Here is a 104,956-nt window from a genome sequence, read left to right on the forward strand (position 1 = left end):
TAACCATGTGGTTATAGATTACTTGACCTATTGTGGCACAAGGAAATTACATAATTTGAAACTGCAATTATTTTCTTCTAGCTGTCTCCCTTTTTCCTGCTTTGCCAATGTTGTGGTGTCTCACTTGGCTGCCTTGTTTTCCAGGAGATAAAACGCATTTGAGTGCTGATATAATCTTAAAAACTAAATAGTGAACTCTATTGCATTAAATGCCATCTGTGACAGGTTAGAGGGTGCCCTGACCACTCTTCAGGCGTTGTACTAACAATACTGTCTTTCCTGCCCTGTTTTACTCAGTCCAGCTGATAGTGGAACTGTTTGGTAATTCTAACTGTAGCAGGTTAAAATGTGAGATTCGTAGTGGCTTGATGTGTTCTAATAAGAGCATCATTTAAAGTTTGACAATGCTTCTGCTGGCTCTGAGAAGGTATAAGAGAAAAACCTTCCCTTTGTATCTCAAGTCCAGATTTTCTTTGATACTACCTCTGTTCCCTTTACCATTACTCCCCTTGTTTCACTGAGAACAGGAACAAAATGATGTTTGATATTAATATTAACCTAATGAAATCATTGTTCACAGAGATTATTTCTCAGAGGTACTGAGTACCTACAATTGTTTCATGGCAAAGGCTCGTTTGGTCAATGAATACCTTGTGTTGCAGCAAGTAGTTCACTTTTATATTCCAATATGAAATAGATTTAGTAATAGGAACTTGTGTGCAAATTCATGGCTATTAGTGGCATCTTTATTAGGGAGGACAGCTTTACATTAAGCTAAGAGCATCATAACAAATATACTTGAGATATTTATTTCTTCAACCATAAACAAATGCCAATACAGAAGATGAGATCTCTCCTTAAAGCAGATACCTGAAATTGTACAGTTGTTCTAAAGTGATGCATGGTTTTATATACTTTTAATATCAGCATTATTTTTTTAAACAAAATGCTTATAATACTGTAGTTTAAAAATTAATCACTCTTACAGCTTTTAATTATTTATCTGTAACATTTTTGTGATCTGATTGTCCACATCTATGATGAGGATAAGTATGCTCATGTTATTTACCTTAAAAAGTATATTTTGTTTATTTCATGTTATGACAATATTTTTTATCTTTTTATCATTAGTTAATACCAAAACATTTAATCTCTTTATCCTGCAATGAATTGTAAAAGAAGTATTTTTATTATATATGGTGTTTTTTCTCCATTATAGGATTTTAATTAAGATCTTAGCAACTATGGCTCATAGCACCATGAAAGCACTGAAAATCCTACCAGTGGGGACTTCTGCTAAAAGCAAAGCGTACATTTTTTCCAAGTAACACAAACACATCCATTTTGAAATCTGCAGGTGAAGAAGATGCTTTACAGTATGAGACCTGACACATGTAATGTTTGGGTAAAGATCCCCTGTGATCAATGCAGATCAGGGAGTGCTTTTGGAATTTGGTGTCACAACAGCCTCGGGGAGCTGCACGGGCACCGTGAGGAGTGCATAGACAGAAACTGAAAACCAGCTCAATTCAACACATGACATTTTATCATTCAGCACTGCCTCATTACAGCAAGTAACATTCAATCTAGTATTTCATTTTTTAAAAATAGATCAAAATATTAATGTTTCTTAGTAAATCATTGCTTGGTATTTTTCTTGAGTTTCAATTATATAACTGTCTGAACTTGAGCAGAGCTAGTATAAAATTCTTACCAGTTAGGACTCTTCCCTAGGGAGTGGAAATCTTGTTGGCATATCTTGCCTGGAAAAGCAGAAGAGTAAGAACACAGAGGGTGTCACTGTATCTCTTGGAATACAAGTACCTTTATCCATGGGAAAACATGCCTGGTGATGTCTGTAGGTAGCTGAGTTCCTTTCCTTTTCTATGGCATAGCAGATGGTCCTTACATTTACCCCATTGTGTACCCTCTCCTGTCACCTCCGAAAAACTGGCACAATTCTGAATGAAGCCATTTCAGTTTTCAGGGAAACTTACTGTTACTTCTGTATCTTGGACAGGCTAAAGGTGCCATAAACAATAGCTGTCAACACCATTTAGCATTGACCCTAAGTGGTGAAAGGCTTTTGTGAGGAAAAACATGGGAAAAAAACCCCTGTGAGTCTCTGTGAAAGGGCTTCTGGATATGTTAAATCTATTCCTTTCCTTTTGACAATTTTGGGGCAGCTGCAGTGGTTAATTCCTCCCTTTCCTGTTGACCAAGCTTAAGCACAATCTGGTTTAGTAGTTCTTTTATCCTGTTTATACGCTTTATGTATGCTTTTCAATGTCTGAGCTTTGTTAGTTGGCCAATTCTTCCAAGTGTTTTGTTTTCTGGTTAATGTACACCAATATGGTGCTATTACAGTGTTTGGTAGAATGACTTACAAAGAAAGAGAATTTTCATTTTTCTTCTGTACACAGGCATTACTTGAAGTTAAACATAACTAATGAATTCTGACATGTGTTTTATCAGTTGTGCTTTACCAAACTTACATGATGGCCTGTACAATTCATTGAAGTTGTTCTGACAGTTACATTTTACAGAGTGGAAAGATACAGCCAGGCTGAAGGACACATTGTGTACATGTCCTTATGGTGGGAGTTCCTCATGATGAATGTTTCCGTGATTCATGTTTTTATAAAGAATGCCAAAGGGATGACTATGGATATATCACTTGTCATAACTTGTAGTTCAGTTAACAATAGTGAAGTAACTGTTTAAAAAAACAGCTATTGTACAGGAGTGTTCAGTTGTGTTTGCTTTGCAAGACTTCAGGCAAGTATGACATGGGATGTGCTAGACATGTCTCGTGACTTTTGAATCGCTGGGGTAAAAGGGCTACTGCAAGTAAGAGCAGATTTGTTAATCACTCCTCTTGGCAAACATTCCTACAGCAATACATTCTGTTCCCACTGCACACCTTTTGGACAGCAGTAGAAGCTTTCTTTTAACTCCACTGCTGCTCTGAAGTGCTTAGGGCTCAGTTGGTGCAAATACATCCATGGAACTACAAAGAGAGAAAGGCTTCCCATCTCTTGGGATGACTTCTCAGAAATCATATCACAGCCCTGTAGTGATTTGAGGGCTTGAGCCTGCTGCTGACATCATCAGTATGGAAAGCAGAAGTGGCTTTGGGAGTATGAAAGTGGGTAGAAGGAAGCCAGGTTTCATAATGCATGGGGTCCGTTCAGTCCCACTGTTAGGAATGGCTTCTCTAGATTAAACGACAGTAGAGAATGTCTGCAACAGGACCAAACAGGAAGGCTATAAAGTGTTCCTTGTAGGAAGGAATTAAATGAAATTAAGGAATTGAATTCATAGTAAGAAGTATGTATAATTATTATCATTATCAGTAATAATAACACCAAGATCATAAAGAAGAATTGCTAGCATCAATTACCAATTTAGCCTGTTACTCTGCAGCAACTTGAAAGAGGCCTGATTTACAAACAAGGCAAAATAATTCTTCCGTTTCCAAAACATATTACCTTAAACAATGAATACCATGAACAATATCTTGTTCATGACAACAGGATATCATGAACAAGAGGAGGAAACTCTCTGGTGAGCTTGTACAGCTCGAGTTGACAGAATAGTAATCTCAAATATGGCATCTGCCTTGTAAATCTGTTTTATTCTGTCCTAATTATGCAAGAACTATGAATCTGATTTGACAACAATCATTAGGCAAAGTTTTTTCTGAAGAATAGAGGAATTTTTCCATTCTCTTCTTTACAAGGTTTCATCCCTTCCTCCAGGCTAACTTCTGTCCTATTCCCTACTAGGACGTGATACATTAATGGAAATTTGCAAACAGATGAGAGGCTATTTTTGACCCCAAAACTGTGACAAAGTTGGTAAAAACAGAGCTACCTTGGGAAGATAATGATACATCAGGAATTATCTGGTGTCCAAAAAGATGAGAAATAGGAAATTAACATACATTGAAAATTAGGCTGTCATTTAAGGACTATTTTCTTAAGCAAAAAGGAGATATTTTAGCTCACATCAGTTCCTTAGTACAACTATTTCCATGTCTGTAAATAAACTGTATCACTGTTGCAGGCATTTTAATGAGTATCCACATAGAAATATTCATCCTAATATTAAGTAAGGTTTGAAGAGACCAATTTAAATATCTTGCTGCATAGGGTCAAGGCAAAGACTTGATTCTGGAAATTTGATTAAGACAGGAAAACAGTGATGCCGACAGTATGTACAAGTATGTAAACTTCGGGTTTCCTAAACTAACTTAGTGAAGGTGAGAAATTGTAGTGCCAAACTCTGGAACTTATCATCAAAGTAATGAGCTGCCTGAGCAAAATTTCATAAAAAAAATTGCAAGTTTAAGGTATTGCATTAAAAAGGATGAACTCTCTGAGAGGCTATGCAAAGGGGTAATGATTCTAAAGTTATAAATCTGTTGATACTCAGATCTGGTTTTATTTAATAAATAGTAAAAGCAGCAACATTTTTTAAGAAATGTGGGAGGCTGTGTTCTGTAGTTGTATTGCTTAACTGCTTTTTTCGTCAAGTACAGAGGAAGAATTCAGAAAATGTGTTCTTACTAAATCGTAAGGATACTGTGTATGCTGCTTGAAATAATCTGATAATGATATATTTTCTGATATTACCTAAGAATTTTTATATTTTCATTTTAGTACAAGACATCCTTAATGAGAGTTCTACTCTGTTAAATCAAGAAATTTATAAATGTTTGAGTGCTGGTTTCCCTAAATTCCACCCCCCAGGTGATTTTTCTCAATGCTTCGGTTCAAATTTTTGCTCCTCTCCCCGTCTTTCTGTGTCAATACTAAATCAAGATGTTACATTCTTTTTGATGTGAATGGGTAACAGATCCTGGAAGAGAAGTCCTGTAATTCATGAATTTGTAACCCTAATCCAGGATCTACTGCCCATGAGAACCAAAACTGAGTATGTACTCTTATATTTGGTCTTTCTAAAGGCTCTTAGGTTACTTCAGTTCCAGGCAGGGAAAGGAATAAAGAAATGGATAATCTTTTCAGAATTTTCCATATGCTTTGTTCAGAGAATGGCAGATCAAGTGTTTTAAACAAAGAAAGGAAGGAAACTTTGATTTCTTGCCAAGAGATTGAAACCTCCCGATCTTTTGCCAAGCTAGTTTATTCTACTGCCAACAGTTTCCTCACCTTAAACAGCTCCTTTTCATCTGTAAAGCTAACAGCAGTGAAGGAAACAGGCTCTGCAGAATGGCAACACTAAGAATCTGCCCTAGTTTGTGTAGGGACAGATTCACTTTCAGATTTTTATATGTACCTGAAAACACAGTTCTAAGCAGGGAGTCACCTCAGGTGATTCCTAACCAAATTTTACTTTGTTCTCTAAGCACATCAAAGTTACTGGCTTTGTGAATGTTGATCTCTTATTGCACAGGAATTACTTAACTGCTTTTGCTGTTGAATGAAATATGACCCTGATTTTCAGGTTTCCATATCTTCTGTCTTTTAAAAAAAATGTTGAGATTTACAGAATTTAAGAAACTGAACTCCTTTGAAGTGAATGTATCAGTTCTGAAATTCAGACTCCTTTAAAACTGGTGAGTTAATTATTGCAGTTACACCATATCCTGAGTGGTTGTACTCGTGATTTCAGTGCAGATATGCAGCACAAGTTCTTAGATATTTCACTGTTCCTTTTTCAGTGAGAACAAGATGGTGAAGATGTTTGGTAAAGTCTGAAGTCAAAGGCTGGCCATGGGTACCGTATGACAAGGTTTTTAGTTTTATTATGCTAATAGACCCAAGACCAGATACATATGATGAAATTATCTTCTGTGTAGTAGTGGAGTATAATTCTTGCACACCCCTTCGGCATGTTGTCCCAATCATATTTATGTAGGGCTAATTAATTGAGGACTTAATCATCTATAAGTATCTGTTTAGTCTCTACTTGAGAGTAAAACAGAGGGAATGTTTTTAATTGGAGAACTGTAAATTAAAAAGTAATGAAAATGACTAAGTTTGAGGGGAAAAGTTGTAATTCTTCAGCTCTATTAACAGACATATTCCAGTTTTTGTCTGGATGAACACAGGGATAATTTGTTACTCTGAGATCCATGGAATGGTCAGTGTTCCAGACTATTGTTCTGAAATGACCATCATATAGACATTTTGAAATCAGTTTAAGACAGGATATGCAGGACCTTAAATCTTCACTTTAATCAGGAGTGGCAGTAAATGCAATAATTGTGTTCTGTTCCTGCAGTCTTCCGGTAAGGAGAAAAATAGACTCATTCTGTAAAAGCTATTATTTTAAATGAACAATGCTTTTTTTTTTTTTTTTTTTTTTTTTTTTTACCAATAGCAAGAGAGCAAATGATGCCTGAATCTTTCTTTTCCCTTGGAAGTACTTTCTAATTTATAGTAAATCAAGTGAACAACCCTCTATTCATTTGTTTTTTCCTTTTTATAGCTAGCAGACTGCAATTAGTGCTTCTACCAGCAGAACTGATAAATAAGAGAATGAAGAAATGTTTCAGACTTTGACCAACATCTCTGGGTCACCTAGATGATATGAAAATATTTGGACTGTTTAGAAGAAATTTATTATTTTCTAACAGTAAGTGAAAACTCTCCTGAAGCATACAGCCAGCAGGAAAAGACCAGGGCATCTAAAGTAATTGCACATACTAAACCAACTGCAATGAACTTTCGTGGATCCATCTCTAGAGGGAGGGTTTACCTACTAATTTCTCTGTTGCTCAACTTACAATTTATAGATTACTGCACAGTCAATTGTACAGTTTTCTGTTTCTAGTGACAACACAAACGGTTTTGTCAATGTAAAAGGCTTTTATTTCACTGGAGAAGCAAAGCAATGGGGAGGGAGACACAAGGAGAGCCAAGGAGAACAGCTTGATAGCTCACTGTATATGCTCAGAACAACTCAATTAAAAAATACTTTGGGTATGTCTCTGTCTTGTAAGATCTCTGTGGTCACAGATACTTATCTGTGTAATACTAAGTGACACCCTAAGGATTTTTTTGGCTGTTCTGCTGCTTCAAGTTCAGACAGCAGCATTTTTATTTACTTTATGCTTTATATTAAGCCTTTTTAGATCAGGGAGAATCTTACAGAAAGAAAAAGAAGTATCTTTATCTATATGGTAGGACACACCATTATGAAAAAACGTCTTTCTTTTCTGATTTCAGCAACAGGCATGAGTTCTAATAAAAGAATACTTAAGATTTTGAGTTGTCAAAAGGATTTTTTCTGAAATTAGTTGTTGAAAAGCAAAACAAGTAGTGTACTGAACCCAGCACTACTTGACTCAAGCTGAACACAAACTTAGAGAAGTACCATGAAATAAGGGATTTTTTATTTAATATATTGATCTGATCATTATCTCTGCAAACTGATTTATTATGTATTATTTGACCCAAAAGAAGTAAAAATCTTGTGTCTAGGAAACAGCAGTGTATGTATCTCACAGGGAAAAGGCTCCGAACCAGCCCTGGAAATCTCTGTAAATGCACACAGAATCTCTGCATAAGCCTGAAGCAAAGCAAAAGCTAGTAAAAGTATTCTTTGTCCCATCATTAACTTGTTATTTTCCACCTGCACATCAATCACAGGTTAAGAAGTCTGTCCCAGATGTAATTCAAATGGAAAGACAACAATGATAAAAGTAGCATACTTGCACCTTTGTAATTTAACGCAATGCAGGAAATGAAAATTAAATTATGATTTTTGCACAGAGTTACAAGCTTTTTCAGAGTTAATGGCTGAGGATTGCAAATGAAGGTTTATGTCTTTCTGTTGTGGAAATGGCACTAATGGCAAAACTTGAGTCCCTGCTGGCTTCCCCCAAAATTCCAAAATTTCTTAGGTCTGTGTTCAAGAACATTGTTTAGCAAGAATTGCTGACAATTCCTTATGCTGCATAAACAATTCCTCCTCCCACCTAAATACAGAGTTTCCAGTTAGTGGCTTACTTGTCTCCCAGTTTACTTAAGGGTATATATATGTAGGTAAGATGTACTTGGTAGTATGAATCCTTAATGATTACATAAAGAGACCTAATTTAAATCCAAATTTTGAAATTGGGTCTTCTTCTAAGGAAAAAAAATTAAAATAAAGAACACATACCTACAAGACACATTATAGCTGCCCTCCCTGGACTCCACTGTGGGTTCTGACAGTGATTTAGGATCTAGCAAAAAAATCTGCACTTACTGAGATCATCTGAACCACTTGACAATTACCAAGGAGGAGGGGACAGCTATGATTGTATTTCATGGTGAAATTTTAAGGTAGATGTTTAGTACTTCCTGGTGTATTATTTATTTGAACAGTGGGGCAATATATAATGGATTTGATTAGGAATTCACTGCCTGTGGTCTACACAAATAACTATTTTCTGTGCAGTCACTTCAAAGTTTTCAATGTGATTAACTCTATATTTTTCTATTATAGTTACACAGGGAAGTCATGCCTCTCAAGTATTGATTAATAACCTTTAATAAGCTTGCTAATGACCATTTCTGTGTGCCAAATTTGAGTAGTCCATCTTGACATGAAGTGCAAGGACAGCAGCTGTGCAGCAGCCTTAGCACTACAGGTGTGTTCAGTGGAGTGGCCAGCTGTGTTTCATTTGTGTTTAAATACTGAGAACACAGCACTGCTCTTCATAGCACTGATGAAACACAGTTCCCTCATCTGTTTCATAAATTATCTTCCACACCTGGAAGCTGCACTATAATTTCTGCCAGAAATCACAACCAGGTTTGCACCTTAGGATGGCTGTAAGTACTTTATCTGTTGTGGAATTACTTTTAAAAAATCCATTTCTATGGCCCCAGATTTGTTAACAAATAGATCTCAGGTATAATCCATATGTCCTTGTCTGAGCATTAGAATCTGCAATTATATTTGCAAAAATCTATGCAGATGGGCTCTTATTATAAATGATCTTCTCTTTCTCATGCTAGCAAACAATTTAGCAAATAAATAAAAAATGAAGATTGATGCTATTAGAGCAAAGTGCCCATTACAATTACAGCAGCAGAGAACTGCAGTAACAAAGTTGTAGAGCATTTCAGTCTATTTTTTAATACTCAGGTTTTGTTTGTATTTTAAAATTTTATTTTCTCATAGGCTCTGTGATTATAATAGACCACATTTTGACAGGGTTTTCTTTTGATTTTTCAGTGAACTAGATCCTGCTCCTCCTGCTCAAACATTTCCATTCATGTATGGCAAGTATTTCTCCCAGCATGGGAGAAGATACAGCAGCTTTGCTTATTATGTGAGCACTCAAGTGTAGTTTTTTGTTGGTTTTGTCTGCAGTATGAATCTGAAAAAAACCTTTCCCAAGCTACTATGTTTTAAAAAATTTATATTTTCCCATCCTCTTGTAATAACCACTGTTGCCCTTGAAGTATATAGAGATAAGTTAAATGTTCTGTTTAAGTATAGTTTCCTTCCTTTCAATGGATTGCATCTGGTAATTGGAGGTAGAATAAACATTTTTAGATTGTATTATGATTAGGAAGCAATGGAAAGGGAGGCTGGTTGTACGAGCCTGTTCAAATGTAAGAGAAATTGGAAAATACATATAAAAATAAGTAAAATACTTCATTGGTGGCCCTGTTGGAAAAATCCACTAGCATTTACTGGGAATGAAATACGCAGGATTCTGTAGAATCAAAAAGAAATGGGCACACAGATCCTATGTAGCTCTGATTGTTTTATATTATAATACTTTTTTTATAAAATTATGTTATAGACTACAGTATATCTACTGCTTTTTCACAACCACAGATAGTTAAAAATCAACAAAAATCAATTTCTAAGAGTTTATAGTTAGAGTTAATTTTGTTTAAGATGATTTAATAATTTGCTGTAAGGGTAATACAGTTTTACCAAAAATGCTGTAAAAAAGTCAGGACAAAAATAGACTAGTGGTGGAATTCCCACACATTCAGACTAGAAAGAAAATGCTGACTTTCATTTTCTTTTTTTCAACTTCCTTTTCAAAAATCATATTAATAAACAGATTAACTGCCTAGCATAAAAAGTGGATATTATCTCAGTTTGTAAGCCTTGTGACTTTGTGTGGGTGTTCCACAATTGTATTTACTATAGGGATACTCCCTATCAGTGAATTTATCAGGAACAGATGGATGTAGGACTTCATGGAAAAAATGCTAAGCATCTGCAGTATCATTTGTGGTTAATAGAGAGGAAGGTGGTTGGCTTTTTAACAAATCTAGCTCTCACTGAGGGGCAGACATGCTCACAAAGACTTAATAAATAACCCCAGATAAAAATATCCATCAGGAGCTGTTCCTGTGTAGCAGCTGGTTCAATATTTTTATAACTTCAGTTTGATGCCACCATCATTAAGGTGTATATCTGTAACACACACTGTTTGGATCAGGAAGTAAAATGGAACATACACAAAGCGAGTAGATTACAATACATTTTCGTAGGTAAAAGGGAACTGCATTGCAATGGTTTATATAATACTGTGAACTTTCTGCTAAACAGTACATAAAAGCTGGCTTGCTATAATTTTTTTTCACTAATATATGCTCAGAAGGACTAATAATAGGCCTTATGAGTCACAAGCATTCATTAAGCCACCAGAGTCTAAAAAACATAACAGTTGAGGTCTGTTTGAAGTGAACAAGTAAATTAGTACGTTTTAAGTAACAGTGACTCTTTTAAAAACACTATAATCATATGCTTCTAAATATTAAAAATTCTTTATTCTATGCAAAACCATCCTATTAATTACTGGATTAACAAGAATATCTTTCAAGACCAAATTTGAACCCATCTTCTAGGTTTTGAAACACATTTGGAATGCTTGACTCCCTCACGATGGTCCCAAGGGAAAATGTGCTGCTTTCACTCGTGTCTGGTTACTGGGGAAGGCACAGTTCAGGCACAGGGTTTGGTTTGCAGGGAAAAGCTGCTTTTTACTTATCCCGCTGGCTTGATTTGGGTACAATTAAACGATTTGTTCAAGATCACTAAGGGATTCAGTGACTCGGCTGGGGGAAGAAAGCTGGACTGGGAAGATTGAAAATACTAGTTCCCACCGTGGGACAATTTCGCACTACCATTTAAGTAAATTAGAGGAGCAACCTATTGAATTTCAGTCATTGCACAAACTGCTACATTGTATAGACTAAGTTTACATCAGTAAGAAAATGTAGATAGAGAAGGAATACTGAATGAAAAAGATGAACACTTTGATGTGACGGATGTCTTAACAGACATACCAGATAAAAACCAGAAAAATTTAAATCAAATTTTGTCTGCCAAAGATTTTTGGTTTTGTATCCCTTTTTGAGGATGAGTCTTTCTTGAGCCTTGTATAATGAGTCTTGTCTTTAGCCGTCTATGAGTCAATCTTGAAAAACGGTATTTTGTAGCCTTTCAGGTGTTCAAAGTTCCTTTGTCTTCTTTTGTTTTGTTGTTGTTTAATCTTTTTGTTTCCTCTTTTTTTAATGACCTAGAGACATATCAGTAGTATCATGTTGGTATGATACCGCTGCTTATATCAGTAAGATTAGATGACTGCAAAAGACTTCCCTGCTGCATGCATTGGTTACTGATCAGAGTAAGGAGTTGTCATCATCTATGACAACAGAAGGCAATGACATATGCACATTGGCTCATAATTTGGTGGTAAAGGAATACTGAAATTCAGTATTTTCTAATATATTTTCAAGGGCAGAACATAATGCTGCAGCAAGGATAGACTCCTGCAATTTCTTTCTATCCTCTTCCTCCTTCCAAACCTGACCTCACTTCTCCAGGCCTTTCATTCCCTCCAACATCAATTTTTCAACAGTGTTTTGTCTTCATAGACTCTTTGTTTCAGCCTCAGTCTCCTGACTTAGCCAGTGCTGGCTTTCTCCTTGGCTTGCTGCCTGAGTCCCCTGCTGAACTCAGGATGTGGTTCTGCCAATCTAATTGTGGGCTGCTACTGAAAGGGGTAGTCCGTCCTGTTCCTCCAACTGTCTGTCCTGGTCTCCCTTGGGAGCTGAGTCAGGGAACTAAACTTGTATAGTTCCTTTTCTTTCAGTTCAGCTCTCTGAATCAGGTCATCATGGGGTAAAATGAACACCAATGCTAAAATCACAGCCAGGTTTGGAAAGGGCAGTGGAACAGGGACAGGAAGGACCATCTCTTTCAGCAGCACTTGATAATTAATATGAGTTTCATCATTAAACTGAACTTCCAGCCCCAAACTCCTCACCCTCTCTCTCTTGTGTTTAATTTTCCCCCTTTAGCCCCTCTTCCTAATGGCTTCCCATTTGTCCCTGCCCTTTCTGCTCCCATCCCAGAGATACTATGATACCCATGAGCTAATACCGGCTGTCTTGCCCAGCTCCCTTTTCTTTGTGTCAGACCTGTACTTTACTGATGTCTTGTAGACAGATTTTGCTGGTAAACACCTGTGGTCCCTCACTCAACTGCTGTTTACAAACTATTAGCTCAAGAGGACAGAAAATGCTTCAGCAATTAAGACAGATACCTCATTTTTATAAACTCTTCTCAAACCAACTTTTCTTAAGAAGCTCTTTTACTAGTCCATGAAAAAAAAATCTGAAACTGAGCTCTGACATGTTATAAAATGGATAAAACCCCTGATAGTTATGAAATTCCTACAAATTGAGCTTTCCTCATTTTGAACCCGTTGTATTAAAAATAAGCAGTGAATAGTTTTCAACAATAGTTAGAGTCTCTTGTTCCTACTGTAAACAAATGCTGAATATCTGGGCAAAAATCTCTGCGTAATGCAAGTCAACTCCCATTGACTTCACAGGAGTTATCGTGCTATATATGAGAGCAGAATCTTGTCTTTGTGAATAAAGGAGTTTTTTCCAGAGTGAGGGGGCTCTGCACAATGAATGCATTTTTACCAGCCCTTTCTGATTCATTGGCAAACTCCCAAACACAAGAACTGTTTCTGTTCTACTCTCACAATGGCAGACATTTTCTTTTTCATTTTTAGTGGGAAGTCTTTTGTACTTATTTTTCTCATGAAAACGTGTGTCTTGGTATTTTGTACAGTGAAGTAGAAAATATTATTTAGTCACAATATTTTTGAAGTTGTTCCTTCCTGAGTTTGTGTATCTTCTAATTCCAGTTTAAACTTAGCTGCAGATAAAGAAGCAGAATTGAGCCTGATGTGTACGTCTCCTGCAATTCAAAAGCTGCTTTGAAACGAGACTGGGCAGGCCCCTCTGGAAGTTCCAGCAGCCCCAGGGAGCTATCCAAGTAATGCCAAAGTTGTGTCACGCTGTGGCCCACCCTAGACCCAAACTAGAAAAGAAGGGGATGGCTTTGTACTTTTCAGGAATTCTCCAATGGGCCATAGTGAAATTCCCTTTAGCAACACACACACAAAAAAAACCCCACCCTTGTGCTGAAGAACTGCCCTCTACCGAGTTTCTGTACTGTTAACAATTACAATCTTGCCTCCTTATCATGGCTTTTTTTTCCCCCAGAGTTCTGCATGACAATTTTTAAAAATAACTTAGCAGGTATGTTTTGGCAATACTTTTAAAGTTTGTAATATTTTGTGTTATATGATTTGCAGTTTTAGCATCATCATCATACTTATTTTCAAGGTGGTTTTCTTCCTGTTGTGCTCTGGGAAATATGTATTACTGATGATGCCATTACAAAGGTCAGCTATACCAATTAAGCTGCCTCTCCAGAGAAACAAGAAATTGTAAACTGAGGAGCACTCTTAGTGCTGAATGGTCTGTGACATGAGCCTATACTTGACAATCTTCAGACACCCATATTCAGAACCACCAGTGCCATTCCCTCATTTCTCTCTGTGAAACCAGCTCAAGTATTTCAGTAACCACCTGACACACACAACTGGATTTCTTCCAAACCTAAGTAAAAACCTGTCTTTAAAAAGTATATCTAATCTCATGTTTAAAACCCAAGCAAAGGTATACCCACTATCTCTGCTGATATAAATTATTTAAATGTTTAATTGCCCTCACAGTTGGGAAATGTCAACATTAGGTTTATCTTGCTCCAGTTGCCAGCAAATGGATACCATTGCCTTTGTCAGCCAGGTTGAAAAGGTCATACTATTGAGATATCTTTCCTATATTTAAGTACCTTTTCAAAGTAATCCAGTCTCTTGACAGGTTTGTTTTTTTTTTTCAGAAGCTAAATAAGATGAAATATGGAAGCTTCACATTCTACGTTAGCTTGTTTTTTGCTCCCTGGATAGTATTTCAGTACTCTTTGAACTATCACTAATATTTCCCTGCTATTGTAAATATCAGAAGTGGCTGCAGGTGTTTTTGTACCATTTCTTTACCAATGTGTGCAGATGGCTGTTTTCTAGAAGACAAGTTTTTATGCCCATTAGATTGCATTAGTTCTTCTTCAGATGCTGTGATGCCCTGCCCACACCTGGCCCCCAACTCTGGGGCTGATGTCCAGGTCTGGGCTCTCACAGGAACCGTGTGGCAGATCAGACTGTCCTCATTCAGCACTTCGTATTCCTTGGAGGATGGAGGGACCCTTCCATTATTTTACCTGGGATCAGTCTGTAGCTCATGGGTTTGTATATCCATGAGTCAGGATATGGACCCTCCTCCATCTCGGAAACAGTTTGATTTTCAGTGGGGCTGAGGATCCATTATTCCATCCAAGTCAGCTGGAGTTCGCTGATTTTAAAAATGAGTATAATACTTATTAGACTAAAACTGAGCCTCTGAAACTCGTTGGAGCAGAGTACAAAAGGATTCCTATGTTTTAGGATGTGCAGACCGAAGAGTTTCAGTGATGCTGGATAATACTAGTTCCTCTAATACTTTGGTTTACAACTTATTTAATTGAAAAATAAAATAGTAATATATTTAGCTGTTGACATTTCATTGCTTAATGTAGGGCTTGGTCATTCCCTGGAGACGATCTGATTTTTTAATCTATATTAATTTCCACAGTTCTTTGCATCTAGCAAACTTTAATGTTATTGAATCCATATGGTGCCCAGTCCAAGAAGATTGATATAGGTACATTTTGCTGACATGTTATTCCCTAATAGTGTAGGATACCTATCTGAATAAATAGGGAAAAATAATTCAGCAATGCAGATGTTAAAATGGAATGACAGTCAGTCTTTTGTTTGGTGACTTTTAGAAGAAAAATAAAAATCAAGATGGCTTATTTTTGGCCTGAAATTGAATCTATTAGCTGAGCAGTGTGGCACAGAGTAATTAGTGAGTGATACATTATTTTCTGCTCTTCTGCAGCAAATAGAATGATTTAGATGGTGTAATGTAACAGTAGAGACTACTGGAATCAGACGTTCAAGAGGCAGATAGGTTTATTCTGTTTTATACTTTACTGCTTTCTAGTAATACTGCAATCATTGTAGATTTAAACTAACCATGCTGATAAATATGTATTTCCTCATAAGATGTCTCTTAAATTGTTTCTCTAACATTTTTAAGATACAGTCTGGTGTAGCTTTTTCCCTCGGGTTTGGTCTCACTATTTTTAAGAACTGCTTTGATGTAGGAGTTCTCCTGTCACACTTGAGTTTTGCAAAACCCCCAGATAATGCCATTATTGACACTGGCTGAGACCTCTGTGAAGGACAACACATTGGAGCTGACCCCCAGGCTAGGGGTGCGCGGGGCTGCCGCTTGTACCGGGGAAAGAGAATTCCAGCTTTTGATCCGTGCCCGAGAGTCAATGGAGGCTGCTCCTGTGCTGCCGGCCGGGGATGGGGAAGGGGTTGTGTGCGGTCTTACTCGGACCTTCAGGAGCGTGACAGCATGGGAGCTTTTGCGCCCTCGTGCTCCAGGAGTCACCTTACCAACAGCCCTTCTGCAGCATCAGGAAACGTTCGTGTTCCGTCACCCCGTGTTTCAGAATGATGCAGGATCACGGGGAGTGCCGCGATGGGGGTTACACTTGCGAGCCTTTCCGTTCCCTGGCACTTCTCTAAAATGATTGTGCATCAGGACCCGCCTCGCCGTGTAGCCTCCCCGCCGCTGCAGCGGCCGGGCCCATAGCGGGGTCACGGGTGCCCGGAGCCGGGCTGGGAGGGCCCCAGCGGGCTCGGGGAGCGGCGGCCGGGCCGTTGGGGCCGCGCGGGCCCCGCGCTCTGCCCGGCTTCACTCCGCCAGGCCCGCCCCGCAGCCGGGCGGCGCTGGCCGGCAGGGGGCGCGCGCGGCGAGCGGGGCTCGAGTGTGGGCGGAGCGCGGCGGGGCCCGCCCGGCGCGGGGGCGCGAAGAGGGAAGGAGGGCGGGATTGGGGAAGGTCCCGGCGTGCCCGGCCCCCGCCCGCTCTCCCGCCGGGCGCCGCGGCCGCAGTTACTTAGCGGTTGGGAGCGGGCGCTGGCTGCGGCTTTCTTTGCCGGGGAGGCTCTGCCGCCGGAGTGCGCGACGCGGCCGCTCCTCGCCTCACCATGTCTAAGGATACGAAGAAGCCCTTCCGCCAGAGCATGGCCGAGTGGCGGCAGTTCATCTACAACCCCAACAGCGGCGAGTTCCTGGGGCGCACGGCGAAGAGCTGGGGTAAGGGCTGCCGCGGGGATCAAGGGCGGGGCGAGGCGCCGGCGAAGCCGAGGGGCGGCGGGGAACGGGGCCAAGCACGAGAGGGGGGGGGGGGCGGGGGGGCGGGATGCGGGAGGCCCCCCGCGGGGATGCGGGGACGGGCTGGAGGGCCCCCCGCGGGGATGAGGGGACGGGATGCGGGAGGGTCCCCACGGGGATGCGGGGGCGGCGCACAGGTGAGGCGGCCCGAGCGGCCGCGGCGGCGCACGCGCCCCGGTGTCCGTTACAACCGCTGGTCTAAAAATAGCTCCGTCCGTGACAGCGGGGGTGGGGGTCGGGGGGAAGGGGGAGTTCCCGGGGCGCGTCCCGAGCTGACTCAGCGCCCGCCCCGCAACCGGTGCGGGCGCGTGGGCTCCTCTCCCGCCCGCTCCGCCGGCGGCGCCCCGGGGGCTGCCGCGGTGCGACCGTGACGGGCTTCCGCCTCGAGGTGCGGGGCGGCCCCGCCCGCGGCATCGTCCGCACCGCCCGCAGCCTGCGCGTGTCGGGGCAGCTCCCCCGCTCCAGCCGTGCCCCACGCCCCCCCCCCGCACTCCAGCGGCTCACGGAATCCAGAATGAATGAGCGCGAATTGCCTTTGTACTTGGAGCCGCAGGTCGGGGAGAGACAGTAAAGGAAAATCCCCAGACGCCCCCCCCCAAAAGTTCACGAGCCCCAATTCCAGAAAGTGATCGTTGTGTGTGGTTGTGCGTCATGGTGCTAAATTTGTTCCAGCGTAGGGCTTCTGGGCCTTTTATTTTCTTAAGGAAGCTTTAAATGAGGGTTCTCCAGTAAAGCCTGTGAGGGCAGTGTTTGTTTTTCTATTTTCAGGTAGTCATCCTATTGCTTTCTTCTGAGCTGGAAAGCATGTTATCGTAATCTGGTTACTTCCAATAAAAATATTTGGATTTTCCGAGTGTGTTTTCTCATATTAAGCGGTTGTACAAATGCTTAATATTAGGATGTTTCTTCAGCCCTCATGAGACATATTTACTGACTTCAGAAAATGCTGCGTCTCCTCCCAAAACTTGGATGTAGTTGGGATACGTAATAGTTGTGCTTACAAAACCAACAAGACTCTCAGCGTGGTGTTAAGGAACAGGCCAATACATCCTTGGCCTTGACACGATCTCAATGAATATTGATGTTGAAATAGCGAGGAGGAGCTTTAAGCGTACTGTGCATTGGGATGTGCTTTCTCTGCCGTGCCAGTGTCTCCTCTCTGTCAGGAGAGGGCCCGAGCTCTGACAGGAGTTCCCTTCCATTCAGATGGAAATAAGAGCTTGCAGCTACTCTGCCAGTTGAATAGCAAAGGATAGGAAATTTCCACTATTCTGTTGTCTAGTGATCTTTCTGTACAGGCAGGTTTCCTCAAGTGCGTGGGCTGGGTGTGTGGATTGCAGAAGTCTGGCTGTGTCATGAGGCTGAGCAGCACAGACTGTAGATATGTTAGAAATAGCTTGCAAGTTTTTCTGTTTTTTTTAAAAAAAGGTGAGGATGAAACCATCTTCTCTGTTTAAACCTATCTAGTAGGATGTTGCTTAGGATGTTCCTAGTCCATGTTAGATCAAGGCCAGTAGATAACATTTGAAGTTGAGATGACTTAGTTGGCAACTGAGTTTCTACAGCTACTTGAGAAAGTATCTATAGACAGTTTGAATAATTCTATTTTGTGTAGGAAAGTCAAGTAATTTTACTTCATTAAGAAGTTTTATTTAATAGTTTAGGTGATTGACATGTTGTTACTACTATATACCATTTCCTCAGCCTGGACATTAGGAGGTGAATGTGCAGTAACACCATATTTTCAGTGTATTTTTTGATCAATATTGGTTTGTTTTTGGCATTCCATGATTAACATACTATGCTTATTTAATTTAATTTAATTATAGCCTGTCTGTTTAGGGGCTTGGTGTGTGGCTTTCTGTTCGGTTTTACATTTTAATGGCAGGACACTAATTAGGCTCTGTTGGTACAGGAGAATATGCAGGGTTTGGTCTCCTGCTCTTGCAGTAGGGGTGTGAGCTTAGAGCTCTTTCACCGACTACATACAGTTCATTTTCTGTTGCTGGTCTCTGGGCTGAAAGGCGAGGACATAGGGGAGGAGAGCTCTGCTTGCCAGTCTGCTGGGTTGTCATGTCTCCAGGGGCAGCACGATGAGAATTCAGCTGGCTCTGATTCTTCTGTGCGTGTTTCTCTTGTCTCAAGACAGCTTCCTCACAGAAATAAGACAGGAGCACTAGAGAAACCGTTAAGTAATTATTCACAGTATGTGCATGTTTTGCCCTAGTCTGACACAGTCCTGGGGGCTTATGTAAATGGTAAGTGCAAGGCAGTGACTCTCTGTGAATCCCAATGCTATGGCATTGGAGTACTCCTCTATCTGCCATTTCCACATCAGGATTTGTGAAAAGATCAAACACAAGTGCTTCCTGTACTCATTTGTCATGTAATAGAGGTTGCATTTTAAGAGTTTGATAAAGAATTGCTTTTTAAAACTTGGTGAAAACTCTATAATAGGTCTTCTACGGGAAAAAAATTGGAAACTTTCACCTTATTTTTTTGCAGACTTGAGGGGTACTTCAGTTTGAATCTTTCACAAGTTGACATCCAAACCTACACACATTCCCCACCCTCCCAACTTCTTATATTTTTAATTATTCAGGATAACCATTTGTTGTATCAAAAGAGACAGAAAATACTGGGGAAAACTGCTTACTTGAGTCTGTGCTGTTCTCAGCAGCTAGTCCTCCACCTGATAGAAGACGTGATGGGAATGAGGGTGGGTCTGACTAACCCAGCGTTTAATCAGGTAGAGCAGAGAGAGGAGGTTTCAGCAGACTGCTGGGTGGGACTTTCCTGCAAGTAGAAGGAAGATCAGCATCTGTCTCTGCTTGTAAACACTCTGCAAGGTGCTATGTCTGCCTAGAGTTAGCAAGAATGGAGTGAGGTCGCCGTAAACGTCTTGTAGTGAGATGCTCACTACATACTCAGATGTGTTTACTGTCTTACAAGATTGTTAACTCTTTTTGCATAAGGTTACAGAAAAATAATTTGTGCCAAAAAAGAAGGGCAATATAGACTGTAGCAATACTTCATCTCTGGTCACACTAGATGTCATGTCAAATGTATAAAGTCTTTTTGTAATGCTGGTTGTGTCAGGGTATTCGAGGTAGAGGTAGCATTGCCTTGAAGTATATAGAAATTCAGACCTACTGAATTTTCTTTTGAATGCTTAGTTGTATCCTTTGGTGCACAGACATGTGTTTGTAATTACAAACAAGCAAGAACTCCACCAACAAGACACAACACCTTATTTTTCGGAAAGCTTTCCACCATGTTAATGGAAATACGCTCTTGTTGGCTGCCAGAATGAAGGATCCAGCTTTGCTTCTTTTTTTGTCTTCACTGAATTGATGGTTGGAATTCAGTGAAGAAAAAAAAGATGCTGTCAGAGTTTTAACTGCTTTTCTGACCTGGTTATTCTGTCTTCTTTATTGGTGTTTTGAGCAGGGATTTATTGTCATTTAGCTTTCTTCATGAGTACTGTAATATTAAATATTCTGGCATCACTGTCTGCCATTGCAGTAGTAGAATATTTTATTTTCCTTGGCTCAGATTGTTTTGAAAAAGCACATCTTGCTTTGTCTTGTTACAGATATCAGTATGCTCTTGTAGTACAGTAAGTGAATTTTGGGGGGGGGTGGGGTGTTCTAAATGCTTAATCATGGCATCAGACCCTGGCTTTCGCGATTCTTCACAAGTGTTGCACTTTACAGTTTTTATTGTCTCCTGAGGTGTAGCCATTTTCTGTGTGGAGCCTTGGCTTATTGTGACATAAAATATAACATGGGCTGAGTTATATTTCTTCCAAGTCTTTCTCTTCCTCTGCTGTTGCCCAAATCTGGAAAACAGTAATTCTTGAGTGTCCAAGAAATAAGATTGAAACATGATTAGTTATTATTTCATGTGTGTAGTTTTGTTAGGTTAAAGGAAGCCATCTGCAGGTGAAGTAAAACTCCTTGATGTTCCTGGTACTGGTAGTAGTCAGTAGGAACATCAATTGGCTGTTGAAATCCCATTCGTTAAAGATGCTCAAGGACAATCATGCAGGTGATAGGATCAGTGTGGCATGGAATCCAACAAACCATAAAAACAGAACTTAATTTTTGTTGTTGCAGGTAATATTGAATAGTTGCCACCCTGTTTGTGGGAGTGTTTATATTCCTGTATGTATCTAACTATGCATTACATATGGTAGATTTGCCAGTCTGATTTATGGCAGAGTCACTTGCTTTTCATTGCTTTTGCCATGTGAAGTTTGGAAAGCTTGTATTCCATGGAAATAATGGCCATGTATGTAATATCTTGCATTCACCAGAGTCAGAAATTCTAATTTTCACAGTGAAGTGTTTTGATTCCTGCAAATGAATTCCAATGAATGACAGTATCAACATGTTGGTTCAGAAATTGAAGTTTTCCAGATTTGACTTGTTTGTCAATGTGGTTAGGATACAAAGAAGTGGTTTTGGTACTGTGAAGCCCTACAAAAAGAAAAGCAAACCAAAACAGATAGGTAAATTGTAATTCAGAATTTTGTTTTTGAGCTTTTTTTGTGTTACTGTTTTGGCATACAAGATGTTTTACAACAATTGAATTTGGTTGCATGTTAGATGTGGAAGCTGTACTTTGGAGAAAATATGGAGGATAGCTTTTCACTGTTGCTTGGGTACATCTTGTTTCTTGACAAGAAATATGCTGTTATGTGAAGTTATTTTGGCAGAGTTTCTTGACAGGTTATGGCTTGCTCACTGATTAGCTAAGGATAATTAGTACTAATGGGCTCACAAAGAGCAGCTTACTCAGTTTGGGGCTGTCGGAAGTTGCAGAGGGGATTTTTGTTATTTGTTTTTTCCCTCTTTTTAATGTGGCAAAGTAGTGTAAATGGGTCAGTTTAGTGGTCAGCATTCTGCAGTGCATTTACAAGCTGTATTAAAATAAAGATTAAAAATAATCTGTGTGTGAGCACGCATGCGCTTTGCTGGGCTGGGGGAGTCTGGTGGAGCTTCAGGGCTGTGAATAGAAACAGCTTTTCCAGCCGTGTTCCTGCTGCATATCCCTGGAGGTTGGGCTGCTGCTGGGAGGGAGAGGGGCTGGGGAAGGTGCTGTTGTCACTGCAGTCTCTACCACGGAGTGGGGATCACTGTTACCCCTGTCCTGGTGCTCCCTTCAGACCGTGAGGGGTCCCCAGCTTTGTCCTGCTGCTCCCTTGCTGGGGAAGGGGTCCTGGCCCCGCTGGAGTGAGGGGCTGTGCAGATGGGTGGGGCACCAGTGACCCATGGGGGCAGCTGCTCCTCCTGGCACCTGCTCTTCAGGGTCAGCTCTGAGGCCAGGAATGCAGGTGATGTTGTACTTCAGGCCCAAAGCAGGATTCTTCTTAGGGCCATGTCTGCTTAGAACTGCACACCATGGTGCTCTGATTGCCCATGTTATGATCATCAGTTTTTTCTTTTTCCAATTAAGTTTGGTGTATTCTTTTAGAAATTAAAATATGGGTGTATTCTGAATTAATTTCCCTGATTTTCTTGCTTTTACTCTACTTGCCATGGTAGCTGCTTGTCTTGTCTTACATGTCAAGTTCTTCTGTTCCATTGGGACTTTTTGGTGAATGTCTTGGTCACTTGATGGAAAGTGTACTTTCTAGACAGTTCAGTGAAAGCATCCAGTAGTTGATGAAATTGTATGGATCAAAATGAGAGCTGACCTGAGATTTTGTAAGGGAGCTTTTTCGTTTGGTTGCTTTTGTAATACCCAGAAACATATTGGATGTATTACAGATGAAACTTTTGTAATGGGTTTTGTTGACTAAAATTTCTACTGTTTGTTTTTATGTTATTTTAGCCGCTAAATAGTTTCTAAATAACCTTAGAAATCATTCACAATAGATGCTCAGCTGTCTTGTTCATTACAGAGTAATCTTGTTTTTGTGTTTACATACTTTGCTACTTCTGATTGTTGTGTAGAATCTTACGTCTTGGTGGTTTCAAATGTATTTTAAATACCTGATCATTTTCAGGTTATTGCAGATTTCCATCTCAACATGTGAGATGGAAAACTAAAACCAAACCAAAAATCCTTTGACATTCAGCTGGTTGCTGTTGAGAGCTTTACTTGCAGTAAAGAATTTGGAAACCACATCATTATTTTAATAGATGTACACAGAATTCTTTTGGGAGAAGTAAAATGGGTACTTGGATTTTTAGCAGTCATGGGTTTCTGGGGACCATACTACACTAGAGACTATTTCAGTGCAAAATGCAAGCATAATTTCTGGGACAGGAGCCAGGGCTTAGGCTTGCTTCTGTCATCTTCCATTGGACAGTACATAGCACTGGGGTACAGCTGTGTTTGCTTTTGCTCTTTCCTTTTCTGTGAAAGGTTAAAAAGTTCTGCACTTGATTCTCTCATGTAATTAAGTGTCAGTGGTAAGATGTTGCATAATGACTTTGAAGTGCTTTTCTTCATACCCAGGTTATATCTCTGGCTTCTGATAGCACTCTTACAGCTAGAATATCCAATAAAAAATTGAATTTGTGTCAACATTTGGTTTCATTTTTGAATTGGAATGGTTTTAAAGATGGCTCTCAGTCCAAGCATTCAGTCCCTTCACTACTTTTAATAGTTCCCATACTTTTTGACAATGTCTCTGTATGTGTCCGTAAGCCTTAAAACAGAATTGCACACATTTTTTTACGTTTGTATTGAGTTAACAAAACAAGTTGAAGCTGGTACTATCTGTTTATTTGGTGAATTCAGTGGGCTTGCTGGGTCCCCAGGGAGATTGGTAAAGCAGGTGTGTGTGTTAGGCTGGATAAATCTGAAGAGAAGGCTTGGTTTGTTTTCAAAAACAAGTGGCAGAAAGCATTTTCACATTGAGAAGTATCTTGTAACAGGACGTGTGCAGGATTGCTGTGTGTGGAGTCCCCTCAAATATCAACTATGTTATTAAAGCACCAATTGCTTCTTCCCTGGTCTGGATCCAGTGTAATAATTTTATCTTTTCCCTCAGTTCTTTCATCTTCCCAACAACCAGATGCAAAGCTGAAATTCCAGTAAACAAATGACAGTTTATTTTTCTTCTAATGCACTGCTTAGTCAGTTTTGCCAGTTGTCCTATATAGCCCAAACAGTGTTTTTTAATGCTTCTCTCTTAAAAATAGACATGCTAAAATGTCCTATAAGCTCTAAGAATCAGAAAGTATTAAGAAAACCTCTTTGTATACATTATTGTGCACTGTGCATTACATATGTATTCTAGAGGCGTATTTATGACTACAAACATTGTATTGCTAATTTCCTATTTTTGATTTTCAAAATAGGTAATGGAATTAGATGAAACAAAAATAGTAATTTTTGCTTTTTCTTTACAGGATTGATCTTGCTATTCTATCTGGTATTCTATGGCTTCCTAGCAGCACTCTTCACATTCACAATGTGGGTTATGCTTCAGACACTGAGCAGTGATATTCCGAAATACCGTGACCGGATTTCTAGTCCAGGTAACGCTGTATTTATTTTTTCATAAACCTCTGTCTGGTTTAACAACTGAGATTCATTTGAGAGCTTTTTTGAAGTATGAACTACTTATGGGAAATCGTGGTCATTATTCAGTTACTTGCAGGTTGCAAAGGTAAAACTTGGTATGAGGCAGGTTATATATGTTTGTAGCATAAATTCAGGCAGTAGTTTTTTGTGTGTATGTACTAACGTTTATTGTTTTTTCTTCTAAGCTCCTGTCAGTTGAATTTGTCATGTAGACCACAATTTTGCCTGCAGATCTGCACAGCATGCTGATGTAGAAGTGGGTTCATAGTTAAATCACTTTGCTTTAAAGATACTTTAAACCAGTTCTCTTGCATCAGGTGGGAGGCCACCTTGATTAGTGTTTGATACTTTGCAGAAGGTACCAGAAGGCTGTACTGTAGGTGTGATCTGCTCAAGAGCATGTAAGGACTGTGGGACAGAGGCCTTTGCAAAGTTTTTGTTACAATATTAGGTAGCTTCCAGCTGACATGGAATGTCTGTGGACTTCAGGGATTGTAGACCTGCTACATTGGGATCCACTAGAGAAAGGGTTGTGTTTTATGATGAAGCTAAGACTGTGTAACACGTAGCTGCTGCTGAAAGTGGTCTCTTGCTTCCTTTGTGTACTGCCCACCTGTCTCACTGCTGGCTGCTTCAGGGAACTGTATGGTAAAAAAACCAGCCCTATACAAATAAAAATTAGGAATAAGATGGGTTAATACCTTCCCCAGTATAATAATATATTTGTGGAAGTGAGACCACATTTTTTAAAATACTTCTTCCTTTTGTTGAATGCAAAGCTCTTAAAATTGAACATCATATTGCAGCTGTAACCACATTTAGGATGGTACAGTGATCTTTGTGTGAGCAAATTGCAGTTGGGGCTGTGTGATAAATGTCTCTGGATTCTGAACAGAATTTGTTTTGGTGTTGTGTTCTGGCTTCTCTAAGAAGTGTCATATTGTGAGGGATTTTGAGGATTTGTGCTGTTTTTTTAGGGTTAAAATGGGACTAGATGCTGGAAAGAATAGGAAAAAAAAAAAAAGAGAGAATTAAAATAAATGAGGGAAAAAAAGGTGGTTTAGTTGACCATTTCTCTCCATGTCTGTTGTGGAAGTCAGAAGCACCTTAGTGGATGGAGCTGTGGGTAGCTGTGGCTTAATGCCGGTCTTGAGTGACATTTTTTCTCTCATACAGTTCAGGGTATTAATTTTCCTTGGCTTTGAAATAAGTCGTAAAGGATGTTTGTTTCTAAAAGTATGTATTCCATAATTAGTTTTTAACTGAAGAATTCCTGTAACATTTCTGAATTATATATATCTTTATTAACCATGTCTTTAGTAACTCATACATTAAAGTTAATCAAATTGCTTGTTTCTGTTTCAGTGTTTCTCCTTAACTCTGTCATTTTTCATTTGCAGTGAGACATGTAATGTTCCTGGCTGTAAACTTAAATTCTTTAAAAAAACCTAAAATCTACAAACAAAACCTGGATGCCGTAGGTCAAAGGTTCTGCTCTTATGTTAAACATACTTGGAAATCTCACAATTGATTTATTTTATAATTGATATCCGACTTGCTTTGTACACTGGGCTAAAATAGTATAAATCATATCCAGATGATTTTAAAATCTTTTTTGTGAAATCTGTCCTGCAGTTCTAAAATAATTAATCTCTTTTACAATCCTAGATGTGATCCTATGCTGAGGTTGTTAATTCTGTTCCTCTAGAAGAGCTCAAGTCCTGCATCTCTCACAGTCTGTGCATCAGTCCTTCAAATAGCTTTTTCTGTGGAATTTATACCATAGTTCTTAGGCAGAATGAAATTCACTGGAAGTGGAGCAGTCCCTTCTTTGTAGGATGTTTCTGACATTCCCCTGAAGCAGTAAATCTCTTCAAATTATTTTTTCATTCATTGATGACTGGTTTAGTTATTTTGTCATACCCCTTTTGAAAAATACCATTTAGGTCCTGAATTTACATTATAGTTCTGTAGATATTAATCTCTTATCCCCTAAAAGCATGTGTAAAACCCCTTCAGTGATTTTTTCAGCCCTGCTACTAATTGCCTTTTATTTTGTTGAATCCCAGTTCAGTGTGAAGGCCAGAAAATTACTGTGATGGTGCAAAGTAGTCTGCAGTCAAAATAGTGTTTGTAGTTTTATATGGCCTGTCAGTCATTAAGGCCACTACTTACGGCTTCCATGGAAATAATTTAACTGCTGTTATTGCAAAAAAAGAGGACTTATGATTTATTTGGAATCCTGTAAGAGACCTAGAATAAAAATCATTAAATTGTATCTGTTTTTTTTTAAAAAAGCTGGAAGATATTTGTTGGTGATGAATTTCTAGTGCAGATGTTTATTATTTGCAAGTTTTAAGTATTTGTAAATAATTTCTGCCTTTGGATGCAAAGCTTGGCCATTTCTGTAGGTAAATCCTCAATAGATCTGGGCTGCTGAACTACACTTTTGATGTGCTTTACAAAACCTTACTGTGATGGTTGACTGCAATAACCTGACTTTATCTTCCCATTGCAGTCTTACTTTCTTAAATGTTTATTATTTTATAAACAAGGCCTGGTGGTGGGTTTGTTTTGTTTTGGTTTTGTTTTGTTGTTGTTGTTGTTCTTGTTTTGTTGGTTTGTTTGTTTGTTTTGTGAGATTTTTATTTTCTGTCTTAAATTTAATTCATTTGAGAATCTAGTTTTAATTGGTTTTGCCAGAGGACAGGAAAACTACTTGGCATCCTAAGATGATGCAATCGATTGCTGTGTAATTGCAGCGTCTTTCTTTATGTCAAATTTGACTTTGATCAAACAATTTTAATATTCTAATTTAGAAGAAAATTAATCTGATGAAGTATTGGTTGGGTTTTGGATTTTTTGTGTTTTGTTTTGTTTTTTTTCTTTCATGCAACTCCAATGTCTGCTCTCAGCTGTACTTGAAGAGAGATGTATGGACACCCACCTGTTAATCACAGCCACAGGGTTTTTATCTGTGCTAATTATTTACAGTAAATAAGAGTTACCTTAAGGGAATAAGACAATCAGTTATATACCCTTTTTTGAACTGATTTAATCTCTGCTGCAAAATCAGGTGGTGTAGTGCTATTTCATCTGCTACAGAAGCTGTGGTGAGTAATAGAAGCATCAGGTGCCTGTGTAAGTGACAGCTCCTGGTGGCACAGGCTGGGTGTATCAGTGTGCCTTTTGCTTTCATCTGCTCCAGTGAAATCCCTCAGATTGAACTCTGCAGCTTTCTGGGCCATATGCTGGGAAGCAGGGGCAGTTCAGCTCTTGAGAGGGCCAACGCTTACGTTATTGCATGTGTGTCTTGTCCATCCTTCAGCTGAGGCTGGATTCAGCCTTTGGTGACCCATGTACCTCCTGCAGCTCTGGCTCCTGGCCATGGGTGGTTCCTGCCCCAGAGCCCCCAGCCAGCCCCAAAGGGAGCTGGAGCTCCCCCAGGGGACTCGGATGCTGTGGGGCACGAGGCAGCACCCGAGCATTGGCGGTTCCCAGCCTGGCTGAGCCGTGCCCGTGGGGCTGTGTAAAGTGTCTTGTATTCCCCATGGAACAGGTGGCACCTAAACATTGTTTGAGGAGGTGGAGGAGAAGACTGAAAACTAACTTGGCTTATCTGTTTTGACTGGGGTAACTTTCAAGCCACCTTTATGCATAATCAAATTTTTAAATATAGTTTTTCTGTGTTTCTATGAGAATAATACAATCATAGCTTCACTTTGTATTGCCTAAAGCTTTGAACTATTGCTTGAAGTGAAGGTTTTCTGGGTGTGGTTTTGGGTATTTTTTCAATTATTTTTTAAACTTAATTTGCTGTGTGTGGAAAGTGGATCAATAAAAATCTTTGATTGAAAGTGATTGAACTGCTGATTTTGCTTTTCCTAATCACTTGGGTTTGGTTTGTGAATTGCAGTTGTACATTGGGTTGGATAATATAATGCTGATTTTGATTACTGGCTTCAAACATGAAGTACCTTCCAGTACTCTGGAATATAGGGGTAATATCAATGCTTCTTTACAGATGGTAGACATCTTCCAATTATGGATATTTGAGTAGGGGTTAGAGTGGCAAAGGAAAGATAAGTAGCAACTTATCTTTCAAGTAGTTCCTAACTTGAACTTTTTCTTTTTAAGGACTTATGATTTCACCAAAGCCAGACACTGCATTGGAATTTTACTTTAACAGGAGTGACAGCCAGTCATATTCAGAATATGTTGCTACACTTCAAAACTTCCTTGAATGTAAGTTACTTACAATTACCCAAGCGATTTAGGAATCTTAATCTCGAGTACATTATTTCATTTTTTGCTTGTAGTTACTAATTGCTAATGGAGATTAATGCAAGTTCAGGGTTACCATAGGTATGTGTGTTATAAAGGTCTTTATGTTAAGAAAAAGGTGGGTATAATGCCTATATTGGACAGGGAGCCTGAGCATGAGAAATAGTGCAGTACATAATGGAGAGTTTTGGGTGATGTGGTTATTTAAATACTGTAAGATGTAGAAATTACATATGCCAAAAGAATTCAATTTAAAATTACATAGGTCTTGTATTTGGAGACTAAGTTTATCAAGACTTACCTGATTAGTCTTAATCAAAATGATTTGGTAACTGAGTGAGAATACTTTAGTCTGAAGAACTTGAGTGTCTGTTTGAAAAATGGGGCACACAAAGATGAAATTAATTGAAATTTATTGATTTTCACTCTGATACACAGTATCTACACACAGAAATATTAAAACACTGAATTTAGAACATGGAGAAAAGATAACACAGAACAAGTCTGAGGAATGGCAAAATTACTGGTTTGTCATTATTTTATGTATGTGCCTATATGTACAGTTATTCTAATAATATGGAAATCAGTTGAAAATATTAATAAGTTTAACCCCTCAGAAGTTGTAAGTCAGAATGAAGAAGGTACTGTGAAATCTCACCTGTGTGCATGAGTTGCTTTGTTAGTTACAGCTGTACTTAAATCTCTCCATCTTCATAGTTTTGGTGCCTAAAAGCTTCCATAAGTAGGCTTTTTTTTCAGAGCTCTGCCAAGGGTTCCTGGGAGGAATGCTGCATTTCATAATTGCCTGCCTCTCCTGCAGTTCTGTGGGTCTTGCATCAAGGATGAACTTTGCCTTTCTCCATTTTTCCTTGTTAGCTGGGAGCTGGGGTGTAAGGGAGGAGAAGAAACCACAAAGTATCTTAAAAGGGTGTAGTTTAACATTTGTGACGGTGTGGTCTGTGCATGTTAGAAACTCAAGAAAGTGAGAAACAACTTGAGATGTTAGTATAATATATACTACCTGATGTAAATGTAGAGGCAATTTAATATTAATTATTGAAATGCTTGCACGTTTTCCTGTGTATTTGTTGCCCGATCCGAAGAAAACACAAACAACCGAAGTCGTTTATGCGGTGCTTTATTGAGGGCCCGGGAGCCTGTGGACTAGCGTCCAAAGACAGAGCCCCATTTCACAGAAAAATCACAGGGTTTTTATATGTTTTCTACATGATTTCTTCATCATCACAATTTCTTACTTCTCTTTCGCTACCTGGTACGATTATCTCTCTGACATTTAAGTTTTTGCCAAAAGGTACATTCCTAGATTATCTCCTAGTTACACTGCTTACATTGCAATATCTGCTATATAGTTCATCTGCAGGTTACATGTGGCCTACCAAGCCTTAGCATAACTACTACTAATGTCAACTAATGCTAACTATTAACGTTTGTTACTATCTTAATAATACAGTTTATTGAACCAAATGGCAACATATTAGTGAAAGAAGCATGTGCAAAGGGAAAACTGGTTGAGTTTCCAGGTGAAAACTTAACTATTTTAGTACCTTATTGGATTAGACTATATTGTTAGTTTATAAACAAAAATTAATGAAGTTGTGATTATTGTTACAATTTAAAAAGCAGGAAAGCATTCTTCAGTAATATTCTTTATCTTTCAAGTATACTGCTACTTGTCTATAGGCTTTGAAAAAGTACTTAAGATGGATCTAAGAGACAGTGCTCTGAAAATACTTCTTTGAGAAAACTATTAAGGCAGTAACACAATCATTATTTATATAGGCATCTGCAGGTTTTGGCTACTTGTATGCTTTATACCATTGATTAACAAGGTGTTTTTGTTTCACAGCATATAATGATTCGAAGCAGTCCCAAAACATAGAATGTACCCCGGGAAAGATCTTTGATCAGAGTGATGCTGCTGTTAAAAAGGCTTGTCGATTTAACATCTCTGATCTTGGACAGTGCTCTGGGAAGGAAGATGCAAATTTTGGCTATTCCAAAGGAACTCCCTGTGTGCTTGTGAAAATGAATAGAGTAAGTGCCTACTTATTTTTCAGTTCTTAGTACAAGTGCTCCCAACTACTGCTGTATGAAAAAACTACTGTGGAAAGGACTGAAATATGTGTTTGGTTTGCTACTCAAGATATTTGCATTTCTTGAACAGTGCAATTTACTGAAACATTGAGCAATTTCAGAGATTAATATGAAGTGACCTTTTTGAGCATTCTAATACAATACAAAGTACTGGCTTTGACTACTTACATCAAAATATCTGAATCCTGTTTTAAGAAGTATATTGTTCTTTGCTCTTAATTACTGTTCTGTGAAACAGATTATAGACCACTCTGCAAAGTAAAGTGTTTTACTTCATGTCTGTGTTCCAGAGCTCTAATTAGAATGTTATGCATTCTGTAACTCTTAAACTATGAAAGGTGGGGAAAACTTTACAATATATTTGACTTTTCTATGATGTTACCTGTTACTTGAATTGTTAACTGGTTTCAGTCATTAAAATCACATGCTAAATGTAAAATAAGAGAATAGTACTTCCTGTGACTACTGTAACTGTTTTGAGTTAACCTGAGTAAACTATTTAATTTAAAAATACTTTAAATCTTAGTCCTAGTTTAAAATTGTGTTCACATAAAAATGACACTGGATAGATATATTCCCTGTATGAACTAATAGTTATTGAGGGAAAAGTTCAAATTCAGTCTATAAGAGTGGAAGGGGCGGAAAAAGTCTGTAAATATTTTAACTTTGTCTCCTTTAGGTCATTGGATTGAAGCCTGAAGGAGAGCCACATATACAGTGTACCCCTAAGGTCAGTTCAGAATGTAAGAAATAAGTGTGGTGTTTATTTTCCTTGTGATTACGATGAATAATGAAGTAGTTTATTTCACTCTTCCCTTCTTCATAGAGATTTTTCACTTTTGTTTGTTTTTCATCTTACTGTATGTCTAATTTAGTTTTAGTGTTTTTAATTTCTTCAGTGTACTTATAGAAACGTTTTCTGATTGTTCTTTTATCCTTACATGTGTTTGAACTATCTGACTTGGTTTAGAGTTGAGGAAGATGCATACATGTATACTTGTGGTCTTGTTTATTTATTTATTTATTGTGAGTTATATTTTGTTTTCCCATTTCATAACCTCTATTTTTATTTTTTCTCCATGCTGCAAGTGCACCTTAGACAATTTTATAAATGATGGGTAAGACAACTGTGTGTGAAAACTAATGTTACCGCTCAAGTAAAAGTTGCCTTCAAATCAAGTATAAACTACTTATAATAACAGCTAATCTTTGCATATTTGTCATGTACCAATGGATTTACTCAGAATGTTTTATTGCAATTATCATAATAATAATTACTTTGACTTATGGGTGTTTTTCCTAGACTGCTTGGGGAGCAGTGAAAGCATTGGTAAGTTTGTAGCTTGAGCAAGGGGCAGAGTCCTGGCTTTTAGCTTCTGGTGACTGATAAAAGTATGGGCTGGGAAATATCAGCAGTGAATAAGACAGACAATTTTAAGTGTTTCTGCCTTCATCCTAGATACCTGTGGTAGGCACAGATTTTAATACTTGATTTTTGAGGGGGTCTTGGAAAGTTTTGATCTCTCCATTACAGTCCATTGCAAGCAAATTCCTCCTCTTACTTGAGACTGATTCCTTTGCTTCCATTCACAAATCTCACATTGTTCTCTTGAATAGAATAAAACAATTGACCTCCTTCTGCTTCTACTAGTACTCTTTTTTTCTTTGACTTGTCTAATTCATAATTTTTTTTGCAATGTGATATCCCAGACTGGACAGAAGTTTTCCTCTAGCTGAGGTATTGTTAATTGACAGCGTTTCTCCATTTGTGATCACATCAAAAGGAAGGTGAATTTGCTGTTTGTAATACATTAGTCTTTCTTTTAATTGTTTTACAATTTAAATCATTCTTCTGGCTATTTCCCAGTCTGTATTTGGAGATGTGATTTCTCAAAGTTCACAGCTTTGAATTTCATTGGGCTATTTTTGGCCCGTCCTCTGTTATTTTTTTGTGATCATTTTAAAGGGATCAAGTTCTCTGAAGTGTTTTGCACTACTTACCTTGGTGCCATCAATGAATAAACTTGGATTTGCATGTCAAGTCCTTATTGAAACATGGAATAGGATCCAGAACAGTCACTTTCATTTCCACCAGAAATGCCTTGTGATGTGTTGAGAACTAATCTTCGGGTGATTCATAAAATATTGATGGCAATCCTATCTTATGATTTTATTTTTCAGCTATTTTCTGTGGATGGTTTATGAGAAAATAGTAAAAACTATACTAAGCAGATGATACTTTTTCTTACCCTTTGGGATACTTAAAAATTTATTTTGTGTGTTTTCTTGCATCTTCTTCCTATAAGTATGAAGTTCTGCTACCATATCCACTTAAAATTTTTGTGATTTACACAAATGTGATGGTTTTGAATTTTAAAATTATTAATCTTATAAGTTCTTTAGTGACTTCAAGGAAAATATTTGTCAGGCTTTGCTACTTTGAATGGATTTATTTTATCTTTATTAGCCTATTCTCACCCTAGTTCATAATAATTCACTTGCTTAGGTAAGCTTAGGTACCAGTTGGAATTCATAGTTTTTTCAGATTTACTGTTCACTGATTTTTATTTTCCTTTCATCTCTGTCTTTAAATATTTCTTACAGTTAAGAGTTACAGAGTGGAAGAGGTTGGAAGGGACCACAGTGGTCATCTGGTCCCACCTCCCTGCTCAAGCAGGGTCGTCCTAGAGCCCATGGCACAGTGTTGTGTCCAGACAGTTCTGGAGTATTTCCAGTGAGGGAGATTCTACACCTGCTCTGGGCAATCTATTCCAGTGCATAGCAAAAAAGTTCTTCCTCCTGCTCAGATGGGACTTCGGTGTATCAACCCTACATATGTTGAGAGCAATTTGGAGAAGTGTCTGCCTTGACTTTCCACACCATCTGACTTTTGAATTGTATTTTTGCTTTTACAGGTCTCTCAAATACTGAATTAGGTTAATAGCTTCTGTCTGCACATCCTGCCAGTCTTGGCCACCTAAAACATCATTTTAAGTTTTTCAATCCGTGTTCTTCAGGCATTCTCCTGTGAGGTGATTCTTTATTCTCCCTGCACATTTTTTAAATGGAAAAATTTTAGATAGATGGGTGATTTCAGAGTCAGCACACTTGTAGCTGGGAATGCTTCCGCCTCTGCCCTCATGTAGTTGAGGCTGTCATCACTGCAATTTCTGTAGATGAGGGAAGTGTGTGTTTGCAGTGGCAGACACTCACTACAGCTGGTTCTTCCTCCTGCACCCTGTAGGAACTAACCTGCTGCAGTCTTGAGAATCTCCACAATGAGAAACAAACCAACAAAAGAGTCTGTCTCTTAAGAAGTTTGAAGATTGGCATTTTAGGTCTTTAGGTCGGGGCCAGAGTTGTGCAGTTTCACATGTGCTAGAACATCTTGAAGCAGTATTTCTTTCAAGTTTTGACAGCCTTTACTGAAAACTGGTAAATTTGATGGTTTTTTTTTGGTTTTTAACTAGAGAAAAGAAAAAGGCCTGAATTCCAGAATACATATTTTTCTGCTGTTCATTGACTATCTTGACTTTGTTAGGTATCACTTCCTAGTTGACAAGAATGAAGAACGGCTGTATGAGATAAAAATGCTCTTTGTCTTAATTTCTTCTTTTCAAGTGATTATAGACCATTCCTGCCCAAATTCTTTCCTTGGGTCTTTGTATATTATTTCAGCATCTGGTAAATTCTTCTCTCTAAACTACAGTCTTAATTAAGACCCAGTTAGTGGGTTGGAAGTCTGTCCAGCTAAGTTGTCCAGTTTTTAGATTTGCTGGCTGTCGAGCAGCTCTTTGTGGAAACTAAGTAAGTAGAAAAAGTGACACTCACTAATAGACTGATTCTTGAAGTTCTTGAGCAAATGCAGCTAGTTTAGGTGGTCTTTGGTTTGCTTTTATTTAATTGTGTAGGGATATTAATTAGGACTGCTTATTCAAGAAGATCTGTACCCCCCCAGCAGTTGCAGTAGATAGGCAGCTGCATGTCGCAGAGCCTCCCTGCTATTGCACTGATAGCCTAATGCATATATTTAGTGTATAGTGATGACTGCATGTATGCTTTGTATTCAGCTGCTCCAGAAAGCACTACTCCTATTTTGTTTGCCTATGTTATTCCGTATGCTGATTATTTAATCATTATTTCAGCAATGTATTTGAAAAGTGAATATTTTCAGCTGCATGATCTTTAAGTAATATACAGAATAATGGCAAAAATCAACATATTCCTGCTCAATAGTTATATATGCAACCTCAAGGTCTGAAATACTTAATAAATATATATTAATGATTGCAATAATTTAGACTGCAAAGAATGAGAATATGGCCATATCCTAAAAAAATACTGTATTGTTCTTTTGAGGAGGTGAAAATAAGGTAAACTTGAGCTGTGGCTTGTTCTTAAATATGTTTTGATTTTACTGCAGTTGTCTTCTGAACTTTGTAGGGTATCTGTTTAAAATTACAGCTGTTGTATATGGTAACAGGCAATGAAACTTGTTAATACACTTTGAACTTGTGAATTACATGGAACAAGCAGTGATATTCTGAACTTACCTTTAGCATTTTGGAGAGGTTGTTTTAGTGTTTTAGTGACACTTCTCTTGGTTATGGCAATATATTTGATTTGTTACAGAAAGACACATTAGATGCGGGCTTTTCTAGTGGTTTGAACTTGAAGCAGTTTGATATTCTGCCAGGATATGCAGTCTTGAAGAATGTTATATATAGGGAGAGGTGTTTGTGTATTGCTATGCTGATAGCCTGTATCTGGACAGCTCAGTCATACATACATATTTTATATATTTTATGGATTGAGTAACTCCTTAGTCAGAAATTAGGCAGCAGCTTTTTTGGTAGCTGCTTCTTATTCCAGGATTTGGGGTTGCAGGGGCCAGTTGAGTGATATGGCCTGTTTCTGTATACATTGTTCCTCTCAGGTGGTGATATAACTCCAGCAACATCACAATTTTAACCATTTGGGTTTCTTCTTATCTGGCCTATATTTGAAAGATAGAGGGCACCTAATGTTAGCAGTGACACTGTTGCAGAGAAGTGTCTGTGGTTCTCTGTGAAGGCTTGAGAGGCTTAAAAACCTGACTTTAAACAGCACATGGTTCACCTAAATACACAGACATGTTTGGGGGTACTTGGGATTTTAATTATATATGGGGGGATTGGGTTGTTAAATAACTCAATACAATGAACATACTCTTCCCCCTTCCCCATTTCTTTGACACCTAAGTATGAAGGCAAGCTGTCTTTGACTTGATAGCTAAGTTTAGTACTGCTAATCCTTACTGCAGCAGATTTGTGCAGCATGTGGCTGTTTGTCATGAGAAATCTGGTTTGAGTTATTCTGTGAGTTTGTAAGTCAGTTGCTCTTTTTTAGGTATCTTGCACTTTTATCATTAGGTGATCATTTTAATTTTGTTTTCATTTTCATGTAAGAAAATGTTAACTTCTACTTCTGTTGCTATCTGCAATTACAGGAAGAAGGTGTGGTTAACATAAATTATTTTCCTCCTAATGGTGCGATGGACTTGATGTACTTCCCCTATTATGGGAAAAGCTTGCATGTAAGTATCCCTTAATGATGGTCTTCACTTTCAATGTTTAGTTTCTGTGTGCATTTAGAGTTGCTAGTAGCAGATTAATTCTGAAGTTGGAACCTTGTAATGAGGTACTGCTAAGGAATATTGCAGATGTAGATGTTGCACAGCACTCAGTGAGGCTGGAGACATGCTTTGACAGACATGAACAAACTGGGCATTGTCCTAATGGAGGAGTGGCTGCACACAGCAGTCTTGAGAGTGGCTGCTCTTTTTTGCTCATTGAAATCTTTTGGAGTCTTTTTGAATGCAGGGAAGGGCAGGAGAAGTAAACTGGGTCTTCATATTGCAATACACTTTCTAACAGTTAATCCTTGGCGTTCCTGTATAGGATATTAAGTTTATAAGTCCTTATGGTGGTGTTAATTATATTTCTTTGTGGCTCTGCATGTTATGTTTCCTGTTTGCCCCATTTTATGAGGAAGGACTTCAAGGTAGTAGATAGGTCTGGGTTTGTTTTTTAATTACTGTTGTTAAAACCCCAAACTCACTACTTTATGAACACAGAATACATACAAGTAAAACTCCAGTCTTTCAAACTCCAGTCTTCTGAAACTTGAATTTAGTTAATTTTTATTTTTTTTGCATCAACTTATCACTGTATGCAGAAAATCTGTACCTTCTATAAAATATAAAATTATATTGCCTGTTACTGTTATTTAGTCTAATAAACATTGTTCACCATTGATGATAAAGGTACTTTTTACGAATCTATTAGATCCATAGTGTATCATGATGGGTAGTTGTAATTTCTCTAAAGTGATTTTTGTATTAAATTACTCCTTTGTCAGTTAATTTTCCAGTGTACTTTATACTTGCAGAAGTTACATAACCTTTTTTATCCTCCCATGGTTTTTATTACTGAGGAAGGAGTTTGTTTTTCTTCAACATTTGCTTTCATGTTACTTCTGGATAGTTCTATATTTTCCATTTTGTTGCCATGTTGTGAATTGGTACCCCATCTGTTCACTTCAGCTTGCAAATTAAAGAGAGCTTGCCTGTGCTTCCAACAGCTGGAGTCGGTACAGACTCTCCCTTTCTTGGAATGAAAGGATAGGGAAGGAGAGCACTGCTTCCCTAAGAAATGCAGAATACAGCATCTGTGGACCTTGACATGTCAAGACCCAGTTTGTACCAAAGATGGGATGAAGAACTTTACTAACAAAATTCCCATCTTGCTGCTATGCTGATGGAAAATGAAAGATTATGAAAAGATGCTAATCAAGATAAACAGAACACATTGCTATTCCTTGCTTGAATTAGGTGACTTAGAAAAAACTTGGTTATTATTATTCTTACCCCCCACCCCCCCAGTTTTTGGTTCATTGTCCTTTCAAGTTCCCTTTGTCATGTGGAACAGGGGTTACGGTTTTAGGATTTCTCGCTTTTGTGAGGCCTAATTCTCTTAACATTAGCACAGTGAGAAAAAGAAGAGGCAGTAAAGAAGAGTTGTGAGAAGTTTGAGTATTTGACTAGGTCTTAAGGGGTCTGATTGATTTCTTGGCTATGCAACAGAATTTTTAAATTATATCAGTGTGGAACTGTTAAATTACTTTATTATGTAAAGGAGTTAAGAAGATTTGAATAAACTTGCTTCTCCTGTTCAGGTAGGAGCCAGAAAAGTACTAATATCTTACAATTTTGTGGTCCTGGATGGTTCTTTGTCTTTTGCTGCTTAACACAATGGGCACAACTCTGACCTTGGAGAATGTTCCCAATTTTAGATGATCTGACATGGTTAATGAGGATACTACTTCTCTTCCCTCTTCTTCCTCCAGATTTATTCTGAGTAAAAGTCCATTCTGATATAATCTCTTCTCAAAACATCATAGAATTTTGTGTGCCCCTTTGGAAAAACCTTGAGGGTGAGAAGGCTTCTCTCCCTGAGGAAACATGAGGATTTTAGTTACAATTTTCAGAAAACTCAAAGTGTGGTATCACAACTGGAAAGTTTCGAGGGAACCTTGCTTAGCTGCATCTCATCCCTCCCAGACTGAAGTTTATGGGAGCACAGGAAAATTTCACATCTAGTACCACTATCCAATGAAAGCAGCTACTTCAATCTGCTTCATCCTGGTGCTTCATATTAAAGATTTTAGCATATCTACTTCCATGTCATCATCCTTTGTACATGAGAGTTTGAATATTCTGTAGTGTGTTCTTTGGTAGAGAAGATAGCTTAAAACCAACAGAAATGTGTTAGAGTCTTCTAAGTTAATGAGGAAGGAAAAAGTCTTAACACAAAATGTTGTTCAATTAAAATTTAAGGTTTATACTTACATAATACTGTAGCGTTGTATTTAGTCCACAGACTTACATGAATTTTTACCTGGTAAAGAATTTTGCTTAATCAGCAGTCAGCAGTACTGACCAAAAAATATTAATAAATTATGGAAGTGCTTCATGAACATGGCATAAAATACTGCCTTAACAGTGTATAATAAGCTCTTTATTATATTAAAATAAAATATAATAATATAAGCTATTATTTATAATATAGGCACTTTACATGAGAATGCAAGTTATTCTTACTGAATTGGATGTAGGTACAATATTGTGTTGGCAAAAGAAAGGAATTGATTCTACTCTCATTTTTAATTTTTTAGTAGTCACCAGTTGATATTGTTCCACTGAAAATGACTGACCTGGAGGGAGACTGTCAGGATGTTCAAGGAAAGGTTTCTGTGTGAAGTTATTAAACAGATAACACCTTTCAGGATGGTTTGTTGCTGAGGAAGTAAATGGGATAGGGGAGAAGGGAAGCTGGTTTATTAGTATTTGTTGAGTCATGCTTTTAAAAAAAAAAACAAAACACTTTAAACCCTGCTAGAAAAGTTGCATTCTGTAGCAGATTAGCTACACCCTGCCAAACCAAACCCAAAACATGCAGAAGAGTCAATAGAACAAGTTGGAAAACACAAATTTCTGAGGTTCTTTCATTGAAGGTTTCTAGAAGAATTGGACCTAATAAAATAGAAAGGGGTAAAGTCATATGCCTCTTGAAGGCACTGTCTGTGACTCAAATTATGCTGAATATACTAGTTAAGAAATAGTATGAAGAATGTATTTCTAACCTGGGAAAAAGAAGTTTGTCTGAATCAGATTGGACTTTGAAAAGTTCGGTTCTTAATTAGCTTTTTTCCTAACTGTTCTGATGGATTAAAATGTTAATTTAATGCTAACATATTCTTGGTCTCTCAAATATTTTCCCCATCTTTCTGTTTACTAGGCTCACTATTTGCAGCCTCTAGTGGCTGTTCAACTAGCAATTACCCCCAACGGTACCAAAGAAGAAATAGCAATTGAGTGTAAGATCCTGGGCTCACCTAATTTAAAAAATCAAGATGACCGTGACAAGTTTCTGGGACGAATTGCCTTCAAAGTTCTGATGTCTGAATAGCTGGAGTAAACACTCTCCACAAAGTAAATGTTGTGTTGTCTGTTTTGGATCAGCTGGACATGCCATTCTAGGATATGAGACCACCTTGAAGAATGTTAAGGTGGTTTATGGCGTTCAGGGTAGCATAATAATATGCTTCCAAATTGTATGTTTAAATTCCCTTAAAATTAATGCCTATCCTGCTTTTTGCCTGCCCCGTTGGAACAGTGTACAGACTATAGTTATGTCATAGGGACCTGTAAATAGCTGTTTTCAAACACATAATAATGGTGACCTTTGTCCTGCTCAAAAATGTGGTTTTATCCTCCAAGTGAGTGTCTCAAGCTTAATGTGCTGTGCTCTGTAAATATTGTATTGATTTAACACTGGTTTAACTGTCATATCTCAATGCTGACACAGTTAGAGGGTTAAATAATAAATGGTACCTGATTGACATAGTGATTTCTTTGTAAGAGTAAACACCTCCAACAGAAATTGTGTGTATGGGAGTGGGTGGGTCAGTGGATGGATGGCTGTGTGGAGATGCCTTAAATTGTAGACTGGGTGGCGTGGGAGAACTGAAGTGGATTTTAAGAGTTATGGATATCTGAAAGTAAGTGCTCAACTAGTACTTTCTTGTGCTTGTCACTGTGCAAGTATTGTGTACATGTAATACTTGGTATAGAGTTTGGTGTTCTAGCTGAGGAATTGAACCTTTCTTTGTGTTGTTAATTGCTTGTAATATGTGGAGCACAAATAAAATCTATACAATATTTTGAAACTTTTTAGTTCAGAAATATCAATAGAAAACAATTTTAAAAAATAGTTTAGGATCCTGGTAACAGTTGTACAACAGAGCTGCTTGAAAGAAGTGGCCTCACTATTGTGGGAATAGGCTTTGATTTTCCAATTAAAAAATTTCTGGAAGAACCTCTGTTTAAGAAAAAAAAGGAAAAAGAAAGGATTGTCTTGATTAAACATTCTTGTTTAATTTATATATCTGTTTTGTCGCATCATTTTACCATCTCACATTTTCATCTGCTCTTTCATTTTGGACTTACTGTGAATTTCATCATCATCCATTAAGAAAATTGGTGTCATCGACTGCTTTATAGAAATACCCTGTTGACTTGGGGTTAATTACTTGCAGTGTAACTTAAAGTGCAGCTGCTAAAATGACTACAACCAGCCTGGTTTACTTGTGACTGCTGCTCACTTCGAGCCAGGCTGAGCCATGCTGTTAGGCTGACTTGGGCAGTTGAGCTGACATGCAATTTATATTACCCTTCCCCAAGGTTTTTGTGTCTTTCGGTCTTGGGGGGGTGGACTTGAGTACGTGGTTCACATTCTGATATCTTCCCAATATTAAAGACCACAGCAAATCTGCATTTGTGTAAATACCTGTATGTTGTGCTAGTTAGGCCCAAATTTGTTACTTAACAACTTTTATACCTAATTATTACAGTGGTTTATAATATTTTATTTAAACAAATTAAATGAAGGATTTCTAAAATTCAAGATTCAGTCTTAATGCCCTGCTTTAAGTTTGGGGCCAGTCTAAGCCACATTAGTGAAAAACTTTTAACAGCTGTGCAAGCCTACACTGATGCACAGTTGGAGGAAGCTGCTCTTAATGGGACTTGAACAGTGTCTTAAACCTCATTAAAATGGATTTATATTGATCTGATACCATTCAGCATGCTTTTTGTTGTCTACAAAGGAAAGTTGTTGTTCCTACAATATGCAATGAATATTTTTGTAATAATGGCATGCATTAATACTGAATGAGATGTTCTTTCAAAATATTCCATTACTAATGTTTTAAATTATGCACTTTTAGAGCTGGGATACCTGGCTTCTTGAAGATATGACTAATTGCTTCTCCGTGTATTAATACTGCCTGAAAGTATTTTAATAGTTGTGAGGGACCTTAAGTGTAGGTGTTGCATCTGACAATGAAAAGAACTAGCTTCATGTAAAAACTCTCACATTTGTGTTCACTTAGGAATGGTAAGAAGCTCTGGAGAAACACTCAGTTTTCAAATGAGCTTGTTTTTTGCAACAATTTCTCTTTTGACTTGTCTATAGACAAAGCATGAAATGGCAACTTTTCACCAGCACTTTTCAGACAGGTAAAACTCAATAAACTCCTGTTCTCCCTAGATGCTGTACAAGTGTTGTTTTGTTGTTTGGTTGTTTGTTTTTTTTTTAATTTAAACGTGTAAGGTTTATTGGGGTGAGAGGGTGGGGGGAGGAGAGAGAAAAAAACAGCTTCTGGAAGGGTTCAGCTATCAAACATGTAAAATGTATGTGGGTAGTAAGTCTAGTGTTAAGCTATTAAACTGAAGTATTTCTCATTTTTATTTCTGTGTCTTGAATAGGTAAAGAATATAGCAATTACCTGTAAACAGGTCTACAGACTATTATGATAGGATTACATTACTGTTTTCCTTCATACAAACTTTAGAGTAAAGGTTTCTTAGGCTTCATTTTAAATTATGAATAAATACTTAAATTTACTGCTATGTTACCATAAACCTGAAATGTTTTACTTTTATACTGGTCAATTCTTACTAGTAACTTTTAGTGCCTTCAAATCTGGAACAAGGACTTTTAATTTCAAACCATTAAAATTGCCAGTGTGTGTCCAAATCAGCAGAGGTGCCTTCTCCTTGCCATGGCTCACTCCCTCTGCCACCCCCCCTGTGAACACACACACAGGGTTACAGGGAAAGCTGAGGAGAAGCTTGTCAGACAAAATGAGCTGTAAGGCTTTATTTACATCCATCATGCAGTAGATAAGATGATCCCTTGAGGACAGATGACATTTAGCACTGACTGGCAATTGCTTCCGGCTGGGGATGATGCTGCTTGTAGAACAATAGTGAAGAAAACTCTTCCCTCTTGTATTAAAATGTCTGCTGCAGTAGTTCCCCAGCAGCAGAGAGAAAATTTGGATGCAAATGAAGAGTAGAATAAAGAGTTGTAGACTAAAGGAGTTGTGAATCAATGTGGAAACAAAAACAAGAGTGTGGAGGCTGAGTGTTGTGTTTTGTGTTTTTAATCCCCTGTACCATGCCTCTCTCTCAGTAGGGGATTTGGAAAGGAAAAATATCTTTCTCAGCACCAAGCCCTTCTCAATGATTTCTTACTATTTTTTAAATGCAATGTTCTCAGGAACCTGGTACTGAACCTGGATTTGCCCTATTTAAGTCTACCTCTCTGTGAAGCTTATTCATCATTACTTTTGGAGAGACTGAGTTAAATAGAGCTTGAAGCTGAACAAGAGCTTTGCATCAGAGGGTACACTTTGGTTTTAAAAAACGAAATTGGTCTCCTGTGATAGGGAAAACTGCATAATTTAAGGTTTTCTGGAAAAATCCTTGATGCTAAGAGGATGTGGGCAGCTCTGAGTATGGATTTCAAAACCTCAGAATGCTCAAAGCTTTAATCTTAAAGGTTTTTCCAGTTCTTCAGAGCTTTGATTTCCCTGCTGGTGGAATTGCTAATTGTCATCTTGGTAGCTGGACACTTTGTTAAAACACCTCAGTATTCACACTAAGTCTACCATCAAATTACTGAAGCCTTTTAAGGAATTTATATTTACAGTTTGTGTTAGTATACCTGGAAACTACTGCTTTTTTTCTTAAAAATATTCTGCTAATGTCCTCTACCATGAAAAATCTTTCATTTAGACAGATTACTTTTTTTTCATTGTATTAATAGAATATGTGAGGTATAAATTTGTTCAGAAACTGCTGTTCAGCTTTGCCTGTAGGTCAGATCTAGCTCTGAACCTGTTGGGAATAGAAAAAGCTTCACTTTCAATGGGCAGAACTCTGCTCTCCCTTTGCTCCAGGCTGTTGCAAATGTGGAAATGACCTGAGGTGATTGTGTGTTCTACTCATGTACACTAGGGGAATAGAATTATTTAATGTAGTTCAGCCCATCCTCTGCATCAAAACTGAGTTGTTTTTCTGGTTTGGTATTTATTTCCTTTCTTTTAGGTAACACCACATGGGGTTTCCTTCCAGTTTCTTTTTGAGGAACATCACTTCTGTATTGGAAGCTTTACTTGTATTAGCTATGCTGAGAGGAGAAGTCACTGAAGTAACTTTCATCCTCAGCTGTTTGGCATCATGAATCTTTATCCTGATGCTTGTTTGGTTACAGATGTTGGCTACACACCAAAAATGGCACTCCTTTACTTTAAAAGTTTCCTGACTGAATAGTCAGTGTTGCTATAGAAAAAACATTCATCATTGAGGCCTCATTTTACAGTAGTGTTGCAACAGAAATTGCCCTTCAGTTAAAACACGTAAAACTGACGTCGTCTTGTTAGAAGAAGCATTTTAATATAGAAGAGCAGAGTGAGTTCCTCTGTAAGATACTTTCTGCAGGTTTTCTTCCTGTCTTAATGGGAGGGGAAGAAAAATCAAGAGAAAAGTAAAAAAATTCAGGTTACTGCAGTTTGAAATATCTTAATTTGGTGACTGATTCTTAATGTAAAATCATGAGCAGAGCTATCAGAAAATCATTAGCATGAGGTTACTAGGAGCTCGAATGTCACTGTGTAGTTTGGATCAAATAGCTCTAATAATTAATGTCAAAAAGTAAGACTTTTTTTGTTTCTTTAAATCTCAGGCAAGCACCTAAGGAAGCCAGAAAGGGAATATATTTTCTTCACTAGCATGTACTTAAATCTTTTTATGTGGTCTGAACAGTAAGTATTGCATGGAACTGTGGAAACAGTGCCTCATCTTGATTTTGCATTACCTGAAGGGAATTGTTAAGTGTTTCATCTGGACTTGGCAAAATTCCTGTAAAAAGCTGATGGTTATCAATGTATTTGGAACAAAAAATTTCATATTCAAGTATAGAAAGTTTGCTTAGTGTGTATATTGTTTATTAGAGAGGATTATCTTCTTTTGAATTTGCTTTACAGTTGCATGGAATAAAAATGTGTACTTCCAGTACCCAAATGTTATGTGACTCATGAGCGTATTATGCTGTTTCTATTTTTCTGACACAAGAGAGCCCCTACAGTGATAACTCCTCCAGGGTTTATTGTCCCTAACAAGGTCTTGCTTAAACCTGCTGGGCTGCAGGTTCTAACTTCAGAAGCTGCCACTTCACTCCTAATTAAATATGGGACAAATGCACTTAACACTATAAATATTTAATGGCTATTATTTAGTACCAAGTTGTCTTAACATTTTAAGTGTTCTTATGAATGTGAAAAAGAAAAATGCATCAGAGCTTGGGTGAGTTTTAGTGTCAGGAATTTTGATTTTTGCTTAATACATAACTGTTTTTTAATGATTCTTTTGCCTTTCAATTTTCAGGAGAGAATAGCACACAATTTGCACAACATCTGTAATTCTACAAGTTCCTTTCTAAATTTGCGTAGAGAAATTGCTTGATTTAAACATTACTTACAAGTGGTTGTGAATTTCAGACCAATTGATTTAAATTGTTAGTTTAAAACAAATCCACAGATAAGATTACAAATCTTAATGTGCTCTTGAGGAAAGTTGCGACAATGGCTCAACCTTCTTTTGAGAGCAGCTCATTATTTTGTCCTCTTAAGTTGCATGATAACTTTCTTTTTGGTTATAAGGGAGCTTGTTTATTTTCAAAGCTGATAGCAAAGAAGCACTGAGGTTCGAGGGGATGTATTAACTTACAGGTGAAGCCTGAAATGTTTCTTAATTTTATTAGTTATCTTGAAGGACACAAAACAAGAATGCAGTGAATAACAACATTACATAAAACCTCTTTCATTTGACAGAAAGTAATTGGCCCCAAAGCAAGAGTATACTAAAATGCTCGTAGTTTTCAGTAGTACTAATAGCCTTATTATTGCAGGAAAATAGTGAAAGAAAGATAATTGAAGCACTAGTAGTGAGGTACAAATTGGACTGAAGTGGCAGGACAAGAGTGATAACTGTCTATTAATGAAGCCAGGTAAAGCAACTGCTGGTGAGTAATACTGGATGTCATTTGGCCTTAATTGTTTTGTCTGCATGGGAAAAGTCATGATGGTGTGTATGGTCTTTGCTTCAACCATGCTTAAAACTTCCCTTAATAACAAAACTTGAGGAGGGAAGAAAAAAACCAAACAAAACAACCTTTCCAGCATTATTCTGAAGATCTACACTGCTCTGTAGATCTTGAACTTCAGCATAGTTTGCAGTGACAAGTGTCTGCTGGCTCGCTCGAACAGCTGTGGTCAGACGCCTTAATCAGATCACATATTTGAAATTTCCACACAGTGAAATGTATCTGGAGTCTTATTTCTCATGGGGGAGAAGGAAGAGATAGTAATCCAAATGTCTTCTTATTACTTCTCCCATTTAAGGCTTAGTTCTAATTAATGGTGGGAATGGTTCTATATGCTCTCCTTCTTTTAGTAGTGTTAGGTCCCTGTTAGTAGTTAGGTCCACATTAGGTAGTGGAATTAATAAAAGTGTATCAAAAATCCTCTTTGATAAAGCTTTTAGTTATCAGAGGTCCTCCATTTATTGCTGGAGTTTGGGAGGATGTGTAGAAGACACCTTTCTTCTGAACACAGCTGGCTATTGGGACAAGAGAGAAGATCCCTGTACTGCTAACCAGGTCATGGTTTATCAGTCACACACACAAGCTCTCATTTGAGGTGTTCTTCAGGAAACTGCAGCCTAGAAGGGCCACACAGGTCAGTGCCTATAACAGCTTAGTCACTTGACCATTTGATCTTTTTGAAACAATGTGCACAGTCTCTAGCTAAAAATAACATGTATGATGACTGATCTGGATGCCCTTAATGGCTTGACAAATAACCTTGAAAATTGAAGTCTGTCTGTGTTTCAGTGGATCCCTATGTTTGTGTAAAGACTTGCACTTCCTGCTGCAGTGTCGCACTGTCAAGCAGAAAGCTGCTGCAGTGGATGTCATGTCTCCAAATGCCCCAATGTGTTAAAGTAGGTCAGAAATTGCATAAGATGCCATTACTGGAAACTGCTGTAGGCTGACTTGCATATGAAAACTCAGCAGTGCAACTGGCAAATGCACTCTGACAAAGAGAAATGCAGCCATGGTTTAAAACATGACAAGAGAGCTCTCTGGAATCTCCCTAGGATATGAATGGCTGTTGGAATTGTGAGATGTCTTTGCCCCTTCAGTTCATGTTCCTGCTATCTGCTGAGCCAAAGCTGTCTGCCTGGCTTGTCAGGGGGCTCACATTATTCTTATCTGCAGGGAACTCAGACACATGGCTCCTTAATTCCTTCTGCACCGCAAAAAACACATTTTGTGTTCCCCTGCTTGCCAAGTGCCTTAGAAAAAATACAGTACACTGCCAGTCATGTAAAGGCAAGAATCTGTAGTAGCTCTTCCACCAAGTGGTTGCTGGTGATCAGTAAGGGCCAGTGGGAGTGTCAGGGTAAATGCACAAGTCTGCAGTTTCTCCTGTTCAGTTTAACACCACCAAGCCCAGGGAATGCTGAGGAGGGTACAGTGTGTGCATTTTCTCTCTTCCATAGCACTGTTTCAGAGCTTTAGCACATTCCTGGGTATCCAATTCATGCAGTATTTTACCCTCTATATAGAGTTACAAAAACGTGCCATTGGAGAATTAAAAATTCTGGAACTACCTTCATCACTCCTCAGGGTGCCTGCTTGTTCTGCTCTGTGTGCATCCCATGCCCATGAAACCAGACCCACTTGGTTAGGAATGTCTGTTGGCCCAGTCTCTTCCATGCCCTTGTACTTCACTACATTTTACTTTCAGGTTTATTATCTTTTAGGAATTTGAACACTGGAAAGGACAGTCTCCTGTTTCACTGAGGTTTTTTTGCTACTGATACTTTCATATAATCTTTTCTAATAATATTTTAACCAGTTGAATACAAACAAGAGAACTCCCAGTTGGGGGGATTGTATCCATTTGTAGTCCAAGTGGGGTATGTTTGGCTGTAATTAGATCTTAAAATTATTATTATATTTTTTTAATTATCTTTTAGTCCAGTGTATTTTGTAACTGTGAATGGTTCATCAGTCAGCAAATATACTGCTTGGTGATATGTTTTCCAAAGGTTTGAGATATGGGCACCATTCCATGAATGAATTTGCAGTTATTTCTGAAAAATCTTCACCATCCAGGGCTGCTTTATTTCCTGGAATTGTTGCATCTCTGGGGGTATGTGTGCCCATTTGTCATCATGCCAGTCACCCATTTCCTACAGATAAATAGATGGGTCAATATGAACCATCTCAGGAGCATACACACAGCTGTATAGTTAGACAGGCTGGAAGGCTCTGCCGTTAATATACAAACCTCAGCAGGTCTCTGCCAGTCTCTGCTCCTCATTTTGCTGCTCGAGGACCAACAAACAGTGGTCTGATAAATGTTCTGATACAGTTGATTCAGTCATTTGGCAATGGCCTCTAGATAGAGCAGCCCTATCACATCCAATCTTAATTTAATAGACTTAATACATTGCCTGATGATGGAAAATGGTAGGTAGAAGCTTGGCAGAACATCAAATAGAAGATAGATAGAATTGCTAGAGTTTGGGAGGATGTGTAGAAGACACTTTTCTTCTGAACACAGCTGGCTGGTGGGGCAAGAGAGAAGATCCTTGTACTGCTAACCAAGTCATTCTAGATACAATGTTTAAAACTTGGCTTTAGTCATGCTAATGAGTTGATGAGAAAATATCAAAAGGTGAAAAGATTTGAAAGCAGTAATAATAAAAACCTGGGCTTTTCCCGGGCTTACATCAGCCTGGCCAACCTGATTGCAAAGAGCCGGCAGCTGTGTTAACGTACGTCTTGTTAGCGACAGTTACAGCCGCTTTTTCTACAATTTGGTTAATTTAGTATTAGTTATATTAATGACTTGCTTATAGTAGTGTTATCTTGGTGTTAAGCTGCTAATTCCAAACTCTTCAGGATTCAGGACTGTTTAGAAAGGGCGGATTCAGCAGCAGCGTTCGGCGGTGGAGCGCGGTTCGGTGGGTTCCCGTCCCCGCAGAGCTCGGAGCCGCTCCCGGACGTGCGGCCGCGCTCGGCGGCTCCCGGTGAGGGCAGGGCGCGAGCCCGGGCCCTCAGGGGAGGGAGCGCGGGCAGGGACAGGGACAGGGACAGGGACAGGGACAGCCGTCCCGAGCGGTGCCCGGCGGTAACAGAGCCAAACGCCGCCGGGCCGCCTGGGCTCGGCCCCGCGGGCGCTGGGACGGGTCCCGACCTGTGTGCGGCCCTGGAGCCGGGAGGGGAAGGCGCTGGGCCCCGCTCCGGAGCGCGGGGGGGTGCGGAACGGGCGCGGGGCGCTGGCGGGGGAGAGCAGGGGCCGCTGCTGGGCAGTGAGGGCGGCAAGCGGCACAGGCTGTGCCATTGCCGAGAGCCGAGGGCCCGGGGAGCGCAGGTGCCCCAGCGCCCCGCACACGGGACAGACACGGGAACTCGGCAAATACAGGCCGGGTCCCCGAGGCAGGGGTGCAGTTTCTTGTAAAGGCGAATAATACGGGTGTTGCGGTCAAAAGCTGTCATTCCGAACAGTAGATTTAAAGCACAAGAACTGCCTCTTAACGCATGAACATGCAAACACCTCTTTTTCTGATGCTTAACTAAGGTGTGGCCTTAAAACATGCTGGCAGTTGTGGAAGCTCCACGGGTTTCTTTACCCCCCCTTAAAAAGTAACTCTTACCTTTAGCACACAGCAGCGTGGGTGCGGTGTGGGCACTCACCGTGGGCTGTCTGTGTGCGTTCACACCCTGCATTTCCTTGCAGGAACTTGTTCTCCATGCACTCAGCCCAGTCTTGTTACTGGGAGCTCTGCTCGCTGTTTTAATTTCACTCTGCAGAGCCGGAAGGCTTAAATTGTACACAGGTCAATGCTAGGACATTTTCGTGGGGTTTACTCATTTGAAACGTTTTTTTTAACTTCTAAATGTCTCAAGACACTTACGTCCTTGTGGTGCTTATTTATTAAAAATAACTATCTTGCTTATGCCAGCAGCTGCTGTAAAAATGTAGCTTGGTCCTTTTTACATAATATGGCATTAAATGTAACTTTCGTTATTTAATATTTGAAAAATAATGTTCAGTTAATGGTGGCAGATTAATTGTATGTATTATTTGTATGTAATACTGTCATTGCTGCATAAACTGGGCTTTAATGTCAGGATGATGAAAACTTGGCTTAGCACAGGTCATTTGAACTAATGGAGAGGATTGGCGTTTTGTGGTTTCGTGTACGGTACATGAATGATGCTTAGATAATTTTGCCATCTTGTAGCTCTGTTTGCTGCCTTGTGCTGGAAGAACCTTTCTTTTGCTTACTTCTTCCTTTTGATGTCATCTCATTGTTGTAGGCTTTTCTATCGCTTCCTGCATGGCTTTTCCTGGGACAATGGTTTTCAGTTTTTTAATGGGTCTGTGGCTGGTGAAGGATTCTTGAAATGTTACAAAACCGAGCCTGCAATGAGTTGTCCAGGGGGCAGCTGTAAGAACCAGTGGGCAGCAGCAGTTCCTTCAGTTTGGGACTTTTAAGTCTGACAGACTTGATTTAACCTTTGTGACATATGGGAAGTTCTGTGAAATATATAGGAACAGTTTCTTCTGTTTTGTTACCCCTGAACTGTAGTTCAGCAAGGAGAAGTCCCAGTGACATTAGGTTTTTCAGCGTTTTGAATGATTTCCAGTCGGAGGACCAGAACAGGAATTCAGTGTTATGTGGGACCCCCAGAGCAGAGCGGTCCCTCCCCCAGCAGGCGAAGGACGGGCAGGGCAGCACAGCTGAGCCTCTTCAGGAGCAACCTACACGGATCACACGGGCCAGGGCAGCACTCGTGACACGGCACTCGGACAATGAAGTATTGTTCTCATTTATCTCCTATCCTACACTTGGGGTTGAGACAGCGTTTAATGAATAATAAACCTACACAAATTTGGGGGTTTTCTGGTTTTCCTGAATGTTTTCAGATACTTTTGCTTTCTAACGGAATGTGTGGAATCCAACAAGATACAGTTTTAAATACTCTTAATTTTAACCAAGGACAATATTTGTTGCTGCTTTCAAGTTTCCATTATTAGCACAGAGCCCCTTAATCCTGCAGCAGTTACCATTGTTTGATTCCTTCTTTTTAGGAGACATACAGATTTACTTATGTGAAGAAAAACATAAGCTAGTTTATATGATGGTGTCTGGTTGGACAATCAGAGAAACTCTAACCAAAAGTATTTGTAATTTCAGGGAGCATTATTTGCAGATTTCTTAGAGATCTGTGCTGAGTACTTCTTAGAAAAGATGAAATGGGCTTTTATGCTTTCACATTTTCTCAGTTGCTTTGTTGGGTTCTTGGGGTGGAGATCTCCAGCTGAAAACATAGTACAAAGAACTAAGGGTTCTTTAGAGGAGAGTATTTAGTCCAACCAGGTTCACCATCAGCTTAATGTTTCCATTTACCAGAATGATTCTGGTAGCAACTTATAGAGCACTGACACAAAAGAAGGTAAGGATCTTTAGACTTTTTTTTTTCTTTAAGAAGAAATATCTTGCTGATATAGACTGTACCCTCTCTCTCATTTCTGCAGTTTCTTGTCCATAAAAAAGACATTGCAAGAGTTTTTATGTGGTTATTTACCAAATCTGTTAGTGAAAATGCCTTCCCAAATATGCCATTGCATTTTAGCTGAAAGGCGTTTGTGGCAGTTTCTATTTATTACACAAGAATGAACTCTGAGTTTTGCAAGTCTTCTGCTATTGTCTTTTACTTTTAGCTGGTTTGAGATTAAAAATAATGAGTCGTGGGTCTTCTGTGCATGTGGGGAAAAGCAAGCACCATGACATTACATGGTGCTTTTGTATTTGGCAGAGTTGGAAAACCAGCACAGAGGATGAAGAGGGACTGCATCTAACGCTGCCTAAATTCTTGTCATTTGGATTCTTGCTACCAAAATAGGAGGAAGGGTTTTGGAAGGACATATGTTCAGAATCTATAGCTGTTTGAAGGGTGTTCAACAGGATAAAAATGAACTGCATTGAACTAGCATGAAACTGGGGGAACACACCCTGTTTCTGGGGCCTTCTCTTAGGTATAGATTAGGTGTGTGTCTTGAATGGATAGAAACAGTAATATCCCTTAAACATTTTGTGAGTTATCAGAATGTAACAATTTTAGAAGTCCAGCATCTCTCCCTGGATAATGACATAGGAGGTTTCTCTGAATGACCAGTGAGGACGCAGTTGTTAGATTATGATATTTTCAATAACCAAAGGATGCAATATTTCCCATATAAAGCAGGGCAGTTCCTTGTTTTCCTAACAAGGTGTGCAGACTGGCAGTGTTAACCTTGAGTGACATTTTGTCTGCAATGTTCTTCTCAAAGACAGGCTCAGTCCTGTTGCCTTGAATTTTTTTTTATTCAGTTCTTCTGCAGTTAAGGTTTACATTTCAGTTCCCAGAAAACTGGATGTTCTTCTCCAAAGCATACATAGTTTTCACCTCAGTCAGACTGTCTGCTCCCCACCCCCATTTGCAATGTACAGTTCCCACTTGCAGCATTTTCAGTAAACATGGGGTCAACTGAGTATACAGAAAAAGCTTCTATAAAATTTCCATTAAAAAAATAACAAGTTTTTATTTACAAAGTGTTTGCTACTACAAAGTAATATTTCCTATTGGTTCAAATATACTATTTACTAATGCCAGTGTTCCTATTAGGAAAGTAAAACTTTGTATATGCACTTTTATTTCTTTGTCAGTGTTTAAAGCACATAAAATACTACCACATTCTTTTTTACACTACTCCTAGCCATGTACAATGTGGTAGTGGAAATTAACACTATCTCATCAGGGCAAAAATTCAGCATAGCTTAATAGCAGACTTTCTGCAAAAATAAAACTTTAGTTTATAATATATAGGTATTTGGAAAGAAGGAAATCTACGGAGAATTCAAAAATATGCAGCAAATGAAGATGAATGGGAAACTTGGGTTTTGCCAAATATTTTAGCACAAGAAAAGGGAGAAAAAATTCCACTAAATTGTTTGTGTGATGCTTTGTGCCAAAAGATGTTGGGAGAGCAAGATGAGTATATTAAAATTAATTAAAACTTCAAATCCCATATAATTAGTATGCTTGTAATTGGATTTGTCTCTTCCCACCCACCATGTTTACAAAACCCTGCTTTGAGTTCAGTGTTGGAGGTCACTAAATAGCTTTGTCCATGACTGGCCTTGTTCTTAAAAAAAAAGTTTAATTTAAAAGTTAATGAACTTTCAAGTGGTTTCTGCATTTTAAATATAAAAAGGAAGTGTCTCTACAATTACTTCATGTAGAATATAGTGGATATTAAAAAGTGCTTCTGTAAGGGGGGATGGAGGGCCGGACCTGCCTTTTCCACCCCTTGCTGCTTGCATGCATGTTGCAGCATGGGGTAGAAAAGAACATGGGCTGATGGCACATCAGCACTCAAAATTCAGCATCAGTCCTCCTTGCCAAGCACTCATCTACTGCCAGATCATCCCCCAGGTACCAACAAAAAAGTCCTGGTGTAAAACTGCCTGTGCTTGCTGGCCAGTTTCTCCTGATGCCGTGTAGGATATACAAACACAAAGGCTGTGCCTTGGTCCCAGGGCATGGTTTGCAGTCAGGGCCTGAGGAATGAGGACAGGCTCACATCCTACTTCTTACATGTTTGTTCAAAGCAGGATTCATTTTTTTACAGTAGGTGCTTGTTAGATACAGTGTCGTAACATTTGCATATGCGTCTCTGAAGTATTTTTCATGTATAAGCATGGCCTTTAAGACAGTGGAATGTTTCAGAAACTTGTATGATGGGTTGTGATTCAGCTGGTGTTTTCCTGGGGAAATTCTGGGAGATCCACTTAATCCTTGCATTAGTACAACCAAAACTAGTAATTATTAAAGATACAACAGCAATTTAACAAACCCATCAAAATGCCTGGAGACTGGTTTTGTGGACTTCACCTTTTCTGATAGTTTTAAATTCTGTGGCCATTCAGAGTAGTTGTATGCGACCAGAAAATGTCAGTGGGAAGGACTATGGATACATGGTGTTTTTCCCTCTCTGGCTGCCTGGCTCGTGTGGCTGGGCAGCATGGGCAGCACAGGAACCAGTGCGAGGACGAGTGTTTCACTCAGCCTGGAGAGGAGAATGGGCTAAAACCAACTCACCAGTAAAGACTCATTTTGTCTTGGGAAAAGTTTCTGCATAGATGAGTTTGATTTGCATCTACAACTGGATTTAAATTTAACATTGCTTTATCCTGTTATCCCATGGTGTCCATACATCTAAAATACTTATGCCTGGAGAGTGTTGAGAGAATGGCATTTAGAGAGAAGAGATTTAAGTGATTGCACTTTTCTAGCCAATACAGAAGACTTAGAAGAGATGTAAGTTTGGGCTACTGGGAGGTTCCTGTACCTGTTTGGAAATTATCATGGCTCTGTTACAGATACTGACCTGACCCAGGTCAGAATGCTTTTCCTCTTGGATACATGCAGATTTATTTGCTCCACATTGTTCCTAAGCAGGAGGCTTTCCCTTGGGATTTGGATGGTTAGATCTCAGATGTTACTTCTGAGTAAATTTTGGTAATTTTTAAATTTACCAATTTTGAGCAAGGATTTTTGGTGTCCTGCAGTTTAGGTGGATATCCTAAATGTTGGACTCTACGGAACCATCAAAAATATGGAAACAGAAAGAAAACATACTGATTTTTGTCTGATCGCTGAGTGGGCAGATAAGGTGTTTAAAGGTAGAGAGTGACTTTATGATCTCTGAACAGCTGCAATAAACAGCCCCTCCCTTCAGTTACTGGCATACTGTTTTAATGAGCACTCCCTCCCTCACTGTCAGTGCCAGCTGGGGAGGGATCCATGGATGCCACCTCAGGCAATCAGATTGAAGGAGCTGGGGCTTCTTGTACACACAGCTCTGCAGTGACTTGAAAGGACAGTAATCCTTTGCAGATGGAATGAACACTGGGGAGTAACATTGGTTATGGGTATTTTTTGGCAATATACCTGGACTGGGGGAGGACAGTTACTCACAGCCTCTTAAAAATACTCACCAGAAAAAATCCTAACAGCTAAACAGGGAAGAGATTATCAGATTTGGGAACTTTGTTAAATCTAAGGAATGAGTTTCAGGAAGTTTCATGGTATTAGGATTGGGTTGTGTGAACACCTGCCAGCAGAAAATTAAGTATTTAGAGCTGTTCATGTGCTCAGGTAGGTGTGTGGTGTCCACAAATGATTCATTGCTGCATTGCTTGCAGTCAGAGACCAGAATTCAAGTGTCACATTTTAAAGAACAAACCTCCATAAACAGGTCCTTGGCCTCTCCCTCACTAAAAGGAAAGTCTTTACAATCAACTGCCTGGTTTATTTTCAGCTGAAAAGGGCCAGTTAACTACAAAAAGGAGTATTCCCCAGTGTTCAAATATGGTTAAGTTTCAGCCATACTCTTGAATTAAAATGGTGGATTTGATCTAAAGAAAGAGCACTTGAGCTTTTAAACCTTAACTGTGGAATTCTAAATTCAAGCATCATTTAATGGATGAACATGTATGCCTCGTTTTTCTTTAAAAAAACAAAAGGGTTAATATTTGGTTATTAGGCCTTTTTACATAATGTTACTTCAGGCTGACATAGTTGATAGCAGAAACCCTTCTGTGGTAATTCTGTATCCTTGGCAATCTCCAGCTGCTCAAAAGGATTTAGGAGTATTTTCAAGCTGTAGTTTAAAAATTAAAACCCCTTAACCAAAATGGAAACACCTACAGTAGGGCTTGTACTGGGTTTAGTACTGGTACTGGTGTTAGTTTAAGTCATATCTTCAGTTGAACTGGTGGTGTTTACTGGATACACACACTGAGATTACGTGGATTGTTGGCGTTAATTCGAGTGTAGAAATGAGAAGACTGGTACATTTTAATGCAATTTTAAGTATCAGAATTCACAAACATTGTCAGATTTCCACATAATAGAAAAATGCTGTCTCCCACTCTTAGTTTTTCATCTAGATAGTGGAGCTGACAAGTTTTTCTAAGTCAAATTTAGATTTTTTAAGCACCACAGAGTTAGTCCAGAAATAAAGTTGTTCACTGCACTATAGTTATAAAGGCATTTACATACAGCGTTATATTGCTTGCAGTCAAGTGCCTCCTAATGTATAACCAAGATAGAGTGTTCCAAGACACAAAAATTTCTTAAATTTATCTTACATTTAAGTTGCATGGAAATTTAAATGTTGACTTTTTCAGTACCAGTTGCTGCTTGATTCCTGTCAATGAATATGAGGGATATTGCACGAGACAGGAGATGATGATGGGAACTGAACAGAAAATGGGAAAATCAATCTTGGCCATGACCATTTTATTGTGTAAAGTGTTTGCTGGCTCTCAACAGGAGGGAGGGCCTGTGTGTTGAAGCAGCTGAGCACAAACACTGCCTTGAGCTTAATGAGAGCTCTGTGGTTTGTTAATATTCTCAACTCCCTTACTCACAATTGCAGCAGCTGCCTTTAGTGAGGTCTTGCAGTTACCTGTCTTGGTTTGTGGTTTTTGTGTGTGTGTGTTTTGTTTCTTTTTTAAATATGGCAGCTAAGATCACCAGGAATTATTGAAAGGTTTGCCTGAGGTCATACACAAGTGACTGTGGCTGGATAAGGCCCCAAATTCTCCTAGTTCCCAGACTTTAGTGTAGCCACAGGACTGCTGTGCTTCAGTTGAACTTCATCCTTAACTGGTACTTGGCACAAGGAAGCCCAAGGAAAGAATTTACTTTTGAAGTCTCTTCTAAATGTTCTAACTTGTTTTGTCCTTTGTATTCAACTAGTCCAGGAAAAAAAAACATCAACTTTTAAAGGCTTGGTTCAACTGTCAAATAAATATTATGTGCTCCCATATTTTTTTACTTTTTATCTTTAAATTTGGTAGTTTGATGTTTGCCAGAAAGTAAGCAGCTGTGCAGGCTGCAGCTTTGAAGGACACAGACATCAGTGGAGGAAAGGTGTCATTGAAGATCTTCCCCCTTTAAAGCAGAAAGCCCACTGACTTGCTAATAAAATGTATTCCATTTCTGGGCTGGAAGCCTTTTTTTTTCCAGGTTTTTATAGTTCAAAGTGCTGCTCTTTAGGAACTGATTAGTGTTTTGCTGTTTGGTTGGGTTTTTTTTACACAGATCTTGAGTGAGAAGTGTGAAGAAAGTGTAAAGTTAAATGTGTCCCTAATATATTGCTGGGGGGAGGAAGGTGTAACTACTTTGGAAGATATTTCCCTCTTAAAAGAATTCCTTAGGACCACGCATATCTAAGTTATCTTTGATCTGCCCTCTCCAATGAAAGCTGGCTGACAGGGCAGTTTTTGAAAAAGCAGTGGGTTTTTAAGGAATGAAAGTGACTATCTGTTTAAATCATCAATCATGTTCTGTCAATCATGAAGCTGACAATTCCATAGTAATATGTGTGGAGTACCTGTTCCCTTCTTCCCCCATTTCAAAAGTGAGCCGCTTGGCTCAATGAACTGACTGTCTCAGCAAGAATATTCTTTTGTTTCTGTAAAGCTTTTCTGGTATTGAGGTAGTGTTACAGATTCAGTGGAAGTGAGGGGGTGTAAAGCCTCAGTCGGCTGTTGCCTGTGAGCCATGAGCACAGGATGGTCTTAACAGTCTTGCCCCAAGGGTGAATACCATGGTAGGCATTTGAGTTTGTGCATTTACCATTCATTTGTTTAAAACAGCTCAGTCAAGAGCCCTACCTACATTCTGGTGCAGGGTACTCCTCAGGTTCTCCTCAGGTACAGGAACTATCTGTGAGACATTTCTATCTGATGCTTTAGTTTGTAATGTAAACATGGGGTGGTGCTTGTCTACTCCTCAGAGTTTTACCTGTCCTGGGAGCAGCCAGCCCTCTGCTAATTCCTTCACAGCTCTTGAGCTGGAGCCTCATTTTCTCTCTGTAGCACAGGCTTGGTACTTTTGGATCTTGCTGGCCTGAGTGAGTGCAGGTTTGGCTGTAAGACATGACATGGACACAGCTCAGGCTGTGAGTGATGCTGCCAGCAGCTCAGGGGTAGCTGTTGCCATTGCTCAGGTGAGCCACAGCACAAGCTGCCCCATTCCCAGCGCAGGAACAGAGCCAGGACAGCTGCCTCACATAGCTGAGACATGGGGCAACCTCTTAGAGACAGTGCAAAAACTGGGAAGATTCACCTCATGAAAAAGAGAGGCTAGGCAAAGTCCTGGACGCTGGAACACCATGGGAAGAGTACATCTACAGTGTATTTTGCATTGATATTCAAGGTTTTTTTACAGGTCTTTATGATTGGATGTGATGTTAGCTATGGAAAACACAGTCTCCTGCTGCAAGTCTAATTTAACAATTCACATGGGATATGTGTTGGGTAACTTGAGCCAGATTATTTTTAGTGGTTTGATACAACTTTCAAAGGTGCATCAAGGTAAATGCAACTGAAATTTCTGATAAGAAAGTCTGTCAGAATCCAAGCTGACCAGAATGCAAAACATGAGATGATGTATTGTTGAAATTTTATTTTTTTCCCCTAAGAACCTCAGCCTATGACTTTAAAAGTTATGTGACTTGCCCACCCCGAATTTGAAAAGACTGCCTTGAAAACATGCTGCCTGAGATCTTTAACATGGTGGGAGGCCTTTTTAAAACAAACAAGACATGCTCTAACATCAAAGGGTTTATATAAAGTTAGAACAGTAAAGGAGAAGCTACACTGAATACTCTTTAATCTAGAAATACAATTTTTTACTTATTTTCCTTGAAAAAAGCTGGTGCAGAGAATACTGTTTGTTTCCTGACTGTTTTAATAATGGCTAAGAATAATCACTTATAATAAATTAGGCCTGCAATATAAAGGAACATATGAACCTTTTATACTAATGTTACTTTTAGAGTATCTAAAATGGATATAAACTATTTCAAGATTCATTTAATCACTTGCAATTTATATTACTTTAAGAATCTTCTATACAGCAAGTTGAACAGGAAAAAAAAGCAAACATTTTAACAGCCCCTTTTCCCTATAACCACTTTCATACTTTTGTAGTTTTAAATAACGAGTTCAGCACATTTGCATGTACTCGCTCCCCCTTTTTCTAAAGGCAGTACGGCCAAAAGACAATGCAAGCATTGGCCTTTACTGACTGACTGTTTTCTTCTCCATCTGAAAAAGACAAGGGGAAGACAGAGACTTGAGTCCCAAAATGGAAAAGATGAATTTAAGGTTTACTTTGCCACATGTCCAGGGACTTTGTTCTTTTCCTTATTTATAGTTTATAAAACCCACTTTGCTCTGCCTCTGCATGTCACTGTGTTCAGTTATACAATTCTTCAATTTCAGCTATGGATAAACTTGTTTTGAAGCTTCCATTTTGGTTCACCAAACACAGTGCAAACCAAGGCAAGAAACCAGTAAAATCCAAACAGGAACTCCCATTAAGAATATTTGAGCAGCATTTTGTATATTCCATTTTCTACTGTCCTCATTCTGGGGAGGAAGAATCCTCATCTTCATCCTCTTCATCCTCCTCGTTGAAGGAACAGGGCGTCTCCCCCCGGGATGCTGCACTGCTGGACTGCTGACTGCTAGGGGCAAGAAGCTGCCCAGTTGCTAAGGCCACTTCAGCATCCAAACACAACCCTGGATTCTCACTAGCAAAACAACAGAAAGGGTGAAGTTTAGAGGGGTTCTCATGAGGTTTTAAGCTTTTTCTTTTTGGCCCCAACTTTTCCGTTAGTTGAAGAAAAGCTACCAAGAAGGAGAAATCCCAGAATGTTACAGTAAACACAGCTATTAGTTGGGAGAGCTGATAAAACATCAGAAAGTTGCATAAGAAAGATTATTGGATGATGACTTATTTTCATAAACAACTAGTAGAATTGCTTAAGCTGAAGAAAAAAAGGGAAATCTGCCACAGTTTCATTAACATACAGAAATGTTTACAATCTAAAATGAAGCTATTTAATGCTATGAGAAAGAGCCTGCTCCAAAATAATAATCCCCATAATAACACCTATTTCCATTTTTATGGTACAGGTAACCTCCAAGCAAAGTCTGGCTGCTGAGGTGTATTTTAGGTTGGGGTCTTGTGCATCGTGTTTTTTGTTTGGTTGTTGGTTTTTAATTTTAAATTCTCATTAAGCTGTGTGGACTAAACTTCTTTCATGAGAGCTTAAACAGAAGTGCATTTAGATAGCAGACATTCCTGTGCATTCTTCAGAGATATTACTGGGCTTTTATCCACATGTAATTATCTATTTGTAGTCCATGCCCAGGCAGGAATTTAAGGTTAGTCAGGAAAAGAGGCTTGAAAGTGATTCTATTCTTATGAAAGATAGGCACAAAATAGCTGGTATGATCAACATTCAAAGCATGTTGATTCGACCCTTCAAATATAATTATCCTTCAGGTAAGACAGAATTAGAGATTTTTTTCACAATCAAAATCAACTGTGATAGAAAAGTACCTCAATTCCTGCATGCAAATGGTCTGAAATAGCAAGGTTACTGATGTACCACAAGCATATATAATTGTCATCAAATAAAAAAATATTTTATTTACCTTGATTTAGCATCATAAGTGCCTCCAGCTGCCTCGAAATGGGAAACTGCTTGTGCTGGACTTGAAAGTAATCCTTGGTTTATCCATGAAAATCCTGCAGACATATCTAGAAAAAAGCATAACTATTTATGATAGCTACTTATATTTTTTCTTCCTTTTACGATTTTAAACTTTGCATTCTCTTTGCAGTAAGGATCCCTTAATTTAGTTTAGAAGGTACCAGTAGCTTGAGTTTTATACTGTAGATGAGTCCTGTTTAACCAAGATGAAATTATATCCTGTGTTTGTGGATGCACTTAAGAGTTGCACTCAGCTTTTCCCTCTGTCTGGAGAAGATGCACCTGGCTGGCAGCTGTATACAATCACAGGTACTTGAAATAAGAGCTCTGGAGTTCTTCATGGAAACTTAGTGCCACAGCCTGACCCTGTGAAATGCCCTGACAGCTCCAAGTGCCCTGGCCCCACTTGGTGAAGGTACAAAAGGAATTGTATTTATTTGGGTTTGAGATACTGCCTGGGTGGTTTCACTGCATTCTCTGTGTTGTTGTGTGTGTTCTGGTGGCCAAAGGCAGTTTCAGCCTGGTGCTCTCATGGCTGGCAGTGGGGCAGTCTCCTCATGCACTCTGTCACCAGCCAGAGCTGGGCAGCAGCTGCGGACATGCACAGCCCATGGCAGAGGGCTGGTGCCAAGAATGGGAGAGAGAGCCTGTTGTACACCACATATGAGACATGTAAGGCATTCTCCTCCCTAGGGATAGGAAATGGGGGACCAATTAAAATGGTCTGGCAATAATGCTGTATTTCTTGAGGTAGTTTGTTAAAAGCTCCCTGAGGGATGTGAAAAGGTTACTTACAACCCCCATAATACTTGTTTGCAAATTCCCTAACAAGTTATGCCTGTCAGTTGTTTCCAGTTACGTACATTTCTGCCAAGAGAATCAGCAAAACAAGTCCACTGACCCAATTACATTTACAGGATTTTTAATTTGTTTTTAATTTGTTCCTTAGACAAGGCATTTCTATTTGCCTACCCAAATTCCATCTCAACACAAAGTTAACATCAAAGTTATCAAGACTGTCTAGTTCTTTTCCGTGGTACTTGCATGTGGTTCCAACTGGATGAATTAAATCAGAAATTAGATTCTTTACTGTTAAATTCTAAGCCTAATCAAGCCTGTTTTAGACAGCACAGTAGCAGTAACTGGGACTGCACTACTATAATTATCTAGAATTGTTCTATACCAGCAGGTAAGAGGAATAACTGTGGTTGTTACATATACATTCTTATTTGTCCTTCTGTGTTCTTGTCAAGCTTTGGTTCCTCTTAAATTTGGCAGTGCTGCCTAGCACAGGGGCTGTTTTAAGCAGGTTGACACAGCCATGTTAATTGGCTCACCATCCACTGGGATGGATCCACAGGCTACCTTGGCTTGTGCTGTGGGAAGCTGTTACAGCAATGCATTTAAATGTCATGTTACAAAGCAAGGCTAGCAAGCATGTTGTTCTGGCAGCAGTCCTTGGAACATGACAGCAAAGGTTAACAAGTGGCAGTTTTAGGGTGATCTGTGAGGACAGAATAGATGAGAACAGTTAAATGTGGATGGAGCTGGATGTCTTTCATCAAGATTGCTCTAAATGCAGGTTTCATGTTACAGAGAACATGTTCTGACTGTCTGTGCAGGAGGAGGCTAAACCATTTGGAACAACTGCATTGTACTTGGATTAATAAAGCTGTGCCATAGAGTTGTTCTCTGGTATTTTGAGGGAGTGTACCTGTGTGTACATGTTTAGTATTCCAGAAGAATAACAAGACACTGCTAGTAAGCTTGTGGTTTATTAACATTTCTGGATAATAGCTCATTAGTTTTCTTTTTGAAAAGCAAGGTAGAAGCATGGCAGAAAGGTGGTTCATAAAAGCATATCCCTGCCTTGTATTTTCATTGCCTCATATTTCTAAATACAATTTTCCAGTGGGCTCTGAGAAGCAAGGGATAAGAAGCTGGTGAAAGATGGGGAGTTGAAGCCCTTTCCAGTATGGAAAAGTCTATCAAAATTAAAAGTGTGTCTACAATGAAAATACTTATTTCTTCTAGCAGTGTACATCAGTTACTAATAGCTACACTTGAAACCAGGGAAAGCAGTTTGAATAAACCTGCCCAAGGTGATGCAGTGCAATCTAATAGTGGCATTGTTATGTACTAGGCATATCTTGTAGTAGATACATGTGGTAGAAATTTATACTTTATTTGAGAAGGCTCTAAAGCAATACCCTCAATAGCTTTTGTAATTAATGTACAAATGCTGCATGGGAGTGTTGTTGACATCTAAACAAACTCATTCAGGCAGTGGGTGCTCTTAGCTCTTTAGTTCCAGCTCCAGCCCATTTTCTAGTCATGGCTAATTATACAGGTAAACAGCAGAGCACTTCTTCACAGAGGGGAAAAAAAACAAGTCCTAAACTGCACCACTTTGTTTTCCCACTGCCTTAGTGGGATACATAAGTTGAGATGTTACCCCAACTGTTACTACCTCAGAATTTTTATTTCCTGGTTTGTTTTCTTTTTAAATCTGCAGTCTCATTTCTAGTAGTCAGGACTCAACTAACAAAGGTGGGACTTGGTTTTGCGTAAAGTGCCTGTCAGATGTGCACAGCCCAAAAGACGGAGATGCTACTCTGATTGCTGTTCCACGAGTTTCTGCTTGTCCCAGGTAGTGGAATATTTCTACTCAGACAGCAACCTCATTCCCGCCTTTCCACTGGAACTGTTCTGGTTGGAGCCCTTTGCTACATAGTTCTTGTTTAATTGTTGCAAGCTCCTCTGCTAGACAATGCCTGCAGTTTAGTACCTGGAACCAGGCTCAGGGAGAGCACACAGAAAGCACCTGGGTCGAGATGCAGAAATGGGCAGGTTTTTTGCAAAGGAAACCCTGTTCTCTGGAGGTAAATTAATGCAGGCTTAAAATGAAAGAGAAATTTTTGTTTGATCCTTGACACATCGGAACAGTAAAGTAACTTCAGCATTGCAACACTGTAAAAAGACATGAGTTCTGCTCCTTTCTCCTTTTTTACATTGGTGATAAATCACATGGTAAATAACGTTGAGTTGAATGAACCTGTGAAGAACAAACCAAGATTTTTCAACTTCTCTTTTTGTTGTGCCTATAAAGACTTCAGGTGTAATTTCAAAACCAAAAATAAAATATGAAATCTCAATTTAAAAACCCACAGGAAAAGAGGACCAGGAAAACACAAATAAGTGTTAATAAACATAAGCACATTTGATGTAGTTTGAAATGTTAAGCCATTTAAAATGTACTACTTTTATCAAATGTAACTGAATTTTAATTTATATATAGCAGTAGAGAAGTTAGAGCAAGACCTTTGTTTCCTTTTCTCAAAAAAAAAGGTCTGTATGCAGTAATTAATTAAGTAGCACTTCCTTTACAGATAAAGTACCTCCACAAACTTGAGAAAATGCTGGGCTAAGTTTAAGCTGCAGGTACAGTAAGAAGAACACACTGACAATAACCACAGGAAGCGATAGATTTTGGCAGCTCTAGTCCACTGGTGCAACACCGAAGGATTTCTAGTTTTGTGTCTAAGCACAACCTGTTCAAACAGAGAGGTAAAAGCTGCCTGGGTCACCTGTCCTGAAGTCTTTGGAGCCTCTTGCTTATTTAGAGAAGCTTAGTTCTCAGGTGGCACCTGCTGGCTCCTGAGGGATTACACCCAACCAGTTCAAGATGCTCTTTTTCTTTCCTTTTCCTCAACCTGGGAAAAGCTGCCTTCTTCCAGTTTGCTCCTCCATACATTCATTTACTCAAAATTAGTACTAACGCATTAATTTGTTCTGGGTGTCAAATTAGTTATTTAAGAAATAATTTCTTCATAATGCAGCTCACACATTACACTGTTATAAATCAGTGTGCATTACATCAACAGCATAAGATAAACCTTCCAAAATGAACAGTAAAACAACTGGTTCATGTACCAACCCTACTAAGTCCCACAAACCCTCAAATGTTACATACAAAATTTAATATAATTAAATTTGCTTCAGTTAAGAAAGATTATGGATTTCATCAGGCATGATATTTAACTTACCTGTGATGTAGCTTTCTAAAGCTTTTGGCACCAGAGATTTTGCAGTTCTTAGGTCCTCAGCTGAGCATTTGCCTGCTTCAAGCCCAAAGGACATTCCCATTCTTTTCAGCACCTCGCTGTCATCATAAATCTCAAAAGTGTTATCAAAATTAAAGAGGTATTCAAATCTGCATGTGAAAAATGAAAAGATAGATGATTCTGAACAGAACATAGTTGTGCTCTTCTTGCCTATTCTTTCTCTGATGGTTTTGGCATGCACTGAGGTAAGCATCTAGAGACTTGGTTTTCTGTAAAGGGTCCTTAACGAAAGAGAGGTGCAAGAAATGCTTTTTCTTTTCTGTGACTGGCATGCCTACAGGTTTAAAATGGCACATGCCCAGTTAAAGTAACTTCCCCAATGGAGGAACAAATTTTAAAATTTTCTACCTCACTAAGTAGATTCAAAGGGGAAGAAGGAGGCCTTATTAAACATGAACCTTCACTTGCACTAAAGCCAATAAGGTCACCAAAAAACCTATTTTGTTTTTCTGCTTTTACATTTCACTTTCTTGTTCTAATGTGCAACACTCCTCCTGTGAACTGACCTAGTTACTTTGGTATAATTTTGCTTTTTTGGATGCAGCTAGAAAAGCAGTCTGTTCAGAGTCCTATGTGTTCACAACCCACCATTTCTGCTGCAGGACTCTCAAAATGTTTGGGGTTTTTTTCTAATTGCATATCAAAGTATAAATTCAGATATAAACATCTGATAGCTTTAAGAAGTGCAGGGGGACTTAGGCTGGCCTTACATTGTCATCACAGATATTAAAAGCCTGGACAGTTCTGGTGGGTAAAATAAGGCTTAGTCTCCAGTACCTCTTTTTCTGCTGACAAAACATTTATCCTTGGAAAAACAACCCATCTGTGAGATACAGTCTCTAAAAGATAAGTCACTGGTAGGTCTTGCATTATCTCTCCAGGCTCATGTCACATGTCAATTTTCTTGCTAGCTTGTTTTCTAATACTTATTTTCTGATACCTGAACCAGGAAGCTTGAAAGGTCTTGAGTTTATACACAGAATTTTCAGTTGGTAATCTAATGCCCTGTGCATTATATGTACAACATTTCCAAGCAATTACTTTCCTTTAGAAGTTCATCTGTAAATACAATTTTGAGTTGCTAATGCTGTAAGCTTAGTTCTTCATTGGACTTACTAACATGGGTGCTTTATATAATGTTATTTGGAGAAGAAAGAAAAATAGAAGCCCTTTAAAAAGTGGCTTTCAGTCTGGAATCAAGTGCAGAGCAAGCACTGAAGCTGATCAGTGATGGAGTCAGGCAGCACAAATGCTCCCCAGTAAGTCGCCACCTTTGCTAACTGCCTTATTTAGCAGACCAGTGTAACAGTGGTTAAAACAGCAGTTTCTGGCACTGTTTACCTATTGCTACTGCCCTAATTAGTTGCACAAATAACAACCACAGTGGAAAGCACGCTTAATTTGGGTTGTACATTTAATGACCTCCAGGTGACATACTGCCAAAGCTGAGTTATATAAATTGAAGTATCAACAACTTCAATAATTTTGGTGTGCTCACTTTTGGTAGGAATGTTTTCACACAGTTGGAGAGCGCAGAAGTGTCTTACGCTACTCTGGTCCCAAATGCCAGATTAATCTCTAGCAACTCAAAGCAGCAGTTCTAAAGTTTCAGTATGAAATTGTTCAACTTTTTAACAACTCCAAACCTAAGTGTAGAGTCCTGTTTAAAAGAGCAGGAAGACCTCTCTAGTGTGACTATAGAATAAGGCTGTAATTATGCTAAATCAAAAATGATCCTAAAATTTCCAACTTGCTGAACTCATGAGTGTATTCCATAAGTTTTGTCACAGAATATATTGGACTTCGGTCTAATTTTATATAAAAATTCAACTTTTAATTGTATTGCCATTTTGTATGCTGGTGCATGGGTTACTGGAGCCTGTCTATTTTCGCTGTGTGATTGATTTGAAGTTCAGTATAGGATTTGCATACCACAGAGTGAAATCTGTAATCTACAGTATTAGAGCAAAGCCAGCTATTTTCAGCTAATAAACTGATTGTGAGCCGATTACCAATTAACGTAACAGCACCTCAAACTTCAGCCATATTTTCACAGGATGAAGAGCACAAGCATCCACAATTACGTAACTGGAAGATTTTCAGATTAATGTGAATGCAACTGTAGCAGTTTGCTCACAAAGACAGTATTACAAATGTTTGTATCCTTTCTTTCAAATCATTTTTTGCTGTTAAAAAACACTTTCAAGGTTCTTATCATCACCTGGAGTATGTTACTTTTGTGTCACATGGATAACCTTGTGTTTCTGACTGTGTACATTTTAAGCATACTAAGAGTAAGAATTCACATGGCTGCTTTAAAATGTAGTGCTGTCCTAGCAAATAGTTTAATTCATTTATTTCTCCTGTGCAGTGAATGCTCTTTGAAATGTCAGCCTGAAGTGCCTTTTACAACAGTGAAAGTCCGCCTGCAAACTAGAGATTGTAAGGCAGTGCTAATAAACTCATTCATATTATTACTGCAATAGCATTAAATATTTAAAAAAAAACAAGCAATCCCCTGAAGTGACAGCTGCAAATATAAATACAATAATTACTTTTAGTAAACTAGAAAAAATTCCTTCACTTATTTGAGGAAAAATTTGAGGCCACAAACAAGATTTAAATGATAAAATTCCATAAACACTCACTTATCACTTGATATGCTGCAGTCTATAATTGTTCTTTTGCTAGTGTTGACTATGAGGAAAGGCAGCTGTATTGTGGAGGTCAAAGATGGAGGGCCTTGATTTTGCTGTTCATTTTGCTGATTTCTTTGTACCAAGTTTTTAAATGCTATTTGCTGTAAAACAAAAGAAAGAAAAAATTATCATTGACAATGAAAGGTCAGACATCAGTGTTTCTAGGAAATGAAACCTCATAGGTCTTATTTACTAACTCTCAATACCTTAAGTAATCTTTTGTCAAAAAGTGAGTTATGGCCTTTCTCTTGGCACTAGTGAAGTTCACCAGGAGCAGAAGTTAAACCAAGTTTTTACACATATACTATTGACTCTATCCTCCCTCACACTCCCTGGAGAAGAAACAAGAAAGGAGCAGTAAGGCTTGCTGGAGAATGCTTCCCCAGTCCCTTTGAAAAGGCTCTGGAGTCAGAGGTCTTCTCTGGTACTTTTTATGTGTAATTACCTCAGGGTACGAGATAGTTACACTGAAACAAAAATTCCCCAACTTCCCGTATCTGTAATTTTTATTCTCTTTCCCTTCTCATCCATCACCACCTTCTCTCTTTCAAAATAATTAGTTTGGAAATTCTCCTCTGGAAGTTATTAAGCAGGTGCTGTTTGTGACACCACTCACTGCCTGCCAGTTTCTTATATCTGACTGCATGTGTATGAAAATGTGTGGGTTTAGGAAATGTTATTTGAGGGACTGGAAGTCAATGTACTTACCCACCTGAGGCACTGCTTCTTCCATTTAAGGGAAAAAAGATGGATAGAATCCCAAAGGACTAGTAAACCCTTTGGCAATCAACACAATCAGGGCAATAAAAACAGTTGTGGACAGTAAGGGAGTCAATTCTGTCAATGTTTGGACAAAAAGAGGGCCTGAGTTGCCTTATTTTCACCAGTGTAATTTCATGCTACTGTTGGAGGAACTGCTGATGTATTGGGTCAGACAGATAGAATTCCAATTGTACCCTAAATAGAGAAACAGCTTTTGATGATGAACAAAGAAGAAGCATTAGATATTTGAAAGTTTCAGTGAATACCAATTACATGAAAATTGTATCAGTGTAGTGGAACCAGGAAAAAAATACAGCCTTATTGCCTGTAATCTCATAAAATCATTTCATTACATTTAAACTACTAAAAGTCTGCACAGACTAGAATGTTAAGGAATGCTCATAACTATATTTTTTAAATGTTACTTTATAAACAAGATGCATTTGAAATATATTTCAGCAATTAAAGCCAAAAGTCATCTCAAAGGTATGCAACAGAAGATAAAGGTGTTTGATTTGCCATCCTTCCACTCTTAAGATCTAGATATGTCTATATCCCCCAAAACAACTCTGCACACATTTACACAAGTTTTGTTACGAACTTCATAGCTTAGGTCAAAAGAAAATTTGAAGAATGACTCAGGGTAGCTCTGGGGGAACTTAGAGTCAACAAAGGGGACTTGTGAGTTGTTCCCATTCCCACTGAGGTTGCCAGAGCTTCAGCAGAACACTGAGGAAAGCTTGTGGCACACAGATGGAGCATGCTGGTTTACAGCAGGCAAAACTGAACCACAGAGTGTCAGCAAGAGGTCCCCCTACCAGAATCCAGAAAGGTCACAGGGGTCAAACTTCACTCCTTAGTATGTCACAGCTGTTAGTTAAATCTAGGAAGAACTTCAGAGGGTCTAACATGTTGGATTTGCACTTGATATTTTCATTTATGGGGAAAAAATTAAAATTAAATATACCTGCAGTAGCAGTTCTTGCAATTGGGCTCGCTTCTGTTTTATCCTTTCAATCCGCTTCTGTTTTTCTATCTTAAAAGATAAATGCAAATGCATCAAGATACTTAGTTACCTTGTCCATTCCCTTGTACCAAACTGAACAGGCTTTCTTTGTAAACAGGGGCAAGTTGCATGGGCATAAGAGTTCCCCCATTAAACAGGTCTGGCAGACTGTAATGTCTTTCTTTGTCAACAATTTAAACTCCAGTAAGGATTTAATTACTACAAGAGGCTATTATGTCCTGTCCCACCCCCCCCCCCCCCCATTCTGCCTCTTCTGTCTTGCACTGAGTGCCAATTGGCACCAAATCAAACACTTGCTGGAGGAGATGCTTTGGGATTTTTTCCCTTCTGCCCTCCACTCCTTTGGAATTGTGCATGTCCCACTGTTCTCCTAGCTGCAAGCTACTAGACATAAATACATGGAGGGTGGGCTTTTGATCACCTATATCTTACTAGTGACCTCCACTTTTTATTTGAGACTGGATTAAACTGAGAAGACTGCAGCAAAAGCAAGGAGTAGAGGTAACATTTTCTACAGGAGCACAGGCTCTTGCAGCAATTTAGTTACTACTGGTTGATGTGGTCAAGCTGCTGTACCTGGGACACGCAGAGCTGAGACAGGGCAGTGCTGACCCTACAGGTACAGCAGTCTAGGTGTAGTCTTTTAAAACTTAGCTGGCCCAAACTCCTCTATCTTATTTACAATGCTGCTTTGTGGTGGTGCCCTCCTCACACACTTTAAAATGCATCTTTCAGATGGCTTTCTGTGCTGGGACTCTTCAAACCAGTAAGCAGTACAGATTTCAGATTTAGCATGAAAATCATGAAAATTTACAGATTTTCATGTCATTCAGGCATGGTTTCTAATTAACAAGCTCTTTTGCACTGATTTTTGTACTGGTAATCTTATTATGGATTTAAACTGTAAGAACAGTTGCCACTTTATACAGCTTTAAAACCAAAATTAATTTTGATTTTCACACCATGAAAATGCAGCTTTGTTTTACATTCTTTTCTATTATGTCAGGGGAAGCAACGTTTTTTGAAAAATATGCCTGGCTTCCATTATGTGCATGTGTAATTATAGCTGAAACAGTGAATTGCATATGATTATTGAAGATGAGACCATGAAATTCAAGTTCCATATTTGTAACAATAACCTATACTGGAGACAATGCATTCACATGAATGCATACAAAATGTAGATTTAACCAGAATTTAAAAAACATCCTGAAGCATAATGACTGAACACATGCATTCTCCTTGGATGGATGTATTTTTCAAGTTGCTGTAATGGACAAGGACAGTAAAAGCTTTTCTCTTACGACATCTAGAAAGACAATTGATGTAAATGACCCTGCACAAAAAGAACTGTTCTGTACTGGAGAGGCACCCACCCACCTTTTAAGATATCTAATGCCCAAATGTCACAAGCTGAGATGTATTTCCAGACAGCCATTACAGCATGCTACAATAAATACAGTGACTTGTGCTTTTTATTTATAGCACATTTGGCCTGAAGGACAGGCAACATTTGTGCATATAAATTCTGGCATCCCAGTAAAAAACACTGTAACTCTTAGCCTGCTGAAAAAGTAATGGAAATAACTGATAAGTAGTAACTTTTTTTTGCTTTCTCTGGCAGTTCATAACTAGTATTTGACATTCCAGCAGGAATTATTTTTCAATTTAATTTCCTTTGAATTATATTTCCAAGTACAGATATTAATAGAGAATTGGTCTAACTTTAAATGTGAACCATTTTGTGAGCATAACTGAACTTTCTTTTGACTTTCTTCTGCTTAATCCAAGGTACTACAGACTTTAATCTTAAAAATAATCCCTGATTTAATCAATGTCCATTTTTGTAAGGTGAAGAGCTTGGCTTTTTTTAAAAACTAAATGTAATGTATACTAAATGAAACTGAACTAAGTATATACAAACATATTTTTTCAGTTTATTCCAATATCAAAATTTGTATTTTCATAGAGCACAAGAATCAAAACCAATCAGGTTCAAACTGAGAAAACAATCCCTCTTCTAAAGAGCAACTCAATTATCACAACATGTGAACAAAACAGAATTTCCCATGTACCTCCCTTTACCTCTAGATTCTGACATTCCTGAGCTGAGTTTGTAGGAAGGCCGATCCATCGAATTTCCTTCTTCTCCTTTGAAATTATGTTCATTGCCATCAGGACGTTGAGGGCATCGTAAACTCTCCGTCTAATATTTTTCTGATCATAAGCCTGCTAAGAAAACAATACAACACTAATTACAACAAAAGAATTGAATTAAAAAAGGAAAAGCAACTGAACGCATCCTCCACAGACATGGAGAAGATCAAATGCCAAAATGGCAGTTCTGGTTAGAGTGGTGTCAAACCATGATCCTTCATCTGTGATGCCCCTTGGATACCACATGAGCATGCTTGGTTGCAAATGGAAGCTTCAGGCCTTCCTGAAGCATCTCTGCAGGAAATGCCATCATGGCAAGTCTGGCACAGTCAAAAAGCCTGACAAGACCACATATACAAGAGTAGCCTTTTCTTAAAGTTAGTTATTTCAGTGGATTCCTCTACTTTGTTTATAATTTAGAGGGAGTTCAATTCTTCATCTTAATTCTATATTTTTATGTTTTATGTTTAAAAGGGTAAGTCTTTATATTTGAGAACTAGTTAAGTGAGAGTTAAGGAGAGTATGGACTGTGGCAGGACAGTGCAGAAACAGAATTCCATGATAGAACAGACAAATCTGTATTGGTATAACAAAATTCAACACATATTTGCTTACTGAATCTGTTGCTAGGTGGCTGTTAGAATTTGTGAATTCTGATACGAGTTCATCAGCTACTTCGTTGTATGAAGTTGTTCCTTTACGTTGAACTTTTTCACAAACTTTCATTGAAAAATGCCTCAGACCCTTCCCATTTTTATCTCCTTTCTTGCTTCTCTTACTGAAAAGAGAAAAGCATTATTTTAATCCATTGAATGTTAATAGGCTACTTTGTTGCACAGCAAAAGGTCTACTTTTTGCCACAGAAAACTGGACTATCTAAATGAAAAATAAAACTTCTGCATCAGTTTCTTGTTTCTTACAAGTTGGCAAGAAAATGTACTAGAGCCCCTTCCCCTTCTTTGACTATTTCTACATTGATAGCATTTGAACACATGTTGCTGGGAAGATGCTTAAAATGGATTTTTTAATTCATCTCCAGGTGGTCTCACAAAAGAACAATGAAAAAAAAGAGGAAATCGCAGGGTGCTTATGTGCCTGGAAGCCAAGTTTATGTGGATCTCTGATGTGTGTGCCTAAAATAGAAAGGCTCAGACATCCCTATTTAAAATACAGCAGGAGATACTAAACTTGGTCATTAGGGGAATTAAGATGTATCCATCACAGAATATATCTATATCTATATATATATACACATCATAGCATATATACATACATACACATCTATCCTATGATGTGTCCATCACAGAATAGATACAAGAATCTCTTCTGTGGAGAGTAAGTACATATTCATTGGGTTTTAAGGTGCCAAATTAAGAACTGGCAAACTGTCAGGGTTATTTTCCATTCCCCTTCTTCCAGAAAAGCAAGAGCTTAGGTAATGGTAATAGAAAAAAAAAACAGGAGCAGTTGTTTTTATCACACAAACTAGATCTGGATGTGTAATTCAACAGAAGTCTTTAAAAAGTTCAGCTGTGTTGGTTTTGGGTTTGTTTTTTTTTCTTTTTTTTAATTAGTCTCTGAAAATGTGTTCCAGGGAGAGCTGTTATTTTACAGAAAAAGGGCCCCCATCAGCAGTAAAAAGCTAAAGAAACTATTGAAAAAACAATAATGGTTTTCAAAATTGTGAATGTGTTTAGGAAAACAGAATACAGGTAAAAGAAACAAAAACAAGTAAAAAGGAACACCAGCAGACTTAAAAAAAACCCCAACACAGCTTTGATGTGAAGGAGTGAAAACTACTGAAAGCAGGAACTGGACAGTCGTCTTTCTGAAAGGCAAATCTGAAGTAAACCAAGTGTGACTCTATACATAAAATACATTCAGTAACACTCACCTTTCTGAAAAATCTGACTCTATAATTTCTTGAGTCCGTTTTCGCTCCCTAAGACAAGACAATTCAAACTTAAGTTGAAAATAACATTATATCTGTAGACGACTAAAATCACTGTATACGGGGCCTACCTGGTTCTAGTGTTTGCTCTTACATGTTTACTGAAAGGGAAAAATACAACACATGTAGCTTGACAAAATTTGAGGCAAGGTAGTTAGGACTCGTGGAGGAAGTTGTTGAAGCTCACTGCCAGACAAATTCTGTTCCCAATTTTACCATGCTTTGACCATAGGAATTGAGGGAAGTCACTTCACCTGGAACTACAGGAAGTGCTGGTGTAAGCTAGATGTCTGAAGACCATCAAAAAGGAGAAGCTGGGCTCCTTTGAAATTCTTATTTAAAATTCCTCCACGTGGAAGAAAAATGTCTTTAAACAGTGCATAAGATATATCCTACATTTTCAAGCCAGTAAATGTTCAGGAATCTTTACATGAAACCCCAAGGTGTAAAACACTAAACATATTCCTGTTAGAGCTGATGCATACAGAGCTGAAGACTGCCTCTGAAGCTGCCATGAATTCTGAGCAGCAGTCTGCAATCACTGGCCATTCCTTATCATCCTGTTTATTCCCCTCAACAAGTAGGAGCTGCTTTCCAGACCTGCCTTTTCCTGCTGCATCTGAACAAAAACGATGGGTTTGAAAACCTGTGCTTGAAAGCCAGCACACTTCGGTTGTGTGATCCAGAATGCACAACCAGGCCTCTCCCTCAGCAGCACCAAAGGGATTCCTGTCCATGGTGCTTAACTGGGGGCTGAGGAGCTGGGGGTGGGGGGCTGCCCGGGGCATGGGCCTGGAGCGGCAGTGAGTGAGAGCTGTGCCCTGCTCTGCACACCAGGCTGCCAGAGCCTGTGCCCAACCCAGCCAGCCAACGTGCTCCTCCCATTCTGAAAATAATTTGGAGCCTGGGAAGTAACCAATGGGTAAAGCAAACAGTCTTCTGAAGTGTCTTCAGCAAGGGTTCACCACCTCAGTTCAGGAATACCACAGACCCTTCCTTAGCTCTGTTCCTCAAATGAAAATATGGCCTATTGTACAGACTTCCACATGGATCACTATTGACTTTGGACAGACTGTGGTCTGTCTGGAGTCATCTCGAGACGTTTTATGGATGAAGCAAAAGATAAAGCTCATTGGAAATCCTGTGTCTCTACTTGAGGGATGCACACAAACAGAAAGATGGTGCTTCTTGGTGGTGGATGCACTGCCACAAGGCTGCTCTGGGATTCTCCACCACTGGATGACACTTCAGAAAGCTGGGCGTGTTGATTCTTTGGTTTACCAAGCTGTGACCAGACAGTAGAGTTTGTCCCTCTTCTGAGTGCTGAAAGAACATCTGCCTAGCCTCCACATTTCACAAAATTTGCAGGGAAAGAGTAATTTTTGACAACTCCTTCCTAAATAAAATCAGAACTAAGTGCATTCAAAAGGTATTTCAGGAAATGAACACATACTCAGCAAAAAAATTCAGCTTAAAAACTGTGTGGCTAGGCATGCAATTTATTGACTCTCTGTGGGGGAATACAGTAATTGGGAAGTACAACCTATGACAGACCTTGCTGACAGAGTAAAATGGAGAAAGTCAAGTACAAACATTGCACTCTCATTTCTGCTCTTTACTACATGCTCCATTTCCCACCTCTATTGTTGAAAAGGTAATACATTCATCACTGATGAGAAAAATTAATCTAGATGCAGAAATATGTTACTTTTTCAGAGGCAAAGAGGCAAACATCTCTTTTGAGACAGCTAAGCTCAGCAGTACTGATAACAAAATGCCAAGAAACAATGTAAAGACCAGATTTAATTAAAAGAGAGAAAGTCATGTTTGGCTGGAGCACCTCAGAACCCCATGAAACTTGTTGTTAATGTAGCATAGTAACAAAAATACTACACTGATTATATTTAAAGTTTTCTATTAGAATTTATTAAATGCCTTTTGAAGTGTTTTTGATAATCTCCCCCTGTAGGCACCTGCTGCTGTGCTCAATAGCAGTGCTACATAGATATACCATGAACTAATGGAAAAAATAAAGGCTTTGTTTAACAGGAGTTGTTGTGACTCTCCATTTTCACCAAGAAACAGACACTGTCAGAAACCACAATTAAAGCAGACAGTGACTAGTGCTTATAATTCGTGTTCACACACTCCAGACATCAGAAGTGCCTCCCAGTCTGAAAAGCACATGCCATACTTCATTTAGTCGTGCAAGAACTAGAAACTGTAAGTCAGTGTATAGATTCAACAGTATAAGCAATGGAAAAGATCAGAACAGATGCTCAGACATCTTTAAGTGAGACAAAAGCCTTACCCTGGGACCCAGCCGGAAGCTTCTGTTATGTGTGTCTGTGTGACCATTGTTGGAGCTGGGTTATACGGACTCCCAATCAGAACACTCCCTGAACTGGTCAGTCTTTGCGGTGTGCTTATGATCTGTAAAATTCAGCAATAAAAACCACAGCTCTCTTAAGAAAACAGGTTACTACAGCCCAAAATTCATACTAAGTATTGCACTAAGAAAAGTAATAACAATTCTGTACCAGAATTGTAACATACAGAAAAGATGGCATCAGATCTTCATACAGTAAAGTCATTACAGCGCTGCTAATTTCCTATTAATTGTACTGTATTACTGTGTTATTCATATGGACAAGAACCAGACAAATGATTCCAAATAATTCCTAGGTATGGCAGATAGGATCTCTACCTATAGACATCCAATTGTTTCTTCATGAGTACATCTAAGCAACTTCTTGATCAATGTAATCAATATGACCTTTTTTTCTTTCCAATGGATTTGTCTCTTGTAATTGTCCATACCGAATACAACCTGAGCTGCAGGCAAAGCATTCCCTGCAGTTTCTAGCATTCACAAGACTCCAAGGCGCTCTGGCAACTAATTGTGACTACAGAATTCAATGTAAAGTCTTTACGATATAGATAGAATTTATCTGGTGAAACTGTAGGTGAAATTGTAGGTACACTGGTTAACACCAGGACACCCAGTCTCGACTTCTAAATCACATTCCAGTTCATTTTTCAAAGTAGGCCACCAAATTATTTAAATAATATTTAAAGTGAAATAGTACTGATTATCTAATCTTTAAAATAAACCACATTTAATTATTTTGATTCCATTATGGTAAGATTCATACCAAAGCTGCTTGGACAGTGCTTTTTACTCTTATAAAGCTTTGTTTTATTTTACTCCATTTATTAGTGACATTTGAGTAGCGACTGTACTAAACTTTGTAGTTTCCTTTACTGTTTAACTTATCCATCATCTGTGTAAGCATCCCAAGGCACTCTGGTAACTGTTTTAAGTATATGCTTGTTGTAAGTACACAGCAGATATATAGGTACTGCAAGTGTGTGTGTATATATATGCATATATATATATATATATATATATATATATATATATATATACACAAGAACTACAGATAAGTATACAGAATTTGTTTGCTATCCATCATTATTGTTTAGAAAAGTAGAAAAATGGTATGTGAAGAATTCCCCATCTCCCTAGCTCATTGAGCATTATTTCACATCCCCCCTGTACCATGTTGTGACTACATACATGTCTATTTTGTCTTAAAGACATACATTGATCTCATTTATTGTTTGCAAATGTACAGTTTGACAGAACCGAGGAAAAAGAGAATTTTAGAGAAACCAAAACACAGGTACAGGTTATGTATTGATTTCTGGTCCTGGTTGATCCTGGAGACCCAAAGGCGCCTAGCTTTACCCCTCGCAGGCAGGCACAGGAAAGGTGGCACTTCCGGCCTGAGGCAGGAAGGCTGACTGGTGGTTTGGAGCCCGGCGGAACGAGCGCGGCCGCGGCCGGCAGGTGCCGATGGTCCTGGGGGCGAGCGAGAGCCCGGCCCGGCCCGCGCCGCCCTCTAGCGGCAGCCGCCCGCTCCTGCACCACGGCACCCGCGGCCCCTGCGCTGCTCTGAGGGACCCGCAGCGGCCCCAGCGGATGGAACCCACTGCGGGTAAATAAGGCCTAAAGAAATAAATTAATCAAACAAGGGGTCGCTAACACAGGTAGATGCTAACATCTAACTGATGAGGGAGTGCTAACATTGCCACTACCGAGAGCTCGTGAGCATTCGCTTTTAAACAGCCTGCTACAACACAGCTGGGTGTCTCAGAAAGCCTGCGTTAATGGCTATTTCTTAAGAAAATGTTTTCTGAATATAGATCTATCCTTGCAAAGCATCTGAGTAGAAGAATAAAAAAAATTAAAAAAAAAAGTGTGTCTCGCATCACGCAGTAGCTTTTGCAACTTCTAACTGCTATAGAATCTAAATTGCAAGCAGTTGAAACCAAAAGCAGGGCTTGAGAAGTCAGTCATAAGAGTAGGAACTGCATTAAGTGAGCACTCTCCCTGTTGTGGGCTATTTGCTGCGCTGCCAGGACGCATCCTCGGTGGCAGAACTGTTCCAGTGCAGTGCCACAGGGCACAGACCCCAGCGCTGACGCACTGAGCTGTTCCTGGCAGGCAGCCCCTGGCCAGTGCTGGGGGCAGAGCTCTGCGAGCAGGGAGTGCCACGGGGGTGGCTGTGATGTGTGTGCCCCTCTGCCCAGCTGGACAAACCCCCCACAGAACAGCAGACACTGCTCACGTGAAAAAGGCCCAACACCATTTTTACAAAATGCATCAATTTTGGTTGGTTCTGCACTCAGGCTAAGTGCTTGGCAAGAAGGTATCAGGTTGCTAGAAACTGTTCACAGCATTGCCTATTTAGCTCTCTGACCACCAGAAAATCTAATTTTCTCAAAACTAGATCCAAAATCCCTGGAACATCAATATACACATACAGTTATCATGGACAGGAAAAGAGTTTTAAGAAGAGTAGTTTCAACAAGTTTAGAATTTCTACCAACACATCAAAGACACTCTTACAATGCTGGAGATTTGCTGGTGAGAACATGACTTAAAACATTCAAGGAGTGTCAATAATCAGGGCTTTTTCTTAATATATTTTTGAGTAATAGTTAAAATGTCAGCTGGTAAAGCTGTTTCAATTTCCATTCAAAGCCAGAAGATATGTACCCCCTAAGGGCACATACAAGAGCATAGCTGGGAGTGGCAGTTCTGGCATGTCAGGCCTGCCGTGCCCCCAGGTCAGCAACCTCCCATCCAGGTGGGGCACTTTGTGGCTGAGGCAGGAGGCAGCAAGTTCCTCGAGTGTTCCTGTCTTACACCACCAGGAAGTCACAGCCAGTTACACAGGCTGGGGTTGCAAAACTTACCATTTGGGGTCCAACATTCACATTGATTGGTCCCAAGGTTTTTGGCAAAATCTTAGTCGGAGAGTTGGTGCTGGAAACTGGCAATGCAATTACTGAAATATTACCTAAAAAGGGCGGTAAAAGGACAGTTTTAAATTACTTCCTTAGTAACCTGTGGAAAATGCTTTGGCAAATTCTCACACCGCTCTAACATTTTGGCTTTGTTGTCTCATTTGCTGCGAACACACCCTCATGTAACCTCCAGACCTCTCAGCAGATGGACACCTCACAAAACTACACCTTCACTATTTTACTTTCAAAATGGCATGTATTTTATTTCCAGAAACAATTCATTCTTGCTTAAGACAAAGAGCACACAGCCTGACATTCCTCAGCATTAGAAGTGAAAATAATGAGAATACTTTTAAAAGAAGCCAACATACAAATCCTATTTACAATCTTAATCACATGTACAAAATACAAATCCATAAACCTCCAAAGCCTTAACCATTCCTCATCTGACTGTCCCAGAGCGTTCCAGTCATCGATGATGTAAGCCAACCACAGCCTGCCACTGTACAGATGGAGAAAGTGATGCCTTTACAACTCACCTGTGACCAAAGTCACAGAGCTGGCAGCTGGATGTCACAATAAAGTCTCCCATGCCATCTCCAATGTAGTGTGTTCCCATCCCAAGATGTTTATCACCTTTGTGATCCCAAACTGCTCATGGATCTAAGTCATCCTGTCTACTAGAGAAGAGCAGCTCTGAGCTGATAGCCCCAAAATACTGCTGCTCCTCCTCTATCCCAAATTGCATCTTGTATCTCAATTATTTGGAATTAATGTTTAAATCAAAACTGTTGCAGCACCACTGCTACCCCCTGAGCGTTCAAACCGTTGTGCACAAGCCTTTCAAAGCCCTGAGCATGCACTGTGGTGGCAGCAGCTCCTTTCTCTGTGACAGCTTCAAAGCAGGAGAGCTGGGATCAATCAAACACCGGCCCCTTCCTACAACAGCCTAATCCAGCATGGGGAGGGATGGGCTCTGAGGCACAACCAAATATAAGGAAGACCTGCCACTGCCTGGTAATCCAGAATCAGCCTGGGTCTAGCTGGGGTCATGAGGACAAGGATTGTTTCCTGGAGAGCTACTAATGTTCTCTGGCACTGCAGACCACAGCTGAAGGCATCTGAGGTGACACGTCCCTCCAGAGCAGCACAGGCACCAGCCCTCCTCCCACAGGAGCCAGCCAAGACTCAGCTTAGCCCACATGGCCCAAGCTGACTCAGTGGTGTTACACATCTCTGTTCACATCACCTGTTCATCTCCACTGCCCAATTTTCTTTTCTCACTTGGTCCTGAATCATGGTCTTGTTTTCTACATTTTATTTTAGGATACCTATGTTTTCCATTAGGTTACTGAAAAATGATAAATTCAACAAAGTAACTTCTCTGCAACAGGAAGCAGAGGCAACATAAGTGAGAGGAAAAAAAGATCTTATCTTCTGTAGTTACAGCACAAAAGTAGAAAAGATGTAGATTTATGCTAAGTCTCACCTTCTCACCTGAATAAAAAATATTCGACAGATATATATGAGAAATACAAACAAATTGAGACTAGGATGTTCCAATGTTCTGTATTGTAATGTTACGTTGTAATGTTAAAATTATAATGTTATGTTTTGTATAGCTTCTGTTGGCATATGCAGTAATACTACTACATAATATTAATTTTCCAAAAGGCAAATCTGTGTCTGAAAACATCTTCAGAAGCAGCTTGCATCTCTGCTCAATAAAATGAATGAATTATTCAGTCATGTAACTCACCTAGAAAAACAAATATAAACCTCCTACACTTGCAAACCCACCTGCCCAGTAAATCTTTGCTCTGTTATGAAACACCTTTTGTGAGGTAGTGCCAGAGAACACAAGACAGTAATTCATGATTTACATACACTGTGTTCCCATGCTGAGCTCAAAATAGGTCTCCTAATAGAGAACAGTTTCCAGTTTTACTTTTGCTAGAGGATTCTGCCCAGGATTTCCCAAGCTGTGACAGCATATTCCATCAAAACCTAGTCTCTCCCCTCATTCCAGGCTTTTGCCATCAATGATGTGTCACTTCCCAGTACTGCTGTAGGAATTTTCCTCTTTTCTGCTGCATCTGAAACTTTTGATCCCATTATCTCCAGCTCCCATACTATTTCTCCTTGCCCCTTTTCTTACCAGGGAAAAGAAAAATTACTTTCTCTGGTGCTGACAGCGTAAGGTCACATGGCCAAGTACAGTAAAATTGTAGAATGTTGGGTTTGGCTCCCAGCTCTTTTACCACAGGGCTACAGCACAGAGCTGTCTCCAGCCTGCAAGGGGCACTGGGCTGCCACGTTTGTCTGTGCCAGCGTGGCCATGTGGGGCTCCCAGCACTGGACAATGAGCACAGCAGCACAGCCAATGTACACGGCCACCACCTCCACCACTCGGCACAGCTTGCTTCCTTCTCAGCCTGCACCACGCAGACTGGGATCCAGGGGATCCAGCTGCACCTGTGATTGCTTTGAACATTTGTATGGATGTACTTCTCTCACACACATGTGCAGACCCATGACCAAAGCCACACAAACCCACCAGATTTACTGAGCAGCCCTGGAAAAAACACTAGTAAACCACTAATTAGCAGCTACTGCTGCACCGTGCCCTCATTTACAAGGCTCCCTGGAAAAAGGAATATGGGCACCACTGGGGTAAATACAAGAGTCATTCAAATGACTTGATCTTGATTTTAAAAAGATATTTGCTTACATATGGTATGTGTTCAAATGTCAATAAAAAGGATTCACCTTCTAATCCCTGCACAAATACCTCATTTGGCAGCAGTGTTGTCAAAACAATCTTAAGAGTTGACCAAGATTTCATAGAAATGTTTCCTTATCCTTGTTCTTACTTTCAATTTTCTTCATTGGCAAATATAAATATGTGAAAGTGTAGATTTTTAAATACAGATAGGATGAAAAAGAACCAGTTTGTTTTTATGAGTGAGGTATTTCTTATCCACAGTGGCCAAAAAGAAAGAACAACCAAATTTTTCACAGTAAGAAGTTGCTCTTCGTGTTTGTCAGTAGTTGAAAAAATAGTAAACAGAAAGTTTTACTAATTACAACTAAAACTAAAACTAAACTCCCTACCATTTTCTTTTTCTCCCAGTAGCATCATGGTCCAGATACTCATGTGACTTCAATTGCTTCAAATATTATTATATCATTATATAATTATATTATTATTACATTATTATATTTAGGAGAAAGTAGATGTGACAAAACATTCAACAGATTTCTGTATTCAGCTGAAAGCAGAAATATCATCAAAGTAACTATATATACTATCCTAAAGCAACTGCAAAAGCTTTAAACATGACCAAATTCTAAATAAATGCCAAGTCTTAATAACACCCATCATCCGGGGACAAAAAAAGATTACACTGATTTATGTCCTGGGGCACAAGAGCAGTGAGTACAGTGATAAGCTGCACACAATGAGACCCATCAGCCTTGAGTCACGGTAATCTCACTGCATGGATGGAAAAGGTCAGCACAGATGGATCAAACTGGAATGATTTGTATAATAATACACAATTCTTATATAATGTTTCTCAGCAGTACTTTCAAGGCACAAAGGAGGTCAGCATCATTATTCCCCTTTACCTATGGAAATCCAAGCACATGGGAAAGAAACCCACTTAAAACTCTCATAGGGAGGCTTTAACTGCAATGCACAGAAAGCCATCCCAAACTGAGCCTCCTTGGCACTGAAGCAAATTCAGAATAACAATCTTCCAGTGGATATATGTATGTTTCTCTCAGAACAAAAAGCACTTTGCTTCTACATAAATTATTTTTCCATCCTTCAGTCACCACTATTGTTGCTTCTCAGAGAGAGAAACCAGTGTTGCTATAATTTCTTATTTTAAAAAACCATCATCACTACATAACTATTATTCTTCCTGGCATTTGTGCAATAATTTTACTGGTGCACAAAAATAAAAATTCAGTTTAAATGATCTATAGCCTCAAGCAGTCACAGATAAAGTTATTCATGTTTATGTACATGTATGCTCACATGCACACACTAAGCAGCTCACCAAATCAGTTTAAATCATTATGTGCCACCCTAAATAGCTTAATTGCACATAAACATGCACTCCTATCCAAATACAAAACTAAAGACATTTTAGTGATTTTTTTTCCCTGTAAATCTGTTAGGTCTGCAGCTTAGTTGCAAAGATAATCAGAAACAATGTCAACTGGAGAATCTATAGAATCTGTCACACCCAGTTTGAAGGAGACCATGGCTGATGGGAAGCACAGCCCAACCAGCTGGGGTTACACACAGTGCATACATCAACAAAAAAAGCCATTGAATTTTCAAACAAAACACCAGGGAAGTGTTGGTAATTTGGATTTCATATTCAGAGCTCTAAACAAATGTCCACTTTTTAAAAGTGTCTCAATGAACAGCCATTTTTAATAATATAGCCTATAGCTTGATGATGATGGCAGAAACCCCAGCTCAGAGCTCTGAGATATCAGCAGCCCTTTAGGATATTTTGCAACAACATATGTGATGTGTCCTCAGGGTCCTTTATTACACTAAGACATTTACTTATCTCCAAGATCAGTACTATTAGAGCATGTAGAAAATTTGAATTATTACCACGTTCTTACTACACATGTATTTTCTTGTTACATTTCTTAATTTGTGCTTTGCACAAAATTACTGGTTTACAAACCTAGCTTCAAAAATTCCATAGAGATGAAATCAAAGAGATCTGTAGAAAAGAAAAAATAAAATGGGGCAGACAGTTTTTCAATGTACTTCAGGCTTATACAGAGCAGTACAATTTCAGTCTTTTACTGTCCAATTTGAGACAGACCTACAGAAGTTAACAGCTGTATGAATCTGAAGGTACCAGGCACAGGCCTATGGATAACTGCTTCTGATGTCTTGGTCATTTCAGCAGATCTCTTCAAGCATACAATGAAGTACTTCTATTACAGCAGTGCTGTGTGCTAAGTTTTTAAAACAGCAACTCCAACAAATCAGGGACCCTTGGGACTTTAAGCTGGCACAGAGCCCTGAAAGCTGTACACATTCCTGTGCATGCACAGGTTTTATGGGGCAAGGGTAACACAGACCCACCTTCTGCTCAGGATCACCGGGAAAAGTTTCATTTTCCATTGTTGTAATAGATGTGAACAGGATTACAAAACTTCAAGCATGTAATTTAGCGACTGGGAGTGTCTCCCAAACAGATTAACTTCTAAATCCTCATGGTTACACCTGAAACTTTTTATCATGAACTCTACAACAGGTCTGGTACAATTCATCACAGCTCACAACAATTAGCCCAAACGAAAGCAGAGCTGCCACTACCCAACTCATTCACAAACCAAATTACACCTGCTGAGGACTAACTTGAACTATTCTATTGAAACAACTTAATTGAATGCGTCAACTCCACCAAGACATTTTGCCACTTAAACCAGAATTTTGCATGAATGTTGAATGCAGTTCCTTAGTTCCAGTCAATCAACCTTATTGGACATCAAAGTTCTGTCAACACCCAGGAGAACATCAGTCTTGATAGCATGGATCCTCCCAGGAGTGCCTCCCAACAGGCACAATTCATGATGGAAAACTGACACATACGTACAGATCTATCCCCAAGGCTACAAACAGCCATCTGTGTTCTACAAAACTTAAGAGGAAGCATCTCTTTTACATTCAGCAACTCAAGAATATTCATTTACTAAACAATGAGAAGTAAAATTAAAATGCAGGTCTCCTAGAGGAGTAATTTCAATCACTAGTAATTTCAGGTATGGAAATGAAGCACAGCCAGCCCAGCCCAGCCTGTCACAGCTGAACAATTTTGATTGCAACAATAAGAATCTACTATGTCAAAGACCAAGTGAAAAGGACTTTCAGAAAGGAGATGTCCTGACAGTGCTGCATGGGCTACTGAAATATTTTATCCAGTGGTGGTCCTTGCACAAGCAGTCCCTGGCATTTGATGAGTACCATGGCCATCAGTCAAAAGCCATCTACATGTGGCATTCCCCCTCAGATCCAATGAGTGCTCATTTCAAGTAGAAGAAACAAGCTCCAAAGAGAGAGGCTTTTAGCCAAAAGAGCCTGTTACCTATGAGATAAAGGCAACACATGTAGGGAAGTGAATTGTCTGTTGAACTAGAACTATTCACCAAAAAAAGTGAACATTTGAGTTAATGCTCTGCTGAACACTGTGAAATTTCTTCTAGGCACACGTAGGAAAAAAAAAAATCTGGTTCCCTTCAGAATTAGGCAACAAGACTTTCTATGAGGATTACAAATTTGGATGTATATGCTTTGATTCTTCAATCATCACATTTAAAACATCAAATTCCTTAGTCAATTTGCATTGCATTTAGATACACTGGTTACTGGAAATATTTTTTACCCTAGACATCATCTACACAAGGAATAAAATCAAATATAGAAAGTATTCTAAAAAGCCTGAATGAAAAAAAGCTGTAGCAGGAAGATGACAATATTCACTAACAAACACAGGAAACAAGCTATAATGAGAAAACTGAATCCCCAAATAAACCAAACAAACTGTTAACCTAGTTAGAAACATTAATTCAGGTTTAAAAATCAGCAAAAGTGACACAGCAGTACTCTAAGACTTACAGATCAGATTGCAATACCTAAGCATTCTGTGAGCATTAACTTATGTAGCAAAATACACCTGGAAAACATCCAGAGGCTGTGCATGGACCCTAAAGGTAAAGGACACTAAAGGTAATGGTGGGAAAGATAAATGGAGCCTGATAAACACTGCAATGGCAGCAACAGAGTAACTCCTTCAAGATGGTTCACGGGAAAAACTTGTGGAGAAAGGAGATTTTGAAAACAGCCTGTGAATGGAAGAAAAGCAGAGAAGTCCATTTTGAAGTGCAAGGGTCACATGATCAGCTACTTTGATTACGCATTTTTAGTGAGACAAAAACAGAAAGTTTCCCCAACAACAATTATCTTGTGGTGGTAAAGCTGTGGAAGAAGACTGCAGTATCTGTGTGAAACAGAAACAGCAACAGCTGACTTGGTGTCTCGAGACATTCTCATGCAGTCTGAAACAGCATCCCCAAAGAGCCAGGCTGCTGTTACTAGGCAGTGGCTCACCTAGAGCAGAACAGCATTTTTCAAAATTTGACCCAGTAAACCTAGAATTTCACAACAGATTTCATAGAAAAATAAAAGATCAGGGCTCATTAGTAAAAAGGAAGATATTTTGCAAGGATTTTTCTATGTGCTCAAGGTTCAGCACAGGAATCTGAAGTGTTAAATTAATGCAATAGTGTTTGTGCTAATTGTATGCACCACAATTATCTTTCTGGAAAGAAAAGAAAGATGCAATTTTTTTTAAGCAAAGATTTCTAGCCCTTGAAATCTGATGCTTTCTAGAAGGTCTTCATTAGAGCAAATGGCCTCTCTCCTTTGCTCTTGAACATATCATAAATCCATCATGCTTCAGTCTAAGAATACTAGGAAGGCATATTATAAATAGGCCCAGGCATGTAGCAATGAATTGCCTTTAATTTTACTATAGCAAATTATTTAATTTAAATAATGTATACTAAAAAGAAAAACAAAAACCAAACTGCCTTCACTAGGAAGCTCACAAAGCCCTGTCAAGAGCTAGTGGATTTGAACACCTGTTTGGACTTTTTCCCCCTCCTTAATTTCCAGAGTTCAGCAATGGACATGCCAAAAGAAGAAGTAAAGGATACTTTAGACTGAAAGTAGGAGACACAGCTTAGGTAATGGCTGTATCTGTACAAGTTTCCCCAGCTTTTATGGAATATTTGATGTTCTAAGAAGAGCAATCCATTGTGAATGTTTTATTTCAATAGAGACGGCAACAATTTCTAATTATACCTCAAGGTTAAAAAAAGTCCCAAAAATCATTAGATCATAGCATTTTATAAAATACACAAAAATTAAGGTGGTAATGCATCCATCATCCCAGAAGCAAAATCTGATAAAGAATGGGGTATGGGTCACTGGGATATTCCTAACATTAATGACCCATGTTTTATAAAGTTATTCAGTTCTTTTCTGGACAAATCAATTGCTTGTTTCAGAAATTATTTGAAAATGTTCCACTTAGTCTTTTTCCCTAGCATCACAACACAATCACAGAACAACAAAGCACAAAGGGTAACATGCAATAAAATAGTTTTCAAAGGCCTCCACCAGTTTGTCATGATCTGCAAAGTTTAGAAAACTAGGAAGATACTGTAGCTCCAGCCAGTTTCTGTTTAGATTATCTCATTTTTTCAGTCTCTTAGGTTTGATGGCATGAGCCAAAAATCAACCTTCCTGCTACTACATACATTGGTTTATTGCAGTGGATTACACCAAACCAGTATTTAATTAGAAAGGTTGATTGAAATATTTCCTAAACTGAAAATCCTTGAGTTTTCTAATATAGATAAGGAGTTTGTTTTACTGGAATACCATAGCTGTTATGACTGATCATAAATTGTTTTTAAGTCAAAAGTGATTAATTGAGAAGTCTTAAGATAAAACAGAATAGGACAAAATATAATTATTATTGTAAATTGTGCAGAACATTTAGAAGTATGATATGATGCTTAGCCTTCTCTGTTGTTTTGACTACAACAAACTCAGGGAGCTTTAAGAGTGGGGCAGAAATCAGGAAATTCAGCATATTATTCACCATCAAGGAAGGAATAAAAGAGCTTATTTTATCCTCTTATTATTTTTACTACCCCCTATTTTCCCCTCTGAAATTCTGAAGATTTTCCCATCTTTGCTACTGACACTTACATGTCAGTAGTATTAAACATATTATTTAGTATTAATTATTTAGTATTATATTAGTATTTAGTATTAAACAACTACCAGTGGGAATGTATGAGATATATTTTGAACATATAAATTGTGAGTATCCCAAATATGAATCAACCATATGCAGTGAAATAAGTCTTAATGTATGTATTGAATAGAATTCTCTTACCTTTTGTTGGACTCTGGTTCTGATCTATAAATCCTTTCAAGTCTCCATTTGTGGAAGTCACACCAACCTGAACAAAACATTTTTGAAGTCTTAAAACACGATAAACCTTTCTATGTTTTCTAATATGCAACTAACAATATTATGAAAGCAACTTTCTGCATTATGAAGCATCATAGTCCTATGGAGAGTAGAGTCTAACAAGGACATGACACTCAGGGCAAGGCATACAGGACATTAACTGTGTATATATGAAGATAAACTATTTTTATAAACTAAGTTGTTACATCAAGAAACACGCTGAATATTCTGGCCATGCACTACATATGATCCAAACAGCCAGTTCTGGCTATTATCGTGTAAGGCACAGTCGCCTCCAAGTCAAAGGGAGCAGCTGCCACCAATAACACAGCAGAAATCTGCCCATGTCCAGTTGCCTCAGTCCTAAGCTGCATGGTCTTCAGGTCTGAGATGCACCTATTGATGCATTCTAAATATATTCCCTAGTCTTCAGAGATAGACTGATTTACTGAGGGTAAGTTACTGGCGACATGAAAAAATTAAATCTTACACAGAATAGTGCAACTCAGACCTTGGCATGCACACAAAGCATAGGAAAGTGTAGTTTGTACAGAAAAATACAAGATCACAGCTCCTGGATGAGGAAGGGAGGAGATGGGAAGTCCCTCATATCTCAACCTCTTTCTAAAATATTATAAAATTTGAGTACTTCCATAAATGAATGGGACAAAGGGTTCCACTATCCAAGTTATAAAGGCAATCATATGATGAAGGATCAAATGTTTTGCTTAATTTTACAGATGTATGTAGCAATAATGGAACCTGTGCTAGGGCCACTTGAAGAATTTTAATACACTCAAGTTCGAGCATCATTTATTTTTAGGTAAATAAAACAGTATCTACTTAACTAAAATAAACTACACAAGACAAAAGAATACCTAATATAAGCATTCAGCCTCTTAATTCTGATTAGAGACTTTGTATTCAGCAAATAATTTTTGTAGGGAAAAATCTGCACTCAGCATTGTGGCAGATTCTTGAAAATACTTCTACCAAGATTTCTTCCCCATCAGGAGACATGTAAGAACTGTTTCTGCATTACCCTGATTGTAAAACACTGCCCAGATGAGCTCAGTTACGTGTTTCTATAAACAAGCCCTACGAGACGCTCAGTACAGCTCCTCAGTTTATCTCAGACATTGTCAGTATCGGACTGGCTCTTTCCTGCCCTTCCTGGCACACCCAGCTGGACCCTCGTACAGGCGCTTGGGCTGCTGCGGTGTCCCCAGCGGCTGTGCCAAAAGAGGGGTGTCCCATTTTCCCTCCCACTCCCGGGCTGTCTCCCAGCAGGTGGCAGCGGTGCAGCAGTGATGCAGCGGGGCTGGGGAGGGCCCAAGCAGGAACGCCCGGATTGGAGTAGGGCAAAGGAAGGAAGACATAAAAACAAAGCAAAACGTCTCCTCAGCACTGTTTGGTAGCAGATCCATAGGGAAAAGAATGGCAGTCCAGGATCTCTTGTGCTTGGGCACAAGGAATGCTCGTGTGGGAAGAGGCCACTGCAGTTCCTTACACTGAGGATGTGTTCTTGAGATGTTTAAGCGGAGCCTGGAAACCGCACAGTGCAAAGCACTGCGAGGCCGCTGCAGCGCCCAGCCAAGGGGAAGAGGCTGCACTGCTGGCTCACACCTCTGCTGCCTGCACACAAACCAGTGTCAGCTTCTCCCAGGACCCCTGCCTGCCTCTGCAGCAACTAGAACAACACAAACGGGAGAAATTTTCAATTCAGGGAAAGAATAGGGGTCCACAGAGATAAATACCACGTTAGATTAAGGGCCTCAACTCATTCCAAGAGAAAGGACTACAAGGAACATCTCCAAAGACAGCACTGAAATTTGTTCACAATTGAACATTCAGCTCTAGGTCTACAACTGTAGATTTCCCTATTAATTCAGATCAGTGTTTTAATCAAACACAGAAGATAACATACATATACAGTGTCAGAATGAAAATTCTAAGTTTTACATTTAATTCTCTGAAAGATTTAGAAAGAAATGCAACAAAGTATTTGGGAGATTTTGTGCGTTTCTTGTACTTCAGTGATCCAAATGACACAAAACCACAGAACTTCAGTTTGCACAGAAATTCATTACAATTGTTCTAGTAGCACATTTACAAATACAAGCACTATTCTAAATTTTATAATCCTTGTATCTAAGTTTATAAGAGCTTGAAAACTTTTTGAAGAATTGAAGTGAGAAATGTGGCAGACCTAAAGGAATTTGTTTCTCTTGCAGAAGAATGATCCTAACTACGCCCTCAAAAGAAGCAATATGTGATGCAACGTTACGATACTGCTGCACAGCAAGACCTTTATAGGATTCCATCTCAGTGTTCAAGAGTCCCAGGCCACATTGTTATCTGAGACAGACCACACACTGCTTTTGGGAATCTTGTACTGTAACAACTCCTAAACTGACACTGGCAAACAGTCCAATGCTTAGCTGGTATCATTTGTTACTTTCTGTACTGCTCATGACATACATTTCTACTTTATAACATTGGCCCAGTGTCCAGATTACTAAGCATGGCAGGAGCTGGACTGGGTATGGCAGGAGCTGGACCCCCACTTCTGTTCAACTGCAGCACAAGGAATCCAGCCACGATGGGAGAAGAAGAAACGATCTTTGCAGACCTACTAAATATCTTTGAGGTTTGTTTGCCTTTCCTGTTAGGTGACTAAGTTTCCAAACAGGGTGAGGGGAAAGAAAAAAACTCACAGCCAGAGTCTTGGATGGGGCCAACTTCCACGAGCAGCTCTTGTAGCTTGCCTTGCAGCACAGCCTTCTCTACTGCTTGGCTGGGCAAGTCTCCGTGACCAATATCAGCAGTTAAACTTTCTTCCATGCAGACATGTGATAGGAGAATATCACAGCCATTTAACTGGCCTTATCTAGGGCAAGACAGCCACCCTCTGAGAAGCACTGACAAATAACTTCACAACCAAAACTAACAGTCTCATTCAAAAACCTGCTGAAGTTACATCACTCATTTGTTTTGAGTACTGAAACTAAAAATTTGTTTGAGTAAACTAAAAATAAATTTACCATGAGGATTTGCTTTTTGTTTTCTCCATTTTTTCATACAAGTGTCTTTTTACCTGAAGGGCCGGTGAGAAAGGAGATACAAAACAGGCAAGAAAAAACACATTTTCTCATATAAGTAAAGAATGAAACAACCCAGTTGGACAGGGAGATTTAAATTACATCTGGGTACAATATATATGGTAAGCACATAAACATCTCTTTTCCAAGAGAACTTGTAACTTTTATTCAACATTTTATTATTCATAGCTTCTTTGGTTGGATTAGTTTTCTAAGAAAGTTCAAATTATCCACAAACAGTATTCCGCATGCAGATACCAGAAAGGGTCCTGCATTTAAAGAAAATGAGCAGTGAGCGCAGCCTGCATAATTCTCTCACCACACACTCCGAGAGTTAGGAAGGAAAAACAACTATGGGGAAGGTTATTCATCTTGCACACACATTCAATCTATGGGAACATTCTGGCACATGCTTGAAGCATGAGCTGCCTTGAACAGAAGGTTGTTCAACACAGCTTCTTGCAAGGTGAAAAGCCATTCCAGCCACAGCTCACTGCACAGGGCTGTGCTGCAGCAGGAGCACAGACATGCCCAGCTGACGGGCAGTGATTGCAGAATGCAGAGGTGGCAGCTTCCTGCTGTACACATTTGACAGAAGATACATGCCCTTCAAGAGTTTCCTGGAAGATACCCAAATTCCAATATTTTAAAATTTTCTTTCCTTGATGCCTCAACATAAAGGAAAATGATGGGAGTACCCTCACAAAGAAGCTCTCTCCCTCAACTCTTTCTGCAGATCACTAAACCATTTCTGATACTGTAACAAATACTAACCTTACATTTGAAACAGGTTTGGAGCTGCAGAAACCCCCAGGCATACACAGAATCTAAACCCTGCAACTCTGCAAATCCAGAAGCATTATGGCCTTCTAACAGCATTAGGAAACACCAGGGATGGCATTATTGCCCTGAGTGTGCAATTCTGAGTAACCAAGGTTGGGAAAACCCTAAGAAGTGCTACCAATAAGGACACAAAGCATATGACCACCATATGAAGAGGTAAATATGAGAACACAGTCCTACATTTATCTGCACCACAGTAGCTGATTTTTTAAAAATAAACCCATAAATATTAGGTATCTGACTAGCATGCGTTTGATATGCAAAATCTCAAAGCATGCATACCAATAAAATATTTCTTCTCTAAAGTAACTACAGCATTGTGCTGAAGTAAACAGCAAAATTACATTTCTATATTCAGCACAAGAATAGGTTACCCAGACTGAATGTCATATCTGTCCTCAGAGATTTTCAAAACTCAAAGCCCTGATGAACAAAGCACCGAGCAACTGGGTCCCAGTGTCAAAGTGCTTTACACAAAGCACCAGAGTAGATGGCCTCCTGAAATTCCTTCCAACCCATAGCACTCTATGACTATTACACAACACTCCATGGATTTTATTTGGATTGATATTTATCCTTTGACTGCATTGAACAAAAGGTCAAAGCCACAAATGACCTGGATTTGTGCAGCTGTCCCACATACATCAGTAGAATTACTTGTTTATACTAGAGCTGAATACGACCTATGAAATAATAAGCAAAGGGCTTATATAAAGACTATATAGAATGTATATGTCTACATAGAATATAGACATCAGTTTATTTTATGTCTTGGTAAGCTTGAATCAGATACAAGTGAGATATAAGACACCTCAAAGCTTAGAACTACACACCAAATGAAGCTATTAATAAAGCAAACAGAAATTTCCAACACTTGAGAATTAATTTAACCAAACTATGTCATTGGCACCAATCTAACCCAATATGCACAAAAGCTTTTGCAGTTACTGAGCAGAGCACAATCCTAGGCTAGCTGCACTTTTATTGCAGGTGCTTCTTTGGTGTTGGTTCCTAAACCCACTCAGATTTACCTAGAATGCAGGATGCCCTGTCAAAGGCAGTCAACAGCCAAATTGCCCACATCTCAAAGTCATACTCAATTCACCCATCACCAGGATTAATCAGAACTGTTCTCTACACAAGCTGTCTACCTCAGGAAGCACAGCTAATTAGGCAGAAAATTAAGGTCAGGATGTTAAGACTTTTCATAAGCTTCCTCAGAACTTGGGATAGAGAAGTCATATATAGAGCCTTGAGACAGCACTACAGGCTGGTTAATGAGCAAGCAAAGAAACAAGAAGGCCTTCAGTCTTCCAGAAACCAAGAATTACCAACAGTAGCAAAATAATATGCAGTCTTTCTATTCTTTCTTGAGATCTGAGACTCAGACTCAGTAGACGGATTTTACAGAGGTGCAAAGGTGAAAAGATTCAACAAATGTGCAGCTTTCACGTAAGTTTGAAGAAAAATGTTAGAGGAATCACTGACTCACAGAATATCTCAGGTTAGAAGGGACCTGAAAAGATCAATATGGAAACAGCATAAAGCATTGCCTCAGTTATCAACCTGACCCACAGATGAATAAATGCCACCTGCTTAAAGAGCTTCTAACCAGTTTAAATTTATCAAAATACTGCAGAAGATGATGGGGTATACAAAAATCAGACAAGATCTCTGAATTTGAAGGTCTTTGTGATTGATTTCTTATATTTGTCCACACAATTCTGGAAGTCAGAAGTGACTGGCAGAATGCCAATATGAAAAGTAGCACATGTTGAACAGTTATACTTACATTTTTTGCCGTCATGTCAGACAGTATTGCTTTATATTTCAAAAAGCCATAAGACACCACTTTTCATCTTCACAGAATCTTTAAGATGAACATCCTGTAAGAAAGTTAATGAAACACCTTAGTTGAAACCCAAGCTCCAATAAAATAATCACCAAAGTAGTCTGGTTCTGCAGAGATACTAAAAATGTTCATTGCTTGGAACAGGCAGAGATGAAATCCTATATATAAAGGCCCAACTTACATAAAGGCCTGACTACATTAATGTGCTAGCAAACCATCTTATATCAATACTAAAGTTTTGTAATTAAAACGGCGCAATCTTCCGCACTTAATGAAGATCGACTTTAAAAATGGAAGTGAATTACTTCTCTCCACTGTCTCATGCCACCAACAATAGAGAAGGCTTTTAATGAAATGTAAATATACAGAAAACACTCAAAATTTTTATGAAACATGCAAGAAAAAAACAATTAAGCTCTAACTCATTTTTAAAATATTTTCATGTTTTTTTATTAAACCTGTGTAGTTAGCATTACAATATTAGAATTCCAGGAAAAGATAAAAAATTTTGGTATACCAAAAAATAAAGTGACTTATTTTTTAAATGAAAGCTTCCAGAAAGCTTTTTTAAATGAAAGTCTTACAGAAAATAAAAGTTACAAATCCATGCTGTCAGTACAAACCATTTTAAAGATAGAATTAACTTGACAAAGTGTTTAGGTACCTTGAAAGTACTTTATAAGTACTACTTGCAGTTAAAAAATGAACTGCAAAAGACAGATGAATAAGATGAATAAAAGAGAGAGAACTGTTCACACTTTGAAGTGTGGAATCAATTCAGTAAAATTAGGAAGGTACCTAAACTACTTATCAAAGAAGAGTCATGACCATTTACAACACAACTCACCAGCTACTAGAGTAGGGCGCAATTCATGCCATTTCCTCTGTATTTTAACCTATGTGAAGTTCGAATGAAGAATGGCCAGTGTCTTCACCTCCCTTCAGAAAAGTGCCAGGGGTGGTTTCAGTAGTGTGTGTAAGTAATGAGGAACTCTACCATCACAATCCATCACTGCTTTAGTAGTTTCGGATAACCCAGGAGAATTTTAAATTCTAGGCTGTTTCTATACATTTCTTGGTTTATTCACACATCAATTGAACTGTTAGGGGAAAACCATTTTATTCAAAGTAGAGATGTCCTCCACTTCCTGTTGACTGAGTTGCACTTATCTTCCTTAGTGCCTCCCTTTATTGCACATATAATTAAGCAGTTACTCCAGCATGTGAACACCACACAACTTTACTAAGACATACTCCTGTGAAAACTTGTACATTTTAGTTTCACCACAAGACATCAAAGAAAATAATACAAATTTCTCTCTGGCTTCAGAGAAGATACTATGAAGAGGTATCTATTGCCATCCTGGGGAAAGGGGCAACTGGATCTGGCAGTAATCCTGATATCTGAAGCCATAAAGCTAGAGAGGTCATGGCAAAGAGCAAATACTGAATCCTTGCAATGCATCTGGAAATTATGATCTTTGTGCCTGTTTTTGTTTTTTTTTGACATTCTGACCCTTGCAGATGAACTCTCCAAATACATCATCTGTAGCTCCGGCCAAAATTCATGTTGCAGTCTGACCTCCCTCTCTTCCTTTAAGAGGCTTTACAAGTAATTTATTCAAATAAAATGTTGTTAAGAACATAATTGCTAAGCAGTTTTAACTCATTTACAGATAAGCAAACTACGTTCATCTTTGACAAGTTATTTGCTGTCAAGCTTAGTGATCCAGAAGGTATTGTCCATAAACTATTACAGTCCTTTTCCACAATGCTCTTGAGCCAGTAAGAACAGTTGGTATTCTTCCAGCTTTATGAACACATTTTGTCAAGCCTGAGGAGCCAGACTTTGTGACCCCACCATCTGCCATGACCTCTTGTCAGGTTCAGACAAAAGAACCAACACAGATGGCCTCAAAATGGAGATTTTCTTCATCCCCAGTTGCTGTACGTGCTTGCACCACACAGACAGAAAAACATAAAACTCAACATTTTTTCTTCTTTAGCTGGTTTCTACTGAAGCAAAGCTGCATAAAGGCAGGTTCAGAGCCCAGAGCACACGAGACACAAAGATTGCTTTATTTGAACTTTGTTTGTCCCTTCATAAGCTAAGCCTTGGTTTACAATGACTCCCCTAAGTTTGCCTTTTGGTCATATATAGTACAGTACAAAGAACCAACCAAAGTGACTTTGTAAACTCTGAGCTGTAGCTTCTTCTAGAACATACTTCCTAACCACTTATGCCACTGACATTAAAAAGCCAGTTTGAGCATTAAATTTACAAAAGCCCAGGTAATCAAGCTCTAGTTACAGCAATGCAGTATAGGAGTTTTATCTGTACCTAATCTCACTACACGTTAAAAGCTAAAAAGGTTCTATTCTGAAGTTTTGGTGGTTCTGAATCTGAATCCCACTGCAACAAACAGTGCAAAACAGAAAACAGTTATCTGCAGAATAACATTGTATTCCTTCTTATGTTTATTTTCTATTGTCTAAAGCCTTATTTTTAAATTACCCCAGAAGACAATATAAAAGTCTGTTCTCTGCTTTACCCAACTTACCCCAATTTCTCTTCTAAAATTTTATCAGTACTTCAAGTCACACTTTCACCCAGACCAGCACCATGCAAAGATCCTCCTCAGTGCCAGAGGTCGGTTCCCAACAGAAAGTGTCATTTATGTAATATTACATCAGTACTAAACATCTTCAAATGAAGACTACTATTGGACAATCACCTACATTGTTATGATGAAAAGTCTTTACAGAACACATGAAAAATAAAAAAGATATTTTAGTATACTGGAATGATTTTTATCACCACTAAGGAGCACTTCTTTTCATTTACTTGATAAACAGTATTGCAAAGTGAAAATTATTACAAGTAGCAGGGTCAGGTAAGAACAAACTGTGATGAGTTTCAAGAAAAAGAAACCTGTATAACACCAGCCTTTCCACAAGAAAGTAATTTATGCTCTTCATATGCCTCTCCATAGTACTAACTTTCAACTATTACAAGACTGATTTCAGAAGACAGCAGTAACAAAACAACTCCTCATTAATCAGCACAGGCTCAGTTTTAAGTCACTAATTTATGCACAGCATCTACATGGCTTAGACCACCTGTTACACATATGCTGCTTCAGCGTATCTCAGTTTTCAGATCAGTAAAATTTCAAAATTACTAAGTACTTATCAGAAATCCACCTGCTCTCAGGAAGTGTTTCTCCAGATCATTCCTAAAAAATGTTTCAATATCTAACTCCTTTTTGAAAAAATTGAGATTAAAAAAAAAAAAAAAAGAGACAGGAATGCCATATAAAATCCAGTTTGTCACTCAATGAAGCTCTTCCAAAAAGCCAGCCAAGGTATTTATTCAATAAGTCACAGGCACAGGATGGGAAATAAGTCACCACCTTCAGCTGTCACACAGTAATTTTCATTTTGAAAATAACATTAGAAAATAGGTCTAAGGAAGCATTTGAAAGGAACTCCCACCATGATATGTATGACAAAGGTCTGGCAGGTATAAGAACTTATTTTCCCAGCTTTTACTGTGAGCAACTGTATTCCTTCAATAAAGTCCTAGTAGATAATAGACAAAGTGATCAGAGAGACTGAAAAAAGGAAATCTAAGTAACTTGACCACTGAATGATATTATGAGCTTTTTATAAAATAAAATTATTTGAGAAGAGTACTCATTTTAAAAGTGTCACTGTTTAATTACCTTTACTTGTCTTAAAAGGCTGCAGACTACGAATCCAAAGAACAGAAGTTCTCCCAGCTATATGACACAAAAAGGAAATGAAGATGACTGCTTTAAACCAAGATGGAAATGAAAGATGAAACTACCTGAACCTAATTTGAAAGTGAAGATCTCGTGATGTAGTTATGATAGAGCAAAATGCCAATGTATCAGCATTAAAAAGCAACTGACACCTCCCGGCAACAGCAGTAATTATGATTCAAGTTTACACTGCACAAAGAACCCGGAAAAACAGAGGAGAAATTCGTTCACGTTCAATGAGTATAAACTGTAGCACTTCAGCTCCATGAGGGAGAACCACCAACTTGTGTGGTTTGCTAAAAGCAAAAGTCCCCTCATGGACTTCATGTTGCAAATACTGAGGCAACAAATTAATCGGATCCCATTCAGTACCCTCGGACTCCCAAATGCTACATCCCCATTACTCCCACTCTTTGCTGTATTTACTCACTGCTGTACCTATTATATTACTACCAACGTACATATTATATGACATGTATTATATGACATCTATACATGATTAGCAAAGCACTGCTGACAGAGGCTACTGAATATCCTGAATCCCAGGGATGAAGACAGGTCTGAGTGAGAACAACACATGACATGAGAAGAAAAGCCAAAGCTGGATTCAAAGTCTCTTGTAGGTGAAAGCATTCAAAGTCTCCATTCATTTAACTGCACTGCTGACCCTCACATCCTGCTGCTTCTCCAGTCCCAACAGTGCTGGGTCCCCAGTTCCAAGAGCCTGGAACTGGATGCTACTTCCCTCAAGGGAATTGGTTTCTTAGGCATGTTCTCAGACACACTCAATGCCAGTACCAGCACTAAACTACATATATCTAAGAAAAAGGGCAGCACCCATGGCTTTTTTCAAAATCAACAAGGTGAAGCATGTCTCTTATTGTCCAAATAAGAAGAATTTTACATTAAACATGTGGAATAATTCCCAAGTACTTGAACATTTGCAGGCTCTTTTAATTCCCCAAACCAGCTTACTGCCATTCATCTGACATCAGAACAGTGGGTAACATTCATGCATCACTTAAAGCATGATCTAAAATGTCTTTGACTTTTATAGGCAACTTTTATCACCACAAAGATACATCTGGAATTAACAGAAATTTAGCTGCAGGTTTTTTTAAGCTGAGAATCTATTCTGTAAGCTCATTTTTTATTCTCTCTCTGGGGTTCTAGCCCATAGCTGACTCCTACACAGAGCACAACATTTGGGAGTCTGCTGCTTCAGTGCTAAGAGGCACAACTTCTTTTCAGAATAAACAGCACACTTTTTCACAAATGCATTTCTGCCTTAAGAAATTTCATTTTCACAATGGATTGACATTTGAAAAATATTTAGTGATCTATGTGATGACTGTAAATACCTTGGTAAGATGGTCTTTTTGCATTGCCGAGAATACACTGGCTCCTCTTTCAATCAAGCTCAGCTGAAAACAGCATCTTTTTGACTGAGACTTCACACCAGCTTCTTGCTATCCACCAGCTCATACACTGTATGATACATCACAGAATGCTCTAGATATTAATCTGGTCTTATAAGTTTTAGTTTTAAGATTTTAACATTTCCAGAATTATTGGTGCATTGACTAATATATGGAAAAATTAATCACACTGTTGAGATATACTTCTGGCTACACCTCACAGCTGGAAGGATCTTAACATCCAATGAACTGAAGATAATTTTACATTTTCATTTAACTAAAGATCAACAAGTTATATTGCGACAAAAAACTTGATGATGAAGACCTGGTAGCTATTTCTTCCATTTTCCTTATAGTTTGCTGGGAGCTTTGCTCTAGTTTAAAGCGAGTATTTACTCTTGCATGGGTTGAAGATTATGACAGTGTTCACTGTAAGGTGTAAGGGTAAAGGTTACCAAAAAAATTACATACTTTTCTAATTATAATTTGGTACAAAGGCAAAAAGGTATTTTTCTGGTGATGCACAAGCTCACAAATACTGATTCTAGCACACAGAATTACCTAAAAGACACAATTCCATGAAATACATTGCACTGCTCTGAGATCCCACTCCTGGATTGCTAAATGGGATCTACCACTTTTACCCACTTCTTCCACTTTACACTCCTTCCCAGTGCTGCACACTCTCAACAGCCCAAATTCCTACCTGATCCCCTCATGAGCCAGTCCAGTTCTAATACTGTCAGAATTCCAGCAGTGGGGCTGAAAGGGGGTAGAAGGAAGTTTTCCATAAGCTGCCACCCCTGACAGCTCCAAGGGCCACCGAGACCTGTGCACAGGACAGGACTAACCCTCGAGATTTGACCACTGATTGACCAGTTAAATCTGGTTTTCAGAACCCCACCATGATCCCTCAAAATTTACTTATTGATTGAAATGTGACAAAAGGTTGGATATGGTTTGTTCATATAAAGACTACTACACGCTTTTGAAGAGTTCACTAGGGTGTGTGCATGCTTCAAAAATCCACTAGGAAGGGGAATATTTTTGTCTCCAGACGACAGCTTCCTCTATTTCTTATACAGAAAGAAGTAGGATGAATAATTTGCTTTTGACAGAGAGCAGAAGTCTGCTATTTTACCAAGTCAATACACAGCTTGAAATTGTATCAGTTGTACGTATGAAGTTATTGATCTAAAAAAAATGTTTGAATGTACTAGCAATTTTAAGTTGAATTTTAAATAAAATGAAGTATACAATAACTTGATTGCACCTTTAAGAGAACAGAAATATATTTCTCACATTTCTCAAATCTCAAGGTCAAGTTTATAACAAAAGGAAGTTACCTAACTTCCTTCCAAGAAATGGAGAGCCCATGCACACACAGGTTTCTTATTTCACTCTGAGGACATAAACTCACTTTCACTTGCAGTTTCTAATCTCATCCATAATTGCTGGTCATGTTACCATCATACATTCTTGGATGACCATTACAGTGCAAAAGTGACTTTTAGTATGTCAATGCATTGACATTCACAAGCTTTAATAAGCAACTACTGATATATTGGCTTTAATTCCCACAAATAGCATCATAATATTTACTACCATGCTGAAGAATTCCTCTATACAACTAAAAGTTCACAGCCTTAAAGACAGTGGGTACCTGTTGCAACCTGCTAATTTCTTTCTGACCTTATTTTTCTTTTTTTTTCCTCCCTGAAATTTGTAATAAGATAACAGTAAATTAAAATGGGCCCTTACTCACACAGAACACTTTTGCTCACACCACCCATGGCTAAATAGATTATGAATTCCTATAAAATTAACCTTCCCATACACCCAGCCAGATGTTATACTCACCCAACAGAGGTCAGTGAGAGACTCTACTGAACAAAAGTACTAAAGAGGTTGTAAGCCACAACTGAATCATTTGCTATTACCACCCAAACCAACACAAATCTGGCTGCAACAGGAACCTGAAGGAACAGGAGAAACCTGCCTTGCCAAACCGAGGAGCATACTCAAAGCTCACAGGAAAAAACTAATTAAGCTGCAAGACCAGAATTCCATTCACAAATGGATTTTGGTCCATAGACACTAACAGAAATTCCATGTTTTGGACACAGGCACTCCACTGGCCGTTAGCAAAGAATCAAGGAACAGAAGTACAGTCTCAGCTACCATCAGTGGTTTCTCTGAGCACTGTCTGTGTAAAACCCAGTGGTCAAGGCACATCCTACTGACTGAAATAACACAAAACCAGTCAAAACAACATCACCTTTATAAAGTGGATTATGTCTACAGGTCTTGTTAACTAATAGCAAGTTTAGAACTTTCGTAAAAAACCTGGCTGTTCATGTCAGTCAAATGTCCTATAGACTGTAACAAAGGAAGATCCCAGTGCTGTGACAATTCTGGATAATGCCTTCAAAGATACCTCTAAAGAAACCCCTTTTTATCATGCTTAAATGATTTGGGAAGTTACCAAAAATCAAGAAATTTTAAAAATTTCTTTTTAAAACATCATCAAGTCAGAAGGAATGAAATTGTGCCAACACCTGAATTGCTGCAGTTCACAACCAAGCATACTAACAAAACCAAGCGCTCATCTTTTCCCAGTTTGGTTCCAGGCTCCATAGTGACAGACAATACTGGATGTGAGCTGGCTAAAGCATTATTTTTCACCAAGTCAGTGCTACAAAAATCTAGAAGTTACCTCAGAGTTGAGTAAAGACAAATACCCTCAAAAACTTCACAGTAGGCTGTGGATTTTGCAAACCATGTTCTGAAAGGCAAAGAATTTCTTCAACAGCATTAAGTGAATAGATGGACCTCAAATTATTTTCAAACATCATCTCTTTTCATTTAATTACTGTTCTGTATTTCACTAGAAGTATGATATTCCAATAAGCTGTGCTTTTGTTACAGTTCCATTAATGTATATGACAATATATTAACATATATAATAGTCTTGCAAACTGAACTATTGTAGGCCTGCAGTTTGACTTGCTTCGATTGATTTTTATACTATAAATATTGAAAAATAAAAGTAAGAAGAATATTGAAGAATAAAAGTAAGATTGAACATTCTGTAAAGCCCTTTATTGGAAACTATCACTACACACAGGAAATCAGACCAACGAGCAAAGGAGTTCCTTTAAGGAAACTATGAAAGTAAGATCACTTACTACTGCCTCAGATTCTTGCAGAAGAGTCATAGTTTACAAATCAAATAATGGGGGGAAAAATAATTAATTTTATTCTAACACTGGATGTTACAAAACACACAAAGAATCAATCCAGGAAGTTGTTACAAAACTGTCACTCCCTACCACACCTGCACCTTTTACAATATTTCCTTGAATATCCCTGGATTCTCAGATCCTGCCACAGGCATTTGCACTCTGAGCTCCACCAGGATATGTGCGCTATTACTACACCAAGACATTGGGATTGTTTTTCACCTAATACGTCAAGTTTTGTGATAAACCCATCTGATTCCAGTGGTTTCTTTGCTTTATGCACAAAAAAATCCACAAGTGTATTTCCTTGCATCAGATCAGACAGCTGATTTTCCTTATTTTAAGATTCATTGTTGGTTCATTAAGAGTCACATACTGTGAATGTAATTGGAAAAGTAGTGGAGAAAGTCTTGTACCATTACACTCAAAAAATGAAAAAGTAAACAATTTAAGAATTATCACTTATTAGAGACAGCCCTAAGAACATTATTTTAAGGTAGCACACTAGAAGAAGTGCAATTTCAAGAACTGAATTAGACTGGCTATAACTAGAACTCATTCTGCTCCACATTAGGGTGATGAAATTTAAATATTTCTGTCTACATAAGATGGGCTGCAGCAGCTTCCTCCATACTATGCAAGTCACTACTCTTACACTGTATTTAGAGATTCACATTCAGCTTTCAAAGGCACAGTGACAAGGTATGCACATCTAAACCAAGTAACATCATATACCCTTGAAGAGGATGTAATGCTGGAATTTTGGTCCCTGTTTCTTCACTAAATCTATAACAATTTTAGCCAAAGCTACTGAAAGATCTTCACTGGGAAGGTGCTCACAACTGTTCAGGAAGTGTGTCCAGATGCACCAGAGGTCTTTACAGTGCTGTCCATCATAGACTAGAACAGACAAAGATAAGGAATTCTCTTTTACTACTGACATTCCTTGCAGAACAGCACTGCTCTTGCCCAGCTGGATTGCTTGCCCTGTGCCTTTTACACTGGAGAGCTGCTGCCGAGAGAGATGGAGAGATGTCGATCTGAAAACTGTACCTTCCCACTTTGTAAAGTGAGGCTGCCAGTCAGAACCCTCTGCAGCAATTAAGAGCATTCCTCTCACTGGTGTGTCTTCTGTAAAATTAATTGTATTAAAATAGTACAAGTCAAATGGTTTCTTTTTGCTATGCTGCAGTAGTGATTTTTGTTCAAAGATGAAATGGTTAAAATAATATAACAGTAATATAAGATCACTCTCAAATTCAACCATGAGACAATCTTCTTAATATTTAATAATTTTCATTTTTTCTCCTAGTATAGAACTAAATCATTTGACCTATTATTCTGTCCTCTTCTAGAGGCATTAGACTCGCTTCACAATAAGAAACTGCAAAGGAAAAAAAAACTTGACTTTTTTTTCTCTTGATCATTTCTCTTTCCAAATCTTTTCTTTTCTGTAATGCAAACTTCTCCTTAGTCCTCCATGTTTTTTTCAAAGTGCTATATTTAACATCCTACATGTTACTTTGAACACAAGTTCCTGAAATTCAGTACTTCACTGCGTAAAAAACACATGTATATAAGCACTGGCATAAATATGGACTGTGAAACACAGTTCTGTATTTGCCCTGTAACACTAGTCCTCTCAGTCTTTGCCATTATACATTATACTTTTTTGTGTATGCTAGGATATAACATAATCAAAAGAACTGAAGTTAATTTGGGAAGGGTAAATGAATAGAGAAAATTTATTAATTTTGTTTTTAACAGCATCCATTTTCAACAGCATAGCATTATTTTTGAATCAAAGATTGTATCAAGTTGCAATTTGTTACAGCACCACACAACCTCCAGCATTTTACTATCTTCTGCCAACATAATTAAGCTACAGGAGTGATAATAGTTGAAAAAAAAGTCACTGTGAGCCATATTAATGAAAAGTCAAAAAAAAAATTGAACCGCTTTCAGAATTATGAAAACTGACCAAGAAATAATTTGTAAAAAATTTTTACCTAACATACTATATCATATCAATAAAAACTATTAATTTTCTCTGTCAAATCAAGAATTTATAGAGAAAATGAAACCAGAAGTCCTTTCTCCAGGGGAGAACAGCATAAGCTGTGACACACGGCTCGGCGTCCCCCCTTTACTCAATGAGGGAGCATGCTCTCATTTGCGGTTTTCTTCCACATTTCAAGGAAGTTTGCTTATTCCGTATTTTCCTTCTATTGTTTATATTCTCAGCTTCAACAGACGGTGTTCACACTGGGTTCACCTCTGCCGCTGAACCCTTTACAGCTGGAAGCCCGGCCAGGCCTGTAACTCCCAGGAAGAGGCAGGCAGGGAAGTTTTGTTGTTGTTGTGCCGGACTGACCCTCTCCCGATAAGACCCGCGGGTGAGAACCGCCCCGACACGAAGTTCAAGCGCCACTGAGCAGGGCCGGGAGCTCGGCCGGTGCCTTCCCGCTCCGGGGCCGGGCCGCCGCTCGCTCCGCAGCCCGCACAGCCCCGCCGCGGCCCAGCCCCGCCGCGCCAGCGCTCCCCACAATGGAGGAGGCGCCCCGGCTGTCACCGCCGCCCGGGCCCGCCCGCAGGTGTCGGGCACCGGCTCCCGCCTTCCCGAGGCGCCCGCCCGGCGTGAGGCACCGGGAGGTGAACGAGACCGCGCTGTCCGGCGGCACCGGGGAGGGGGCGGCAGGGCCGGCGGGACCGCGCCGCTCGGGGCACAGGGGGGACGGCGGCCGCTGATCGCTGAAGAAAAGGCGCTGCCCTTCCCCCCCACACCCGCACCCCGTTCCCCGCTCACCCGCAGGCCTGGCCAGGGACGAAAGGTAAGGCGGGCGGCGGCGCGGGCCGGGCCCAGACAGCGGCGCTGAGGCGACGAGACGGCGACGGTCCCTTGGCAGCCGCCGCGGCAAGGAGCGATCCAGCCGCGCCGCCGACGCCTCTCGGCCGGGCCGGTGCCGCGCGCTCGCCGCTGGCGAGGAGCCCCCGGAGCCGGGACCCCCCGGTGGCCCCCAGTGCGTGGCGGCAGCAGCACCCGCAGCGCCCCCGGCCGGGCCCCGCCGCCCCCCCGCGCCCGCCCCGCGCCAAGCGCTGCCCGGTCCTGCTCCCCCGCACAAGCTTGGCGGCGTCTGCCGGCCGGGAGCGCCCATTGGCCGCCGCGCCGCGTGACGTTAGGCGCCCTCCCCGCGCCATTGGCCTGTGCCCGTGTGTGTACACACACCGCCCGCCAATCCGCGGGGCCGGGGCCGGGAGGGCGGGGCGGAAGGGCGTGGCCGGCCGAGACCGGCGGGCGCCGCCTTTCCCACGCGGCACGCGCCGGCCGCTGTCAAGTTTCAGGGCCGAGGTTCG

At 39.1% G+C, this 104,956-nt stretch overlaps 2 protein-coding genes across 9 annotated transcripts; one reads left to right on the top strand and one right to left on the bottom strand.

Annotated features, from left to right (window-relative positions):
* Nucleotides 1–16,286: 16,286 nt before the first annotated feature.
* Nucleotides 16,287–41,733, top strand: ATP1B3 (ATPase Na+/K+ transporting subunit beta 3). Of its 2 annotated transcripts, XM_088060841.1 has the most exons (8): nt 16,287–16,565; nt 24,011–24,139; nt 28,323–28,430; nt 30,337–30,524; nt 31,264–31,314; nt 31,888–31,914; nt 36,073–36,159; nt 39,422–41,733. In XM_088060841.1, exons 1-8 carry the CDS (start codon nt 16,457–16,459, stop codon nt 39,590–39,592), a joined length of 870 nt encoding a protein of 289 aa, XP_087916967.1. In that variant the 5' UTR covers nt 16,287–16,456; the 3' UTR covers nt 39,593–41,733. The 2 variants fall into 2 exon arrangements, with proteins under 2 accessions (XP_087916967.1, XP_005527116.1); XM_005527059.3 differs by lacking the exon at nt 31,888–31,914 and having other exon boundaries at nt 16,290–16,565.
* Nucleotides 41,734–52,418: 10,685 nt separating this feature from the next.
* Nucleotides 52,419–104,529, bottom strand: TFDP2 (transcription factor Dp-2). 7 transcript variants are annotated; one of them, XM_005527061.3, is made up of 13 exons: nt 104,409–104,529; nt 93,098–93,191; nt 87,284–87,350; nt 78,222–78,325; nt 75,268–75,389; nt 72,900–72,947; nt 71,621–71,783; nt 70,934–71,077; nt 68,789–68,857; nt 67,009–67,160; nt 64,283–64,449; nt 60,178–60,283; nt 52,419–59,267 (listed from the first exon to the last, which is right to left on the bottom strand). In XM_005527061.3, exons 2-13 carry the CDS (start codon nt 93,110–93,112, stop codon nt 59,099–59,101), a joined length of 1,326 nt encoding a protein of 441 aa, XP_005527118.1. In that variant the 5' UTR covers nt 93,113–93,191; nt 104,409–104,529; the 3' UTR covers nt 52,419–59,098. The 7 variants fall into 7 exon arrangements, 6 of the variants coding, with proteins under 6 accessions (XP_005527118.1, XP_014111633.1, XP_087917048.1 ...); XM_014256158.2 differs by having other exon boundaries at nt 70,934–71,080; nt 104,409–104,528; XR_015773437.1 differs by lacking the exons at nt 52,419–59,267; nt 60,178–60,283 and adding exons at nt 61,623–63,291; nt 63,635–63,787 and having other exon boundaries at nt 70,934–71,080.
* Nucleotides 104,530–104,956: the final 427 nt, after the last annotated feature.

This window comes from Pseudopodoces humilis, chromosome 11, assembly GCF_049639895.1.
Source record: "Pseudopodoces humilis isolate 2021_Gansu_Grassland_sample_001 chromosome 11, ASM4963989v1, whole genome shotgun sequence".
In the NCBI taxonomy this organism is placed as follows: Eukaryota; Metazoa; Chordata; class Aves; order Passeriformes; family Paridae; genus Pseudopodoces; species Pseudopodoces humilis.

Excerpts from the sequence above, each read along its gene's own strand:
- ATP1B3 (XM_088060841.1), top strand. The coding sequence starts at position 16,457 with ATGTCTAAGGATACGAAGAAGCCCTTCCGCCAGAGCATGGCCGAGTGG. Across the intron at positions 24,140-28,322 it reads TGACCGGATTTCTAGTCCAG|GACTTATGATTTCACCAAAG; the intron begins GTAACGCTGTAT and ends TTTCTTTTTAAG. Across the intron at positions 31,915-36,072 it reads GGGGAGCAGTGAAAGCATTG|GAAGAAGGTGTGGTTAACAT; the intron begins GTAAGTTTGTAG and ends CTGCAATTACAG.
- TFDP2 (XM_014256158.2), bottom strand. Across the intron at positions 71,784-72,899 it reads GAGTCAGATTTTTCAGAAAG|TAAGAGAAGCAAGAAAGGAG; the intron begins GTGAGTGTTACT and ends TTCTCTTTTCAG. Across the intron at positions 59,268-60,177 it reads ACTTATGATGCTAAATCAAG|TGAGAATCCAGGGTTGTGTT; the intron begins GTAAATAAAATA and ends TTGTTTTGCTAG.